Genomic DNA, 144,179 nt, shown 5'->3' with positions numbered 1-144,179 from the left:
AGGCCACCAGTTCATAACAGTACCACTGGCCAACAATGAGTTAACCGCATCTCAGAAGAAGGGAAGGAAAGTGCTGAGCCATTTTTTTTTTTCTGTAGTCTGTTGTGTTTTTTTTTTCTCTTCCCTCTTTACCTCTGGGTGGCTCAGGAGTTCGGCGCTGGTATGGATGTTCAGGGATTGGCTTCTCGTGTGGATCAACTTGCTGCTAGAGTACAGGGTATTTCTTATTATATCGTTCAGACTCCAGTTTTAGAGCCTAGAATTCCAACTCCTGATTTGCTTTTTGGGGATAGGTCCAAATTTCTGAGCTTTAAAAATAACTGTAAACTATTTTTTTGCTCTGAAACCCCGTTCCTCTGGTGATCCCATCCAGCAGGTTAAAATTATTATATCTCTGCTGCGTGGTGACCCCCAGGATTGGGCATTTGCCCTGGAACCTGGGACTCCGGCGTTGTTTAATGTAGACACCTTTTTTCAGGCACTTGGGTTATTGTATGACGAACCTAATTCAGTGGATCATGCTGAGAAGACCTTGTTGGCCCTGTCTCAGGGTCAAGAAGCGGCAGAATCATATTGCCAGAAGTTTAGAAAATGGTCTGTACTGACTAAATGGAATGAGGATGCCTTGGCGGCAATCTTCAGAAAGGGTCTTTCTGAATCTGTTAAAGATGTTATGGTGGGGTTCCCCACGCCTGCTGGTCTGAGTGATTCTATGTCTCTGGCCATTCAGATTGATCGGCGCTTGCGTGAGCGCAGAGTTGTGCACACTATGGCATTGTCTTCCGAGCGGAGTCCTGAGCCTATGCAGTGTGATAGGATTGTGTCTAGAGCTGATCGACAAGGATTCAGACGTCAGAATAGGTTGTGTTTTTACTGCGGCGATTCTGCTCATGTTATTTCTGATTGCCCTAAGTGAACCAAGAGAATCGCTAGTTCTGTTACCATCAGTACTGTACAACCTAAATTTCTGTTATCTGTGACCCTGATCTGCTCATTATCGTCATTTTTTGTCATGGCATTTGTGGATTCAGGCGCCGCTCTAAACTTAATGGACTTAGAATTTGCCAGACGTTGTGGTTTCCCCTTGCAGCCTTTGCAGAGTCCTATTCCTTTGAGGGGCATTGATGCTACACCGTTGGCTAAAAATAAACCTCAGTTTTGGACACAGCTGACCATGTGCATGGAGCCAGCCCATCAGGAAGATTGTCGTTTTCTGGTGTTGCATAATTTGCATGATGCTATTGTGCTGGGTTTCCCATGGTTACAGGTGCATAATCCGGTATTAGATTGGAAGTCTATGTCTGTGACTAGTTGGGGTTGTCAGGGGGTTCATGGTGACGTTCCTGAGATGTCAATTGTCTCCTCCCCCTCTTCTGAAATTCCTGAGTTTTTGTCAGATTTCCAGGGTGTATTCAATGAGCCCAAGTCCAGTTCCCTTCCACCGCATAGGGACTGTGATTGTGCTATTGACTTGATTCCAGGCTGTAAGTTCCCTAAGGGCCGACTTTTCAACCTGTCTGTGCCAGAACATACCGCCATGCGGAGCTATGTTAAGGAGTCCTTGGAGAAGGGGCATATTCGGCCATCTTCTTCACCATTGGGAGCAGGTTTTTTTTTTGTTGCCAAAAAAGATGGCTCCTTGAGACCCTGTATTGATTATCGCCTCTTGAATAAGATCACGGTCAAATTCCAATACCCTTTGCCTTTGCTTTCTGATCTGTTTGCTAGGATTAAGGGGGCTAGTTGGTTTACTAAGATTGACCATCGAGGGGCATATAATCTTGTTCGTATTAAGCGTTTAATACGCCCGAAGGCCATTTTGAATACCTTGTGATGCCATTTGGACTCTCTAATGCTCCATCTGTGTTTCAGTCCTTCATGCATGATATATTTCGGAATTATGTTGATAAATTCATGATTGTATATTTGGATGATATTTTGATTTTTTCAGATGATTAGGAGTCTCATGTGAAACAAGTCAGGATGGTATTTCAGATCCTTCGTGATAATGCCTTTTTTGTGAAGGGGTCTAAGTGCCTCTTTGGAGTACAGAAGATTTATTTTTTGGGTTTCATTTTTTCTCCCTCATCTATAGAAATGGATCCGGTTAAGGTTCAGGCCATTCATGATTGGATCCAGCCCACATCCGTGAAGAGCCTTCAGAAATTTCTGGGCTTTGCTAATTTTTATCGCTGTTTCATTGCCAACTTCTCCAGCGTGGTTAAACCCCTGACCGATTTGACGAAGAAAGGCGCTGATGTGACGAATTGGTCCTCTGCAGCTGTTTCTGCCTTTCAGGAGCTTAAACGCCGATTTACTTCTGCCCCTGTGTTGCGTCAGCCAGATGTTTCTCTTCCTTTTCAGGTTGAGGTTGACGCTTCTGAGATTGGGGCAGGGGCCGTTTTGTGTTATGACCCCAATGGCGAGGGTCTCAGAGGAACGTGGAAGTCTGCAGAATACAAAAATCCAGCTCATAGGGCAGTGGTAACTGGGTTGACCATATATCTACTCCTAACGCCAACACTAGAAGTAGCCGGGGATCATTCCTACGTTGATTCTAGATGACACGCGCCAGCCGGAGAATCTAGCTACCCCTAGTAGAGGAAAACAAAGACCTTTCTTGCCTCCAGAGAAGGGGACCCCAAAGCTGGATAGAAGCCCCCCACAAATAATGACGGTGAGGTAAGAGGAAATGACAAACACAGAAATGAACCAGGTTTAGCACAGAGAGGCCCGCTTACTGATAGCAGAATAAAGAAAGGTAACTTATATGGTCAACAAAAACCCTATCAAAATCCACACTGGAAATTCAAGAACCCCCGAACCGTCTAACGGTCCGGGGGGAGAACACCAGCCCCCTAGAGCTTCCAGCAAAGGTCAGGATATAGATTTGGAACAAGCTGGACAAAAATACAAAACCCAAACGAATAGCAAAAAGCAAAAGGCAGACTTAGCTGATATAACTGGAACCAGGATCAGTAGACAAGAGCACAGCAGACTAGCTCTGATAACTACGTTGCCAGGCATAGAACTGAAGGTCCAGGGAGCTTATATAGCAACACCCCTAACTAACGACCCAGGTGCGGATAAAAGGAATGACAGAAAAACCAGAGTCAAAAAACTAGTAACCACTAGAGGGAGCAAAAAGCAAATTCACAACAGTACCCCCCCCTTAGTGAGGGGTCACCGAACCCTCACCACGACCACCAGGGCGATCAGGATGAGCGGCATGAAAGGCACGAACTAAATCGGCCGCATGAACATCAGAGGCGACCACCCAGGAATTATCCTCCTGACCATAGCCCTTCCACTTGACCAGGTACTGAAGCCTCCGCCTGGAGAGGCGAGAATCCAAGATCTTCTCCACCACGTACTCCAACTCGCCCTCAACCAACACCGGAGCAGGAGGCTCAGCAGAAGGAACTACAGGCACAATGTACCGCCGCAACAAGGACCTATGAAATACATTGTGAATAGCAAACGACACAGGAAGATCCAGACGAAAAGATACAGGATTAAGGATTTCCAATATCTTGTAAGGCCCAATAAAACGAGGTTTAAATTTGGGAGAGGAGACCTTCATAGGAACAAAGCGGGAAGAAAGCCATACCAAATCCCCAACGCGTAGTCGGGGGCCCACACCGCGGCGGCGGTTGGCAAAGCGCTGAGCCTTCTCCTGTGACAACTTCAAGTTGTCCACCACATGATTCCAGATCTGCTGCAACCTATCCACCACAGAATCCACCCCAGGACAGTCAGAAGGCTCCACATGACCCGAAGAAAAGCGAGGATGGAAACCAGAGTTGCAGAAAAAAGGCGAAACCAAGGTGGCGGAACTAGCCCGATTATTAAGGGCAAACTCAGCCAACGGCAAGAATGTCACCCAATCGTCCTGATCAGCAGAGACAAAACACCTCAAATAAGCCTCCAAAGTCTGATTGGTTCGCTCCGTCTGTCCATTAGTCTGAGGATGGAAAGCAGACGAAAACGACAAATCAATGCCCATCCTACTACAAAAGGATCGCCAGAACCTGGAAACGAACTGGGATCCTCTGTCTGACACAATATTCTCAGGGATGCCGTGCAAACGAACCACGTTCTGGAAAAACACAGGAACCAGATCGGAAGAGGAAGGCAGCTTAGGCAAAGGAACCAAATGGACCATCTTGGAGAAGCGATCACATATCACCCAGATAACGGACATGCCCTGAGATAGCGGAAGATCAGAAATGAAATCCATGGAGATATGTGTCCAAGGTCTCTTCGGGACAGGCAAGGGCAAGAGCAAACCGCTGGCACGAGAACAGCAAGGCTTAGCTCGAGCACAAGTCCCACAGGACTGCACAAATGGCCGCACATCCCTTGACAAGGAAGGCCACCAAAAGGACCTGGCCACCAGATCTCTGGTGCCAAAAATTCCCGGGTGACCTGCCAACACCGAGGAATGAACCTCGGAAATGACTCTGCTGGTCCACTTATCCGGGACAAACAGTCTGTCAGGTGGACAAGACTCAGGCCTATCAGCCTGAAATCTCTGCAACACACGTCGCAGATCCGGAGAAATAGCTGACAAGATAACTCCATCTTTAAGAATACCAACAGGATCAGCGACTCCAGGAGCATCAGGCACAAAGCTCCTAGAAAGAGCATCGGCCTTCACATTCTTTGAACCTGGTAAATACGAGACAACAAAATCAAAGCGGGAGAAAAACAATGACCAGCGGGCCTGTCTCGGATTAACCCCTTCACCCCCAAGGGTGGTTTGCACGTTAATGACCGGGCCAATTTTTACAATTCTGACCACTGTCCCTTTATGAGGTTATAACTCTGGAACGCTTCAACGGATCTTGGCGATTCTGACATTGTTTTCTCGTGACATATTGTACTTCATGATAGTGGTAAAATTTCTTCGATATAACTTGCGTTTATTTGTGAAAAAAACGAATATTTGGCGAAAATTTTGAAAATTTCGCAATTTTCCAACTTTGAATTTTTATGCCCTTAAATCACAGACATATGTCACGCAAAATACTTAATAAGTAACATTTCCCACATGTCTACTTTACAACAGTACAATTTTGGAACCAAAATTTTTTTTTGTGACGGAGTTATAAGGGTTAAAAGTTGACCAGCAATTTCTCATTTTTACAACACCATTTTTTTTTAGGGACCACATCTCATTTGAAGTCATTTTGAGGGGTCTATATGATAGAAAATACCCAAGTGTGACACCATTCTAAAAACTGCACCCCTCAAGGTACTCAAAACCACTTTCAAGAAGTTTATTAACCCTTCAGGTGTTTCACAGGAATTTTTGGAATGTTTAAATAAAAATAAACATTTAACTTTTTTTCACACAAAATTTGTTTCAGCTCCAATTTGTTTTATTTTACCAAGGGTAACAGGAGAAAATAGACCCTAAAATTTGTTGTACAATTCATCCTGAGTACGCTGATACCCCATATGTGGGTGTAAACCATTGTTTGGGCGCAGGGCAGAGCTCGGAAGGAAAGGAGCGCCATTTGACTTTTCAATGCAAAATTGACTGGAATTGAGATGGGACGCCATGTTGCATTTGGAGAGCCCCTGATGTGCCTAAACATTGAAACCCCCCACAAGTGACACCATTTTGGAAAGTAGACCCCCTAAGGATCTTATCTAGATGTGTGGTGAGCACTTTGACCCAACAAGTGCTTCACAGAAGTTTATAATGCAGAGCCGTAAAAATAAAAAATCATATTTTTTCACAAAAATGATCTTTTCGCCCCCAATTTTTTATTTTCCCAAGGGTAAGAGAAGAAATTGGACCACAAAAATTGTTGTGCAATTTGTCCTGAGTACGCTGATACCCCATATGTGGGTGTAAACCATTGTTTGGGCGCAGGGCAGAGCTCGGAAGGGAAGGAGCGCCATTTGACTTTTCAATGCAAAATTGACTGGAATTGAGATGGGACGCCATGTTGCGTTTGGAGAGCCCCTGATGTGCCTAAACATTGAAACCCCCCACAAGTGACACCATTTTGGAAAGTAGACCCCTTAAGGAACTTATCTAGATGTGTGTTGAGCACTTTGACCCAACAAGTGCTTCACAGAAGTTTATAATGCAGAGCCGTAAAAATAAAAATCATATTTTTTCACAAAAATGATCTTTTCGCCCCCATTTTTTTATTTCCCCACGGGTAAGAGAAGAAATTAGACCACAAAAGTTGTTGTGCAATTTGTCCTGAGTACGACGATACCCCATATGTGGGGGTAAACCACTGTTTGGGCGCATAGCAGAGCTCGGAAGGGAAGGAGCGCTATTTTACTTTTCAATGCAAAATTGACTGGAATTAAGATGGGATGCCATGTTGCGTTTGGAGAGCCCCTGATGTACCTAAACATTAAAAAACCCCACAAGTGACACCATTTTGGAAAGTAGACCCCCTAAGGAACTTATCTAGATGTGTTTTGATAGCTTTGAACCCCCAAGTGTTTCACTAAAGTTTATAACGCAGAGCCATGAAAATAAAAATTATTTTTTTTTTTTCACAAAAATGATTTTTAGCCCCCAGTTTTGTATTTTCACAAGGGTATCAGGATAAATTGGACCCCAAACTTTGTTGTCCAATTTGTCCTGAGTACGCTGATACCCCATATGTGGGGGGGAACCACTGTTTGGGTGCATGACAGAGCTCGGAAGGGAAGGAGTGTCATTTGGAATGCAGACTAAAATGGATTGGTCTGCAGGCGTCACGTTGAATTTGCAGAGCCCCTGATGTACCCAAACAGTACAAACCCCCCACAAGTGACCCCATATTGGAAACTAGACCCCCCAAGGAACTTATCTAGATGTGTTGTGAGAACTTTGAACCCCCAAGTGTTTCACTACAGTTTATAACGCAGAGCCGTGAAAATAAAAATTCTTTTTTTTTTTTCACAAAAATGATTTTTTAGCCCCCAGTTTTGTATTTTCACAAGGGTATCAGGATAAATTGGACCCCAAAAGTTGTTGATCAATTTGTCCTGAGTACGCTGATACTCCATATGTGGGGGAGAACCACTGTTTGGGCGCATGACAGAGCTCGGAAGGGAAGGAGCGCCATTTGGAATGCAGACTTAAATGGATTGGTCTGCAGGCGTCACGTTGCATTTGCAGAGCCCCTGATGTACCCAAACAGTACAAACCCCCCACAAGTGACCCCATATCGGAAACTAGACCCCCCAAGGAACTTATCTAGATGTGTTGTGAGAACTTTGAACCTCCAAGTGTTTCACTACAGTTTATAACGAAGAGCCGTGAAAATAAAAATTCTTTTTTTTTTCACAAAAATGATTTTTTAGCCCCCAGTTTTGTATTTTCACAAGGGTATCAGGATAAATTGGGCTCCAAAAGTTGTTGTCCAATTTGTCCTGAGTACGTTGATACCCCATATGTGGGGGGGAACCACTGTTTGGGTGCATGACAGAGCTCGGAAGGGAAGGAGCGTCATTTGGAATGCAGACTTAAATGGATTGGTCTGCAGGCGTCACGTTGCATTTGCAGAGCCCCTGATGTACCCAAACAGTACAAACCCCCCCCAAGTGACCCCATATTGGAAACTAGACCCCCAAAGTAACTTATCTAGATGTGTTGTGAGAACTTTGAACCCCCAAGTGTTTCACTACAGTTTACAACGCAGAGCCGTGAAAATAAAAAATCTTTTTTTTCCCACAAAACTTATTTTTTGGCCCCCAGTTTTGTATTTTCCCAAGGGTAGCAGGAGAAATTGGACCCCAAAAGATGATGTCCAATTTGTCCTGAGTACGCTGATACCCAATATGTTGGGGTAAACCCCTGTTTGGGCACACGGGAGAGCTCTGAAGGGAAGGAGCACTGTTTTCCTTTTTCAACGCAGAATTGGCTGGAATTCAGATCGGATGCCATGTCCCGTTTGGAGAGCCCCTGATGTGCCTAAACAGTGGAAACCCCCCAATTATAACTGAAACCCTAATCCAAACACATCCCTAACCCTAATCCCAACGGTAACCCTAACCACTCCTCTAACCCAGACACACCCAACCCTATTCCCAACCGTAAATGTAATCCAAACCCTAACCCTATCTTTAGCCCCAACTCTAACTGTAGCTCCAACCCTAACCCTAGCCCTAACCCTAGCAATAACCCTAGTCCTATCACTAGCCCTAACACTAGCCCTAACCCTAGCCCTAACCCTAGCCCTAACCCTAGCCCTAACCCTATCCCCAACCCTAGCCCTAACCCTAGCCCTAACCCTATCCCCAACCCTAACCCTAGCCCTAACCCTAGCCCCAACCCTAGCCCTAACCCTAGTCCTAACCCTTGCCCTAACCCTAGCCCTAACTCTAGTCCTAACTCTAGCCCTAACCCTAGCCCCAACCCTAGCCCTAACCCTTGCCCTAACCCTAGTCCTAACTCTAGCCCTAACCCTAGCCCCAACCCTAGCCCTAACCCTAGCCCTAACCCTAACCCTAGCCCTAACCCTAGCCCTAACTCTAGTCCTAACTCTAGCCCTAACCCTAATGGGAAAATGGAAATAAATACATTTTTTAAATTTTTTTATTTTTCCCTAACTAAGCGGGTGATGAAGGGGGGTTTGATTTACTTTTATAGCGGGTTATTTAGCGGATTTTTATGATTGGCAGCCGTCACACACTGAAAGACGCTTTTCATTGCAAAAAATATTTTTTGCGTTACCACATTTTGAGAGCTGTAATTTTTCCATATTTGAGTCCACAGAGTCATGTGAGATCTTGTTTTTTGCGGGACGCGTTGACGTTTTTATTGGTAACATTTTCGGACACGTGACATTTTTTGATCGCTTTTTATTCCGATTTTTGTGAGGCAGAGTGATCAAAAACCAGCTATTCATGAATTTCTTTTGGGGGAGGCGTTTATACCGTTCCGTGTTTGGTAAAATTGATAAAGCAGTTTTATTCGTCGGGTCAGTACGATTACAGCGATATCTCATTTATATCATTTTTTTATGTTTTGGCGCTTTTATACGATAAAAACTATTTTATAGAAAAAATAATTATTTTGGTATCGCTTTATTCTCAGGACTATAACTTTTTTATTTTTTTGCTGATGATGCTATATGGCGGCTCGTTTTTTGCGGGACAAGATGACGTTTTCAGCGGTACCATGGTTATTTATATCCGTCTTTTTGATCGCGTGTTATTCCACTTTTTGTTCGGCGGTATGGTAATAAAGCGTTGTTTTTTGCCTCGTTTTTTTTTTTTTTTTCTTACGGTGTTTACTGAAGGGGTTAACTAGTGGGCCAGTTTTATAGGTCGGGTCGTTACGGACGCGGCGATACTAAATATGTGTACTTTTATTGTTTTTTTTATTTTATTTAGCTAAAGAAATGTATTTATGGGAATAATTTTTATTTTTTTTTCTTTATTTAGGATATTTTTTTTATTTTTTTTTTATACACATGTGGGGAATTTTTTTTTTTACTTTTTTACTTTGTCCCAGGGGGGGACATCACAGATCATTGATCTGGCAGTGTGCACAGCACTCTGCCAGATCGACGATCTGCTGTGCAGGGCTGCAGGCTTACCAAGCGTCTGCTCTGAGCAGACACTCGGTAAGCCACCTCCCTCCCTGCAGGACCCGGATGCCGCGGCCATCTTGGATCCGGGACCTGCGGCGAGGAGGGAGGTAGGAGACCCTCAGAGCAACGCGATCACATCGCGTTGCTCCGGGGGTCTCAGGGAAGCCCGCAGGGAGCCCCCTCCCTGCGCGATGCTTCCCTATACCGCCGGTACACCGCGATCATGTTTGATCGCGGTGTGCCGGGGGTTAATGTGCCGGGGGCGGTCCGTGACCGCTCCTGGCACATAGTGCCGGATGTCAGCTGCGATAGTCAGCTGACACCCGGCCGCGATCGGCCGCGCTCCCCCCGTGAGCGCGGCCGATCGGCTATGACGTACTATCCCGTCGAGGGTCAGATAGGCCCAGGTCACCTCGATGGGATAGTACGTCCAAGGTCACAGAGGGGTTAAGGCGTTTAGCAGACTCGAGATACATCAGATTTTTGTGATCAGTCAAGACCACCACACGATGCTTAGCACCCTCGAGCCAATGACGCCACTCCTCAAATGCCCATTTCATGGCCAACAACTCCCGATTGCCCACATCATAATTTCGCTCGGCAGGCGAAAACTTCCTAGAGAAAAAGGCACAAGGTTTCATAACAGAGCAACCAGGGCCTCTCTGCGACAAAACGGCCCCTGCCCCAATCTCCGAAGCATCCACCTCAACCTGAAAGGGAAGTGAGACGTCAGGCTGGCACAAAACAGGCGCCGAAGTAAACCGGCGTTTCAACTCCTGGAAAGCCTCCACAGCAGCAGGAGCCCAGTTAGCTACATCGGAGCCCTTCTTGGTCATATCCGTCAAAGGTTTCACAATGCTAGAAAAATTAGCGATAAAACGACGGTAGAAGTTAGCGAAGCCCAAGAACTTCTGAAGACTCTTAACAGACGTGGGCTAAGTCCAATCATGAATAGCTCGGACCTTGACTGGGTCCATCTCCACAGCAGAAGGGGAAAAAATGAACCCCAAAAAGGGAACCTTCTGTACACCAAAGAGACACTTTGAGCCCTTGACAAACAAAGAATTTTCACGCAAAATTTTAAAGACCAACCTGACCTGCTCCACATGCGAATCCCAATTATCAGAAAAAACCAAAATATCATCCAGATAAGCAATCAAAAATTTATCCAGATACTTCCGGAAAATGTCATGCATAAAGGACTGAAAAACTGAAGGCGCATTGGAGAGCCCAAAAGGCATCACCAAGTACTCAAAATGACCTTCGGGCGTATTGAATGCGGTTTTCCATTCATCACCTTGCTTAATGCGCACAAGGTTGTACGCACCACGAAGGTCTATCTTGGTGAACCACTTGGCACCCTTAATCCGGGCAAACAAGTCAGACAACAGCGGTAAAGGATACTGAAATTTGACAGTGATCTTATTTAAAAGCCGATAATCAATACAAGGTCTCAAAGATCCGTCCTTTTTTGCCACAAAAAAGAATCACGCACCAAGAGGGGAAGAAGACGGACGAATATGTCCTTTCTCCAGAGACTCCTTGATATATGAACGCATAGTGGTATGTTCAGGTACCGACAGATTAAACAGTCTTCCCTTAGGAAATTTACTGCCCGGGATCAAATCTATAGCACAGTCACAGTCCCTATGAGGAGGCAGTGCACTGGACTCAGACTCACTGAAGACATCCTGATAATCAGACAAATACTCCGGAACTTCCGAAGGCGTAGAAGAAGCAATAGACACAGGCAGGGAATCCCCATGAATACCACGACAGCCCCAACTTGAGACTGACATAGCCTTCCAGTCCAGGACTGGATTATGGGTCTGTAACCATGGCAGCCCTAAAACAACCAAATCATGCATTTTATGTAAAATCAGGAAACGTATCACCTCGCGGTGTTCAGGAGTCATGCACATGGTAACCTGTGTCCAATACTGCGGTTTATTTGCTGCCAATGGTGTAGCATCAATACCCCTAAGAGGAATAGGATTTTCTAATGGTTCAAGAGTAAAACCACAGCGCTTAGCAAATGAGAGATCCATGAGACTCAGGGCAGCACCTGAATCTACAAACGCCATGACAGGATAAGATGACAGTGAGCAAATCAACGTTACAGACAGAATAAATTTAGGTTGCAAATTACCAACGGTGACAGGACTAACAACCTTAGCTATACGTTTAGAGCATGCTGAGATAACATGTGTAGAATCACCACAGTAGTAGCACAAGCCATTCCGGCGTCTATGAATTTTCCGCTCATTTCTAGTCAGGATTCTATCACATTGCATTAAATCAGGTGTCTGTTCAGACAACACCATGAGGGAATTTGCGGTTTTTCTATCACATTGCATCACATCAGGTGTCTGTTCAGACAACACCATGAGGGAATTTGCGGTTTTGCGCTCCCGCAACCGCCGGTCAATTTGAATAGCCAGTGCCATAGTATCATTCAGACCTGTGGGAATGGGAAAACCCACCATAACATTCTTAATGGCTTCAGAAAGGCCATTTCTAAAATTAGCGGCCAGTGCACACTCGTTCCAATGTGTCAGCACGGACCATTTCCGAAATTTTTGGCAATACACTTCAGCCTCGTCCTGCCCCTGAGACATAGCCAGCAAGGCCTTTTCTGCCTGAATCTCAAGATTGGGTTCCTCATAAAGTAAACCGAGCGCCAGAAAAAACGCATCAAGATCAGCCAATGCCGGATCTCCTGGCGCCAGCGAAAAAGCCCAATCCTGAGGGTCGCCCCGTAAGAACGAAATAACGATTTTTACTTGCTGAGCAGAATCTCCAGATGAACAGGGTCTCAGGGACAAAAACAATTTACAATTATTCACGAAATTCCTAAACTTAAACCTGTCTCCGGAAAACAGTTCAGGAATCGGTATTTTAGGTTCAGACCTAGGATTTCTGATAACATAGTCTTGTATGCCCTGCACACGAGTAGCCAGCTGGTCCACACTTGTAATCAAGGTCTGGACATTCATGTCTGCAGCAAGCATAGCCACTCTGAGGTAAAGGGGAAGAAGAAGAAAAAAAAAAAAAAAACTCAGAATCTTCTTTCTTATAATCCCTCTTCTGCAATGCATTAAACATTTAATACTGGCCTGGCAAACTGTTATGACCCCAATGGCGAGGGTCTCAGAGGAACGTGGAAGTCTGCAGAATACAAAAATCCAGCTCATAGGGCAGTGGTAACTGGGTTGACCATATATCTACTCCTAACGCCAACACTAGAAGTAGCCGGGGATCATTCCTACGTTGATTCTAGATGACACGCGCCAGCCGGAGAATCTAGCTACCCCTAGTAGAGGAAAACAAAGACCTTTCTTGCCTCCAGAGAAGGGGACCCCAAAGCTGGATAGAAGCCCCCCACAAATAATGACGGTGAGGTAAGAGGAAATGACAAACACAGAAATGAACCAGGTTTAGCACAGAGAGGCCCGCTTACTGATAGCAGAATAAAGAAAGGTAACTTATATGGTCAACAAAAACCCTATCAAAATCCACACTGGAAATTCAAGAACCCCCGAACCGTCTAACGGTCCGGGGGGAGAACACCAGCCCCCTAGAGCTTCCAGCAAAGGTCAGGATATAGATTTGGAACAAGCTGGACAAAAATACAAAACCCAAACGAATAGCAAAAAGCAAAAGGCAGACTTAGCTGATATAACTGGAACCAGGATCAGTAGACAAGAGCACAGCAGACTAGCTCTGATAACTACGTTGCCAGGCATAGAACTGAAGGTCCAGGGAGCTTATATAGCAACACCCCTAACTAACGACCCAGGTGCAGATAAAAGGAATGACAGAAAAACCAGAGTTAAAAAACTAGTAACAACTAGAGGGAGCAAAAAGCAAATTCACAACAGTTTTGTCTCAGAGGAATTCTGATGGTTCCATGATGAAACCGTGTGCCTTCTTTTCTCGAAAGTTTTCGCCTGCGGAACGCAATTATGATGTCGGCAATCGTGAGTTGTTGGCTATGAAGTGGGCATTTGAGGAGTGGCGACATTGGCTTGAGGGGGCCAAGCACCGTATTGTGGTCTTGACCGATCATAAGAATCTGATTTATCTCGAGTCTGCCAAACGGCTGAATCCTAGACAGGCCCGATGGTCCCTGTTTTTCTCCCGTTTTGATTTTGTGGTCTCGTATCTTCCGGGTTCTAAGAATGTTAAGGCTGATGCCCTCTCTAGGAGCTTTTTGCCTGATTCTCCTGGGGTCCTTGAGCCGGTCGGTATTCTGAAGGAAGGGGTGATTCTTTCTGCCATCTCCCCTGATTTACGACGGGTTCTTCAGAAATTTCAGACTGATAAACCTGACCGCTGTCCAGTGGGGAAATTGTTTGTTCCTGACAGATGGACTAGTAAAGTGATTTCGGAGGTTCATTGTTCTGTGTTAGCCGGTCATCCTGGGATTTTTGGTACCAGAGATTTGGTTGGTATTTCCTTTTGGTGGCCTTCTTTTTCACGGGATGTGTGTTCTTTTGTGCAGTCCTGTGGGACTTGTGCGCGGGCCAAGCCTTGCTGTTCCCACGCCAGTGGGTTGCTTTTGCCTTTGCCGGTCCCTGAGAGGCCTTGGACGCATATTTCTATGGATTTTATTTAGGATCTTCCGGTTTCCCAGAGGATGTCAGTTATCTGGGTGGTTTGTGACCGGTTTTCTAAGATGGTTCATTTGCCTAAGTTGCCTTCCTCTTCTGATTTGGTTCCGTTGTTTTTTCAGCATGTGGTTCGTTTGCATGGCATTCCGGAGAACATTGTGTCCGATAGAGGTTCCCAGTTTGTTTCTAGGTTTTGGTGGGCCTTTTGTGCTAGGCTGGGCATTGATTTGTCTTTTTCTTCCACATTTCATCCTCAGACAAATGGCCAAACCGAGCGAACTAATCAGACTTTGGAAACTTATTTGAGATGCTTTGTGTCTGCTGATCAGGACGATTGGATGGCTTTCTTGCCATTGGCCGAGTTTGCCCTTAATAATCGGGCTAGTTCTGCTACCTTGGTTTCACCCTTCTTTTGTAACTCTGGTTTTCATCCTCGTTTTTCTTCAGGGCAGGTTGAGCCTTCTGATTGTCCTGGGGTGGACTCTGTGGTTTACAGGTTGCAGCAAATTTGGGCTCATGTTGGTGACAATTTGGTATTGTCTCAGCAGGGGGCTCAGCGTTTTGCTAACCGTCGTCGGTGTGTTGGTTCCCGGCTTCGGGTTGGGGATTTGGTCTGGTTGTCTTCCCGTCATGTCCCTATGAAGGTTTCTTCCCCTAAGTTTAAGCCTCGGTTTATTGGTCCTATAGGATTTCTGAGATTATCAATCCAGTGTCTTTTCGTTTGGCACTTCCAGCCTCTTTTTCCATCCATAATGTTTTTCATAGATCTTTGTTGCGGAAATATGTGGTGCCCGTTGTTCCCTCTGTTGATCCTCCTGCCCCGGTGTTGATTGATGGGGAGTTGGAGTATGTGGTTGAGAAGATTTTGGATTCTCGTTTTTCGAGGCGGAGGCTTCAGTATCTTGTCAAATGGAAGGGTTATGGCCAGGAGGATAATTCTTGGGTTGTTGCCTCTGATGTTCATGCTGATGATTTGGTTTGTGCCTTTCATTTGGCTCGTCCGGATCGGCCTGGGGGCTCTGGTGAGGGTTCGGTGACCCCTCCTCAAGGGGGGGTACTGTTGTGAATTCTGCTCTTGGGCTCCCTCCGGTGGTTGTAAGTGGTAGCGCTGCTGTCTCTGAATCGCAGCATTTATCAGGTGTGTTCACTTTGTGCAATTTTGACTGGGCTATTTAGTCTTGCTTCACCCTTTAGTCAGTGCCAGTTGTCCATTGTTCCTGGAGGATTCACATCTCTGCCTGGTCTCTCCTGCTTTGCAGTTCTTTTCAACAAAGATAAGTTCTGGCCTTGATTTTTTGCTGTCCACATGCTGTGGCCTTATTGTTCAGTTCTTTTCCATGTTTTTGTCTTGTCCAGCTTGGTCTGTATAAGGATTTGTTTAGCCAAGCTGGTATCTCTGGAGATGCAGATATACCCTCCATATCTTTAGTTAGCTGTGGAGTTTTTGTATTTTCTGTGGTGGATATTTTCTAGTGTTTTAATACTGACCGCATAGTACTCTGTTCTATCCTGTCTATTTAGCTAGAAGTGACCTCCTTTGTTAAATTCTGATTTCAGTCTGTGTATGTTTTTTCCCTCTCCTCTCACAGTCAATATTTGTGGGGGGCTGCCTATCCTTTGGGGATTTTCTCTGAGGCAAGATAGTTTTCCCTTTTCTATCTCTAGGGGTAATTAGTCCTCCGGCTGTGTCGAGATGTCTAGGGAGCGCTAGGTACATTCCACGGCTACTTCTAGTTGCGGTGTTAGATTCAGGGTCTGTGGTCAGTACAGGTACCACCTTCTCCAGAGTACGTCTCATGCTGCTCCTAGGCCACCAGTTCATAACAAAGGAGTAAATAAGACAAAGGGAAATACACCACCAGCAACGATACTCCAACTACTAGCTCACCACTCCAGACCGAGATAACAACGCACAAGACAGAAGCTATAATTGGCGACGCCCAATGTTCAGGAGAAATATTTAAAGGCAATGGGCATGGCCCAGCTTCCAATCCGAGCATCAGGTAAATTAACCCCGGACCAGCTAGATAAAATCTAGCCGACACCAATGAGCACATAGTGGTCAAAAGCGGAATTACCGCTGTCTGTCGATCGACCTGGTCTGAACAGCGTCCAACATGACAGTACCCCGCCTTCTACGAGGGACCCCAGGGCCCTCACGGCTTATAGGACCTGGCTTGTCCGGATGGCGATGGTGAAAAAACCTGACCAGCTGATCCACATGAATGTCCGAGGCTGGTACCCAGGACCTCTCCTCAGGCCCATAACCACGCCAGTGTACCAAGTACTGTAAAGTGCGGCACACTACATGAGAGTCAACCACCTTGGAGACTTCAAATTCCAAATTACCATCCACCAAGACTGGAGGTGGCATAGGCGCCGCGTCCACAGAACCCACCACCTTCTTTAAAAGAGACCTGTGGAACACGTTGTGTATCTTATACACCGTAGGAAGCTCCAATCGGTATGCTACTGGGTTAATGACGGCGGTGACCCTAAATGGACCAATAAACCATGGACCCAATTTAAGGGATGGTATTTTGAGTCTTATGTTTTTTGTGGATAACCACACCCAGTCATCCACACTCGGGTCCGGACCTGGCACACGCCTACTGTCAGCCACACGTTTGTACCTAGCACCCACACTCAACAGACGCTGTTTAACTCTCCTTCAAACTGATGACAATTGTGCTCCTAACTGGTCCTCCTCCGGAACGCCGGAAGAGCCCCTCTGACTTAAAGTACAAAATTGAGGATGTAGCCCGTAGACACAAAAAACGGAGACTCCCCAGACGACTCCTGGCGGTGATTATTGATGGCAAACTCAGCCAAAGGAAGAAAGGTAGACCACTCCTCCTGGTTATCAGAGACAAAGCAGCGTAAGTACTTTTCCAAAATTTGGTTCATACAGTCAGTCTGACCATTTGACTGAGGATGAAACGCCGAAGAATGAGACAACTTGATCCCCAGCCGTGAGCAAAATGTTTTCCAAAATTTTGCCACAAACTGAGTACCCCTATCAGACACAATGTCAGATGGAACCCCATGAAGTCTGATCACCTTCTGAACAAATACCTGAGCCAGAGTCTTAGCGTTAGGCAACGAAGGCAAAGACACAAATTGCGACATTTTTGAAAACCGATCAACAATCACCAAGATGACCGTGTTCCCAGCTGAGAAGGGCAAATCAGTGATGAAATCCATGGAGATTTCCGTCCATGGCTTACTAGGTACCTCAAGAGGAAGTAGTGTGCCACCAGGACGGGAGCGGGGCGTCTTAGCCCTAGCGCATGTGGTACAAGCTGACACGTATGAGACCATATCCTGTCGGATGTTGGGCCACCAAAACCGATGTGACACCAACTCCAAGGTACCTCTAACCCCTGGGTGGCCAGCCAGGACAGCATCATGATGCTCTGCCAAAACCTTTAAGCGGAGATGAAGCTGTACAAAAGATTTGTTGATGGGAAGCTCAGATGGTACCTCCTCCTGAGCCTCAGCAATCTCAGCCTCAACCTTGGTAGTGAGAGCCGAAACCACAACACCCTTTTGGAGGATGGGTACTGGATCCTCCCGAGGTTCTCCCCCCGGAAAACACCTGGACAGAGCATCCGCCTTAGTGTTTTTAGACCCCGGTCTGTAAGTGACAAGAAAATTGAACCGCGTGAAAAACAATGCCCAGCGAGCCTGCCCGGGGGACAGACGCTTGGCTGACTCCAAATACAGCAGATTCTTATGATCGGTAATAACAGTAACCTGATGTACCGACCCCTCCAAGAAGTGTCGCCATTCCTCAAAGGCCAACTTGATTGCCAACAACTCCCTGTTGCCGATATCGTAGTTACGTTCGGCGGACGACAGTTTCTTGGAGAAATAGGCACATGGACGCAAATCACTCAAAGATGAGCCTTGTGATAGTACCGCCCCCACACCAACCTCAGACGCATCGACTTCCACAACAAAAGGTTTTGATACGTCTGGCTGCACAAGAATGGGGGCTGAAACAAAACTGTTCTTAAGGAATTCAAATGCGCGCACAGCAGCCTCAGGCCAAACAGAGAAATTGGTACCCTTTTTAGTCATGTCAGTTAGCGGTTTAGCAATGATGGAAAAATCCTTGATAAATTTCCTATAGTAGTTAGAAAACCCAAGAAACCGCTGAAGTGCTTTCTGGTTATCAGGCCGTTCCCAATGCAGCACCGCTTGCACCTTAACGGCGTCCATTTTAAAACTAGAAGCAGACACAATATAACCCAAGAAAGGCAACTCTTGAACAGAAAATACACATTTCTCAAGTTTAGCATAGAGCTTATTCTCTCTGAGAAGCTGTAGCACCTGCCTGACATGATCTAAATGAGTATCACGGTCACAAGAATATATGAGAATGTCATCTAGGTACACGATAATGAATTTCCCCAAAACATGCGAAAACACATCATTAATGAAATGTTGGAACACTGCAGGTGCGTTTGTCAACCCAAATGGCATCACCAAATTTTCAAAATGACCCTCAGGGGTATTAAAAGCCGTCTTCCACTCATCACCTTGACGGACTCTTATGAGGTTGTACGCCCCCCTGAGGTCAAGCTTGGTAAACCACTTAGCAACTGCCACCTGGTTGAACAAATCTGGTATTAGTGGCATAGGGTATGGATCACGAACCGTAATCTGGTTCAATTCCCTGAAATCCAAACACGGGCGTAATCCGCCATCTTTCTTCTTCACGAAGAAGAACCCTGCTGCCACAAGCGAGGATGAAGGCCTGATGTGCCCTTTGCTCAAACTTTCAGCAATGTAATCCTTTAATGCTTGTCTCTCCGGACCGGAGATGTTAAACATTCTTGCTTTAGGCAATTTGGCCCCTGGTTTAAATCTGATAGTACAGTCATAGGGGTGATGTGGCGACAACTCTGAACAACAAAATCCAGAAGTGACTCCGGAACGCTTGAAGTCACAGTAGACACACATGTGGCCAGGTAATTTTCCTCGCAGAATTCGCTCCACTGAATTATGTCCTGAGTTTTCCAGTCAATTACCGGGTTGTGCATAGAGAACCATGGAAAACCCAAAACCACCTGAGCAGGAAGATTCCTGAGCACCTTACATGTAACCTGCTCGGAAAGTAGAACCCCAATGTGGAGTTTCACCTCAGCCACAAATTCAGTAATCCCCCCGTGAGAGAGGAGCAGCATTGATGGTGACCACGCGGATAGGATGAGGCAGTTTTTCAATCCTAAAACCTGCTGTGCGCGCAAACTCCTCATCAATGAGATTTGTGGCTGAACCACTATTCACAAACACAGTAATTGGCAGCTCACTGCCAGCGATTATAACCTTAGCAGGGAGCATGCATTGAGAAACCACCATGGAGGATATACATAAGCTCAGATTGGTCTCTTCCACACCCTCTGAGGTTAGAAGTTTTCCGCCGTTGCGTTTTTCTTAGACAGTAGAGGACAGATGTTAATAAAATGACCAGTCTTACCGCAGTAAAAACAGGCTCCCTGCTTCCTGAGCTCAGGGGCTCGACGCTTCACATGTGACACCCCTGCGATTTGCATAGGCTCCGTGTGCTCACCTGCAGCAACCACACGTGAATCTAAACCCTCTCCCATAGGCGGTGTCTCATGCTCCCCCTGACGCAAATGGCGATCAATGCGGACAACCAGACTCATAGCGGAATCTAGAGAAGTAGGAGTCTCGTACATCAGAAGGGCTTTTTTAACCCTTCCAAGAGAGGAAAAAAAACTCTCCACAGAGTCAAATGCAGCAGAATCAGATGGCAAAGAAAACACCCATGCTTGGGGATCCCCGCTTAACAATGACAACACCAGGCCCACACGCTGAGCCTCATTACCTGAGGAGATTGGGCGCATACGGAAATATAGTTTGCAAGCTTCACGAAAATAAACAAATTTACTGCGTTCCCCAGCAAATTTTTCAGGCAAAGGAAACTTAGGCTCAGCAACTCTACCTGTCGCTCCAGCTTGCACATTAGATACTGCTAGTCCCTGTTGCTGCACTGCCCCCCTCAACTCAGTGACCTGTAGGGACAACGCCTCCAACTGGCGGGTTATGGAAGTCATGGGATCCATGACAAAACAAAAAATAAGGAAACCCGGGCCCCTGCAATTTCCCTCAGACTAGGGAAATCCTGACTGACCCTCTACCTAGAGTTTACACTGATGGTGTGCATGTCTAGGCCTCGACCCTCGCCCTGTCTCCTGTTTCAATCCTAGTCTGAAACCACTGCCCACCACCCAGTGAAAAGATCATACACCAATACCCACAGTTAGAACAGACAAGGATAACGGAAAATATACACCACGCCGCAGTCACTCAGGAATACACTATAAATGCGCAGGGCAAAATAAATACAAATATAGGAAGGAGTAAATAAGACAAAGGGAAATACATCACCAGCAACGATACTCCAACTACTAGCTCACCACTCCAGACCGAGATAACAATGCACAAGACAGAAGCTATAATCGGCGACGCCCAATGTTCAGGAGAACTATTTAAAGGCAATGGGCATGGCCCAGCTTCCAATCCGAGCATCAGGTAAATTAACCCCGGACCAGCTAGATAAAATCTTGCCGACGCCAATGAGCACATAGTGGTCAAAAGCGGAATTACCGCTGTCTGTCGAACGACCCGGTGTGAACAGCATCCGACATGACACAACTATTCTGCTGTTGAGATATTTAGATGCCCCAAAGATATGTAATGGAACAAGACTCTTGATTAACAACTTGTTTACACATGTAATTGAAGCAACCATTTTGACAGGATGTGCCAAAGGAGAGGACATTTTCATTCCAAAAATTCCACTCATTCCATCTGATTTGCCTTTTGATTTTAAACGCGTTCATTTTCCAGTTCGACTGGCATTTGCAATGTTCAATAACAAGGCTCAGGGACAGTCCTTGAAAGTAGTAGGGATCGATTTGCAATCTCCATACTTTTCTAATGGTCAACTTTGCGTGGCCTGTTCAAGAGTTGGAACTGCCAAAAATCTGTTAATCTTTGCCCTGGAAGAAAAAAACAAAATATTGTTTATCAAAAGGCTGAGCATCTCGGCAAGATAAGTAGACATGCTGCAGTCTGGAAAGACGCACCGCATGTCCATCTCTGCAGGGATGCCATGGGCACTGATGCTCGCATAGTGGACATGGGATTTCTTGAAATCCCATCTACTATGCTGTAACATCTGGCCACTGTGGGTTGGAACCTGCGGATGTTCGCTGCATCCAATCCGCAGCATTTACTGACTGTGGGAACACACCCTCAGAAATCTGCATGAAATGCAATATCTGTTTATTTTTTAAAAGACTTTTTAAAAAAAATTGTGTGGGATTCAGCGTAAATTTCATAACCAGCAGAGGGAAAACGAATGGCTGAGGGCTGATCTTAATATTCTGGGAAGGGGACAATAGACATAAAGGTACGCAGGCTATTAATATCAGCTCACAGATGATTGCTTAGCCTTTACTGGCTAGTTTACAGGGGAACACCTGAAAAATATTGACATGGGGTACCCCTATAAAATCAAACCAGCAAAGGCTAGGCAGACAGGTGCAGGCAGATATTAATAGCCTGGGAAGGGGCCATGTATATTGGCACCTCTCCAGGCTAAAAACATCAGCTCACAGCTGCCCCAGAAATGGCGCATCTTATTCATCCTTTTTTATCATGGTTGCTATGGTGAAATAACGCCTCTAAGTCATTTTCCTATACGCATTTGTTTGCAGGGCAATTGTCCTGTTCTTATCCCCATTTGTCTTCCTTTTACAGCCCCCTTGCCCTTAGGGTACGTCACACAGTACCATTTACATCGCTACGACGGCACGATTCGTGACGTCGTAGCATCGTATGATTATCGCTCCAGCGTCGTAGACTGCGGTCACACGTTGCAATCACGGCACTGGAGCGATGCCGAAGTCCCCGGGTAACCAGGGTAAACATCGGGTTACTAAGCGCAGGGCCACGCTTGGTAACCCGATGTTTACCCTGGTTACCAGCGTAAACGTAAAAAAAAAAAAACAGTACATACTTACATTCCGGTGTCTGTCCCCCGGCGTTCTGCTTCTCTCCACTGTGTAAGAGCCATAGCCGGAAAGCACAGCGGTGACGTCACCGCGTCACCGCTGTGCTCGCTTTCCGGCTTGCCGGCGCTCACAGTGCAGAGAAGCTGAGACGCCGGAGGACAGACACCGGAATGTGAGTATGTACTGTTTGTTTTTTTTACGTTTACGCTGGTAACCACGGTAAACATCAGGTTACTAAGCGCGGCCCTGCGCTTAGTTACCCGATGTTTACCATGGTTACAAGCGAACACATCGCTGGATCGCTGTCACACACAACGATCCAGCGATGTCAGTGGGTGATCAAGCGACGAAAGAAAGTTCCATACGATCTGCTACGACGTACGATTCTCAGCAGGGTCCCTGATCGCTGCTGCGTGTCAGACACTGCGATATCGTATGGATATCGCTAGAACGTCACGAATCGTACCGTCGTAGCGATCAAAATGGCACTGTGTGACGGTACCCTTACTCCACCATTTTACAGCCATTTTACAGCACTGACATTCGGGTTCCCATTGACTTATATGGAGCGTGGTGTCCGGTATCAAGTTCGGATCAAGTTTGTGTCACAAACTGTACTTTTTAAAAAGTCCAGCGAACCTAAACATCCATGCACCGCTCATCACTACTTGTAGTAGAAAGCCTGCAGCATACAGTATTATACAAGCTATCATTGCAGACATATCATAATTAGTGTTGAGCATTCCGATACCGCAAGTATCGGGTATCGGCCGATATTTGCGGTATCGGAATTCCGATACCGAGTTCCGATATTTTTGTGATAACGGAAATCGGAATCGGAAGTTTCCAGTGTATGGTTCCCAGGGTCTGGAGGAGAGGAGACTCTCCTTCAGGCCCTGGGATCCATATTAATGTAAAAAATAAATAATAAAAATACAAAATATTGATATACTCACCCGTCCGGCAGCCCCTGGACCTTAGCGGTGTTAACCGGCAGCCTCTGTTCCTAAGAATGCAGTGTTTAGGACCTGCGATGACTTCGCGGCTTGTGATTGGTCGCGTGAGCGGTCATATGAGCGGTCACGCGACCAATCACAAGCCACGACATCATCGAAGGTCCTTCACTCGCTCATTCTTAGGAAGTATCGGAAGGTATCGCTCAACACTAATCATAATAATTTAATAAACAGGGGTGTCTATTGCCTTATACACTATGTAATTATCAAAAAGATTACGTCTTTGCAATGTAACATCAAATATGCCAATGAATGTAACCAGCAGGAGTGGCCATTAACGTAACATTGTAATAGCATTAAAATAATAGTCATGAGCTACTTATATTGACAGCAGGTGATTGCAATATATTTATAATATGAACATCGATATTACTACAATGCTCCTTAAATATACAATTCATTCAACCATTCTGATGGGAAGATGTTGTTATGATACATCTATGGAATTGGTTGAGAAGCTGTGAAAATATGATTTTATACCAGAATCTTCAACTTTGAAGGTGAGACAGTACCCAACTGAGTGCTTCTACACCTTCATTTTAACCAACACCTGCAACAATCAAAACTTCTGACATATCTCCATGATATGTCAAACATTTTATGAGCATGCAATAAGTCATTAACCCTTTCATGACCCAGCCTATTTTGACCTTAATGACCTGGCCATTTTTTGCAATTCTGACCAGTGTCCCTTTATGAGGTAATAACTCAGGAACGCTTCAACGGATCCTAGCGATTCTGAGACTGTTTTTTCGGGACATATTGTGCTTCATGATAGTGGTACACTTAGGTCGATAATTTTTGTGTTTATTTGTGAAAAAATGGAAATTTGGCTAAAATTTGGAAAATTTTGCAATTTTCAAAATTTGAATTTTTATTCTGTTAAACCAGAGAGCTATGTGACACAAAATAGTTAATAAATAACATAACCCACATGTCTACTTTACATCAGCACAATTTTGGAAACAAATTTTTTTTGCTAGGAAGTTATAGGGGTTAAAATTTGACCAGCGATTTCTTATTTTTACAACAAAATTTACAAAACCATTTTTTTAAGGGACCACCTCACATTTTAAGTCAGTTTGAGGGATCTATATGGCTTAAAATACCCAAAAGTGACATCATTCTAAGAACTGCATCCCTCAGGGTACTCAAAACCACATTCAAGAAGTTTATTAACCCTTCAGGTGTTTCACAGCAGCAGAAGCAACATGGAGGGAAAAAATGAGCATTTAACTTTTTAGTCACAAAACTGATCATTTAGCAACAATTTTTTTTATTTTCCCAAGGGTAAGTGGAGAAACTGGACCACAAAGATTATTGTGCAATTTGTCCTGAGTACACAGATACCCCATATGTGGTGGGAAACCACTGTTTGGGCGCACGACAGGGCTCAGAAGGGAAAGAGCGCCATTTGACTCTTTCAATGAAAAATTGGCTCCAATCTTTAGCGGACACCATGTCGCAAATTTAGATGTAATGACAATCTTACACAGACACAGAGGAGAGCTCTGAAGGAATTACAATCATTGGATTCAGTGGTTTTTAAACCAGCAGACAAGGGAGGGAATGTGGTTATCTGGCCAACCGACAAATACGAGAAGGAGGCATTTCGACAGTTGAGGAACAAAACCACTTACTGTGTGTTGCCCCACAGCCCTTTACAATCCTTCACTAATGAATTAGAGGTGATTCTATCCTATGCTGGGGAGTCAGGGATTATTCCAAAGAAGGTCCTTGATGGCCTGCTTCCAAAATTTCCAAAGATAGCCACCTTCTACTTACTGCCGAAGGTGCACAAAGACGCTGTTAATCCCCCTGGCAGACCGATTGTCTCTGGCATGGGAGGGTTGTGCGATAATGTGTGTAAATTTATTGACTACTATCTAAAACCACTCGTGGAAACGCTCCCCTCCTATGTCAGAGACACTACGGATGTTCTAACAAGGGTCGATGGCCTGTCCCTCGAGGCGGGTATGCTTCTGGTTACCATCGATATCGAATCATTATACACGTCAATTCGACACAGCGATGGGTTAAGGGCGGCACGCTTCTTTCTTGAGACAACCAACTGGGATGGACATTTTTCGGAATTTATTTTAGAATTATTGGAATTTATTTTGAAGCACAATTTTTTTGTATTTAAGGATAAATTTTTTTTACAGTTACAAGGTACTGCAATGGGCGCGGCGTGTGCCCCGTCTTATGCTAATCTATTTTTGGGGTACTGGGAAAGAACCATCTTCCAGGGCGACGGGGCACATGCCGCGGACCAGGTGGTGGGCTGGTTTCGTTACATCGATGATGTACTTATGATCTGGAACGGTGACGAGACCAGCCTGACCCAGTTCATGCAGTACCTTAATCAAAATTGTTTTAATTTGAAGTTTACCTATTGCTGGCACAAAACTCGGATTAATTTTTTGGATATCACTCTTTGTGTTGCCGCAGATGGCTCTATTGAGACGGACCTCTATCGCAAAGAGACGGCCGTCAATTCTTTACTTCATGCCTCTTCAGCACATAACTACTCAACTATTAAGGCCATCCCAGTTGGTCAGTTCTTGAGGAATAGGCGTGTCTGCTCCACCGAGGCCCGCTTTGAGGGACAGTCCGCGACTCTTTCGGACAGATTCAAGGCCAGGGGGTACAGTCGTCGGTGCATCAAGGCAGGTTATAGACGGGCGAAACAGACCCGGAGAGAGGATCTGTTGGTACCATCTAAAAAGACCAACAAAGCACGGGATCCTGAGATACGGTTTATTTCCACAGCAAATTGCCGGTGGGATCGGATCCGTGATATTTTGACCAAACATTGGTCGGTCTTAATGACGGATAATGTTCTGGCGAAACATTTGTCTCCAGCCCCATGTATGGTACAGCGCAGGGGAAGAAATCTTAAAGACAGTCTGGTGAAAAGCCATTATGTGGCAAAATGTGATACCTTCTTGGCGAAAATAAATCCCAGACTGGGTTGCTTCCCCTGCGGGTCATGTGTCGCGTGTCCTAATATCCTTAGATGTGGGACCTTTTTATCATCTGATGGGAGCAGGGAATATACAATTCGTGATTATATTTCATGCAATTCCACCCATGTGGTATATTACGCTACATGTCCCTGCTCCCTGATTTATATCGGTCTCACATCTAGGGAACTGAAGGTTAGGACGCGCGAGCATGTTCGTGACATTCTGGCTGCAAAAGAAACAAAGGATATATCAACTTTGAAAACCCTACCTAGGCATTTCCGCATGTACCACGGGTCTGATCCCACCGGTCTAAAAGTGAGGGGAATTGATAGGATTCATGGCGGCATCAGGGGTGGCAATCTGAAGCAACTGCTTGCACAATGTGAATGCAGGTGGATTGCCACCCTTGACACCATGTCCCCCAAGGGACTTAATGAACAATTGAGTTTTGTTCCATTTTTATGACACGCCTTTCCCACCTCTTATGTGCGATTGCTGTTCCACCACGACTTCGTCCTCATTGGTAATACTTTTGTGCTGTCCCAGCACTCAGTACAATTCTGACTATTGTTGTTTATCCTCTTTCCAGATGATTCCTTTCTGTGTTTTTAAGTTTTATTCTAATAAGTTTGTTCTCTTGTCTTTAGTTTTTATTAGTATGGGACGCTGCCGCAATGTGACCTGTTATGCGATCTCTCACCGGATTCGCCTGAGACCTTCTATGAATGAAACCGGATTTCAACTTTATTATTTTGTTATTTTTTTTTTTTTATTTTCATTTTATTTTATTTATTTTCTTTATTATTTGATGTGTTTATTTTTCTTCGTTATTATTATTATATTAGATATCGTTCTTGTATTATTTTTTTCGTATTATTCAATTACTCATATATATTTATATATTCATATATATATTCATTATTGATTATTTGTCTTATTATATCTTTATATTTTTTTCTATTATTATTCATGCATACTATTTATTAGTATTATATATTTACTATTTTTTTTTTTTTTTTAATTTTATTATTATTATTTTTATTTATTTTTTTATTTATTTTTTTTTTTTTTTTTTTTTTTTTATTCCTGCTGTGTTGCATTTATATGTATGTGTACACGTCTGTAATTACTTATGTATTCACATATGAATTTATGTTTAGTTTTTGTATATCACTTATCATGTTTTCTGATGGGCCCCTGTCATGGTGCACACTGTTATGTTTTCACCAAGTATGAGTTTCTATTTAGTATAGCAGGAGGGGTTGTATGATCTCCATTAATGACATTTTAATCGTGCTTATGCACGTTATATCTCACCATTATAATATAGCGATTCCCATGGTTATCCATGGGTGGGTTTTGGATTTATTTATGTAGGCAGTCACTTTGTTTACAGCACTTTAAGCACTTTTCTTGTGGTCCCCGATATGGTGATCTGGGGAGTTAAACTATGTAATTCACAGCAGACTTAGTAGTATTATTTACTTTGCGGTGATTCGTGCTTCTGATGGTCTCTGGTCAAAGACTTTCTTTTATTTACTCACATGTTACTTTGTAACATACTGGATATCATTTAGAAAATGGCGGCCGCCATGGACTTCGGTGGGAGGGTCTCAGGCTGTGCGCACACGTGCTCTAGAGTCTATGCACCTGACTTCCTGGGCGGTTATCATTAGATGCCGCACACACACCATGTGACGTCACTGAGCGGTTTTCCGCCCCCTGTGTGTGCGGCTCTGACGACCGCCGGGTATGATGGATCTGGACCTTGGACACATGTGCGCCGATGCGCTTGATGAGACTTCCTGTATGCGCCCTATTTTAACCGGTGAGAGAGTGAGCTAGCAACAAACCCCTTTTTGAGAAAGCGACCGCGAAACGTGCGTCAAGGGGGTGGTGTGTGGAGCGTGGTGAGACATCTCAGACCTAATGGGTAAGCTGCTTTATATGATATGAGGTGATGAGTCCTGTAGGCACTATGGCACTTTAGCTAGTGATATAACCTGCACTGTTGCAACTTTTTTTTTTTTTTTTTTTCATACTATGGCTCCCACAATAGCAGTCCTTGTGATATGATGTGATAGGTGTTGTCATCCACTCCGCCACTATTATAGTGTTTCCTCCTCCACTAATCCTGTTATTTATATGTATTGTATTTATATTTGATTACTCAGTTTGAATTATATATTTTGATAATATAAATAAAATTATACAATTTTTAAATAAAATGCGTATTGGGACTTGTATACTCCGTTCTGTTGTTTTGTATTTATTGGGGAGTTTCCTAGACTGTCCTATTGTTTCGGACAGAAATATTGGGAGAGATATAACAATCCTTGTCTCTCGGCCACGCATATGTATTAATTTTTGTGAGTTTTGTATTGAGACCATGTCGCATTTGGAGAGCCCCTGTGTACCTAAAGATTGGAGTTCCCCCACAAGTGACCCCATTTTGGAAACTAGGAGCTTATCTAGATGCATAGTGAGCACCTTGAACCCGCAGGTGCTACACAAATTGATCCGTAAAAATGAAAAAGTACTTTTTTTCACAAAAAATTTCTTTTAGCTTAAATTTTTTCATTTTAACCTGGGCAACAGGATAAAATGGATAGTAAATTGTGTTGGGCAATTTCTCCTGAGTACACTGATACCTCACATGTGGGGGTAAACCACTGTTTGTGCAGACGGCAAAGCTCGGAAGGGAAGGAGCACCTTTTGACTTTTGAATAAAAAATTAGCTCCAATCGTTAGCGGACACCATGTCGCGTTTGGAGAGCCCCTGTTTGCCTACACATTCGAGCTCCCCAACAAGTCACCCCATTTTGCAAACTGTACCCACAAAGGAACTTATCTAGATGCATAGTGAGCACTTTGAACCCCCAGGTGCTTCACAAATTGATCCGTACAAATGAAAAAGTTATTTTTTTCACAAAAAAATTCTTTTAGCCTCAATTTGTTCATTTCCACTTGGGTAACAGGATAAAATGGATCCTAAAATTTATTGGGCAATTTCTTCAGAGTACACTGATACCTCATATGTGGGGGTAAACCACTGTTTGGGCACACGGCAGGGCTCGGAAGGGAAGGAGTACCATTTGACTTTTTGAATGAAAAATTTGCTCCAATCGTTAGTGGACACCATGTCGTGTTTGCAGAGGCCCTGATGTGTCTAAAAAGTAGAAACCCCCCACAATTAACCCCATCTTGGAAACTAGACCCACCAAGGAACTTATCTAGATGTGTGGCGAGCACTTTAAACCCCTAGGTGCTTCACAGAAGTTTATAACGCAGAGCCGTGAAAATAAAAAATCATTATTCTCTCCTCAGAAATTATTATTTAGCAAGTAATTTTTTATTTTCACAAAGGTAACAGGAAAAATTGGACCTCAAAAGTTGTTGTACAGTTTGTCCTGAGTACGCTGATACCCCATATGTGGGGGTAAACCACTGTTTGGGCACACGCTGGTGTTCGGAAGGGAAGTAGTGACGTTTTGAAATGCAGACTTCGATGGAATGCTCTGCGGGCATCACGTTGCGTTTGCAGAGCCCCTGATGTGCCTAAACAGCAGAAACTCCCCACAAGTGACCCCATTTTGGAAACTAGAACCCCAAGGGAACTTATCTAGATGTGTGGTGAGCACTTTGAACCCCCAAATGCTTCACAGAAGTTTATAACGCAAAGCCATGAAAATAATAAATGTGTTTTCTTTCCTCAAAAATATTTTTTTAGCCCAGAATTTTTTAATTTTTCCAAGGGTAACAGGAGAAATTTGACCCTAACAGTTGTTGTCCAGTTTCTTCTGAGTACGCTGATACCCAATATGTGGGGGTAAACCACTGATTGGGCACACGTCGGGGCTCGGAAGGGAAGTAGTGACATTTTGGAATGCAGACTTTGATAGAATGGTCTGCGAGCATCATGTTATGTTTGCAGAGTCCCTGTTGTGCCTAAACAGTAGAAACCCCCACCACGTGACCCCATTTTGGAAACTAAACCCCCAAGGAACTTATCTAGATGTGTAGTGAGCACTCTTTACCCCCAAGTGCTTCACAGAAGTTTATAACGCAGACCCGTGAAAGTAAAAAATCTTTTTATTTTCCTCAAAATTGATTTTTTTAGTCTGCAATTTTTTACTTTCACAAGGGTAACAGGAGAAATTAGACACCCAAAGTTGTTCTGCAATTTTTCCATAGTACGGTTATGCCCCATATGTTTGGGTAAACCACTGTTTGGGCACACGGAAGGGAGGGAGCACCATTTGACTTTTTGAACGCAAGATTGGCTGGAATCAATGGTGGCGCCATGTCACGTTTGGGACCCCCTGATGTACCTAAACAGTGGATACCCCTCAATTCTATCTCCAACAATAACCCCAAGACACCCATAAACCTAATCACAACCCTAAGCATAACCCTAACCACAACCCTAACTCCAACACACCCCTAACCCTAATCCCAACCCTAACCCTAACCTTAACTCTAATTCCAACCCTAACCCTAAGGCTATGTGCCCACGTTGCAGATTTCTGTGCGGTGTTTTTGCACCATTTTTGAAAAATTCACAGGTAAAATACACTGCATTTTACCTGCGGATTTCCTGCGGTTTTACACTTGCAGATTCCTATTGAGGAGCAGGTGTAAAATGCTGCGGAATATGCAAAATAATTGACATTCTGTGGAAAATACAACTCAGCGTTTCCACGCGGTATTTTCCGCACGATGGGCACAGTGGATTTGGTTTTCCATAGGTTTACGTGGTACTGTACAAGGCATGGAAAACTGCTGCGAATCTGCAGTGGCCAATCCACTGCGGATCCGCAGCCAAATCCGCACCATGTGCACATACCCTAATTCCAACCCTTACCCTAATTCTAATCATAATTCTAACCCTAACCCTAATTGCAACCCTAACGCTAGTTCTAACCCAAAACCATAGTTCTAACCCTAACCCTAGTTCTAACCCTAACCCTAGCCCTAACCCTAACCCTAACCCTAGCCCTATCCCTAGTGGAAAAATAAAAATAAATATATTTTCTTTATTTTATTATTTTTCCTATCTGTGGGGGTGATAAAGGGGGGGGTATTTACTATTTTTTTATTTTAATCTCTGTGATCGGTTGTATCACAGTGATCAAAATGTACCTTGGGAATGAATGAATCTGCCGGCCGGCGCATGCACCCGCCATTTTGGAAGATAGCGGCGCCCATCGCTAATGACCGCCGGCACCGGGAGGGACGCCAGGACTCGGGAGGCACAGAGGGGTTGAGATCGGACAGTGGGGGATGGACGACAGGACGGGGGGACAGATCGCCGCTGTCAGTCGGTGGAGGGGGTGGATCAGGGTCTCCAGCCGTGGCCGATGATATTGCAGCATCGGCCATGGCTGGATTGTAATATTTCACCAAGTTTGACTGGTTAAATATTACAAATTGCTCTGATTGGCTGTTTCACTTTCAACAGCCAATCAGAGCGATTGTTGCCACGTGGGGAAAAGCCACCCCCCTGGGCTGAAGTATTATTCCCCCTGTCCCTGCAGGTCAGGTGAAAATACAGTTAACCCTTTCACCAGACCTGCAGGGACGTGATCATTCTATGACACAGCATATGCGTCACAGGTTGGATTGGCACCGACTTTCATGACGCATGTCACAGGTCGGGAAGGGGTTAATATTTTCGTTATCTGTATTGGCAAACTGCATATTTTTCTTACAGTACAGAAGTCTGAAACAACTTTTCAAAGCTCAAAATAATTTTCTATATAGAGGTTAAAGAGCATCACCAGTGACCTTTACAGGACACACATTATAAACAGTAGACAAAATAAGTACAATACATTTAGTAAGTCAAAGAGAAGTACTGTATGTAGACTGTCATATAGATGGAGCAGTACAATACATATAGTAGAGGCAGGACAAAGCAAAGTACATGAAACACAGGCAAAAAGCTGATCCGTAAATGCAGTGCAGATAAGGAGTTGGACAGTGCACATACTGAAAAACATGTTGATCAATACAGTGCATGAAGCACAGGAGATTTACGGTAAATGTAGTGTAGATAAACAGCAAGACAGTGCATGTGGGGCAGGCATACACAGTAGTTCTGCATATGTAAACAGATAAAAAAAATCCCAATACATATATTGTAGAGATGGACAAATAAATTCAAGAAGAATTTAACTCTACTCAAATTTTCCAAAAGGTTCCAAAATGCCGATATTTTTGTAATTCGCTTCTGGCAACCATTTTTCTGGACTGATAAAGTGTTAGGGCTGGCGGAACGCACCAAATAATATTAAAGAGGATATAAGGTGCGTTCGCAGCCCGGGGTCCACCATGCAGAGATGACACCTGCTGCTTAGTAATGATGGACAGCATATGGCGGTATAACATAAACACACGCGGGTTAACTTCACCCGGTATGTAGGAGGCAAACCTTGTTGCATCACAGGGCAGCAATACTACAGAATGAACACTAATGTTTTGGTCACAGGACCCTGCCCCAAGGACATGGGGATAGTGTCCATCTAGATCCACTAGCGTTCGGCGCGGCAACTGCGGTACCCAGGGGTGGATTAAGGGTAGCCAGGGCCCCAGGCTATTCAGACGCTGTGGGCCCCCCGGTCATGTGACGGGGTCATGTGATGGGGTCAAGTGACGGGGTCATGTGACAAAGATTTTGTAAGCCGCCACCATAACACAGTAGACACTTTTGACCGGGCCCTACTCTACTGTAACCTATTAAATATTTGTTAATATATGCAATACAATTTAGGTATATTTTGATTTATTTTTCAATTTTTAAAATGACCAATAATATCACATACAAGAAACAAATACCACCGCACCATGACCAGACCACATATTACAACCACAGTGATCGAATAATATCACATACAAGGAACAAATACCGCTACACCATGTCAAGACCACATATTACCACCACATGGTGACCAAATAGCACATACAAGGGACAAATACCGCAACACCATTTCCAGACCACATGTTACCACCACATGGTGACTGAATACTACAATACTGATCAGTGATAAAAAAAAAAAAAAACACAATACTATCACCATAAGTGCCAGTATTCACAGGAGATCTGTACTTAGTATGCAGTGTCTGTGTAGAGGTAATACAGTGATCACCAGTGACATTATACGCAGGACCTCTGTATATAGTATACAGTGTATAGTGTCAGTGTGTAACACTGACTCACCAGTGACATCTCTAGGTGAAGTCCTTCATCTTTCACCCAGCACAGACCGCCATCATTTCTTCCAGCCAGGGCTCGTTTCTGCAGGAAATAACAGTTATCTAGAGCTCCGCTTGCAGAACACATTACTTAATTTTTCCCAACTTCTACATTACACCACATGAAGAAAAAAAGGCGACATAGTGTCACTCCGCACAGTAACAGGACCGCCCCCCCATTTAAAACAATATACTGAAAAAATAAAATAAATACATCACTGCAGTAATAATATCCCTTAATTAGCCACTATGGTAATAATATTCCCCATCCTGCCCCGTGTATCTCATTCCTGGCTCCAGCCATATGTTCTCGCATACTGCCCTCATGAGTATCCATTCTACCCCATATGATCTCCCCATCCTGCCCCATCTGTCTCCATCGTATCCATCCTGCCCCATGATCCTATCCTGCCCCATGTCTTTCAATCTGCCTCGTGTCTCCAATCATGCCCCATATCTACATTCTGCCCATGCCTCCAGTCCTGCCCCCAGTGTGTCCAGCATATTGCCCCCAGTGTGTCCAGCAATCTGCCCCAGTGTGTCCAGCATTCTGCCCCAGTGTCTCCAATATTGCCCCCAATCTGTCCAGCAATATGCCCCAGTGTGTCCAGCATTCTGCCCCAGTGTGTCCAGCATTCTGCCCCAGTCTGTCCAGCATATTGCCCCCAGTGTGTCCAGCAATCTGCCCCAGTGTGTCCAGCATATTGTCCCCAGTGTGTCCAGCATATTGCACCCAGTGTGTCCAGCATATTGCCCCCAGTGTGTCCAGCATTCTGCTCCAGTGCCTCCAGCATATTGCCCCCAGTGTGTCCAGCATTCTGCCCCAGTCTGTCCAGCATATTGCCCCCAGTGTGTCCAGCATATTGACCCCAGTGTGTCCAGCATATTGCCCCCAGTGTGTCCAGCAATCTTCCCCAGTGTTTCCAGCAATCTTCCCCAGTGTGTCCAGCAATCTGCCCCAGTGTGTCCAGCATTCTGCCCCAGTGTCTCCATCATATTGCCCCCAGTGTGTCCAGCATATTGCCCCCAGTATGTCCAGCAATCTGCCCCAGTGTGTCCAGCAATCTGCCCCAGTGTGTCCAGCATTCTGCCCCAGTGTCTCCAATATTGCCCCCAGTCTGTCCAGCAATCTGCCCCAGTGTCTCCTCTCCAGCATTGCCCCCAGTGTGTCCAGCAATCTGGCCATTCGCAAAGAAAAAAAAAAGAGTTCTCCTCACCTGACCTGTGCGCTCCAGCGGCGAGCTCCCTCCAGCAGCTCGCACTTGCCGGCGACTGACAATGACGTCAGACGCCGGCGACTTGTGTGCTGCGCCTGTGGCTGACTTCAGCTGCCAGCCTCCAATTGGCTGGCGGCTGTTATTAACTATTGACGTGCGGGCGTGCACCACATGTCAATAGGTGAAACTGCCGCAGCGCCAGTAGGGGCCCGGTGAGCAGATGAGACGGGGCCCGATGCGGGTCCCCTCTCTGCCCACCGGGCTCATATGCCAGTCAGGGCAGTAATGCCCTGACTGGTGGCGGGCAATCTGAGCGGTAGCCGAGGGCCCCCCCACACCGCTGGGCCCTGGGCTACCGCCCAGATTGACCCTATTATAATCTGCCCCTGGCGGTACCAGAGAAAAACTAACTATGGGCATACAGCACCGCTCTGGCAGACGCCACTAACCACCCAAAGCTTGGGCCAGGAATGCACACTATTTGTGCATGGCACTGCTCTAATGGATGCTGCTGTAGATGCAGTACTGTCATGCTTTGTGCTGGATGGCACAATCAGGCGCTAGTTAGCTCCAGACACCCACACTCCATCAACAACGCTAGGGTAGGGGATCAATTAGGAGATTTCATCAGATTGTATACACACATCCATAATTTTGGATTTATACCAGCACATGGCCGAGCGGCTATGCAAACCTTTTATAGCTGTGTCCTTCCGGGACCTTCCCCGTGGTCCTAATCAGGACTGCTTCAGGACCTGTATTAAGAGACTCGGCACTCAACTTAAGTGATCAGATAATTTAATGTTGTCCACACTAGCAGTAAGTAAAACATTTCGGTCTTACATCAGACCTTCATCAATTACAGGACAAAGTAAGGTTATTAGACCAGGTGGACCAATAATCTTGGTTGGAGATCACTAGATCATTAAACATTCCGTGACATGAAAAGTGGGGCAAGGGTTGTCAGACCTGTGCACATATATGGTTAAGTGCCTCAGTGGCATGTGTCCACTGCTGGTCCACTGTGTCCGCACATGCCACTGAGGCACGTCACACTTAACCCTATATGATAACCAGACGCTCAGCATCAGCTTCGAGATTCCCTCTGTGCAGTGGTGGGAACTCAACACCTAACATAAAGGCCATCAAAATATATGTTTTTTTAATTCTTGTGCTCATCTCTCCAGGTTCTCAGCCACACTTTTGTGGCTGCCTCTCATGCTGAAATCCCCAAGCCTCTCACACTGGATCATTATTTCCGGATTTGAGAAGGACCCAAAAAGTAACAGCATCATGAAGTCACAGTCTGCATCATGAGATTGCACGCACATGTACAGAACCCTCACCGACTTCAAAGCTGGAAGTTATAGCCCAGAAGGAGAGGCCAGGGGATTTCAGCATGAGAGGTGGCAATCTCTAGACATGGCAAAGACTGAACGGGTGATGTGAAGGAGCCTGAGAAGTCAGTATAAGGATTTTCATTTATTAAAGGACCAATCCCCAAGTGCCTTCAGATTTTTAACCCCTTTCTGACATTTGTCGTAATAATACGTTCCTGTGCCCTGGGCCTATCTGACCAGGGATGGTCATTTCGATCGCCCGGGTGTTAGCTGATTCTGATAGCTGACACCCGGCACTAAGTGCCAGGAGCAGTCATGCACCGCTCCTGGCACTTTAGCACCCTCAATTCTGTGATCGAAGGCTATTGCAGCATTCTGGGTGTGGGCAGAGGGCTGACAGCCCCTCTTCCTTTGGATCAGAGTGTGAAGATTGAGCTTTAAAAGGTACATTAAATTCACAGAGAAATATTTCTCCACAAATTTACTTTCCTGGGAAAACCCACACAGGTGAATTTGAATTTTGCTCAGTTCTTTCATCCTTAATAATGTGTAGTGTAATATAGTGTATTTTTGGAATAGTACAACATGGTGCAGGTAGAGAGCATGTACTGTACTGTGCATGTATCCCTGCATTGATGATACAGCCTTTGTCTTCTGGCTGGCCATGACTGTCCTTTATTGCACAGCACTGTCCTCAGTCGGTTGCATATGCAGACTTGCCAACTTTTTAAAGGACCAATCTCCAAGTGCCTTCCAATTTTTAACCCCTTTCTGATATTTGTCATATTAATACATCCCTCTGCCCTGGGCCTATCTGACCAGGGCCAGTCATTTCAATCGCCCGGATGTTAGCTGATTCTGATAGCTGACACCTGGCACTAAGTGCCAGGAGCAGTCATGCACCGATCCAGCACTTTAACACCCTAAATGCTGTGATCGAAGGCTATTGCAGTATTCCGGGCTTGTGCAGAGGGTTGACAGCCCCTCTTCCTTTGGATCGGAGACCCTGCAGCATGAAGACGGATATAAATAAACATGCTACTGCTGAAAACGTCATCTTGTCCCACAAAAAACAGGCTGCCATACAGCTCCATCAGCGGAAAAATAAAACATTTATAGCTCTCAGAATAAAAGGGATGCAAAAATAATTATTTTTTCTATAAAATAGCTGTTATTGTGCAAAAGTGCCAAAACATAAAAAAATTATATAGATGAGGTATCGGTGTATTCGCACTGACCAGAAGAATAAAACTGTCTTATCAATTTTACCAGACCCAGAACAGCATAACACCCCCAAAAAAACAATTCCTGAATTGTTGGTGTTTGTTCATTCTGCCTGCCAAAAATCAGAATAGAAAGCGATCAAAAAAATCATATGCTGAAAATGGTACCAATAAAAACATCAATTTGTCCAGCAAAAAACAAGCCCTCACATAACTCTGTGTCTGCCAAAACATGGAAAAAATTATCGCTCTCAAAATATGGAGATGCAAAAATTATTTTTTGCAATAAAAAGCGTCTTTTAGTGTGTGACAGCAGCCAAATATAAAACCCCGATATATAAATCTGGTATCACTGTAATCGCACCGACCCACAGAATAAAGTTGCCTAACCACTTATACTGCATGATGAACGGCGGAAAAAATAAATAAAATCAATTCTTCACCTGTTATTGATTTTTTTCATTCTGCCTCCCAAAGATCGCAGTAAGGCTAAACTCACATTTATCCTGTGCTCTGCTCTGAGGGCTTGCATCGGGGCTTCCATGTAAATCACTGAAATAGGTGATTCAGATGGAACCTCTGGCCGAAGATTTCCTATAATGAGGCAGATAAAGGCACTGTGGACACTTTCTGGCCTGTGATCCAGCGGTGTCTGTCTTTTTAGGATTACATAAAAGTGCCGTTGGCCACAGTTTTGTGCACTTCTGAAAAGGACACCGCTGAACAGAGGCCACACAGAGTCCAGAGTAACTTTGCTGCCTCACTATAGTGAATGGATCCATCGAGGGTTTCATCTGAATCACGTCACTCAGAGATTTAGATGGAAACCCCAATTTAAGTACTCAGCATAGAGCATCAGATAAATGTGATCCCAAACGTTATGTAAAATATTCCCAATAAAAGCTTCAACTCACTCCATAGAAAAAGCAAGTCTTCACTCAGATCCATTATCTGTTAATGGAAATATAGGGGGCTTCTACGTTGCTGATATTACAAAGGCTCCTCACTCGCCAAAAGAAATTCAGCAAATTCTGTGCTCCCAAATCCAAATGCCCCCCTCTCTTCTGAGCCCCACAGTGTACCTAAACCACATATAGTGTCCACGTTTGGTATTTCTGAAGTGATGAGATCCCACGTAACTTACGAGTGCATGCCTCCAGAAGCACGGGCTTACTGGTGACTGCAATGTACTGGTCACTACAATGCACTGGTCACTACGGCAGCAGTTTGCAATTTTAACTTGGCAACATTCATTGCTGCTCGTTTCTGGAAAATAACCATGGAGTCAAAAGCATCGCTACATCTGTTGATAAATTCCTAAAGGGGTATGCTTTCCAAAATGGGGTCACTTGAGGGGGGATTCTGCTCTTCTAGCAATTAGGGGCTCTGTATATGGAGTCCTCAAACTCTTCTAGAAAAATCTGCGCTTCAGGAGGCAAATAGAGCTCCATTCCTCCCAAGTCTCTCCGCATAGCTAAGTAGTACTGTACAGCCACATATGGGGTTTTGCCATGTTGAGAAGACATTTTGGGCAAATTTTAGTGTTATTTTTAACCAATTCTTGAGTAAAAATGTTAAATCTGAGGTTAACACTAAATTTTGATGGTAAAAATTTAGTTGTTTTTTTCCCTACTCAGTGGTATAATATTCTGTGACACACCCATTGTGTCAATATGATCGCTACACCCCTAGGTGAATTCATTGAGAAGTGTAGTTTGTAAATTGAGGTCACTTTTGGAGGTTCTGCTATTATGGTACCACATGGGCTCTCCCAGTGGGTCATGGTACCTGCAAAACAAAACAGAAAAATCAGGAGTCCCTTGCCCTCTGAGCTTTGCACTGTGCCTGAAAAATATTTCCCAACTACCTGTAGGGCATTGGCGCGCTCAGGAATTAATGGACCTCAGTTTTCTGAAAAAAAAATATCTCTTATTAGCCTGTAGAAAAATGTAAAACTTGGGTCTAAAACAAATGTGATTTTATTATTCTCACGGCTCAACGTTTATAAACTTCTGTGAAGCACGTAGGGGTTCAAGGTTCTAACTGTGCATCTACATACACTCATTTAGAGGTCTATTTTCCAAAATTGGGTCACTTGTGGGGGGTTTCCACTGTCTAGGCACATCAGGTGCTCTCCAAATGGGACATTATGTGGGCTGATGATTCCAGGAAATTTTACATTCAAAAATGTCAAATGACACTCCTTCCCTTCCGAGACCTGCCATACACTTAAACAGTGTTTTTTTTTTCCTCATATGGGGTTTCGGCGTACTCAGAAGAAATTGAACAACAAATTTTGGGGTAAATTTTTTCCTTTTACCCTTGTCTAGATAAAAAAAAAACTGGATCTGAAGTAAATTTTTGGGGAACAAAGGTAAATGTTCATTTTTTTCCACATTCCAAAAATTCCTGTGAAGCACCTGAAGGGTTAATAAACTTCTTGAATGTGGTTTTGAGCACCTTAATGGGTGCAGTTATTAGAATGATGTCACTTTTGGGTACCTTCTATCATACAGTATAAACCGCTCAGAGTGACATCAAATGTCATGTGGTCCCTAAAAAAAAGTGGTCTTGTAAAAATGAAATATCGCTGTTCAAATTTTAACCCATATAAACTCCTAATAAAATTAATTTTGGCTCCAAATTTGCGCTGATGTAAAGTAGACATGTGGGAAATGTTAATTATTGAGTATTTCGCGTGACATATCTCTGTGATTTAAGGGCATGAATTTTCAAAGTTGGAAAATTGCAAATTTTCAAAATTTTTGCCAAATTTCCATTTTTTTTTTTACAAATAAATGCAATTCACATCAATTTTTTTTTACCACTATCATGAAGTACAATATGTATCGAAAAAACATTCTCAGAATTACCAGGATCCATTGAAACATTCCAGAGTTATTACTTCATAAAAAGACAGTGGTCAGAATTGTAAAAATTGGCCTTGTCATTAACGTGCAAACCACCCTCAGGGGTAAAGGGGTTAAACTAGGATCTAGGAGGAGGGAGGTTAGTTGTGTTAATAAGAGGGTAAAAAGAGTAGACAGATAGAGGGAGACAGTAGGGATTAATAAGGATTTTGTGTGGCTGGGATATGCAAGGAAGCAGGAGTAACAAATGTGCTAATAGTATTAAATGTATGCTGGCAAATGCAAGAAGTCTTGCAAACAAAATTTGGTGGGCATCATGAAAACCTAACTGGATGAAAGCCATGACTAGCTAACAAACAAAGAGGGTTACATTACATTTTGAAAGGACAGGAAATACAAACAAGGCAGGGGGGGGGGTGTATTTTCATAAAATCCAACTTAAACCTGTGCTCAATGATAACATGGGGGGAGTGACCACAATGTAGAGTCAGTGTGGGTAAATATACACTCTGTACAGAATTATTAGGCAAGTTATATTTTAGAGGATTAGTTTTATTATTGATCAACAACTGTGTTCTCAATCAACCCAAAAGACTCATAAATATCAAAGCTTAATAATTTTGGAAGTTGGAGTGTTTTTTTTAGATTTGGCTATCTTAGGAGGATATCGGTTTGGGCAGGTAACTATTACTGTGCAGAATTATTAGGCAACTTAATAAAAATCAAATATATTCCCATCTCACTTGTTTATTTTCACCATGTAAACCAATATAACTGCACAAAATTTAGAAATAAACATTTCTGACATGCAAAAACAAAACCCCAAAAAATTAGTTACCAATATAGCCACCTTTCTTTATGATGACACTCAACAGCCTTCCATCCATAGATTCTGTCAGTTTCTTGATCTGTTTACGATCAACATTGCGTGCAGCAGCCACCACAGCCTCACAGACACTGTTCCGAGAGGTGTACTGTTTTCCCTCCCTGTAGATCTCACATTTTATGAGGGACCACAGGTTCTCTATGGCATTCAGATCAGGTGAACAAGGGGGGCATGTCATTATTTTTTCTTCTTTAAGACCTTTACTGGCCAGCCACGCTGTGGAGTAGTTGGAGGCATGTGATGGAGCATTGTCCTGCATGAAAATCATGTTTTTCTTGAACGATACCAACTTCTTCCTCTACCACTGCTTGTAAAAGTTGTCTTCCAGAAACTGGCAGTAGTTCTGGGAGTTGAGCTTCACTCCATTCTCAACCCGAAAAGGTCCCACAAGTTCATATTTGATGATACCAGCCCATACCAGTACCCCACCTCCACCTTGCTGGCATCTGAGCCGGAGTGGAGCTCTCTGCCCTTTACTGATCCAGCCCCTGGCCCATCAAGAGTCACTCTCATTTCATTAGTCCATAAAACCTTTGAAAAGTCAGTCTTAAGATATTTCTTGGCCCAGTCTTGATGTTTTATCTTATGTTTCTTTTTCAAAGGGGGGACGTTTTTCAGCCTTCCTTACCTTGGCCATGTCTCTGAGTATTGCACACCTTGCGCTTTTTGTTACTCCAGTAACGTTGCAACTCTGAACTATGGCAAAACTGGTGGCAAATGGCATCTTGGCAGCTTCACGGTTGATTTTCCTCAATTCATGGGCAGTTATTTTGTGCTTTTTTGCCCAACTCGTTTCTTGGGACCCTGTTGGCTATTTGCCATGAAATGCTTGATTGTTTGGTGATCATGCTTCAAAAGTTTGGCAATTTCAAGACTGCTGCATCCCTCTGCAAGACATCTCACAATTTTGGACTTTTCAGAGCCCATCAAATCTCTCTTCTGACCCATTTTGCCAAACAAAAGGAAGTTGCCCAATATATAAGCACACCTTATATAGGGTTTTGATGCCATTAGACAACACCCCTCCTCATTACAGAGATGCACATCACCTGATTTACTTAAGTGGTAGTTGGCTCTCAAGCCTGAACAGCTTGGAGTAGGATAACGTATAAAAAGTATCATGTGATCAAAATACAACCTGCCTAATAATTCTGCACACAGTGTACATGGGATGGCAATAATGGAAAGCTGCTAATTGCAGTTTGCTACAATCCTCCCAATATAGCTGAACAGGTAGTAGATAAAATCCTGCAACAAATTAAAAAGGCAGCATATAATAATAGGTTCCTTATTATGGGGGATTTTTTAACTATCCAGACATTCAAAGGGACATATAATCTTCTGGTTGTGCTAATAGCTGCAAGTTCTTATCTACAGTTCAGGACAAATACCTCTCTCAGCTGGTAGATGAATCAACCAGGGGAGGTAATCTGCTGGACCTGGTTTTGGCAAATAGACCAGATGCAATTTCAGATCCACAGGTCAGGAAGCATATGGGATGCAGTGACCATAAGGCCGGCGTCACACTCAGCGTAGGGAAATACGGTCCATATTTTACATGCATAATACGCAGAAATGTTCCCAAAATAGTGATCCGTATGTCATCCGTAGGCAGGGTGTGGCAGCGTGTTTTGCGCATGTAAACCTCCGTATGTAATCCGTATGGCATCCGTACAGCGAGATTTTCTCGCCAGCATGCAAAACGGACATACAATGGATCCATGGGCTCAAATTGTCGTGAAAACATATATGCAGTCTATATATATATATATATATATATATATATATATATATATATATATATATATATATATATATATATATATATATATATATATATATTTATACAGTTATAAGAAAAAGTTTGGGCACCCCTATTAATCTTAAGCTTAATGTTTTATAAAAAAAAATTTTTTTTTGCAACAGCTATTTCAGTTTTATATATCTAATAACTGTTGGACACAGTAATGTTTCTGCCTTGAAATGAGGTTTATTGTACTAACAGAAAATGTGCAATCTGCATTCAAACAAAATTTGACAGGTACATAAGTATGGGCACCCTTATAATTTTCTTGTTTTAAATACTCCTACCTACTTTTTACTGACTTACTAAAGCACTTTTTTTGGTTTTGTAACCTCATTAAGCTTTGAACTTCATAGCCAGGTGTATGCATTCATGAGAAAAGCTACTTAAAGTGGCCACTTGCAAGTTGTTCTCCTGTTTGAATCTCCTCTGAAGAGTGGCAACATGGGCTCCTCAAAACAACTGTCAAATGATCTGAAAACAAAGATTATTCAACACTAGATGGTGGCCCGGGTAACGCATCGGGTATTCTAGAATGTGTATGTAGTTTATTTATGAAGTTTTCAGAATAATGCAATTTATACACAGGATTCGGCCGCAACCAATTAGCGAAGCTTGGTTCAAATTCCTTGCCAATTCGCAGGCGGACTGGGCCTGTCACTGATTGGTCACGCCCACTGAACAATCAGTGAAGCCAGGGCCGGCTCCAGGTGTTTGAGGGCCCCGGGCGAAAGTCTCAGTGGGCCCCCCTCTTTAACACATACCACGATTCATGATGCACAGATACAGCAGAGAAATATAGCACAGCCAAGTAGCGTACAGCCAACGTAGTATATAACACAGCCCACGTAGTATATAGCACAGCCCACGTAGTATATAGCACAGCCCACGAATATAGCACAGCCCACATAGTATATAGCACAGCCCACGTAGTATATAGCATAGCCCACGTAGTAAATAGCACAGACACGTAGTATAATGCAGTATATAACACAGGTCACGTAGTATAGAGCACAGCGATGTAGTATATTGCCCAGCCACATAATATATACCACAGCCACGTAGTGTATATAGCACAGCCCACGTAGTATATAACACAGCCCACGTAGTATATAGCAATGTGGGCACCAAATCCCTGTTAAAAAAAGAATTAAAATAAAAAATAGTTATATACTCACCTTCCGTCGGCCCCCCGGATCCAGCCCAGGCATTTACCGATGCTCCTCGCGACTCTCCGGTCCCAAGAGTGCAGACTGCGAGACCGCTACGACATCATCTCACGAGACCGCAATGCATGGACCGGTCACAGGAGCATCGCGAGGAGCGGGAAAGGCGACGGAAGGTGAGAATATAATGATTTTTTATTTTTTTAATTTTAACATTAGATCTTTTTACTATTGATGCTGCATAGGCAGCATCAATAGTCAAAAGTTGGTCACACAGGGTTAATAGCAGCGTTAACGGAGTGCGTTACACCGCTGCATAACGCGGTCCTTTAATGCTGCCATTAACCCTGTGTGAGCGCTGACTGGAGGGGAGTATGGAGCGGGCACTGACTGCAGGGGAGTAGGGAGCGGCCATTTTGCCGCCAGACTGTGCCCGTCGCTGACTGGGCGAGGCCTTTTTGCCGCGACCATTCAGCGACTTGGGATTTCCAAGACAGACAGAAAGACAGAAGTGACCCTTAGACAATTATATAGTAGATAGTTGTTCAGGGGAAGGATACAAAAAGCTGTCTAAGAGATTTAACCTGTCAATTTCCACTGTGAGGAACATAGTAAGGAAATGGAAGAACACAGGTACAGTTCTTGTTAAGGCCAGAAGTGGTAGGCCAAGAAAAACATCAGAAAGGCAGAGCAGAAGAATGGTGAGATCAGTCAAGGACAATCCTCAGACCACCTCCAGAGAGCTGCAGCATCAACTTGCTGCGGATGGTGTCACTGTGCATCGGTCAACTATACAACACACTTTGCACAAGGAGAAGCTGTATGGGAGAGTGATGCGAAAGAAGCCGTTTCTGCAAGCACACCACAAACAGAGTCAGCTGAGGTATGCAAAAGCACATTTGGAGAAGCCAATTTCTTTTTGGAAGAAGGTCCTGTGGACTGATGAAACCAAGATTGAGTTGTTTGGTCATACAAAAAGGCGTTATGCATGGCGGTAAAAAACACAGCATTCTGAGAAAAACACTTGCTACCCACAGTAAAATTTGGTGGAGGTTCCATCATGCTTTGGGGCTGTGTGGCCAATACCGGCACCGGGAATCTTGTTAAAGTTGAGGGACGCATGGATTCCTCTCAGTATCAGCAGATTCTTGACAATAATGTTCATGAATCAGTGACAAAATTGAAGTTACACAGGGGATGGATCTTTCAGCACGACAATGATCCAAAACACCGCTCCAAATCTACTTAGGCATTCATGCAGAGGAACAATTACACTGTTCTGGAATGGCCATCCCAGTCCCCAGACCTGAATATCATTGAACATCTGTGGGATCATTTGAAGAGGGCTGTCCATGCTCGGCGACCATCAAACTTAACTGAACTGGAATTGTTTTGTAAAGAGGAAAGGTCAAAAATACCTTCATCCAGGATCCAAGAACTCATTAAAAGCTACAGGAAGTGACTAGAGGCTGTTATTTTTGCAAAAGGAGGATCAAATAAATATTAATGTCACTTTTCTGGTGAGGTGCCCATACTTATGCACCTGTCAAATTTTGTTTGAATGCAGATTGCACATTTTCTGTTAGTACAATAAACCTCATTTCAAGGCAGAAACATTACTGTGTCCAACAGTTATTAGATATATGAAACTAAAATAGCTGTTGCAAAAAAAACAATTTTTATAAAACATTAAGCTTAAGATTAATAGGGGTGCCCAAACTTTTTCAGATAACTGTATGTCAGTGAGACACACACATATATACAGTATATACATATATATATTTATATTTAATACAGCGCTACATAGCTTAAAAGCTGGTAATTCAATTGCCGGCTTTTGCTATCTCCTTCCAAAACCCGACAGGATATGAGACATGGTTTACATACAGTAAACCATTTCAGATCCCTTATTTTTTTACATATTCCTCATTAGTAATGTTCCAAGTGTCTGTGTGCAAAATTTTGGGGCTCTAGCTGTTAAAATAAAGGGTTAAATCATGGGAAATATTGGCGAAATTTTCTCCGCCAGAGTGGGAAAGCCAGTGACTGAGAGCAGATATTAATAGCCTAGGGAGGTACCATGGTTAGATGACCTCGAGCGTGGGAATTTTTCTGATTATTTTCTCACGCTCAAGTTCATCTGAGGTTATACCAGCAGGGGGAGCAGCACCGCAAGTCTAGGTAGCTATGTTCCCCTGCTTTCCATTCATTCCCCAGTTTTTACAGGCAGGGGCGGCTGCATTATCAGAGCTCCTGCTTGTAAAATTATTTAACCCCTTCAGATGGATTTACAGCATAGGACAAGACTGAAGGACGGAAGGTATGGGATATTGTTGATTTTTTATTTTAACTTTGTTTCAGGTAACCAGGGTCTTCAGGTGGATTAAGAGTATAATAAACTATTACAACACCCTGTGTCTTTATTTCATTAAAATACTTTTTTCCTAATGTGTGTGTGTTTTATTTACCATTTACTACTATTGGATTAATAATGGATAGGTGTCTTTTTGACACCTCTCCATTATTAACCTGGCTTAATGTCACCTTACAATAGCAAGGTGACATTAACCCTTTATTACCCCATATCCCACTGCTACAGTGGAGTGGGAAGAGAGAGGCTAAGTGCCAGAATAGGCTCATATTCCAGATGTGCCTTTTCTGGGGTGGCTGGGGGCAGATGTTTTTAGCCAGGGGGGGTCCTATAACCATGGTACTTCCCTAGGCTATTAATATCTGCCCTCAGTCACTGGCTTTCCCACTCTGGTGGAGAAAATTACACGGGAGCTCACGACAATTTTTCCCGTGATTTAACCCTTTATTTTAACAGCTAGAGCCCCAAAATTTTTGCACACAGACACTTGGAACATTACTTATGAGTAGTGTTGAGCGATACCGTCCGATACTTGAAAGTATCGGTATCGGAAAGTATCGGCCGATACCGGCAAAGTATCGGATCCAATCCGATACCGATACCCGATACCAATACAAGTCAATGGGACTCAAGTATCGGACGGTATTCCTAATGGTTCCCAGGGTCTGAAGGAGAGGAAACTCTCCTTCAGGCCCTGGGAACCATATTAATGTGTAAAAGAAAGAATTAAAATAAAAAATATTGCTATACTCACCTCTCCGAGGGAACCGGCAGCGTTGTTTGCTTAAAATTCGCGCTTTTCTTTCCTTACGTGAAGTCCCGGCTTTGTGATTGGTTGCGTCGCAGTCACATGGGCGACGCAACCAATCACAGCAAGCCGTGACGTAATTTCAGGTCCTTAAGGATTTTAAAATTACGTCCCGGCTTTGTGATTGGTTGCGTCGCAGTCACATGGGCGATGCAACCAATCACAGCAAGCCGTGACGTAATTTCAGGCCCTTAAGGATTTTAAAATTACGTCCCGGCTTTGTGATTGGTTGCGTCGCAGTCACATGGGCGACGCAACCAATCACAAGCCGTGACGTCACGGGAGGCTGGACACGCGCGCATTTTAAAATGCGCGCTTGTCCAGCCTCCCATGACGTCCCGGCTTGTGATTGGTTGCGTCGCGGTCAACCAATCACAAACCGGGAGGCTGGACACACGCGCATTTTAAAATGCGCGCTTGTCCAGCCTCCCGGCTTGTGATTGGTTGCGTCGCGGTCAACCAATCACAAGCCGGGACATCACGGGAGGCTGGACAAGCGCGCATTTTAAAATGCGCGCGTGTCCAGCCTCCCGTGACGTCACGGCTTGTGATTGGTTGCGTCGCCCATGTGACTGCGACGCAACCAATCACAAAGCCGGGACGTAATTTTAAAATCCTTAAGGACCTGAAATTGCGTCACGGCTTGCTGTGATTGGTTGCGTCGCCCATGTGACTGCGACGCAACCAATCACAAGCCGGGACTTCACGTAAAGGAAAGAAAAGCGCGAATTTTAAACAAAGAACGCTGCCGCTTCCCTCGGTAAGGTGCAGGCTGCGTCGGAGAGGTGAGTATAGCAATATTTTTTATTTTAATTCTCTCTTTTACACATTTTTACATTAATGTTGTTTCGATACCGATACCCGATACCACAAAAGTATCGGATCTCGGTATCGGAATTCCGATACCCGCAAGTATCGGCCGATACCCGATACTTGCGGTATCGGAATGCTCAACACTACTTATGAGGAATATGTGAAAAAATAAGGGATATGAATTGGTTTATTGTATGTAAACCATGTCTCATATCCTGTCAGGTTTTGGAAGGAGATAGCAAAAGCCGGCAATTGAATTACCGGCTTTTCTGCTATCTAGCACTGTATGAAATATAAATACATATATGTGTCTCACTGATATATATATATATATACCCCTATACTATGTGTAGACATTTATTTTAGCTATTCTATTCTAACCTGTCAGTGTGATTTTACTGTACACCGCGCTGAATTGCCGGCTTTTCTATAGAACACTGCTGCATATTTCTCGCAAGTAACACTGTTGGTTAGTGTGTAATCCATATTTTCTCACCCCCATTGACTTTCATTGGCAGATTTTTTGCGCAATACGCTGACAAACACAGCATGCTGCGATTTTCTATGGCCGTACAAGACCATAAAATACGGATGCGTTAAATAAACCAGATAGGAGCTGGGCCATAGAGAATCATTGTACCGTGTGCAATGCGTATTTTCTGCGCCTCTCATACGTCCGTAAAATACGCTAGTGTGATGCCGACCTTATATAGTAAGTTTCAACCAATTAAGTGAAGAGCTTAATCGTGCAGACTTGTACCATGTCATAGTAACTGCGGATACTAAACATACATGGGGCATGTTTAAGGAAGTATTACTAAAATCATGTAGAAACTTATACCCTCTGGTAATAAAATGTTCAGGAATAAAAATAAAACAATATGGATAAAGAAGACAGTACCAAGTTTAATAAGACAAAAACAAAGAGCATTCAAAACCTAGAGGCACAGAATGTACAAATACCATTTCAAGAGTATAAAGATCTAAACAAAAAATGAAAAAGAGAAATCAAGCTAGCAAAGTTATCTGCAGAGACACAAATCACCAGTGACACTAAAATAAATCCTCCTAAAATTTATAATTACATCTACGCCAAAAAGAAAAAAACAGATGATATCAGCCCCTTAAAAGACAATAGTAACAAGATGATTATAGAGTACAAAGAAAAGACTGAGATGTTAAACAGGCACTTTTCATCCATGTTGACCAATGATCTGTCTGTTCCAGGGATTTGTCAACAATTCAAAATTAAAAGTTCACCACCTGATATAACTAGTTTAACACAAAAAGAAATATGCTTGCATCTGAGCAAATTAAGCATTGAAAAATCCCCCAGCCCAGATGGCATTCATCCACAGATACTGAGGGAATTGAGATCAGTATTTGACACACCACTGTATCTCATTTCCTTAGACTCTCTTGTAACAGGGTTGGTGCCACAGGATTGGAGGATTGCTGATGTGATACCAATATTTAGAAAGATTAGATCATGGATCCAGGCAACTACCATCCTGTAAGTGTAGTGCCCCCACTGCCGCAGGGCCGAGGGGTACCCGGTACCGGGCCTCTGAGTCTCTGCTCTGGGGTTGTCACGGTGGCTAGACCTGGTCCGTGACCCTGCTGAGGGGCGTACAATGAAGGTGGAGGGAATAGTGATGATGTTGTGGTGGTGCGGTGCAGGTCGCAGTAAATAACGAGGACACCAGGTTGCAGTCTCTTTACCTTTTTACTGAAGGTTTGGAGGTACCCAATCCAGAGCACTGTTAACAGGGCTGGCTGAGACCGGCCGGTCCGACGGCACATCCAGAGTTCCCTATGCAGGTGGGAATCAGTGTCTACCTGCTAGCGCCTGTGTGTTGTAGTCCTTCCTTGCTGAGCTCCCCAGGATAGTCCTCACAACTGGTTCTGTCTGTCTCTGATGTTCGTTCTCTCTCCGTCCCCCAGATGATATGGTTAGGACGCACCCGTATGACGGGGTAGGCCTGGAGTTCTTCCGGGACTCTAGAGTCGCCCCTCTCCCACAGCTGCCTCCGTTGTCTGCTTAGGTGTTTTAGTGAGACATCCAACCTATAATTGACTGTCCTGCCGTGGTTTGAAGTAATGCTTAAAGTCTCTTACTTTCTCGGCGTTCCGGCCACCGACTGTTTGCGCCTCAGAAGGATGTTGCCTCGATCTTACAGCACGACTCATTCTGGTCCTATCGCCTCTTTGCTGTATTCCCGTTTTTCTCTCTCTTTTGTCCTTTCTTAGGAATCTGTCAGGATCCCATCCCTGACAGGTCCTCTCTCTAGCTCTTCCTAGTTACTTCTCCCTGTCTTCCTGTCCAACCCCCAGTTTTACCAGAGTGTGAGGAGTGGCCTACTAGATAGAACCACCCCCCCTGGTGGCCGGAGTGTGAAGTGTAGTGTAAGTGTTACCTGGTCAGGTGAACTCCTTTAGTGCAGTCAGACGTAACATCACTCCCCTTAGTGGCAGAGCGACATTACTGCAACGACCAGGACTCTGGGGCGCTGCACTCCCCCCCGGTTAAATCCAGTACTCCCGGACTGGGAAAACAAGAACAACAATACATGTTAACAGAAAACACACAAAATTTTGAAATACCATAAACAATTAAACATAACAGTGCTTCCCTTTATGGGAGGTGAGGACTCTTGAACGTTGCGAAAGTTAGGTCATGCACAGTTTATGACTCTCAGTTCAGTGGTTGAAACAGCGGGGACCCCGGGTAAACAAAGGGGTCCCCTTTTAGAAGTTTTTGGAGTAATTCACTGTCCATTTTAAAACCTGTAACAAAAGATATGCACACAAACAATTGTTGACTAAATAGCAGCCCTCACTAATACCTCCAAGTTTTGTAGCGGAGGGGAGTTTGATTCTGAGTGCTGCGCGTAGACCTTCGCAGTGCAGGGGTTGCTACTGGCCTAACAGGGCCAACTATGCTTGCTACTGCTGGTGTAGTGCACTGCCTTCTAGCTACACTTCTAGTGAGTCTGGGTAGCACTGGCAGGCTGGGGCTCTCAGGGCTGCTGCTAGCAACAGTGGGTACGGCAGGCTCGCCGATAGCAGAGGGAGGATTTGCCAGTTCAACGGTCGGCACGGCATCTTCAGGTAGGGCTTGTTGAGGTTGCGGGGCCGGATGATCTGGTACCACCATTGGTTCTGGTGGGTTCGGCTGTTGGAACGTTAGAACAGGTACCACGATGGCCTGATTTATCTGAGTCCAGGACTGGGGAAAGTCACCAAGGACAGTGTGGATCATCTTCTCCTTTTCTACAGGTGGGGAGGTTCCTGGATCCATTTCCCTCGCTCTCAGTTTCTCAGGGCAGGCTTTAAGGTGGTCCCTGGATATCACCGTCGAGGTCTCCCCTCCATCCTTGCTGATGAGGCAAACCTTCCTGTTGTCGAAATCGGATGGCAGGACAGTATACGGTTCCGCTTCCCATTGGTCGTCGAGTTTGTGTAGCCTCCTCTTTCGTTTGAGTACGCTCTCACCAGGTGGCAAGGGAATTGCAGGGGCATGCTGATTGTAGTCCCTTTCCTGTTTTTGCCTGGTCTGAGCAAGGCTTCTTTCCACGCACTCCTGTACCTTGCGGTACCTTTGCCGCCTCTCAGTATCCCAATTGGCATCTGGCGAGGTATCTTCGGGGGTTAGGACCCCCATATCCAGATCAACAGGTAACTTGCTAGACCTTCCTCGCATCAGGTACGCTGGAGTGCAGTTGGTGGATTTTACTGGGATGTGATTATATATGTCCACCAAGTCAGGCAACTTCGTTGGCCACAGGCTCCGTTCCTCTACGGGCAAGGTCTTTAGTAAGTCGATCACCACCTGGTTCATCTTTTCGCACATCCCATTGGTTTGGGGATGGTACGGTGTGGTTCTGATCTTCTTACACCCGTACAATTGGCAGAACTCTTGGAACACTTCCGCTTCGAATGCTGGTCCCTGATCGGTCAGTATCTTCTCCGGGTAGCCATGGGGCCTACAAAAGTACTGCTGGAAAGCCTTGGCGGCCGTCCTGGCCGTTAGGTCCTTGACAGGCACAACCACCAAAAATCTGGAGTAGTGATCCACGATGGTAAGAGCGTAGACATAGCCTGACCGGCTAGGTGTCAGCTTCACATGATCCAGCGCGACCAGTTCGAGCGGCCGCTTGGTGATGATAGGCTGCAAGGGAGCCCGTTGGCTGCCACGGTCCCTCCTGCGTAGGCTACATGGACCACACTCCCGACATCACTTCTCAATGGCTCTCTTCATGCCAACCCAATAGAACCTCCCTCGGAGTAGCCTCTCCAGCTTCTTCCATCCGAAGTGTCCGGATCCATCGTGGTAGGCTCCCAGAACCATGGGCGCATCTCGCCTTGGCACTACTATCTGCCATACCAATTCATGAGTACGTGGGTCGATGCTTCTCCGGCACAGCTTGTCATCATGGATAAATAGTTTGCTTCTCCCCTTCCACAGCTGCTGGGTCTCCTGTGGATCATCTGGGCCGGGATGCAACCCTGCCTGCATCAAGAGCTCTATCACCCGACGGACCGCGGGGTCACCATCCTGGGTCTCCGCCCATCCGTGGTGGGGCAGGGGATTTGGCATGGCATCCGGTTGTTTCTTGTGCCTGTTCTTCACATGATGGGAGTTCTGAGTGGCTTTGGGGCGATGGAATGCAGGCAGCTCCACCTCTTCAAGTGCCTCCGGGTCTTCTCCCATTTCTGGCAAATTGGGCATTCGGGACAGGGCATCGGCATTTGCATTCTTGCGTCCTGCCCGGTACTTGATGGTGAAGTCGTAGTTGGACAGCCGGGCCATCCACCTCTATTCCAAGGCCCCGAGTTTGGCGGTATCCAGATGCGTTAGCGGATTGTTATCCATGAAGACGGTGAATTTTGCTGAGGCCAGGTAGTGTTTGAACCTCTCTGTCACTGCCCAGACGATGGCAAGGAATTCCAGCTTAAAGGAACTGTAGTTGTCAGGGTTCCTTTCCGTGGGACGAAGCTTCCTGCTGGCGTAAGCGATTACCCTCTCCTGGCCTTTCTGTACCTGGGACAGCACGGCCCCCAATCCTACATTGCTGGCATCCGTATACAGCACAAACGGTTGGTCGTACTCAGGGTAGGCCAATACCTCTTCTCCCGTCAGTGCCGACTTCAAGCAAGTGAAGGATCCTTCCAGCCCCTCGTTCCAATCAAATGGGGTGTTTTTCCCCTTGGTCTTCTTTGATTGGCCCACCAACAGGTCTTGCAAGGGCGCGGCCTTCTTGGTGAAGTCCTTAATGAACCTCCGGTAATAGCCTACCAGCCCGAGGAACTGCTGGACTTCGTGGAGGTTGCTGGGCTTCGGCCAGTCCTGGATCACCGTGACCTTGTCGGGGTCTGGGGCCACTCCTTCAGTGCTCACCACATGGCCCAGGTACTGCACCTTGGGTTTCAGCAGATGACATTTCACCTTTAAGCCAAAGTTGGACAGGGCTTCAAACACCTCAGCCAGGTGTTTCAGATAGTCTTCGTAGGTCTTAGAGAAGACAATGACATCATCCAAATACAGCAGTACGGTTTCAAAGTTCTTGTTCCCCAGGCAGCACTCCATCATCCTCTGGAACATCCCCGGGGCATTGCACAATCCGAAGGGCATGTAGTTGAATTTGCAGAGACCCATCGGTGTCGTGAAGGCCGTCTTCTCTTTGTCCGCCTCCACCACGGGAACCTGCCAGTACCCACTGGTGAGATCTAAGGTAGAGAAGTAGTTAGCAGATTTTAAGGCAGCCAGAGACTCCTCTATCCTGTGCAGTGGGTATGCGTCCTTATGTGTAATGCGATTCAACTGCCTGTAATCAACACACATCCTCATTGTACCATCCTTCTTTTTAACAAGGACTAATGGAGCTGCCCAGGGGCTACAACTGTCTCTCACCACCCCAGCCTCCTTCATTTCTCGCAACATGTCCTTGGCACACTGGTAATGAGCTGGGGGTACAGGGCGATATCTCTCTTTTATGGGTCGGTGATCTCCCGTGGGGATGTGATGTTGGATCCCTTTCACCTGTCCAAAATCTAAGGGGTGTTTGCTGAATACCTGCTCGTACTCGTGAACCACCCTGTAGGCCCCCTGTTTCTGATGGGTTGGGGTAGAGTCAGTGCCCACATGCAATTCCTGACACCAATCTTTCGAGTGCCCTGCAGAACTGTTGTCCTCCGCCACGTTTGACGGGACCAAGGGTTCAGGTGTCTGTATCACACTATTATTGACAATGATCAGTTTGGCGAGTGTGGCATACTTGGTGAGGTGAACCTCTTCCTCCCCACAATTGAGGACACGTACGGGCACCCTCCCTTGGCAGATGTCGACCACCCCCCGGGCTGTCAGGATAGTAGGCCTATTGTCTGAGTATACGGGTTCTACCAAGGCCTGGTAGACCTTACCCCTGAGGCCTATGGCTGCCTGACACCATATTAACATCTCACTCCTGGGGGGTATCGCGATGGGGTTTGAATCACTCACAGTGACACGACCAATCTCACCACCAGTCAGCTCTACCTGCTGTCTCTGCATCAGAGCTCTGATTTCTTTTTGCAGGGTGCGTTGTTCACTATGGCCAGCGGTTTCTGCTACCTGTTGCAACAAAACAATAACTTCTGCAAGACAATTTTCTATAACATTAGTACCGATGGTCATCATGGGATTACATTCACGGCGGTCAATATCAACAATTACAATCCCTTGGGCCTTCAGTTCCACCCGCCCCACCTTGATGGTGACCTCTTTATATCCCACTTGTGGCAACGGCTGACCATTACTGGCTATGATGGTGAAATCGTCATCGGGGCCACGAGTGATATCGGTGTCCTCCCAATACCATTTATAAAGCACGTAAGGCATAGTCGTCACCTGAGAACCGGTGTCCAGCAGAGCGTTCATGGGGATACCGTCGACCACAACAGGAAGAACTGGTCGCCCTCCAACGTATTTGGCTCTCCAATGCTGCGGGCCTGATCGTCCTACTCCTGGGGGTTGGCCCTTTGCCCCAGGGGTTGCTCATTTAAAGGACAGTACCTTGCAAGGTGGCCCACCTGGTGACAGCGGCAGCAGATGGGTCGTCCGTCCGGATGGAAGCGATTGCTGTCCCTGCCTCTGGTCGGCGGAGTCCTCCTCTGTCGCATCCAGGGGACATCTTCTGGTCTGGAGGCCAGCTGGATCTTCTCCTTGGGGGCCTCCTGTGGGGACTGCACCGTCCGGGCCAGGGCAGCAACGCTCTTGGTCAGCTCCTGCATCTGGAGGCGGAGTCCTGCAGGGGAGTCATCCTCTAGGCTCTGGGCGTCGGCCTCGGCGGCAACTGGGGCATCCGACGCCACCTCCTGGTGGTATGTGAGAGCGGGACGCCTGGGTGGTATTGTGCGGCTGGGTTGTCGCTCCTGCAGTGCCTGGATAGCTTTATCCTTGAATTGCGCAAAAGTCAAGTCTGGATTCTGCATGGCCAGGAAGTGTAATTGGCCCCTTTGGTGACTGCACAGGAGCCCCTCAATGAACCGCTCTTTCAGGAGTTTATCCTCATCTTGCATGCTGCCAGGGTCACTCTGCTTAATAGCCCGCAGCGCCTCCTGGAGATTAAGGGCATAGTCACGTAAGCTATCCTGCGGTCTCTGTTTGCATCCATAGAAAGTCAGTTTAATTTCTGTAGCAGTGCGGGTATCGAAGATGGCTTTAAGCTTTGCAAAAACCTGCTGTGCAGTTCCTTTATCCGCAGCGGGCCAGGACTTCACTTCTCTCAGAGCAGCCCTGAAGAGTTGGCCGATTATCATATGAACCTTCTGAGGCTCCGTCAGGGGATAGAACTCGAGCAGGCTGCAGATTCCCTCTTTAAAATCATTTAATGTGTGCGACTCCCCGGAGTATCGCGGGAGCCAGGCTGCTCCGGGCAGGTACGGCATAGAGAAGGGCATTATGGCCTTTGTGGTAGAGGCAGTGTCCAACTGGCTGATGGGGGCAACGGGCTCCGTGGCCACCAGTGGTGGTATTAGGGCCGCGGCTACGTCCGCTACGGGGACCGGAGTTGCCTCTGCGTTCACGGCTGCGACCGCCGCCTCCGCTTCCCCTGACTCAGACATGGCTGTCCCTTCCTCCCACTAACCTGCTGGAGGTCGGAGTTCCTCTTCCGGGGTGAGCACCTTACCGCGCTTTCTTGTTCCGCGCTTCTTTTTAACCGGTTCCGCCCACGAAGCCAAGGCTCCTCCCTCCGTGCGCAGCGATGGCGAATTGTGGCGGGAACTCTTGGCGGCAATAACAATGCACAGTCTTTGCAATAAGTCACAGTCCAAGCACAATAAATCACAGTTCCAAGGCACACATGACCTGATTCTTCAGGCTTAAGTAGATCCTGTTCGTGACGCCAGGTTGTAGCGCCCCCACTGCCGCAGGGCCGAGGGGTACCTGGTACCGGGCCTCTGAGTCTCTGCTCTGGGGTTGTCACGGTGGCTAGACCCGGTCCGTAACCCTGCTGAGGGGCGTACAATGAAGGTGGAGGGAATGGTGATGATGTTGTGGTGGTGCGGTGCAGGTCGCAGTAAATAACGAGGACACCAGGTTGCAGTCTCTTTACCTTTTTACTGAAGGTTTGGAGGTACCCAATCCAGAGCACTGTTAACAGGGCTGGCTGAGACCGGCCGGTCCGACGGCACATCCAGAGTTCCCTTTGCAGGTGGGAATCAGTGTCTACCTGCTAGCGCCTGTGTGTTGTAGTCCTTCCTTGCTGAGCTCCCCAGGATAGTCCTCACAACTGGTTCTGTCTGTCTCTGATGTTCGTTCTCTCTCCGTCCCCCAGATGATATGGTTAGGACGCACCCGTATGACGGGGTAGGCCTGGAGTTCTTCCGGGACTCTAGAGTCGCCCCTCTCCCACAGCTGCCTCCGTTGTCTGCTTAGGTGTTTTAATGAGACAGCCAACCTATAATTGACTGTCCTGCCGTGGTTTGAAGTAATGCTTAAAGTCTCTTACTTTCTCGTCGTTCCGGCCACCGACTGTTTGCGCCTCAGAAGGATGTTGCCTCGATCTTACAGCACGACTCCTTCTGGTCCTATCGCCTCTTTGCTGTATTCCTGTTTTTCTCTCTCTTTTGTCCTTTCTTAGGAATCTGTCAGGATCCCATCCCTGACAGGTCCTCTCTCTAGCTCTTCCTAGTTACTTCTCCCTGTCTTCCTGTCCAACCCCCAGTTTTACCAGAGTGTGAGGAGTGGCCTACTAGATAGAACCACTCCCCCTGGTGGCCGGAGTGTGAAGTGTAGTGTAAGTGTTACCTGGTCAGGTGAACTCCTTTAGTGCAGTCAGACGTAACATCACTCCCCTTAGTGGCAGAGCGACATTACTGCAATGACCAGGACTCTGGGGCGCTGCACAAGTCTAACATCAGTAGTGTTCAAAGCTTTTGAGGGTATTATAAGAGATGACCTGCAGATATATATTGCAGAGAATAATGTAATAACTCACAACCAGCATGAATTCATGAAAGATAAGTCGTGTCTAACTAACATGTTGGTGCAAATCTGGATGTTGGTAATGCGGCTGAGGTGATTTATCTGAACTTTGCAAAGGCATTTAATATTGTACCACATAGTAGCCTTATACTGGAGCTACAGAAGCAAGGACTGGGAGAAGCTATATGCAGATGGCTAAATGACAGGAAACAAAGAGTCGTTAGAAATGATAAAGGGATAAAGTCAGAAGTGGGGAATCGCAGGGATCACTGCTAGAACCGATTCTTTTTAACTTCTTTAATAATGACCTTGCGGATGGGATTGAGACGACACCAAACTATGTAGGATATTAAAATCTGACCTTGACATTACAATATTGCAAAACGATCTGTATAAGATGACTGAATGGGCAAACACTTGGCAATTGAGATTTAAAGTAGATAACTGTAGAATTACGCACCTAGGACAGAGTAATCCAATTGCTGCATATAAATTAAATGGGGGTACACTCGGGACTGAAGAATAGGATAAGGATTTGGGTATTCTCATTACAAGTAAGCTGAGCAGCAGTACTCAATTTCAAGTAGCAGCTGCAAAAGCAAACGTGATTTTAGGATGTAGAAAAAAATTGATAAAATCCCACGATCCCGACCTATTATTAATAGTGATGAGCGAATATACTCATTACTCGAGATTTCCCGAGCACGCTCGGGTGTCCTCCGAGTATTTTTTAGTGCTTGGAGATTTTTTTTTTTTTGCCGCAGCTGGATGATTTACAGCTACTAGCCAGCTTGATTACACGTGGGGATTCCCTAGCAACCAGGCAACCCCCACATGTACTTATGCTGGCTAAAAGCTGTAAATCATTCAGCTGAGGCGATGAAAACTAAATCTCCGAACACTAAAAAATACTCGGAGGACACCTGAGCGTGCTCTGGAAATCTTGAGTAACGAGTATATTCTCTCATCACTAGTTATTACCCCTTTATAAATCACTGGTGAGGCCACATCTAGAAAACGGGATCCAGTTTTGGGCTCCACATTTTAAAAAGGATATTCAGAAATTAAAGTCAGTTCAAAAGTGGGCAACTAGATTACTACAAGGGATGGAAGGCCTCTCATATGATGAGAGGTTGGAAATGTTGAGCGTGTCTGGCTTAGAAACAAGATGCCTCAGAGGAGATCTCATTTACATGTACAAATATGTGTGTGGTCAGTATAAAGGACAGGAACAAGACTTATTCTTTCCAAAGACCATACGTAGGACCAGGGAGCACTCATTACAGGATGAAGAAAGGCGATTCTGGCAGCTAAATAGGAAAGGGTTCTTTACTGTTAAAGCAGTCAAACTGTGGAATGCCCTACCACAAGAGGTAGTAATTAATGGCAGATGCTATAACTGCCTTTAAAAAGAGGCTGGATGATTTTCTCAGTACACATAATATTGTGGGTTATAGTTAAATTAGTAACAAAATGTACAATTGGTGAAGGAAGGTTGAACTTAATGGACCTAGGTCTTCTTTCAACCTATCTAGCTATGTAACCATTGTCAGCTGTACACACTATTTTTTAAATCATATAAAACTGCAAATTTAATTTTTTTTCTATAAGTTTCTCAACCTTGGAAAGATGTCTGTTCATTATTGAATTGCTGTACTTAGAATATTGAAATATTTTTCTGATCCATTCCATTTCTCATTCAAAATACTTTCTACTTTAATTACATATTGCTTTTAATCAATTCTATACATATATTTTACAGCCTGTTAAATACATAGTTCTGCACTGATCAATGAAACTGTAATATTAATTTAAATTTTCAGAGTGTGATTTTTAATACCAATATTTTGCCTTTGTCCTTCTTGGATTGAGAAATGATGACCCTCAGGAGCTTGGACTTGTTAACTTTATCATCTATGTTCAATTTAAATATATTGGATATTCTAAAAAAAAACATAACTTGAATTTTGAGAAGAAAATGGAAGCTGCAAAAGATATCAGTCAAACCTTCCAATGTGTTAATAGAATTCAGTTGATGCATGACTTTCTTTGTCTTATCTGAAAGATGACTTGTAAGCCTTGTCTGATGAAGTGCCAGCTTGGAGAGAAAAGAACAAATATACAGCTCTTTATTGGTTTCCAATGAGTCTGAACACTTGCACAAATTACTGTATGAGCTGAAAAATATACAGAAATGATTTAAGTGTTCCTAACTCATTTCGTGCTGGGCAAGGTGTCAATGTAATAAAAGCAATAAGTAAAAGGTAGACATGTGCCGTTTTTCTGGTAGCAGCTATACTCGACATAATATATCTTAATACACACAGAATATCAGGAACACTGTGCCCTTTTACTCTGGAGGATTTGAAATTAATACACAATAAACATACTAATGTTACTTGCAGACTCTTGATCTTTGCATCAGTCATGCTATAATATCTGCATTGTGCCTGAGGAATGGAAAGGACTGTCTTTTTCTGAGGAAACCTAAACTTACAATTGTTTGATTTATTATATTCTGTTTACTTATGAATCTACAGTATAAGCAAACAGCATATTCTACCTTGAAAGTTAAAATCTACAAATCTCAGGCTTGATTATGAGCCCTTCACTGGCTTATCATATCACAGACATAAAAATAATTTATATTTGCCTGATTAACTATATAACTGCATTTTTACTTTATTTCATCTGGCCACTTACAACTAATGAGAACCATAGCTTGCATTTCACAAATTTTGGAACCTCTATGGGTATATCATTATAGGGTTTGTCTTTACATGATGACATCCCTTTCTGTAGTGACAACCAATACTGGCTCCTGGAAATCAAGCATAGTGATAACTAGGGTTGAGCGACTTTCATTTTTTTAAGATCGAGTAGGGTTTTGGGAAACCCGATTTTGTCCAGAGTCGAGTCGAGTGCAGTCGGCCGATTATCGCTAAAAGTCGGGGATCGACCGAAACACGAAACCCAATGCAAGTCAATGGGGAAGCATAGTCGGCAGTGAGTGGAGGCCAGGAAAACACCTACAGTGCCCATTTTAATGCCAAAAACATCCATTCTTGTTTCTGAAGCTTGTCAATCTTAATTAACTTTATAATAATAGTTGGGCATAGGGAATTGGGGGTCATTTGGCAAAAGTTGTGGGGGGAGTAGGGCCGGCTCAAGTTTTTCGTGGGCCCAGGAAATGCGGACTACGTCACGGCGGTGTTGCAGGGAAAGGTAATTATTTAAAAGTTGCAAGTGCTGTGATCCTGAGCAAGCAGGGGGGGGGCCCACTCGTTCGCATTGCCACTGGCACAGGGCCCCTCAAAGTACGGCGGTGTGTTTGCATGGCGGGGGCGCCTCCCACCAGCAGCGACACTTTTGCGTACTCTGAGGGGCCCTGTGCCAGTGACGTCGCCAACGAGTATGCCCCCCCACCTGATGAAGGAACCTGCACTTTCATCTGCACCTTCCTCTTTGTCCCTGTGTAAGGTGGTATAACATGCGGGAAGGGGAACCTTACTTTCAGCAGGGACAGATTCTGGCTGTGTAGAGTACAAGGGGAATGTAGTGGTCTCGGTCAATGTACCAGCAGACTCATTTAGCAGTGGCTGGGCAATGGGCAGGATGAGGAGGAAACAGATATAGGGCCAAAGAATAAAGTAGGCTACATGCAGTTCAAAATTGGTAACAGGACTAAACAGGCGGCATTGCTTTGTTCAGTGGAGTAGCAAACCCAAGAGCAGCAGACACTGTTTCAAGGGCCTAACCACACTAGTAGGCCAAATGCAGTTTAATATCTGATAGTATAGGGCGAAATCCAGAATGTGGAAGCTCAGCTTTGTTCAGTTGAGGACAACACCAGGGAGGGGCAGACACCTTTAGTAGGCCGGAAAAGCCTATTGCATTTTTTAAAATGGTAATTTGGAGCAGAAGGTTGAAGCTCAGCTTTATTTAGTTGAGGGCAACACCAGGGAGGGGCAGAAGCCGTTAGTAGGCCCTAACCACCATTTTTTTTTTTTAAAACCACATAATGAGAGCCGGAAGGTTGAAGCTCAGCTTTATTTAGTTGAGGACAACACCAGGGAGGGGCAGAAGCCGTTAGTAGGCCCTAACCACCTTTTTTTTTTTAAAACCACATAATGAGAGCCGGAAGGTTGAAGCTCAGCTTTATTTAGTTGAGGACAACACCAGGGAGGGGCAGAAGCCGTTAGTAGGCCCTAACCACCTTTTTTTTTTTTAAAACCACATAATGAGAGCCGGAAGGTTGAAGCTCAGCTTTATTTAGTTGAGGACAACACCAGGGAGGGGCAGAAGCCGTTAGTAGGCCCTAACCACCATTTTTTTTTTTAAAACCACATAATGAGAGCCGGAAGGTTGAAGCTCAGCTTTATTTAGTTGAGGACAACACCAGGGAGGGGCAGAAGCCGTTAGTAGGCCCTAACCACCTTTTTTTTTTTTAAAACCACATAATGAGAGCCGGAAGGTTGAAGCTCAGCTTTATTTAGTTGAGGACAACACCAGGGAGGGGCAGAAGCCGTTAGTAGGCCCTAACCACCTTTTTTTTTTTTAAAACCACATAATGAGAGCCGGAAGGTTGAAGCTCAGCTTTATTTAGTTGAGGACAACACCAGGGAGGGGCAGAAGCCGTTAGTAGGCCCTAACCACCTTTTTTTTTTTTAAAACCACATAATGAGAGCCGGAAGGTTGAAGCTCAGCTTTATTTAGTTGAGGACAACACCAGGGAGGGGCAGAAGCCGTTAGTAGGCCCTAACCACCTTTTTTTTTTTTAAAACCACATAATGAGAGCCGGAAGGTTGAAGCTCAGCTTTATTTAGTTGAGGACAACACCAGGGAGGGGCAGAAGCCGTTAGTAGGCCCTAACCACCTTTTTTTTTTTAAAACCACATAATGAGAGCCGGAAGGTTGAAGCTCAGCTTTATTTAGTTGAGGACAACACCAGGGAGGGGCAGAAGCCGTTAGTAGGCCCTAACCACCTTTTTTTTTTTTAAAACCACATAATGAGAGCCGGAAGGTTGAAGCTCAGCTTTATTTAGTTGAGGACAACACCAGGGAGGGGCAGAAGCCGTTAGTAGGCCCTAACCACCATTTTTTTTTTTAAAACCACATAATGAGAGCCGGAAGGTTGAAGCTCAGCTTTATTTAGTTGAGGACAACACCAGGGAGGGGCAGAAGCCGTTAGTAGGCCCTAACCACCTTTTTTTTTTTTAAAACCACATAATGAGAGCCGGAAGGTTGAAGCTCAGCTTTATTTAGTTGAGGACAACACCAGGGAGGGGCACACAGACAGACTCCTTTAGTAGGCCTGAAAAGCCTATTGCATTTTTCAAAATGGTAATTTGGAGCAGAAGGTTGAAGCTCAGCTTTATTTAGTTGAGGGCAACACCAGGGAGGGGCAGAAGCCGTTAGTAGGCCCTAACCAAAGTTGAAGGCCAAATGCAGTTTAATTTCTGATACTATAGGCCGAAAGCCAGAAGGTGGAAGTTCCGATTTAGACAGTGGAGCACAATTTGAATTAGGGACTGCAGACAGACTTAGTAGGCTGTCCCCTGTGGACCATGCATCCACCACATTAACCCATTGCGCCGTAATGGACACGTAATCTTCCGTGGCCATGCCTACAGGTCCATGCGTCTGTTGTCAGGTGCACCTTTGTACTCACAGATTGCCAGAGTGCATGGACAATGCGGTCTTCTACATGCTGGTGGAGGGTTGGGATGGCTTTTCTCGCAAAAGAAGTGTCGACTGGTTAGCTTGTAGCGTGGTACAGCGTAGTCCATCATGGCCTTATTAATAGTAAATAAAATATATAACTAGGCTCTATGAACTTTTAAATAGGTTCCAGGGGTACACGGGCAGCATTGGTGTGGTCAGTGGAGGAGTATTGCAAGTAGGGGCTGCAGACAGGCTATCAAAGGCCTAAAATAACAAACAGTAGGCAGTCATGGCAGTTTTACATCGGTTACATGGATACACAGGCAGGCACTCCAGGCAGCATTGTGGTCAGTGGAGGAGTATTGCAAGTAGGGGCCGCAGACAGGCTATCAAAGGCCTAAAATAACAAACAATAGGCTCATTGCAGTTTTACAGCGGTTACATGGATAGACGGGCAGGCAGCTTGGTGGTGGTGAGTGGAGGAGTATTTAAAGTAGGGACCGCAGACAGGCTTCAAAGGCCTAACATAAGAAAATGGGCTGGCTGTAGGCACTTTATAATTGGTTCCAGGGGTACACGGGCAGCAGTGGTCTGGTCAGTGGAGGAGTATTTAAAGTAGGGACCGCAGACAGGCTTCAAAGGCCTAACATAAGAAAATGGGCTGGCTGTAGGCACTTTATAATTGGTTCCAGGGGTACACGGGCAGCAGTGGTCTGGTCAGTGGAGGAGTATTTAAAGTAGGGACCGCAGACAGGCTATCAAAGGCCTAACATAACAAACAATAGGCTCATGATGGCAGTTTCACAGCGGTTACATGGATACACGGGCAGGCAGCTTGGTGGTGAGTGGAGGAGTATTTAAAGTAGGGACCGCAGACAGGCTATCAAAGGCCTAAAATAACAAACAATAGGCTCATGGCAGTTTCACAGCGGTTACATGGATACACGGGCAGGCAGCTTGGTGGTGGTGAGTGGAGGAGTATTTAAAGTAGGGACCGCAGACAGGCTTCAAAGGCCTAACATAAGAAAATGGGCTGGCTGTAGGCACTTTATAATTGGTTCCAGGGGTACACGGGCAGCAGTGGTCTGGTCAGTGGAGGAGTATTTAAAGTAGGGACCGCAGACAGGCTTCAAAGGCCTAACATAAGAAAATGGGCTGGCTGTAGGCACTTTATAATTGGTTCCAGGGGTACACGGGCAGCAGTGGTCTGGTCAGTGGAGGAGTATTTAAAGTAGGGACCGCAGACAGGCTATCAAAGGCCTAACATAACAAACAATAGGCTCATGGCAGTTTCACAGCGGTTACATGGATACACGGGCAGGCAGCTTGGTGGTGAGTGGAGGAGTATTTAAAGTAGGGACCGCACACAGGCTATCAAAGGCCTAAAATAACAAACAATAGGCTCATGGCAGTTTCACAGCGGTTACATGGATACACGGGCAGGCAGCTTGGTGGTGAGTGGAGGAGTATTTAAAGTAGGGACCGCACACAGGCTATCAAAGGCCTAAAATAACAAACAATAGGCTCATGGCAGTTTCACAGCGGTTACATGGATACACGGGCAGGCAGCTTGGTGGTGGTGAGTGGAGGAGTATTTAAAGTAGGGACCGCAGACAGGCTTCAAAGGCCTAACATAAGAAAATGGGCTGGCTGTAGGCACTTTATAATTGGTTCCAGGGGTACACGGGCAGCAGTGGTCTGGTCAGTGGAGGAGTATTTAAAGTAGGGACCGCAGACAGGCTATCAAAGGCCTAAAATAACAAACAATAGGCTCATGGCAGTTTTACAGCGGTTACATGGATACACAGGCAGCTTGGTGGTGAGTGGAGGAGTATTTAAAGTAGGGACCGCAGACAGGCTTCAAAGGCCTAACATAAGAAAATGGGCTGGCTGTAGGCACTTTATAATTGGTTCCAGGGGTACACGGGCAGCAGTGGTCTGGTCAGTGGAGGAGTATTTAAAGTAGGGACCGCAGACAGGCTTCAAAGGCCTAACATAAGAAAATGGGCTGGCTGTAGGCACTTTATAATTGGTTCCAGGGGTACACGGGCAGCAGTGGTCTGGTCAGTGGAGGAGTATTTAAAGTAGGGACCGCAGACAGGCTTCAAAGGCCTAACATAAGAAAATGGGCTGGCTGTAGGCACTTTATAATTGGTTCCAGGGGTACACGGGCAGCAGTGGTCTGGTCAGTGGAGGAGTATTTAAAGTAGGGACCGCAGACAGGCTATCAAAGGCCTAACATAACAAACAATAGGCTCATGGCAGTTTCACAGCGGTTACATGGATACACGGGCAGGCAGCTTGGTGGTCAGTGGAGGAGTATTTAAAGTAGGGACCGCAGACAGGCTATCAAAGGCCTAAAATAACAAACAATAGGCTCATGGCAGTTTTACAGCGGTTACATGGATACACAGGCAGCTTGGTGGTGAGTGGAGGAGTAGTGCAAGGAGTGTCTGTCCCAGTACTCCCAAAATATAAATAGATGTTAATGTCTCGCAAAACAACCAAAACAAAAAAAAAAGGTGGCATACTTAGGTACAGGGGTGGGCTCATCTACTGAGTTTCTGACATTGTAATTTGGCAGTAACTATTTAATGGTGCCAATATAGGACACAGACACAGACTACTTTAAGTTGCATCATAGATGTCTACAAATTTGTATTGTCAGTGCCAGACATTGAATGATGTCAGCGAATAGACTAAAGATTGGTGGAGCTGTGCGACATAATTTTGCACGTGGTAGAGCACATTTTGAGCTGGGGTAGGGGGGAACTCTCTTGAGGCCGGCGGGACCGCCCCAGGGCCCCTCATGTTACAACGGTGTGTCTGACGTTGGGTGCGCACCACCACCGCCAGAGACACTACATTGTACTATGAGGGACCCAGTAGCAATGCCGTCAACCAAAAGCGAGCACACCCACCTCTTCAGACAAACAGCAGTCTCACGGGTGCTTGCGCCAAGTCGCGATACCACGGCCCCGTGTGGGGAGTTTTGCCATTTAGGGAGGTGTAAACATGTCGTATGCTGTACAATCAGCTGCAGCAAATTAGACATTAGAAAAGTAATTCACAGGCAAGAGCTTTTCATAGGAAAGCTAGGTGTCGGCCGGGCAAGGTGGGGCAAAAGATTTCGAAATCCAGTTGTGGTTCATTTTAATGAATGTTAGATCGTCAACATTTTGGGTAGCCAGACGAGTCCTTTTTTCGGTTAATATTGAACCTGCAGCACTGAATACTCTTTCTGATAGGACACTTGCTGCCGGGCAAGCAAGCTCCTGCAATGCATATTCTGCCAATTCTGGCCAGGTGTCTAATTTGGAGGCCCAGTAATCAAATGGGAATGACGGTTGAGGGAGAACATCGATAAGGGATGAAAAATAGTTAGTAACCATACTGGACAAATGTTGTCTCCTGTCACTTTCAATTGATGCAGCAGTACCTGTCCTGTCTGCGGTCATAGCAAAATCACTCCACAACCTGGTCAGAAAACCCCTCTGTCCAACGCCACTTCTGATGTGTGCACCCCTAACACTCCTAGTCTGCTGCCCCCTGGAGCTTGTGTGAGAACGATCACGTGCGCTGTGTGCTGGGAATGCCTGAAGCAAACGGTCAACAAGAGTTGATTGTTTGGTTGCTAATATTAGTTCCAAGTTCTCATGTGGCATAATATTTTGCAATTTGCCTTTATAGCGTGGATCAAGGAGGCAGGCCAACCAGTAATCGTCATCGTTCATCATTTTCGTAATGCGTGTGTCCCTTTTTAGGATACGTAAGGCATAATCCGCCATGTGGGCCAAAGTTCCAGTTGTCAAATCTCCGGTTGTGATTGGTTGAGGGGCAGTTGCAGGCAAATCTACGTCACTTGTGTCCCTCAAAAAACCAGAACCCGGCCGTGACACGCAACCAATTTCCTGTGCCCCCGGGAAAGGTTCGGCATTAAAAATATACTCATCCCCATCATCCTCCTCGTCCTCCACCTCCTCTTCGCCCGCTACCTCGTCCTGTACACTGCCCTGACCAGACAATGGCTGACTGTCATCAAGGCTTCCCTCTTCCTCTGGTGCAGACGCCTGCTCCTTTATGTGCGTCAAACTTTGCATCAGCAGACGCATTAGGGGGATGCTCATGCTTATTACGGCGTTGTCTGCACTAACCAGCCGTGTGCATTCCTCAAAACACTGAAGGACTTGACACATGTCTTGTATCTTCGACCACTGCACACCTGACAACTCCATGTCTGCCATCCTACTGCCTGCCCGTGTATCCTCCCACAAATAAATAACAGCACGCCTCTGTTCGCACAGTCTCTGAAGCATGTGCAGTGTTGAGTTCCACCTTGTTGCAACGTCTATGATTAGGCGATGCTGGGGAAGGTTCAAAGACCGCTGATAGGTCTGCATACGGCTGGCGTGTACAGGCGAACGTCGGATATGTGAGCAAAGTGCACGCACTTTGAGGAGCAGGTCGGAGAACCCAGGATAAGTTTTCAATAAGCACTGCACCACCAGGTTTAAGGTGTGAGCCAGGCAAGGAATGTGTTTCAGTTGGGAAAGGGAGATGGCAGCCATGAAATTCCTTCCGTTATCACTCACTACCTTGCCTGCCTCAAGATCTACTGTGCCCAGCCACGACTGCGTTTCTTGTTGCAAGAACTCGGACAGAACTTCCGCGGTGTGTCTGTTGTCGCCCAAACACTTCATAGCCAATACAGCCTGCTGACGCTTGGCAGTAGCTGGCCCATAATGGGACAACTGGTGTGCAACAGTGTCATCTGCCGATGGAGTGGTTGGCCGACTGCGTTCTGTGGAAGAGCTGTAGCTTCTGCAGGAGGACGAGGAGGAGGAGGAGGGGGTGCGAACGCCTACAGCCAACTGTTTCCTAGACCGTGGGCTAGGCACAACTGTCCCTAAATTGATGTCGCCTGTGGACCCTGCATCCACCACATTCACCCAGTGTGCCGTGATGGACACATAACGTCCCTGGCCATGCCTACTGGTCCATGCATCTGTAGTCAGGTGCACCTTTGTACTCACAGATTGCCTAAGTGCATGGACGATGCGCTGTTTAACATGCTGGTGCAGGGCTGGGATGGCTTTTCTGGAAAAAAAGTGTCGACTAGGTAGCTCGTATCGTGGTTCAGCGTACTCCATCAGGGCTTTAAAAGCTTCGCTTTCAACTAAACGGTAGGGCATCATCTCTAACGAGATTAGTCTAGCTATGTGGGCGTTAAAACCCTGTGTACGCGGATGCGAGGATAAGTACTTCCTTTTTCTAACCAGAGTCTCATGTAGGGTGAGCTGGACTGGAGAGCAGGAGATCGTGGAACTTTCGGGTGTGCCGGTGTACATGGCAGACTGAGAGACGGTTGGAGACGGTATTGTTTCCGCCGGTGCCCTAGATGCAATATTTCCTCCTACTAAACTGGTGATTCCCTGACCCTGACTGCTTTTGGCTGGCAAAGAAACCTGCACAGATACTGCCGGTGGTGCGGAAAATGGTGGCCTTACAGTGACGGAAGGGATGTTGCGTTGCTGACTAGCTTCATTGGCCGAGGGTGCTACAACCTTAAGGGACGTTTGGTAGTTAGTCCAGGCTTGAAAATGCATGGTGGTTAAGTGTCTATGCATGCAACTAGTATTTAGACTTTTCAGATTCTGACCTCTGCTTAAGCTAGTTGAACATTTTTGACAGATGACTTTGCGCTGATCAGTTGGATGTTGTTTAAAAAAATGCCAGACTGCACTCTTCCTAGACTCGGATCCCTTTTCAGGGATTGCAGACTGAGCTTTAACCGGATGGCCACGCTGTCCTCCAACAGGTTTTGGCTTTGACACGCGTTTTGGGCCAGATACGGGCCCGGCAGATGGAACCTGTTGCGATGTTGATGCCTGCTGCGGCCCCTCCTCCACCTCCGCTTCTGAACTACTGCCGCCTGCACCCTGTTCCCCCAATGGCTGCCAATCGGGGTCAATAACTGGGTCATCTATTACCTCCTCTTCGAGCTCGTGTGCAACTTCGTCTGTGTCACTGTGTCGGTCGGTGGTATAGCGTTCGTGGCGGGGCAACATAGTCTCATCAGGGTCTGATTGTGGATCTGTACCCTGAGAGGGCAATGTGGTGGTCTGAGTCAAAGGAGCAGCATAGTACTCTGGCTGTGGCTGTGCATCAGTGCACTCCATGTCAGAATATACTTGTAATGGGCATGGCCTGTTAAATGTTTCACTTTCTAAGCCAGGGACGGTATGTGTAAAGAGCTCCATGGAGTGACCCGTTGTGTCGCCTGCTGCATCCTTCTCTCTTGTTGTAGTTTTTGCTGAGGAGGACAAGGAAGCGACTTGTCCCTGACCGTGAACATCCACAAGCGACGCGCTGCTTTTACATTTACCAGTTTCGGAAGAGGAGGCAAAAGAGCTAGAGGCTGAGTCTGCAATGTAAGCCAAAACTTGCTGTTGCTGCTCAGCCTTTAAAAGCGGTTTTCCTACTCCCAGAAAAGAGAGCGTTCGAGGCCTTGTGTAGCCTGACGACGAAACTGGCTCCACAGCTCCAGACTTAGGTGGAATATTTTTATCCCCACGACCACCTGATGCTCCACTACCACTACCATCATTACCAGCTGACAATGAACGCCCACGACGACCTCTTGCACCAGACTTCCTCATTGTTTAAAAATCGTAACCAAACTAACTTTATTTGTTGCTGTCAAACAACTTACACGGTGAGCTATAACTTCAGTATGATTTCAATATCCCTTAACAGGTTGGTGAGACCACAAGGAAAATCAGGCACAATGTTACACACTCTGTTTTCTGTGACACCAAATCACAGAGATGACACACACGCAGGACTGTCACTCAAGCACTAATGTCAATATTAATCTCCCACCTAATTTATTTTTTTTTTTTTCTCTGTGAGACTTTAGAAACCAAATAATATTTAAAAAAAAAACAAAAAAACAAGGCTTTCTATGGCCCACTGAATGAGAGATGGCACGCACAGGAGTGGCACACAAGCCCTGACTGAGGCCAATATTTTTCTCCCACTGATTGATGTAGTGTTTTTGTGTTGAGGTTGATTTTAAAACACAAATGAAGGAAAAAAATAAAAAGGCTTTCTATGGCCCACAATTAGAGAGAGAGGTGGCACACCCAGGAGTCAAGACTGGCACACAAGCTGAAATGGCAATATTACTCTCCCACTGTTTTTTTATGTATTTTTTTTTTATTTTCAGGGAGACTTTAGAAACCAAATAATATTTAAAAAAAAAAAAAAAACCAAGGCTTTCTATGGCCCACTGAATGAGAGGGACAGAGGTGGCACACCCAGGAGTCAAGACTGGCACACAAGCTGAAATGGCAATATTACTCTCCCACTGTTTTTTTATGTATTTTTTTTTTTTATTTTCAGGGAGACTTTAGAAACCAAATAATATTAAAAAAACCAAAAAATAAATAGGCTTTCTATGGCCCACTGAATGAAAGGGAGAGAGGTGGCACACCCAGGAGTCAAGACTGGCACACAAGCTGAAAGGGCAATATTACTCTCCCACTGTTTTTTTATGTATTTTTTTTTTTTATTTTCAGGGAGACTTTAGAAACCAAATAATATTAAAAAAACCAAAAAATAAATAGGCTTTCTATGGCCCACTGAATGAAAGGGAGAGAGGTGGCACACCCAGGAGTCAAGACTGGCACACAAGCTGAAAGGGCAATATTACTCTCCCACTGTTTTTTTATGTATTTTTTTTTTTTATTTTCAGGGAGACTTTAGAAACCAAATAATATTAAAAAAACCAAAAAATAAATAGGCTTTCTATGGCCCACAATTAGAGAGAGAGGTGGCACACCCAGGAGTCAAGACTGGCACACAAGCTGAAATGGCAATATTACTCTCCCACTGTTTTTTTATGTTTTTTTTTTTTATTTTCAGGGAGACTTTAGAAACCAAATAATATTAAAAAAAAAACAAAAAAACAAGGCTTTCTATGGCCCACTGAATGAGAGGGAGAGAGGTGGCACACCCAGGAGTCAAGACTGGCACACAAGCTGAAATGGCAATATTACTCTCCCACTGTTTTTTTATGTATTTTTTTTTTTTATTTTCAGGGAGACTTTAGAAACCAAATAATATTAAAAAAACCAAAAAATAAATAGGCTTTCTATGGCCCACTGAATGAAAGGGAGAGAGGTGGCACACCCAGGAGTCAAGACTGGCACACAAGCTGAAATGGCAATATTACTCTCCCACTGTTTTTTTATGTTTTTTTTTTTTTATTTTCAGGGAGACTTTAGAAACCAAATAATATTAAAAAAACCAAAAAATAAATAGGCTTTCTATGGCCCACTGAATGAAAGGGAGAGAGGTGGCACACCCAGGAGTCAAGACTGGCACACAAGCTGAAAGGGCAATATTACTCTCCCACTGTTTTTTTATGTATTTTTTTTTTTTATTTTCAGGGAGACTTTAGAAACCAAATAATATTAAAAAAACCAAAAAATAAATAGGCTTTCTATGGCCCACAATTAGAGAGAGAGGTGGCACACCCAGGAGTCAAGACTGGCACACAAGCTGAAATGGCAATATTACTCTCCCACTGTTTTTTTATGTTTTTTTTTTTTATTTTCAGGGAGACTTTAGAAACCAAATAATATTAAAAAAAAAACAAAAAAACAAGGCTTTCTATGGCCCACTGAATGAGAGGGAGAGAGGTGGCACACCCAGGAGTCAAGACTGGCACACAAGCTGAAATGGCAATATTACTCTCCCACTGTTTTTTTATGTATTTTTTTTTTTTATTTTCAGGGAGACTTTAGAAACCAAATAATATTAAAAAAACCAAAAAATAAATAGGCTTTCTATGGCCCACTGAATGAAAGGGAGAGAGGTGGCACACCCAGGAGTCAAGACTGGCACACAAGCTGAAAGGGCAATATTACTCTCCCACTGTTTTTTTATGTATTTTTTGTTTTTTCAGGGAGACTTTAGAAACCCAATAATATTTAAAAAAAAAAATAAATAGGCTTTCTATGGCCCACTGAATGAGAGGGAGAGAGGTGGCACACCCAGGAGTCAAGACTGGCACACAAGCTGAAAGGGCAATATTATTCTCCCACTGTTTTTTTAGGTTTTTTTTTTTTTTTTCAGGGAGAATTAGAAACCAAATAATATTAAAAAAAAAAAAAAAAAATAGGCTTGCTATAGCCCACTGAATGAGAGATAGCACACACAGCAGTGGCACACAAGCCCTGACTGAGGCCAATATTTTTCTCCCACTGATTGATGTACTGTTTTTGTGTTGAGGTAGATTTTAGAACACAAATCACGGAAAAAATAAATAGGCTTTCTATGGCCCACTCAGTGAGAGATGGCACACACAGGGATGGCACTGTAGCAGAAATGCCAATCTTAATCTCCCACAAAAAAAAAAAACAAAAAAAAAAAAAAAACTGTCCTACAATTACTATCTCCCTGCAGTAATGTAAGCCAGGTATGGCAGGCAGCAATAGGAGTGGACTGATGCACAAATTAAATAAAAAGTGTGGAAAAACAGAAAAGATAGCTGTGCAGAAAGGAAGGAACAAGAGGATATGTGCTTTGAAAAAAGCAGTTGGTTTCCACAGTGGCGTACACACAGCAATACAGCTATCACGGAGCCTTCTAGGGCAGCCCAATGAGCTACAGCGCTGAGGGGAAAAAAAAAAAAAAATAGCTTCCACAGTCCCTGCACACCGAAGGTGGTGTTGGACAGTGGAAATCGCTGCAGCACAAGCGGTTTGGTGGTTAGTGGACCCTGCCTAACGCTCTCCCTGCTTCTGATGAAGCGGCAGCAACCTGTCCCTAAGCTCAGATCAGCAGCAGTAAGATGGCGGTCGGCGGGAACGCCCCTTTATAGCCCCTGTGACGCCGCAGACAGCAAGCCAATCACTGCAATGCCCTTCTCTAAGATGGTGGGGACCAGGATCTATGTCATCACGCTGCCCACACTCTGCGTTCACCTTCATTGGCTGAGAAATGGCGCTTTTCGCGTCATTGAAATGCGACTTTGGCGCGAAAGTCGCGTACCGCATGGCCGACAAGCACAGGGGTCGGATCGGGTTTCATGAGACGCCGACTTAGCCAAAAGTCGGCGACTTTTGAAAATGATCGACCCGTTTCGCTCAACCCTAGTGATAACTGCTTCATTCAGGCATATTTGATGGTTTTGATTTGATTATAGTGTAATATATTGATGGCCCTGAGCTGACATAAGAAAGGTCACCAGAGTTCATAGCTGATAAACCCTGGTCTCCTCACTTTCGGGACCGTGGGCTGAGTAAGAACTTTCTCATGGCAACTCAGTGCTACACACTGCAGGACCACGATTATGCTTTTGCCTTAGTGTGAGCTGGCTGGAGGGGAGAGTAGTCACAGATGTGACTGCTCTTCAAATCATCTGGAACTTTGTGGCACAGATGGATTATCTTCTCATCTGACAGGTGAGGAATGTGGTTGTTTATTATTTTTTATCTTTTACAGGCGACATGGGCTTCAGTGGATTAGGGTTAAAGGTGAGTAAAACTTTGTTTTTATATTTTTATTTAAAATAAAGTTGTCAGTGTCTTAATTTCAAACAAAGGACTTTATTCTGGCTGTGTTTTTTTTACAATCTATCTATGGGTTTAGTAATAGACGCCTCTCCATTACTAACCCCTGGACTTAATATCAGTGGCCATAAAACAGCTGACATCCACATATTACCCCACTTGCCACCGCACCAGGGCAAGTAGGAAGAGACAGGCCAAGCACCTTATAGATGTGCCTTTTCTGGAGTGGCTGTGGGATGCTATTTTTAGGCTGGGGCAATATTTATGGCCCCTTACCAGTCTGAAAATACCATCTCCCAGCAGTCTGCTTTAGATTGGCTGGTTGCCAAAAATGGGGGGACCCCATGCAATTTTTTTAAATTATTTACTTAAATTATTAAAAAAAAACAGTGTGTGACCATTTCATTCTTGATAACCAGCCATGATACAGCTGACAGCTGAGGGTTGCAGCTTACAGGTGTCGGTTTTGCCTGGTTATCAAAAATACAGGAGACGACACATATTTTTTTAATTAATTTATTTATAGCTCAGTTACCAGCTGATGAATAATCTGTTATCAGTGAGATCAGGCGTTCATTGATGGGAGTAGTAGTCCCTCATCATCTGAAGCCTGTGACCTCCGGTAACCTTTTTACTGCCGGTCACAACTGCTGGCTTACAAGCTGTCATTTCTCTGACAGCATGGGAACCGCTGCTCTTTGACCGGTGGTGACAATCTTACCGCCGATCAGAGCCTGTGTTTGCCACGCTGTCATCCAGATGACAGCATGGAAACCAAAGGATGTTCGGGCCCCCCATCTGAATGGGGTCTAGGTTCAGGTTCGAGTTCGGGTACTGTTCTGGTACCCGAACCAAGCTTTGTTTTTTAAATGTTCATCTGAACCCACCGGACCCGAACATCCACGGGTTCACTCATTACTATTTGTTTCTTTTACACTGCACAAATACTTGCGTTTTAGTGTTGGGATATCACAAAAAAAACACAACAAAATACATTTAAGTTTGTGGGTCTAACGTGAAAATATGTAAAAAAAAAGTTCATGGGGTATGAATACCTTTTCAAGGCACTGTATATATTATAGCATAATGCCACAATTCTGCATTATAAGGATACTTTTTTATGTAACATGTACAGTATCTACAGTATCATATGAAGATAAACTGCATCTCTCAGTTGCATCGCCAATTAACTACACTGATACAAAGATGCCTCACACTGACTATAGATAAGTTATAGCAATGCAGTCCATTACAGGCATACTGTGGGCAAATGGAAATCCCTGAAGAATGGTGTTCATATCCTCTAACCTCAACTCTGCTTCACCTGTAAGCAGCAAATATTTTTTTCCTGTAATGACATAAGCCTAAAAATAATTTCATAAACCAGACCAAATCTTGTCATAGCTATCCTTCACCTTGGGCAAATATTGTATTTAAATTGCTGTATTGACTTTTTGGGGACCCTCCAGCTTGGCACTTGGCACTCAATGCACATGCGCTAACAAACCACCCCAGCTATATTTCTTCATCAAATACAATCTATCTAGAAAATATGAAAGCATGAGTATAATTATCTTTTTGATATTTATATACTGACTGTAACAATGGGCAAGCACTGTAGTAGTAAAGTTGAAGTTTGGGGAAACTTTATAATTCTATATTTGTATGACATAGTATTCATTCACTATTATGAAAAAAAACACAAAAACATATTTACTTATCAAGAGACTCTTCTACTTGCAAGAAATTCAAGCCATATGTGAAACAAATCAAGAACAGACAGGCTTTGCAAAAGACAATAATTTCAAACACACAAACAACTTTATATCTGATAGAACGTTATTAGTTTTGTAAAGGCCTAGCTTGCCTGCAACCCTTCTTGCAGCTTTTAACTCTGATAAGACTTAAAGCTGTACCTATTGCTCTGGTAGAAAACAAATATAAAATAATAAAAATCAATATTGTTTTGCAAATTGGTATTTTCTACATAGTAACAAGATATATTGAAAGTCAATCAATTATTATTAAATATTTTTCCCCACTAAATACATGGTCAAATGCATATTAAATGAGTTCTCTGCTGCTGGGACAACATGGATCCTAAATATGGGTCCCTGCAAAACTCCTGTGTGAGCACTAGTGTGCATATATGGCCACTTCTCTATTTATTTCTCTGGGATTGACTGATCTACTGTCTATTCCCTTTGAAGTGAATGGAGCAGTGCATGCACTCTACAGGTTAGTCAATATTTTTGGACACATATTTTTAGGATCATGTGACTGCCTGGGGAAAGGCAACTGGGAATTATGAGGATTGACAATGAAAGTACTCATTTTGAATACTTCTTTTTTTTATTTAAGGCTTTAAAGAAACCTTTATATATGCAGTACAGCCAATCTCCTGGTTACAATCTAGATAGGTTTGGTAATTTTGTTCATAATCATTGAATCATGTTCAAATCATAACTTGTATGTAAGTGTCAACATCAACATTGCAACTTTATGATGTAGTGAGCTCTAGCAAGGATACGGCCTGAAGTCCTCTCCTATAATGAAGAGGCTCAAGATGCGTCATGTGATGGCACAAAGAAGATGACCAGGTGGCAAGCTGCGAGGCTTCCAGAGAGGTATTTTTTTTTATCAATGCTCACTTTTCCAGCCTTTCCACTACTTGTTATTCTAATCAAAGAACTTGGCACTCAGCTTTTGAAGATGTGAAGCAAATTTAATGTAGTCAGATATGTAGTACAAAGTCCATACATTTTGGTCAAATAGGGATCTTCATCAGTGTACTATAATATAAGTTTAAATAAAGAATGCGAATTAAATCAATAATAAAGTAAGACTTCCGGAAAACACCGGATAGTTTAACCCTTTAACAGAACATTTTACTTTTTTCACAAAAAAATGTACTTTAGACCCAAACTTTTTATTTTTGCAAGGGTAACAGGAGAAAATGGACCACAAAATGAGTTGTGCAATTTCTCCTGAGTACAACGATACCCTGTATGTGGGAGAAAGCCACTGTTTGGGCGCATGACAGGGCTCAGAAGGGAGGGAGCACATTTTGAATGCAAAATTGGCTGGAATCAATGGCGGGTGCCATGTCACGTATGTAGACCCCCTGATGTACCTAAACAGTGGAACTCCCCCAGTTCTAACTCCAACCTTAACAAAGCCATAACCCCCACCCTAACCCCAATACACCCCTAACCCTAATCCCAACTCTAACCATAATCCCAACCATAACCACAACCCTAACCCTAACACAACCCTAACCCCAACACCACAACTCTAACCCCAACCCTAGCCCAACCCTAACCCTAGCTCTAACCCAAGCACGCTCGGGTGTCCTCCGAGTATTTATAAGTACTCAGAGTTTTAGTTTTCAGTGCCACAGCTGAATGATTTCTATCTGTTAGCCAAGATAAGTACATGTGGGGATTCCCTAGCAACCAGGCAACCCCCACATGTACTTATGCGGGCTATCACATGTAAATCATTCAGCTGCGGCGCTGAAAACTAATTCTCCGAGTGCTTACAAATACTTGGAGGACACCCGAGCGTGCTCAGGAAATCTCGAGTACCAAGTATATTTGCTCATCATTATTCACTACCCTTGTTCACAAATGTACCTATATCTCTATATAATAATAAACTGGGCAGTTTGGTTAATGAATGATGAGATGCTGCTTTCTTCTGTACAGAGTCAATCAAGTGAATTATGCAAAGTACTGCCCGTATAGTGGGATTGGGGGCCCAGATCCACACAGGCGCCCACCGAAGGATTCACCTGTTACCCTGTGGGCCAGTCCGAGACTGCATCCATGCCAGAAACACATCTACAGACAATCCACTGTGTTTTATAGAATTATAGTGCAATTCTGTGCTATTGCTACCAGTTTCAAATTGCTATCTCTACACTTGCAGACATTTCTTTACCATACCTGGTACTAATATTTTTATATCATATGGCTTCTGATGGTGCAGATGTTACTCACACACATCTACTGCGCTTGTCCAGTTTCTTGTACAGCTATACTGTACTGCTGCTAAGAAGTGTACTATCTTGAGGGTGCATAAACATGAAACAGCTCCCAAAATAGGGCTAATGTTTTGTGCAGCTTGCTGACATGTTATGACTTTTTCACAATATACTTGCTTCTGCTCCTTAAAAATTAATCATTTTTGAATGACATCATAAAAATGTTGTAATTAGTAATGAGTAGTGATGGGTGAGCACTAGTGATGAGCGAATATACTCATTACTCGAGATTTCTCGAGCATGCTTGGGGGTCCTCCGAGTATTTTTCAGTGCTCGGTGATTTAGTTTTTCTTGCCACAGCTGAATGATTTACATCTGTTAGCCAGCATAAGTACATGTGAGGATACCCTAGCAACCAGGCAACCCCCACATGTACTTATGCTGGCTAACAGATGTAAATCATTCAGCTGCGGCAAGAAAAACTAAATCTCTGAGCACTAAAAAATACTCGGAGGACCTCCGAGCATGCTCGAGAAATCTCGAGTAACGAGTATATTCACTCATCACTAGTGAGCACTAAAATGCTTGGGTGCTCATTGCTCAGGCCGAGCAAATTGGAATAATCGGGTACTCGACCCGAGCAACAAGCCCAATGTAAGTCTATTGGAAACCAGAGTATTTTTACAGTGATCCCGGGGGTCCTTTTAAGGTCTAAAAACTTCTGAAAATGATGGAAACATTGCTCACATGACACAGCAACATAACTGGGATCGCACCTGGAAGCCTTTCTGACTCTTAGGTCACAGCTGTAAACAACGTTGTCAGAGTTTCATGCCATTTTTACAGGTGCACCAAAAAACATACAAAAGCTAAACCAAAATGGATTTTGCTGGGAAGTATATTAAGGTACATCCTTTCCAGGCTAGTGACTTGTATATAAGGCAAAGTAATTAACCCCAGACCAAAATATTCCTCCACCACTTGGGCTGTGTTCACATGCAGCGTTTTTGACGTGTTTTTCAAATTTAACGTTGCTTTCAATCAAATGAAATGTCATTGTAACATTTAACAACCCTAGCTGGCCATGTGGTGTGTGACACATAAGAAGAAACATCTTGTTTCATTTATGAAGGATGGACTCTTAAAGTCTTAAAGTCACAAAGCCTATTTTAGAGGGGCATCAGGCAGCATTAATATTCTTAAAGGGACATTATTAAAAAGTGGGTCTCCTATGCTGTTTTTGCCTCTGCAGTGAGTGGATGGGCTGCCAAGAATTATGATGCACCCCAATACCCCTTTCACAAAAGTTACAGGAGGGCTTCCTTAAATAAAGGTGCATTGAATGCAAGGCCTGCCCTGCTATCAAGTCATATGCATCCCAAGAATCCTTTGAACCCAGGTACTGGATGGCCACAGGAAAATACACTTCACATTAGTAATTTTGTAATCCCATACTGTATTCTTATGTATTGACTGCAAAGCATGGTGTGCTACCAAGTCATATGCACCCAAATATGCCTTTGAACCCAAGTACTGGATGGCCACAGGAAAACCACTTCACATTCTTCAGTTCGCCCTGCCATACTGTTTGGTTATGTATTAACAGCAAGGCCTGCCCTGATACCAAGTCATATGCAACCCAATAAGCCTTTAAACCCAGGTACTGGATGGCCACAGGAAAACCACTTCACATTCTTCAGTTCGCCCTGCCATACTGTTTGGTTATGTATTAACAGCAAGGCCTGCCCTGATACCAAGTCATATGCAACCCAATAAGCCTTTAAACCCAGGTACTGGATGGCCACAGGAAAACCACTTCACATTCTTCAGTTCGCCCTGCCATACTGTTTGGTTATGTATTAACAGCAAGGCCTGCCCTGATACCAAGTCATATGCAACCCAATAAGCCTTTAAACCCAGGTACTGGATGGCCACAGGAAAACCACTTCACATTCTTCAGTTCGCCCTGCCATACTGTTTGGTTATGTATTAACAGCAAGGCCTGCCCTGATACCAAGTCATATGCAACCCAATAAGCCTTTAAACCCAGGTACTGGATGGCCACAGGAAAACCCACTTCACATTCTTCAGTTAGTCTACTCATACTGTTTCCTTATGCATTGAATGCAAGGGCCGCCTTGACCCAAATTTGCATGCAACACAGTCCCCTCTTGAAAGAAACATGGAGGAGGGCCTCATAAAAAAACTGTCCCATTACAAAGGAATGGTTCTTTAAACTTGTAATGCCCATACACTATGTGCATGGGCTGAAAAAACATTTCCCCATGAGGGTACATTTTTTAAAAAATTTTTTTGGGGATCATAGACACCCTTCCCAAAAATTGAACTGGCTGTAGCAGCATGGAACACGTTAACCCTGGTGATCTAGTGGTGCTGGATGATGAGACATTGGGGAAGGCCTCATTAAAAATTAGGCCCAATTTAAAGGAGCAGGTCTACAACACTTGTAATGCCCATACAATAAGTGCATGGGCTGACAAACATTTCCCTCTGGGGGAGTAAAAAATTTTTTGGTTTAAAATTATTAACGGGCATCATAAAAACACCCTTGCACAAAAAATGAGTGACTTTTGCATCACAGAAAATGTTTACCCTGGTATTCGTATGGTTGTGGATGATGAGGATGAGGATAAGGCCGGGGACACACTTAACGTATAAAAAAACGGTCCGTTTTTCACGGCCGAGAATCGCACAAATGTTTCAAAAACAGTGATCCGTGTGCAGTGCGAGGATGCGATTTCCTCGCATCAAATGATCCGTGTGACATCCGTGTGACATCCGTATGGCATCCGTATGCCGAGATTTTCTCGCAGGCTTGCAAAACCGACATCTAATGGATTTATGTGCTCAAATGTTCGTTAAAAAATATATACAGTATATATATATATATATATATATATATAGATATGTCATTGAGACACATATATATATATATATATTCTGTATTTATATTTCATTCAGCGCGATATCTGTGAAAAGCCGGTAATTCAATTGCCGGCTTCTCATTTCTCCTTCACAAACCCGACATGATATGAGACAAGGTTTACATACAGTAAACCATCTCATATCCCCTTTTTTTTTCATATTCCACACTACTAATGTTAGTAGTGTGTATGTGCAAAATTTCAGTGCTGTAGCTGCTAAAATAAAGGGTTAAATGGCGGAAAAAATTGGCGTGGGCTCCCGCACAATTTTCTCCGCCAGAATGGTAAAGCCAGTGACTGAGGGCAGATATTAATAGCCAGGAGAGGGTCCATGGTTATTGGCCCCCCTGTGGCTAAAAACATCTGCCCCCAGCCACCCCAGAAAAGGCACATCTGGAAGATGCGCCTATTCTGGCACTTGGCCACTCTCTTCCCACTCCCTGTAGCAGTGGGATATGGGGTAATAAAGGGTTAATGCCACCTTGCTATTGTAAGGTGACATTAAGCCAGATTAATAATGGAGAGGCATCAATGATGACACCTATCCATTATTAATCCAATTGTCTGAAAGGGTTAAAAAACACACACACACACATTATTAAAAATTATTTTAATGAAATAAACACACAGGTTGTTTTAGTATTTTATTGTTCTCTCAATCCAGCTGCAGACCCTCGCTTGGCAAAATAATAAACGCACAAGATACATACCTTCTGCTGACCCGTCACGTCCCATGAGGTAATCCATCTGAAGGGGTTAAAATTATTTACAAGCAGGAGCCCTGCAAAAGCAGCTGTGCTCGTGCTTGTAATTCCCCGGCGAATGAAGGAAATGTAGGTCATTGACCTACATTTCCTTCAGTCGCGGTGATGCGCCCCCTGGTGGATGTCCTCATATGACCTGGAGCGTGGGAAAAAGTTCCCAGGCTGCAGTTCATGAGAACATCCAGCAGGGGCGCATCACCGCGACTGAAGGAAATGTAGGTCAATGACCTACATTTCCTTCATTCGCCGGGGAATTACAAGCACGAGCACAGCTGCTTTTGCAGGGCTCCTGCTTGTAAATAATTTTAACCCCTTCAGATGGATTACCTCGTGGGACGTGACGGGTCAGCAGAAGGTATGTATCTTGTGCGTTTATTATTTTGCCAAGCGAGGGTCTGCAGCTGGATTGAGAGAACAATAAAATACTAAAACAACCTGTGTGTTTATTTCATTAAAATAATTTTTAATAATGTGTGTGTGTGTTTTTTAACCCTTTCAGACAATTGGATTAATAATGGATAGGTGTCATCATTGACGCCTCTCCATTATTAATCTGGCTTAATGTCACCTTACAATAGCAAGGTGGCATTAACCCTTCATTACCCCATATCCCACCGCTACAGGGAGTGGGAAGAGAGTGGCCAAGTGCCAGAATAGGCGCATCTTCCAGATGTGCCTTTTCTGGGGTGGCTGGGGGCAGATGTTTGTAGCCAGGGGGGGCCAATAACCATGGACCCTCTCATGGCTATTAATATCTGCCCTCAGTCACTGGCTTTACCATTCTGGCGGAGAAAATTGAGCGGGAGCCCACGTCAATTTTTACCGCCATTTAACCCTTTATTTTAGCAGCTACAGCGCTGAAATTTTGCACATACACACTACTAACATTAGCAGTGTGGAATATGCAAAAAAAAAGGGGGATATGAGATGGTTTACTGTATGTAAACCATGTCTCATATCCTGTCGGGTTTGTGAAGGAGAAATGCAAAGCCGGCAATTGAATTACCGGCTTTTCTATAGAACACCGCTGCGTATTTCTCGCAATGCACACGCATGGTCCGTGTGTAATCCGATTTTTTCTCGCACCCATAGACTTGCATTGGCGAGTCTCGGCCAAGATACGCTGACAATCGCAGCCTGCTGCAAGTTCCCTCGGATCCGAAATACGGTGGAGAAAATATCGGATGATGGGAGCTGGACCATAGATTAACATTGGGCCGAGTGCTATGCGATTTTTTATCGCATAGCACTCGTCCGTATTACGGTCTAGTGTGACCCCGGCCTAAGGAGGAGGATAACACCAAGCAGACCAAATCAGGAAGCATATACCCATGAGTGGTTGTGAAGATGTGCATGAGAATATACTTCCACAAAAAAGACAATGTCATTGAGGTTATGTTTAGCTGTTTTCAGTCGGTGGCATACAGAAGTCATGCCCAATCCAGCCCTTGTTCATTTTTATAAGAGTCAGTCTGTCAGCATTTTCAGTTGACAGGCAGATGCGCTTATCTGTTATAATTCCACCAGCGGCACTAAACAGAACTGACAGAACGCTAGCAGCAGGGCTGGCCAGGACCTCCAAGGCATAGAGAGCCAGAACATGCCACGTGTCCAGCTTGGATACCCAATTAAAAAGCACAGAGGAATCACAGAGGACGTTTGTACGATCTGCAAGGTACTCCCTCAGCATCTTCCCAAACATTTTACTTCTTGTGACAGCAGCCCTTGCCTCTGATGCAGCACGATGGGAGGGTCTGAGAAAACTGTCCCAGAATTTTGCCATTGTTACCCTGCCTGTGCTGGATTGTACTTCTATCTCTCTCACTTGGACTCCTTAATTGTATAACAAACTCTGACGTCTGCTGCCAGCGTTCTCAGATGGGAATTTTTTTTAGCAATTCTACTAAAAGGGCTCTCTGGTACTACAACATTTTAGTACCCCTGACTGCCTCTCGAAGAAGAGATTGAAAATTCTCCTTGTAGCACAGGTCTAGAAGTGTCACCAACCAGTTGTGGGTGTCACCAAAAATTTTTAGAATGCAAGGGTCACGGGAATCACAGAGCAGCATAATGTCAGCCATGTGTGCCACAGCACTAACAGGCAAGACTTCCGTGTCCTCACCGACAGGACAACTAACCATGCCATCCACGCTGAACAGACGGTATGACAGCTGTGCTTGTAGTACCGTCTATAGCACATGAAAGTAGCTCCTGTTGTTCTTCCTCCTCCTCTTTCTCATTGTCTACCAATTGACATTGGGATGACATGAGGCTGGGCTGAGTGTAATCACTCTGTATGGTTCCTTATGCTCTGCCAGAAATGTATCCTCTTTAATTGTGAGCAGAGAGGTTTTCAGAATGCAGAGAAGTGGAATGTTGATGCTAATTATGATGTCATCACCGCTCACCACCTTGGTGCACTCCTTAAAGTATTTGAGGATGGTCCATATGTCTGACATCCATGTCCACTCCTGGAGGCCTTATGTGTGGAGTCTGAACTGAATAACGATGGGCTTATTAATGCTGGTAGTCAACAACTGCCGTCTTCTGCTCACAAATCCTTTCCAACATATGCAGTGTAAGTGTAGAGTTCCAACACGTGGGGACATCTCACACACCAGTCAGTGAGCTAGAAGGTGCAAACGCTGCTGAAACACAGCAAGGGCGGCTAAAGCTGTAGCTGATTTTCTAAAATGGGCAGACAGGCAGTGTACTTTCATTAGCAGATCCAGCAGCTTAGGGTAGCTTTTCAGAAAACATTGAACCACGAGGCTAAGCACTTGGGCCAAGCAAGGTATGTGTGTGAGCTCACCTTGCCTCAGAGCCGCCACCAGGTTACGGCCATTGTCACACATGACCATGCCTGGCTGTAGGTTCAATGGTGTCATCAAAACATCTGACTGCTCTTTCAGCACTGTCCACAACTCTTCTGCATTGTGCGGTTTGTCACCTATGCAGATTAGCTTCAGCACAGCCTGTTGCCACTTCACTCATGCAGTGCTGCAGTGCGTCCAGCTTCTGACTAATGTGTTGATTTCAGAGATTCAGGATGAAGAAGAGGAGGATGTGGTGAAGGATATGTAGACTGTGGGGGCAACCCTGATTGACGTAGGGTCAGCAATCCTCGGCGTGGAGAGGATGTGTTCCATCCCAAGGTCCGCCTGGGTCCCGGCTTCCACTATGTTAACTCAGTGTGCCCTCATTGAGATGTACCGTCCCTCCCCACAAGCACTTGTCCACGTGTCTGTGGTTAGGTGGACTTTCCCTGTAACAGCATTGTTGAGGGCACAGGTAATGTTGTGGGACACATGCTGGTGTAATTCCGGTACGGCACACCGGGAGAAATAATGGCAACTGGGGACCAAGTACCTTGGGATGGCCGCCACCATCAGGTTGCGGAAAGCTTCTGTATCAATGAGCCTAAAAGGCAACATTTTGAGTGTAAGCAGACAAGAAATGTTAGAATTTAGTACTGTGGCCTGTGAGACGTTGGCTGGGTGTTTCCGCTTGCATTCCAATGACTGGAGTATAGTCAACTGAAGGCTGTGCTGTGTCAGGACTCTGAACATTTTTTACCTTTTGTGCATTACTGCCCTTTTCCAAGATGGCGTCTTTGGTCTCATGTGCACTGTGTCTTCCTGCTATAAAACTCCACCCCAGCCTTCAGTCTGTGCTAGATTGTTCTACCTTGCATCCAGCTCCTGACCTCTGATTACTCCGTGGCTATATACCTGCTCATGTGAACCTGTGTGGTGATCCTGCTACTCTGCTCTGAGTTCCTGCTGCATACACCAGTTCCAGTAATCCTCCTTCATCTGCTGCTCGTGTTTACTTCCATCTGCATTTGCTGGACATGTAAGCTGTTTCTGCTCTGCAAAAACCTGAGACTATTAACCAGGCCTCCCTGGTTGAGCTAAGATATGATTTGAACTGCCTTATAAGCTTATCTATCTGTGTTTGGACTAAGACAAGGATTTATTCGTGTCAAGTATCCTCAAGAATAACTGTGCTTCATAGACTTTTCGCTTGATTGTATTTTCCTCTGAAGTTTCCTATAGACTGCTAAGCTGCGTTTAATATTTACACCAAGTGTTGTGGACTTAAGTTTCTCTCTGCACCTGTTTGAATCACCGTGTGATAATATAGACTTTACCACTTATAAAACTGTGTCCTGTAGTTGTCTTGTTCCACGCAAAGAGTCTCCTGAGTTATCCCCTATAATTATTACAGGATACTCTAGCCTAAAAAAAAAAGGAGACTGCTGGAACAATGATTGCAGAAAGCAGATTAGAGCAGGTGTTTTCCATAATTAGATCACTGCAGAAAGATGTGGAAGGTCTGCAAAATAAGTTTGGAAGCTTTGATCACAATCAACAAGTGTTTGGACAAACTTTGCAGGACTTATGCAACCACATGGCAGCCCAGGAAAACAAACTTGCTGGCATAGAGTCCCAGTATGGATGGGCTTTTCAGGACATAAGCACACAAATAGCTACACAAGTGACTTTACCCTCTGGGCAACCGCCACCAGGTAGCCCACCTAAGTTGCCCCCATTCAGACTTAATGGTGATTGCGACAAATTTCGTAGCTTTGTGAATCAATGTATGCTATATTTGATGTGCATGCTGACTGTTTTCCTAATGATAGATCCAAAGTATTGTGTGTAATAATGCTACTGACCTCACGAGCGCTTGCCTGGGCGAATCCGATGATTGAGTCTCGTGACCCACGGTTAAATAACTTGGATGATTTCTTGGCCGCTATGGCATTAATGTTTGATGACCGTAATCACCGTGCAACCGCTGAATCTGCTTTGTTGTCTTTACGCCAGGCTAAACGTTCTGTTATTGAGTATGCCATTGAATTCAGGAGATTAGCAGTAGATACCAATTGGGACAGTTATGCACAATTGCCTATTTTTAAAAGGGGTCTGTCTAGTATTATAAAAGATGAACTAGCTTGCTCTGAGTCACCACAAGAGCTAGAGACATTTATGCAGCATTGTGTGTGCATAGACATTCGCCTTACTGAGAGTAGGCAGGAGAAATTTGCTGCATATAACCGTATTTCTAACTTTTCCCTTCCTTCCAAAGAGCCTGCAGGTAAAACCTCTCAGGAGGTGGAGGAGGTGCCCATACAAATTGATTCCGTTCAGAGGCGCGAGTTCAATGAGCGCCGGGAGCATCGCCTTCGTGAAAGTCTATGTTTCTACTGCAGCCAGTCTGACCACTTCTTGATCAATTGTCCTAAATGTCCTAGACGGCCTAACAAGGTGCTAGCAGCAATAGGGGAGTATGACAACTGTGATGATGAATCTGACATCTCTGAATGTAGCCTGCCTTTAAACGCTGTATTCCATTCACTTTCTATGGCGTCACCCCTGCAAGGAGCTGAAGGAGAAGAACTCTCACTGTTCTCTCCCTATTAAGATCCTGTGTTTAGGACAGTGGATTTCCAGTGCAGCTATGATTGACTCAGGTGCAGGTGGCAATTTCATGGATATCGCATTTGCCAAGGAACATGGTATTGAAATTCAGCAAAGAGCCTCTCCAATTACCATGGAAACAGTGGATGGGTCACCTTTAACCTCTGGGCCTGTGGATCAGGAGACTGTACCCCTTGAAATTTTATTGGAGCCTAATCATCAGGAGGAACTTTCTTTCTTGCTAATTTCTTCTCCTCATTTTCCTGAGATTTTAGGCATTCCTTGGTTGCGTTCTCAGAAACCAATTATCAACTGGGAGACTAAGGAGATTATCTTTCCAACAAGAAGCAACTCAGCGTTAACAGAAGCTGTTCCTGAGTCCAAGGCTACGGAACCACATGTACAGGTATTTTCTTTACCTCCAGCATATAAAGAGTTCTCTGACATCTGTGACAAGAAGAATGCAGATCAGCTTCCTCCACACAGGCATTATGACTGTCCCATTGAGCTGCTTCCTGGGGCAGCTATTCCTTTTGGTAACGTATACCCTTTGGCCGCACCTGAGCTTCAAGCCTTAAAGGAGTATATTGATGAAAATCTGGCAAAAGGCTTCATACGTCCTTCTTCCTCACCAGCAGGGGCACCTATATTTTTTGTAAAAATGAAGGATGGGACCCTGAGACCCTGTGTTGACTATCGGGAACTCAATAAGGTAACCGAATGAACCGTTACCCTTTGCCTCTGATTCCCGAATTACCGGAAAGAGTCCGGCCATGCTGAGGTGTTCTCTAAACTGGATCTTCGTGGGGCTTATAATTTGGTGCATATTCGTCCAGGGGATGAGTGGAAGACAGCATTCCGATGCCGGTATGGACACGTTGAATATCTCGTGATGCCCTTCGGGCTTTGTAATGCCCCTGCAACATTTCAACACCTTGCTAATGACATTTTCAGAGATTTGTTGGACCAGTTTGTGGTGATCTATTTGGACGATATTCTAATCTTTTCTGACTCTCTACAGGAACATGAAGAACATGTAAAAGCTGTTTTAAGACGTCTGAAAGAGAACCATCTGTATATCAAGCTGGAGAAATGCGAGTTCCATCGTTCTGAGATACAGTTCTTGGGTTATATCATCTCTCCCCAGGGGCTGAACATGGAATCTGGTAAGATTCAGGCTATCCTTGACTGGCCGGTACCCAGGAACGTTAAGGAGGTCCAACGTTTTATTGGTTTTGCAAATTTCTACAGACGCTTCATTCGAAATTTTTCTGATATTGTCCGTCCCATTATTTCCTTGACAAAGAAGGAAAAGCCCTTTAAGTGGTCATCACCGGCTCAAGAAGCTTTTGATCGGCTTAAGATCTGTTTCACATCAGCACCGCAGTTGATACACCCAGATCCAACACTTTCTTTCATTGTGGAGGTGGACGCTTCTGATAATGCTTTGGGGGCTATTATCTCATAAAGAACTGGAGAGAAGGGTCTGCTACATCCTTGTGCTTTCTTTTCCCATAGACTAACCTCAGCAGAGAAGAATTACGACGTGGGAGACAAGGAATTGCTGGCTATTATTGTGGCTTTCAAAGAATGGAGGCATCATCTGCAAGGAGCTGCACAACAGATCATAGTGCTAACTGACCATTGCAATTTAGAGTTCCTTAGATCCGCTAGGTGTCTTTCTCCTCGTCAGGCTCGCTGGAACTTATTTTTAAATCAATTTAACTTTGTTATCTCGTACCGTCCAGGTTCTCGTAATGGGAAGGCTGATGCTTTATCCCGAATCCATGCTGCAGATTCCGTACCTGGAGCCCCGTCCAAGACCATTCTATCTGATGCCAATTTCATCGGAGTTATCCACGATCAGGACTTGTGGAAGGAGTGCAGGGAGGCCTATGACGGTGATGTATTTCTGGCCAACCCACCTGTGGATATTAATCTTGTCTTTAAGGGTGGCATGTGGTTCAGAGATCGGCGTATCTACGTCCCTGAGGTCGTCTGTCTGCAGATCCTCAAGTTGGTACATGACTCCAAGTTGGCTGGTCACAAGGGGGTACAGAAGACACAAGAGTTACTGAGCTGGTTCTTCTGGTGGCCAACTTTCCTGAAGGATACCAAGAACTATGTTCTCTCTTGTGAGGTATGTGCCCATTACAAGACTCCTCATTTGGCACCTACGGGTCTTTAACAATCATTACCTGTTCCGTCCCGCCCTTGGGGGTCTATATCAATGGACTTTATTGTGGAGCTGCCTACATCGGGGGGCATGAATACAATCATGGTGGTAGTTGATCGCCTGACTAAAGCTGCTCATTTTGTTCCATGCACCAGCCTCCCCTCAGTTAAAGATACACCACAGCTTGTGGTGATTGATGGGCAAGAACAATTTGTGGTGGAGGAAATTATTGATTCCAGGATTCACAGGAATCGGCTCCAATATCTGATAAGATGGCAGGGATATCTGTTGTGAATTTGGATTCTGGGCTCCCCCGGTGGCTACTGGTGGAATTGAACTGGTGTTTTCATCTTCTCTGTTCACCTGTTCCCATCAAGATGTGGGAGTCGCTATATAACCTTGCTGCTCTGTTAGTTGCTTGCCGGTCAACAATGTTATCAGAAGCCTCTCTGTGCTTGTTCCTGCTCCTAGACAACTACTAGATAAGTTGGACTCTTGTCCATGTTTGTTTTTGCATTTTTGTTCCAGTTCACAGCTGTAGTTTCGTTACTGTGTCTGGAAAGCTCTTGTGAACAGGAATTGCCACTCTGGTGTTATGAGTTAATGCCAGAGTTTTAAAGTAATTTCTGGATGGTGTTTTGATAGGGTTTTCAGCTGACCATGAAAGTGCCCTTTCTGTCTTCTGCTATGTAGTAAGTGGACCTCAAATTTGCTAAACCTATTTTCATACTACGTTTGTTACTTCATCTTGATTCACCGCCAATACATGTGGGGGGCCTCTGTCTCCTTTCGGGGTATTTCTCTAGAGGTGAGCTAGGACTAATATTTCCCTCTGCTAGCATTATTTAGTCCTCCGGCTGGTGCTGGGCATCTAGAATCAACGTAGGCATGCTACCCGGCCACTGCTAGTTGTGTGTTAGGTTTAGTTCATGGTCAGCTCAGTTCCCATCTTCCAAGAGCTAGTTCCTATATATGCTGATGCTATGTTCTCTTGCCATTGAGAACATGACAGATATCCCTCTGAGGAAGACTCTTGGGAACCTGTGGAAAACATCAATGCCCAACAGATTTCTCGTTTTTATCAGAGATTCCCTGAGAAACCAGGTCCAGGATCGTCCTGAGGCCGCTTCTAAGCAGGGAGTAATGTCAGGACTCTGAACATTTTTTACCTTTTGTGCATTACTGCCCTTTTCCAAGATGGTGTCTTTGGTCTCATGTGCACTGTGTCTTCCTGCTATAAAACTCCACCCCAGCCTTCAGTCTGTGCTAGGGTATTCTGCCTTGCATCCAGCTCCTGACCTCTGAATATTCCCTGGCTATATACCTGTGAACCTGTGTGGTGATCCTGCTTCTCTGCTCTGAGTTCCTGCTGCATATACCAGTTCCAGTAATCTTCCTTCATCTGCTGCTCGTGTTTACTTCCATCTGCATTTGCTGGACATGTAAGCTGTTTCTGCTCTGCAAAAACCTGAGACTATTAACCAGGCCTCCCTGGTTGAGGCAAGATATGATTTGAACTACCTTATAAGCTTATATATCTGTGTTTGGACTAAGACAAGGATTTATTTGTGTCAAGTATCCTCAAGAATTACTGTGCTTCATAGATTTTCTGCTTGATTGCATTTTCCTCTGAAGTTTCCTATAGACTGCTAAGCTGCATTTAATATTTACTCCAAGTGTTGTGGACTTGAGTTTCTCTCTGCACCTGTTTGAATCACCGTGTGATAATATAGACTTTATCACTTATAAAACTGTGTCCTGTAGTTGTCTTGTTCCACGCAAAGAGTCTCCTGAGTTATCCCCTATAATTATTACATGCTGGGACAAGGACGTGGACGGGCTTGATGATGGTGCTGGTTGACTGTGGGCAGCAACAGTCGCAGGGCACGAGGCATCTTCACATTCACTGTGGCTGGGGATTGGCTTCTACACAAAACAGTGAAAGAAGCAGTGGTGTCACCTGCAGACAGTGTTCCTGGAGAAAATTACTATGTCATCCACCACCTCGTCTTCCACATCCGCACCCTGCTCCTCTTCCTGACTTTCTGGCAATTGTGCCTCATCATCGTCCACTTCTTGTAACACTTTCCCACCATCACCTTCATGTGACCGTGGCTGCTCAAATTTTTGGGCATCGCTACATGCAATCTCATCTTGCCCCACTTCAAGTTGACTGGCCCAGAGTCTGGAGTCTTTAAGGGGAAAGCTGAACAGCTATTCATAGTGTCCAAGTGTGGGATCAGTTGTCTCAGGGTACTCAGCATGGAGGAAGGAAGGAGAATCAGGGTAAATAATATGAGGTCCACACTCATGGTTACTCAGACCTGACCATGTGAAAGACGTGGTTGTGGCTAAGTGACTTGAAGCATTACCACTATCCAACCAACAACCGTTTCACACTGCTCTGGCTACAATAGTGGTGTGCTGCGGTCCCCTAGAAACTGGGACAGTAAGGTCGAGCGAGAAGACATGGGTCTTTGTTGTGTCCCAGTTTTAGCTTGGCCACAGCCTCATCCTCTGCATGCACCATCAGCATCACGTCCACTTCCCCATCCCTTGCCTTGCCCATTTTAAATGGACTACTGAAATATATTAAAAGTTCAATGCAAATGTATTAATTTTGAGAAAACTTATATGTGATCAGTATGCCTGAAAAACAAGTATTTGGAAACCACAGATAGACCGGGCATCTGAGTGAGAAAAATACTGTTTCAATATGTTGCCTGGATTTTGCGAAACATTTTTTTAACACAAAATACTATATAGACCAAGGCTAGCAGATAAAAAAATGCAATGTATGCCTACAAAGCGATCATTTTGACACCACAGATACACCAGGCATTTGACTGAGATAACAGACTGTTTCAATATGTGGCCTGTTTTTTTGTTTTAAAAAACTTTTTACTGCAAAATACTGTATAGACCAAAGCTAGCAGACAAAAAAGGCAATGAATGCCTGCAAAGCGAGGATTTTGACACCACAGATACACCGACCCCCTGACAGAGATAAAAGATTGTTTCAATATGTGTGGCCTTTTTTTGTTTTAAAATTTTTTTAACCACAAAATACTGTCTAGACCAAGGGTAGCAGACAAAGAAAGGCAATGTATGCCTGTTAAGCAAGAATTTTGACACCCAGTTACACCAGGCATCTGATGGAGATAACAGACAGGCCACATATGGAAACAGTTGCCTTGATTTTTTTTGGCCCACCTAAAGTGTCAATAAGTAGGTTATGACACTAAAAAAAAAATTGAATTCTAAAATTGTAAAATATTTAGTGCAATGATATGCGATGCGTGTGGCATACAAATCACAATGATAAATATAAGAACTGTAGCTAACTATTTTTGGGCCAGCTGCAGATTTTTGGGGCAGCAAAACTGTGTCCAAAAATGTTGTAAGACGCTCCAAAAAATTATACAGTTCCAAAAGTCTGCAGTGTGACCAAGCAAATAAATGTAGAAAAAAGGGGGCTATGGATTGCTATCTAATAAAATTAGCAGGTATAAGGTGAAAAAAAAATTGCCACTGATGCCATTGCCTGCAGCTACGTATATATAAAATATGCAGCACCAGACAGGAATGAAGCTTTTGGAGGTATGCAGTGAGATCTATATACTCACATACAGTGCCTGCATGCCTTGCACTAATTTGGATATGTGCACATGGACTCCTCTGTCTACCTAGCACTGCAATCTATGTACCCCCGAATTAGCCCTAAAAAGGACTTTTGGTTTATCAGGATTTGTGGATTGAACACTAGTAGACCCACACTAACTAATAAATTTAAGAATCTGACCTTATCTCAGCAGCAGCTCTCCCTACAATAGCTGAGTCCGGAGCAGAATGTGCCAAGTAGGGCAGCGCCAGGTTGCTTATAGACCTGATGAAGCTGTGCAGCCAGCCAATCTCTGTAATACAACAAAGATGGTTGCAGTATTACAGTGCATGGCAGACAATCCCTGCATGCTGCTTGGTGCTCTAAAAAGCACCAAAATTAAAAGGAGGAGACCCAAGCTCCCGTCGAATAATCCCAGAAATACTCGGTGCTCGCCGAGTACACCGAGCATAGTGATAGTCGGGCGAGTACCGAGTAGTGGCCAGCACGTTCTCTCATCACTAGTAATGAGCGAACCTGTGAATGAACATACAGTAAAAAGTTTGGTTCGGGTCCGAATTTGACCTCAAACATAACCCGGGAACCAAACTCAATAGCATTCAATGGGGACTTGAACTTCAGTGCTTTAAAATCGCTGTTAAATGGTCATAGTCAGAGCTAGGGGATTGCAAAAGGAAGACATGGGGGTGTGAATATACAGCATTGTATCTTAATTAACTAGACGACTATTTTTAGCAAACCAGGAAGAAGACTGTTATCTATATGTTGAATTTTGAATTTAAGTGTTGATTTCTGGTTGGTCAAGAAAACACTTTTGCTTGTGTAATCCTGTAATATAGACATGTAAGCTTATATTTGATATAAAATATTGTGTTCTTATCCTTGATGACTAGTGATGTTTACTGATATGCTATTTATGCATTGTGTAGGCTCAATATTTTGTTGCCTTTGAAAACAGAGGAAGAAAAACTATCCAAATAGATGAAATAATCATGTAATGCTACTTGATCAAATCTCCATTCTTACCCTTTATGTAAATACTAAATGAAGGACACTTACTAAGTATAAAACCAGGTTACATGCCTCAGTATAGAGAGACAGGGAGACAGAGAGTGAGACAGAGATTCAGCCAAGGCATCAAAACATCCAAAGGACCAGAGACAGGACAGCAGCCAATACATCTTGGCTCCATCACCAGGGACATGGATCTATAACTCTACAGGAAACAACCTGGGGGACCTCGGTGTCAGTTGGAAGAATGCAGATATGCTCTATTGACCATCACTGATCACCATGGATACGTTTGGAGAAAGCCAGGATTGGGACCCGCTGGTCACCTTGCTTTTTGGAGATGTTTGGAGAAGCCAGGTTGTGACCCCTGGGTCAACTGGCCATATACCTCAATGGACTGTCATCTTCCTAAGCTTGTCATTACCTCCTCGCTGTTTGCGTACCACAGGTGGGGTAATCGACCCTGAAAGATAAAGCCATGTTGTGACCCTACGGTCAAGTAGCCTTGTGTCTGAATGGACTGCCATCTTCCTCCTACGCTTGATGTTACTTCCTCTCAGAGTGCGTGCCACAAGTGGGGCAGTCGACCCTGGAAGCTCAGAAGTAATAGTTACAATTATCCCAACAAGTCAGTGGAAGGGTGAGACTCTGTAATGTGCACCATCTGGTAGTATTTTATTGGGACTGTTCTACATGTTATCTGCCTGTTTTGTGGCTCAATAAATTATTGACACATTGTTTAACCCTCACCTTGTGTTGTCTGAGTAGCATTTTGCCCATATTGAAGGGAGAACAGGCACTTGGTGGGACAATCCCTGGTCCATGTGTTTTCGGCTAGCAGATCGGGGCACTCGACAACCCCCCATGTCTCCACAGGAGGTAAGAGCAGGAAAAGTACTCTGCAAACATGTGGATAGGAAAATGACTTAAAGGGGTTCCTTACCATAACAATCATGGTAAAATAGGAAGTAAATAAATAACATCAAAATTTTAACAGTGTCATAAGCATCTTTAGAAACTGCTAACATGCCTCTGCCTTGTTATTCCACTGAGCCCCGGCTGTCAGGTGGAAGATAAATTAGTAGTTTTTCTACCAACATGTGCTTGTATTCACACATTTTGCGATCCCCCTCCAGTGATGGAAGTATTGATGGTATGGTATTCATCAGGGTGGCCCCCCAGTATTCTGAACTGATAACAATGCAGGCTACTTGGTTGTCATTCCGCAAGCACTGCAGCATGTATTGGCTCATGTGTGCCAGGCTGTCCAGAGACAATGATAAACTGTCCTCCATGGGAGGTATATCGTCAGGTTACTCTGTATCGCCTAGCCATGCTCCAGTGATGCTTGTGAGCTGATCTGAGTGCCACCTTGCTGTGAACAAAAATGTTCCTCTCCCTGCTTCCTGAACCTCCTTATCACCATCATCCTCCCAAACTGTCCCCTGGCTGTACAGTTGCGCACCTGGCTGACATTGGGAAAGTAAGCCATCCTCTGAGACATGTGGGGATAACAGGCCTGATAATGATGGAAATTGACTTGCTTCCTCTTCCTCCTGATCCACCACCTCATCCGTCATGACCTGAATTATTTTTACAAGTAGGTATATAAGTGGTATAGTAAGGCTGCTGATGGCATCATCAGCGCTGGCCATATTTGTGGAAAAGTCAAAGCAGCACAACACAGCACACTTGTCCCGCATGGAGGCCCTGTCATTGAAGGAGAAGTGGTATTGGTCTGCAGAATGACTCAGTTGTGCATGCTGCAGCTGAAACTCTCCAGCTTAAGCAAGGCAGACTTCCTCCTTGTTGGTACATTGCATATCAGCCGGTGACTGGGATGACAAACGTGACACTGCAGCGCAGACAGCAGGGTGAGAACGACCAAAGTGTGCACACACTACCTGCACTTTCAGCAGCAACTCTAACATGTGTGGGTAGTTTTTCAGGATGCTCTGCACCACCAAGTTTAGCACATGCACCAAGAAAGGGATGTGCATCAATCAGGCTAGGTCCAGAGCTGCTGTGAGATTTTGCCCATTATCGCACACTACAAGGCCATGCTTCAGGCTCACTGGCACCAACCACTCATATGTCTGCTGTTTGATCCCAGTCCACAGCTCCTGCCCTATGTGGGATTTGTCCCATAAAACGAGGAGTTTAAGAACAGCCTGCTGTTGTTTCCCCTTGGCTGTGCTCAAGTTGGTTGTACAGATCTTCCTGTGACCGAATGAGGAGGTGGTGGATGAAGAAGTGGAGGAGGAAGCAACCTGGACAGAGAAACATCCAGCAATACTAGATGGTGGTAGGACATGAGCTAGAATGCCTTCCACCTTTGTCCCAGCCACCACTATATTTACCCAGTGGACCTTTAGGGAGATGTGACATCCCTGACCATGCTTACTGGTCCCCATAGCAGTGGTTATGTGGACGTTGCCACTAATTGCATTGCACAGTGCACAATTATTATTTGATCCGCAACATGTTTGTGCAGGGCAGGGATGGCCCACCTGCAAAAGTAGTGGCAGCTGGAAATAGCGTACTGCTGGACAGTCACCATTATCAGTTCTTTTTGGCAAGCCAGTGTTCTTTCAGAACGTGTCTTTAGCGCTGCTGGGGTTGTACTGAAGGATAAGAGCATCCGGCGGTCCTCTGAAAGTGTAGACACATAGCTTTCATCAAGATGAACAAGTCCTGGGTCTCTAATGACTTTTGCACCCGTCGCATTCATGGCAGACTACATGATGGTGTAATTTTTAGAGTCATGCATAGATCTCACGTTATTGCAGTCTGTGACACTTTTTTCGTGGCTTCTATGCCTGCTGCTCCAAGTTGGGTCTCCATCTGGATGGCTGCCTGTAGTGGAAGTGGTGTCAGAACCCATTTTACTATTTCTATTCTGGGTAAAATGTTAATGTCTGTAAAGTGCAATATAAGTAAGAAAATAAATAAAATAAATAGATGCCATTTTAGTGGTCACTACGCCTAATTTTTGGAAATGTTTGAACTCAAAGTTGTGCCTCCTTCATGTGTGTTGCATAAATTTGCCAGGGTTCTCAGACCAATAGGCCTACACTTGTTACTCATCCACCTGCTATAGATCAGTGTTTAAGCCCTGTCCCATGCTAAAATGTTGCTTGTAAGCTAGTCCACACAATTAGCCCCAAAGGATTTATATACTTAAATGTGGACTCCTTACTGGAGCCAAACTAGTAGCACTAAATATCTATAAACTGACATATGGCCTTGTTTCATAACCAAGCAATTAGCACAAAGAATATATATTTTCAAATGTGGACTACTGCATGGACAAAAATATTACCAGCACAAAATGTTTTCATGCAAAAATGTGGCCTTCTTTCCGAACCACACTATTAGCACAAATAATTTTTATATTCAAATAGGAACTAGTGCCTGGTAGTGTTGAGCGATACCGTCCGATACTTGAAAGTATCGGTATCGGATAGTATCGGCCGATACCCGAAAAGTATCGGATATCGCCGATACCGATACCCGATACCAATACAAGTCAATGGGACACCAAGTATCGGAAGGTATCCTGATGGTTCCCAGGGTCTGAAGGAGAGGAAACTCTCCTTCAGGCCCTGGGATCCATATTAATGTGTAAAATAAAGAATTAAAATAAAAAATATTGATATACTCACCTCTCCGGAGGCCCCTGCACCCTACCACTGTTAACCGGCAGCCTTCTTTGCTTAAAATGAGCGCGTTTAGGGCCTTCCATGACGTCACGGCTTCTGATTGGTCGCGTGCTGCTCATGTGACCGCCAGGCGACCAATCACAAGCCGTGACGTCATTCTCAGGTCCTAAATTCCTAGGAGTCCCAGGCACCGGTCACCTCACTATGGGTAAGAAATTTTGCATCTGAGATATATCATATGGCTCCTTTACTTATTTTCACATGGTGGACACTTGTCCATATGGGAACCAGTACTATTTGATACTATCATGTGCTAACATGGATGCTTATCCTTACATGTTCATACCATGGCGATATACATAATTGTGTGCCTGTGACGAGGATGTTCTTGTACTAGGGTCTCCTTTTCTATTTATATGTACTTTTTTGTATATTATTGGTTTTTATATTTTTCTATAATAAAATATTGATTTTATGACAAAAATTCGTATAGAACTCCCTTTTTCTTCCTAATCAATGAACAGAGAACTAGTCTGAACTGGTGAATAACCAAAAACAACTTACATAGCAAATAGATAAACATCAAGGTAATCTCATCGGATGGGTCACACATTCCCTTGCTTTAGTACAATTGATTGCAGCCATTTATCTATTTCCTATGTAAGTTGTTTTTGGTTATGCACCAGTTCAGACTAGTTCTCTGTTCAGTCAGTTTACCATTACTTGCTATGTACTATTTTTTTTTCTGACTTGAATGCCCCACCCTTCACCAAGGTGTGATTTTAATTACATCCAAACACATTTGGTTCCGACCTTCCTATAAATGCAGGCTTTACCATAATATTAGCCAGAGGTAAGTGTTCACACTAGGCAGTCAGGTCAGAGACCCATCCGATCCATGAGATTACCTTGACGTTGGTGGATGGGCTCACATTTGTTGGCCAAATTTTGTGCTAAGCATCTCATGTGATTTTCATAGATTTCACAAGCCATTATGCTATTCACATTTCATGTATCACACATTCCCATGATTTTGTACAATTGAGTGCAGCCATTTATCTGTTGGCCAAAAATATTACCAGCACAATATATTTTTATGCAAAAATGTGGTCTTGTTTCAGGACCACTAAATTAGCATAAAGGCTTTACATTTTCAAATGTGGACTGCTGCCTGGCCCAAAATGTTACCAGCACCACATATTTTTATTCTGAAATGTGACCTTGTTTTGGGACCAAGCTATTAGCACAATTAATTTTTATTTTCAAATGTGGACTCCTGCCTAGTCCATTATATTACCAGTAAAAATATTTTATCAGAAATGTGGCATGCTTTCTGGAGCACGATATTAGAACAAGCAATTTAGATTCTCAAATGTTGGCTCCTGGCTCAAGCACAATATTAGCATCACAAAAGAGTTATATGCTAAAATGTGCCCTGTTGTCTCTGGACCACACAATGAGCAAAACCAATTGATCTATTGGAAGGTCGATTTAACAGCCACACAGGATCCTATGTATCTGAATGAGCTGACTGACTTTCAATCGCCTAGATAACGATCCAACTGCAGCAAGAGCTGTCTCTCTGCGCTATTATACTGACAAGATGGTGCCAAAACAACATCTTGGCTCTTTATATGGAGAGGGACATGTGACTTCAGCAGCCAATGACACATTTCCTTGTGTCTGGACATTGTAAATTGCTTCTGTGCCCTGATTGGCTGCTGGAATCTCCACACATTAAATTAAGGAAAAAAATAAAAAGTTAAGATTAACAGTCCACTGCTCCTCTAACCTCTCCCCATCCACTCTCCTTATCAATCATGCCCCCCAGCTCATCATACAACATCCCTATCCTAACCAAAATCGAAAAAAGTGTTAGTGGAAAAGTGATCATGTAATAAATTTTGGCTGAATTTTGCTGATTTTTTAGTGAAATGCTCGTGGGTCTGAACAAAAACCCGGATGTACAATGTTCGTGCCGATTTGAGATTGGTGAATGTTTTCCAAACAAATTTGCTCAACTCTATACACAATGTCCTAACAGCACCGAACTGAATTACTGCAGATGTAACATTTCCTTTCAACTCAGGATTTGCCTCCTGGGGACTAAAGAGATTTCTCCACTTCTTCATCTATGCGTACATATCACTGGTTTACCGCGGCAAAGAGGAGCCAGAAGACTTCACCATCATATCAACTGTGCAAGTTTATGTTTGCAGTGAAGGGGTTAATCTGCTCAGTTGTGAGCTCCTGTAAGCTTTCGGCTATGTGCACACGTAGGGCGGGTCCTCTGCGGGTTCTTCCGCAGCGGATTTGATAAATCTGCAGGGCAAAACTGCTGCGGTTATCCCTGCAGATTTATCGCGGTTTGTCTTGCGGTTTCCGCTGCAGGTTTACTCCTACTATTGATGCTGCATATGCAGCAATATGCAGCATCAATAGTAATGTTAAAAATAATAAAAAAATGGTTATTTATTCACCCTCTGATGTCCCGATCTCTTCGGCGCTGCACGTGGCGGTCCGGTTCCAAAGATGCTGTGTGAGAAGGACCTTTGTGACGTCATGGTCATGTGATCGCGACGTCATCGCAGGTCCTGCTCGCACAGCAACCCAGACCGGACGGCCGCGTGCAGCGCTGAGAGGTGAGTAGATCATTATTTTTTATTTTAATTCTTTTTTTTTAACACAAATATGGTTTCCAAATATGGTTCTCTTCCCCTCCACCCCGGGTACCATCTGCACATGATCTGCTTACTTCCCGCATCATGGGCACAGCCCCATGCGGGAAGTAAGCGGATCAATGCTTTCCTATGTGTGCAAAATCTGCCCAAAAGAAGTGACATGCTGCAGAATGTAAACCGCTGCATTTCTGCGCGTTTTTTCCTGCAGCATGTGCACAGTGGATTGCGGTTTCCATAGGTTCACATGTAACTGTAAACGCAATGGAAACTGCTGCGGACCCGCAGCATCAAAATTGCTGCGGTTCCGCGGTAAAAACCGCAATGTGTGCACATAGCCTTCCTACTTAAGGCTCAGCTGTGCACTGTTAGCCGCTCCTATTTCCTATATAATTGGGGTCCTGGCTAGCACTCATTGTCAGATAAGCTTAAAGGGAAGGTGCCACAATTTTGTTTTTGTATTAAAAATGATTGTTTATATAAACAATTATTTTTAATACAAAATTATTTTTTTTTAACTTTAATATCTTTTTTATTATTAATTATTTTTGCAGTCACTGCGTGCCGCCATTTTGCCTTGCAGGAGTGTAAGAGTCCCAGCACGACACTTACACTCTGCAAATATGGCAGCCCTGGGCATAGGATTCAGCAGTCGGCGTCCGACCCCATACCTATCATTGTGCTGCTCCCTGCTCTGATGTGGCCACGCCCCCTGGGCTGTCTCCACATCACAGCAGAGGCAGGAGGTCGGCGCCATCTTTCTTCAGCCCACAGTGTGTGAGTTCCACTCACTGTGACTTGGGAGCTGCACTGTTATAGGAGGGGCAGCTCCAGCTGCCTCCCCTTTCACACTGTCAGCAGTCGGACGTTCCCTGTCCCCTGCTGCATGGTGTGTGGCTCTAATCTCTAGAATCGCTAGAGAGGGTGAAGTGCTGCAGTCTGATGTCCTCTATCAGGAGCTGCAGAGAGGTAACAGAGGGGGGATGGGGGGGCTCTGTGCTGCTCCGACCCTGCCTCTCACTGCAGCTCCTCACAGGACATCAGACCGTGTATCTATCACTATACTGTGCTGAGCCATGTATCTAATCCTCTCCTGTGTGATACTGTCTGCTCTGCTGAGCAGTGTATCTAATCCTATCCTGTATGATACTGTCTGCTGTGCCGTGTACCTAATCCTCTCCTGTGTGAAACTATGCTGAGCCATGCATCTAATCCTATACTGTGTGATACTGTGCTGAGCCATGTATCTAATCCTCTCCTGTGTGATATTGTCTGCTGAGCAGTGTATCTAATCCTATCCTGTATGATACTGTCTGCTGAGCCGTGTATCTAATCCTATCCTGGGTGATACTGTCTGCTGAGCCGTGTATCTCATCCTATCCTGTGTGATACTGTCTGCTGAGCCATGCATCTATTCCTATACTGTGTGATACTATGCTGAGCCATGTATCTAATCCTATACTGTGTGATACTGTCTGCTGAGCTGTGTATCTAATCCTATCCTGTGTGATACTATGCTGAGCCGTGTATCTAATCCTATCCTGTGTGATACTGTCTGCTGAGCCGTGTATCTAATCCTATACTGTGTGATACTGTCTGCTGAGCTGTGTATCTAATCCTATCCTGTGTGATACTGTCTGCTGAGCCGTGTATCTAATCCTATACTGTGTGATACAATGCTGAGCCGTGTATCTAATCCTATCCTGTGTGATACTGTCTGCTGAGCCGTGTATCTAATCCTACCCTGTGTGATACTGTCTGCTGAGCTGTGTATCTAATCCTATCCTGTGTGATACTGTCTGCTGAGCCGTGTATCTCATCCTATCCTGTGTGATACTGTCTGCTGAGCCGTGTATCTAATCCTATACTGTGTGATACTATGCTGAGCCGTGTATCTAATCCTATACTGTGTGATACTGTCTGCTGAGCTGTGTATCTAATCCTATCCTGTGTGATACTGTCTGCTGAGCCGTGTATCTAATCCTATCCTGTGTGCTACTGTCTGGTGAACCATGTATCTAATCCTCTCCTATGCACTCCTCTCCCCCTGCATATCTTTCCCCATTGCACACACAACTCAATGCGTGCGATAACAGGAGCTGCAGAGGTCATGCTGTATTATGGCATTATGTGAGATCTATATGACGGTATTATGTGATCTGTATGTTGGTATTATGCTTGATCAGTATTGTGAGAATTATATGGTGGTATTGTGTGTGATCTATATGGTGGTATTATGTGAGCACACTGGCAGCATTATGTGTGATCTATATGGCGGTATTATGTGAGAACACTATGGCAGTATTATGTGTGATCTATATGGCGGTATTATGTGAGAACACTGGCGGTATTATGTGTGATCTATATGGTGGTATTATGTGAGAACTGTATGACAGTATTGTGTGATCTATTTGATAGTATTGTGTGTGATCTGTATGGCGGTATTATGTGAGAACACTATGGCAGTATTATCTTCAGAAAGCGGACCCATTCTATGGTGGTTCTCGCTGAGCACCTGCTCGCGGGTCTGTGGTAATAGAGGGGGCAGCATGGCCTCCAGTTAGGTGCAGTCACGGGAAGGGCTGGTGAGGCAGCTGAAGAGAGGGGTCTCATTTTTATCGTTACTATATGGCTACATTTCCTTCCCAGCGTCACCCTGCGACAGGACTGCGCCTGTCGCCTCGCTTTCACACATCGCCAGGACAGGATGGGGAAGACAGGATCTGAGGAGGGGAATGGGGTCTGCATGCAAAGTCTGGATCAGAACAGGCCATCAATCTGCAGAAATGTTTCCTGGATTTCTGTGGAGCAGACAAGCAGACTGTCCATCCATGTGTATAAAAGACAGCGCCCTATGTAAATCCCTGGCTGCTCCGCACACCAAACAGGGTTCCCCCATAGACCAGCACATTGCTCTCCTGAAATACCCTGTGCTGCTGTCACCCTGCTCCCTCCACCATATATCTCCCAGAATCCTTGCTGCCTGCCATCCTCGGTGACTGTCTACTTGTCAGTATAAGGCTGCTTTCACACTAGCTTCGGTACCGGCCCGTCGCAGTGCGTCGGGCTGACTTACCGATGCATACTGTGAAAGAAATGCCCGATGTGGGCAGTGGAAGCAGTCTTATGACGCTTCCGCTGCCCCATTGCAAGGTCCGGGGAGGAGGGTGCGGAGTTTCGGCCACGCATGCGCGGTCAAAAATGGCGGACTCGACGCACAAAAAAAGTTACATGTAACTTTTTTTGTGGCGGCGGTCCACCAAAACACGACGCAACCATCACACGACGGTTGCGACGTGTGGCAATACGTCGCAATGCGTTGGCAATGTTAGTCTATGGGGAAAAAACGCATCCTGCAGACAACTTTGCAGGATGCGTTTTTTTTCCTGAACGACGCATTGCAACGTATTGCAAACAACGCTAGTGTGAAAGTAGCCTAAGGCTGCCGTCACACTATCAGTATTTGGTCAGTATTTTACCTCAGTATCTGTAAGCCAAAACCAGGAGTGGGTGATAAATGCAGAAGTGGTGCATATGTTTCTATAATACTTTTCCTCTAATTGTTCCTCTCCAGGTTTTGGCTTACAAATACTGAGGTAAAATACTGACCAAATACTGCTAGTGTGACGGCAGCCTTACTCTGCAGTCACCAACAAAATGGCTGCTCACTGGGTTCCTGAATATCATCCTCTTATCCCTTAGCAAACACCCAGAAGGGGAGGAGAGGAGACAACACACACGTCAGCAGACTCCGCTCATATTACTGCAGTGCTGTAATGTGACCTATTTGTACACTAGGTTTTTCTGAAATTTCAGCAGCTGCTCCCCCTAGTTTTTAAAAGTGGAAATTCCAAAACTTTTCAAATTGTTTTTTCATATTTTACTAAATTATAAACAAATGATAATATTTTTTAAGAAAATGTAAACATTAATTCTTTACATTTTTACAATTGCTGTAAAAATATGTTTTTTGATGGCACCTTCCCATTAAGCTGCATGGCTAGAGATTGTTGGTGGTTGCTATTTGAAAAAGGGTTTGGTGCATTTATCTGTGGCTCCTCCACTGCCGGGTTGCGTGACGCTGGCTCTGTGTGCTTCTGGGTTCCTCCTGACAGCGCGTGCGCCACAATAGTCAGCGTCCACTCCTATCGACGGTTTTGGTAAGTATATATACTGCTCTGGTTCTGCTTGTACATCACCCCCTGATGAAGGAATCTCCAAAACGCGCGTCGGGGTGCTCTGTACTTGGGTACGCAGGACTGACAGGTATATATATTATCTATCCCTGAATCCCTCTTTAACATTGGTGTGCATATGCAATTTTGAGTTATACGTGAGGACACGTCTATGTATGGCGTGTTTCTTCTTTGTTCATATATTTTGGCACATTTTTTGGCATTACTTTGAGTATTTTATATTTACAGCACAGGCACTTTAAGTTTATTTCTTGGATTTGATTTTTGCACCTTTCATACCCACCCTTACCTCACTATTTATCTCATTACACATATATAAATTTCCATGAAATGCACACCACTATGAGTTTTTTATGGGATTGTCTATTGTATTTTTATTATATTGTATTTTATCCTGTCTATTCCTCATGCCTTTTAATTTATAAATTCCCAAGTACGTGCACTGTTCTGCCGTTATTGCCATATAAATACAATAAAGGACGATTTTTTTATCATTCCTAAATCTTGGCTATTGTGGCTTCTTATATATTTGCTAACCTTGAGTGTCCAGGTGACGGCTTTTTGGCTAGTATACATTGCACAGATGGCACTGTGCAATGCATTTTCGGTGTTCCGAACTGCAGGCAATATGGGGACCTTTCTTTCAGTTTTCAGAAGGTAGTCATCAAGGCCCTAATGTTTGGCACTCAGGAAGGTGAGGGTCCCAGTACTTCTGAAACTGATAGTGACCATATTGTCCCAGGCAGAGGCGTAGCTAGGGTTTTGGTTCATGGGGGGCGAAACTTCTGAGTGGGCCTCTAACCAGGTAACCTTGATTACAACTCGGTGACACACCCTGATAGTGGAGGAGAACCTCAGCAGATGACCGTGCTGTTACTGAAGATAATCTCTATATAAAGATAAACAAACATGGATATTACCGCCATATGGTCAGTGGTAGATAACAGTCCTACAGAACATATAAAAGATCACAGCGCAGTTAGGGTATGTGCACACGTCAGGATTTCTTGCAGAAATTTCCTGAAGAAAACCGGAAATTTTCTGCAAGAAATCCGCATTTTTTTTTTTACAGTTTTTTTCGCGGTTTTTTTAGCATTTCGCAAGCGAAATTAGCTTGCAGAATGCTAAAGTTTTCCAAGCGATCTGTAGCATCGCTTGGAAAACTGACTGACAGGTTGGTCACACTTGTCAAACATAGTGTTTGACAAGTGTGACCAACTTTTTACTATAGATGCTGCCTATGCAGCATCAATAGTAAAAGATAGAATGTTTAAAAATAATTAAAAAAAATGGTTATACTCACCTGCAGACAGCCAATCTCCTCAGCGGCGTCCGTTCCTATAGATGGTGTGTGTGTGCAAGACCTTCGATGACGTCGCGGTCACGTGAGCGGTCACATGAGCGGTCACGCGACCAATCACAAGACCATGACGTCATCGCAGGTCCTTCACACACACCATCTATAGGAACGGAAGCGGCAGCGTGCACCAGAGAGGCGGGAAGACTCCGGGGGCCATCAGAGGGTGAGTATAGAACTATTTTTTATTTTAATTCTTTTTTTTTTACCAATTATATGGTGCCCAGTCCGTGGAGGAGAGTCTCCTCTCCTCCACCCTGGGTACCAACAGCACATGATCTGCTTACTTCCCGCATGGTGGGCACAGCCACATGCGGAGAGTAAGCAAATCAATGCATTCCTAGTTGTGCTGAATCCCTGCAATTCCGCAAATTTAATGAACATGTTACTTTTTTTTCCGCAATGCGATTTTTTCGCAGAAAAAAATGCAACATTTGCACAAGAAATGCGGAATATACTGTAAATAATAGGAGGTATATGTAAGCGTTTTTTTCGTGTTTTTTTCGCGTTTTTATCACGTTTTTATAGCGAAAAAACGTGAAACCAACGCGAAAAATACTGATTGTGTGCACATGGCCTTACAGATAGTGACTTACCGCTGGTGTTCTTTTTAATAGAATCATTCACTTTTCCCATCTTTTCCATCTGGACCAGACCGACATGACAACTTCTTCCAGCCACGACTCGTGTGCAGAGAATACAACAAAGAAACATTTCACTTCTCATATTCCAGCCCCATCACTGTCTATCCCCAACCTGCACAAACTCCTCATCCTGCTGATATCCCAAATACTGAGCTGCTGCTGCCCTATGTGACCCTATTACTGCACTTTCTGTGTGGTTCTCTGTGCCTTCTAAATTCTAAAGCAACCTTCTATAACATAGCAATGCCGGGTGCAAGTGCCCTAGAAAACAGTGCCCATATTTTGCCCCCTAGAAAGTAATAATGCCCTCTGTGTGCCCATTTGACAGTCACAGTAACCTGAGTTCCCCTATAACAATAAATGCCCACTTTATATTTAATAATGTCCCGAGTCTCCCCCTGTACAGCTCCCCTATATACAGTATGATGCTCTCTTATACAGAGTATAATGCTCCCGGTCATGCTCACGCCCTGACTGGTGGGTGTGAGATCGGGGGGTTTGTGGCCCCACTGTGCCACAAACCAGACTACCCTGGAAGGGGTGTGACTATGACAGCTGCCTGGGTTTTCGCTAGAGCCTCGGATGGTGAGGTCAGGCTTGTGCAGCAAGCAGCTGCCAGGTGCTACTCCAGGGTGGAGTCTGGCTGTGGCTGCTGATCCCACTTGGGAGACAGGAACACCAGGATTGGTGTGGGCATCAGGCAGGAATAGCAGATGAGCATGGATGAAACTCAGACGAGTAAGCTGGCACGGCTGAGACACAGAGCTGGCAGAGACACCGGACTGGCAGGAACGGCAGAGACACAGGGCTGGCAGGCATGACAGAGGCACAGGGCTGGCAGGCACGGAAGAGACACAGGGCTGGCAGGCACAGCAGAGACACAGGGCTGGCAGGCACGGCAGAGACAAAAGGCTGGCAGGTACGGCAGAGACACAGGGCTGGCAGGTACGGCAGAGACACAGGACAGGTTGGTGTGGTGTATGAAGGAACAGGTAGGGACCTGTCCACACAGGAGGTGCAGGTACAGATATGATGTATGAAGGAACAGGTTGGGACCTGTTCACACAGGAGGTGAAGGTAAGGAAACAAGCAGGGAGGAATGAAGTATGAAGGAACAGGATGGGACCTGTTCACACAGGAAGAGAAGTGCGAGGCTGCTGATAGGAGCAGAAGAGCAGCAAGAGATTACTGCAGCAGTAGAAGCTAATTAGAGCGGAACCACAAGGAATGCGGAGAGGAGCTGCAGCAAGAGATTACTGTAGCAGCAGAAGCTAAGCAGAATGAAACCACAAGGAATGCGGAGAGGAGCTGCAGCAAGAGATTCCTGCAGCAACAGGAGCAGAGCAGAGTAGAAAAGAGCAGAGACGCAGGAGTGCAGGGAGAGGTAAAGATGCAAGGGAGCAGAGCCCAGGCAAAGTCACAAGGGTTCAGAGCAGGCAGAGCTGCAAGAGTGCGGAGCATAAGCAGACTGAGAACACAAGGAAAGACACAGCAGGGAAGGAAGCCACAGACAAGGAGACCGAGATAGGACTAAGTTCAGACAAGGTAATGGAACAAGACAAGGAACAAGAACAAAGACACAGGGACCAGGATATTCAGCCACCTGGAGGGCAGACAAACAAGATCAAGGTAAGGCAAGGAAAAAAGCCTCTAGATAGGGAGAAACACAGAGCAATGCCTGGCAAACTCATCAGCTAAATACAAACTGAGCTAACACATTGCACAGGCCCAGTCCACTGGGTGGAGCTGCACTAAATACTGGAGGCCTCTTGGTCATTGGTCAGGAACAGATTAGACAGGTGCACCTGATTCCTGTAAGAACCAGAGAGTTCAGGAGCCACCCCCCTATGCACACAGCTAGGAAGCATGCAGAGAGCAGAGGCACAGAATATGGAGCTGGCAAGAAACAGAAACCACATCATGACCTGGAGCAGTGGGTAAGATAGTGTGAGAAATGAGAGGCCATGCTGTGATGCCAGCAGAGTTGTTTCAGTACCCCCCCTTTTACGGCCCCTCTTCTTCAAGCCCACCAGAATGACTTGTAGAAGAAGGATAGGAGCACACATAGTCAGAACCATCACAACATTCCTCTGGCAGAATGAGGTAGATGAGACATTAGAGATCTCAGGTTGCCCAGTCTCTTTGAGTCCAGCAAGATCAGCTTCCCACACTGAAGATACAAGGACCAGGACTTCTTTCACCTGGTTGTCTGAAAGCAGGGACTTGGAAGCTTCTGATTTGACCTCATCATAATCTGATTCTTTGGAAACTGAAGACACCTTCACTGGATCCAACTTAAGCCCATCATCACAAGAAAATTGAACCTCCTCCTTTAGACTGGTGGAAAGCAGAGATGAGAACACTTCTGTCTTGGGATCTTCAACCAATAGCCAGATGGAAGCTGGAGGCATACATACAGGAAGCATCTTCAGCCTGGAACTCTGAAAAAAACTGGACCTCCTCTTCCAGATTAGAGGAAGAGTAAGTCTCTGTCTTAGTATTATCAGCAAGTAGCCACTTGGAAGCAGAAGGCATACATTCAGGAAGCCCCATCAGCCTGTTACTCTGACAAAACTGGACCATCTCTTCCTCCGGATTGGTGAAGGACGAAGATACGAGAGCTTCTGTTTCAACTTCTTTATCCACCTGCCACATGGAGTCTGAAGGCATCTCTACAGGAAGCATCTTCTGCCCATAGTTCAGAGAAAAATTTTTAAGCAACAGGGATGTTCCTGGGAACTGGTCACTGGTATTGTCACTAGAGATGTGCGGAGAGGGTGCCACTGTTTCCTTTACTTCCATAAGGTCAGCAAACTGTGACTCAATAGCCAGCTGATTAGGTGGAGTGAATGTCAACACTGTAGATTGACCCTGCAGTTCAGGAACAAGAAAACTCTGGAGACTTGACAGTTCCAAACGCAGAACCACACTGGGTCTTCGGACCGGAAAGGGCAGCAGAGTATCTAGCTCAGAACGACCGACGGGCGGACTGGTCAACAAGTGGAAAAGAAATTTCTTCAAATATAATGCTCCAATTTGGAGATTTAATTGTCCCTTCGACACTAGACTGTTCATAAGTAGGGCTCGGCAATCACCAAACACCTTCACATGATTCTGGAGCAGTGGAACAGGAACCACACTTAGACTCCGTCTGTTTAGCAGCTTGAATTCATCTGCAGGGCTGAAGCTCCCACAAGGCACCGGAACAGACACAGACTTTAACGGAAGGGAGTTATTCTCACCGAGGGCAGTCTCTCCTACTGGCCCTAGGTTCTGGAGCATTAGATCCTCTGGACAGAGGCAGTCCAGGTGTTCCTCATGACTGCAGCGACACCATATGCCCTTCTCACAGTTGATTTCAGGCTGCTGCTTTGCCAGCCCACTCTCATCAACCTTCTTAGGCTTTACCCGGGTAGCTGTTTAATGAGTAGAGGAACTAGAGGGTCACAGACGGTCAAGGTTTGGCATAGAGGTTTCTTCACGGGTTTCACCCGTCTGGTACTTCTCTCAGATCTAGGTGGGGAAGACTTTATAGGAGCAGCAGGACGAGATAAGTCAAAGACTCTACAGAAGGCCACCAGGAAGGCCCCTAGGTTCAAGACGATAGGATCCCCTGCTTCCCAGAGGGGAGTGATCCATATTAGAGCGTCTTCGGCCAGGTAGGACATGATGTAACCCACCTTGACCCGGTCAGAGGGGAAAAAAACTGCATTCTACAGGATGTAGTGCAAGCACTATTTCAGGAACCCTTGGCATTCTTCAGGATTCCCATATAACATAGGTCGGCCAGCTGGGTCGTGCTCCTCCTCATAGGCCTGAAGTTGCTTGAAAAGAGCATTAGAGACTATAATTGGGTCAAAAGTCTCCTCAATCTTAACCACCCTTGGTGGAACAAATATTCCAGGTTGCTCATACGAGCAAGAAAAAAGTTCATGATGCTCTGCAAGCGGAAGGACATGGGACTCAGCGGGGACCATGGCCTGTGCAAACTCTCACGCTCACGCCCTGACTGGTGGGCGTGAGCTCGGTTGGTTTGTGGCCCCACTGTGCCACAAACCAGACTACCCTGGAAGGGGTGTGACTATGACAGCTGCCAGGGTTTTCGCTGGAGCCTCTGATGGTGAGGTCAGGCTTGTGCAGCAGGCAGCTGCCAGGTGCTACTCCAGGGTGGTGTCTGGCTGTGGCTGCTGATCCCACTTGGGAGACAGGAACACCAGGATTTGTGCATGCATCAGGCAGGGCTAGCAGATGAGCACGGATAAAACTCAGATGAGTAGGCTGGCACGGCTGAGACACAGGACTGGCAGGTACGGCAGAGACACAGGACAGGTTGGTGTGGTGCATGAAGGAACAGGTAGGGACCTGTTCACACAGGAGGTGCAGGTACGGATATGATGTATGAAGGAACAGGTTGAGACCTCTTCACACAGGAGGTGAAGATAAGGAAACAAGCAGGAAGGAATGAAGTATGAAGGAACAGGATGGGACCTGTTCACACAGGAAGAGAAGTGCAAGGCTGCAGATAGGAGCAGAAGAGCAGCAAGAGATTACTGCAGCAGCAGAAGCTAAGCAGAGCGGAATCGCAAGGAATGTGGAGAGGAGCTGCAGCAAGAGATCTTCAGCAGCAGAAGCTAAGCAGAACAGAACCACAAGGAATGCGGAGTGGAGCTGCAGCAATAGATTCCTGCAGCAACAAGAGCAGAGCAGAGTAGAACAGAGCAGAAATGCAGGAGTGCGGGGAGAGGTAAAGCTGCAAGAGAGCAGACTCCAGGCAAAGTCACAAGGGTTCAGAGTAGGCAGAGCCACAAGAGTGCGTAGCATAAGCAGACTGAGAACACAAGGAAAGACACAGCAGGGAAAGAAGCCACAGACAAGGAGACAGAGATAGGACTAAGTTCAGACAAGGTAATGGAACAAGACAAGGAACAAGAACAAAGACACAGGGACCAGGATATTCAGCCACCTGGAGGGCAGACAAACAAGATCAAGGCAAGGAAAGGAGAAAAGCCTCTAGAGAGGGAGAAACACAGAGCAAGGCCTGGCAAACTCAGAAGCTAAGCACAAACTGAGCTAACACATTGCACAGGCCCAGTCCACTGGGTGGAGCTGCACTAAATACTGGAGGTCTCTTGGTAATTGGTCAGGAACAGATTAGACAGGTGCACCTGATTCCTATAAGAACCAGAGAGTTCAGGCGCCGCCCCCTATGCACACAGCCAGGAGGCATGCAGAGAGCAGAGGCACAGAATATGGAGCTGGCAAGAAACAGAAACCACATCATGACCTGGAGCAGTGGGTAAGATAGTGTGAGAGATTAGAGGCAATGCCGTGATGTCAGAAGAGTTGTTACAACTCCTCACTGTATAATACCACCCACACAGTATACTGACCCCTTAGTAGCCCCCAAACTGGTTGATAGCTCCAACACTGTATGATAGCCCCTTCACTGTAATCCCCACACGGTGCGATGGTCCCACACTGTAATCTCCACATTGTATTATGGCCCCTAGATAGCCTCCATATAGTATAATGCACAAGATTGTCCTAAATATGGTATAATGCACTCCCCGTAGGTAGACTCTATATTGTGTAATGCACCCCTATAGGCAGACTATATAGCACAAGGTAGTAACCATAGGCAGACTGTAGCACAAGGCAGCCCCCATAGGTAGACTCTATAGCACAAGGCAGCACCCATAGGCAGAATCTATTGCACAAGGCAGCATCCCTTAGGCATACCTGGTAGTAAAAGGCAGCACCCCATAGGCAGACCTTGTAGTATAAGGCAGCATCCCCATAGGCAGATCCTGTAGTATAAGCCAGCACCCCATAGGCAGACCCTGTAGTATAAGCCAGCACCTTCATAGGCAAATCCTATAGCATAAGCCAGCACCCTCAAAGGCAGACACTGTAGTATAAGCCAGCACCCCCATAGGCAGGCTCTGTAGTTTATGACAGCACCCTCTTAGGTAGACCCTGTAGTATAAGGCAGAACCCCATAAGCAAACTTTGTAGTATAATGCACCCCCTTAGGCAGACCATGTAATATAAGATAGCACCCCATAGGTAGACCCTGTAGTATAAACCAGCACCCCATAGGCAGACCCTGTAGTATAAGGCAGCACCCCCATAGGCAGACTCTCCAGTATAAGGCAGCACCCCCATAGGGAGACCCTGTAGTATAAGGCAGAACCCCCTTAGGCAGACCGTGTAGTATAAGGCAGCACCCCCATAGGCAAACTCTGTAGTATAAGGCAGCACCCACTTAGGCAGACCCTGTAGTATAAGGCAGCACCCAAAAGCAAACCCTGTAGTATACTGCACCCCTATAGGCAGACCATGTAGTATAAGATAGCACCCCATAGGTAGACCCTGTAGTATAAGGCAGTACCCCCATAGGCAGACTCTGTTGTATAAGGCAGCACCCCCATAGGCAGACCCTGTAGTATAAGGCAGCATCCCCATAGGCAGACCCTGTAGTATAAGGCAGCACCCCCATAGGCAGACCCTGTAGTATAAGTATAAACAATCTCTTTGCAATAGAGAACATATTATTCCTCACAAACCGTTAAACCCAATACCAAGTGCTTAGGGGACCATGATAGCCAGGGATACCCCCATAATACAAGACAAAACCAAGAGGAAGAAAGGAGCACAAAAACATTGCATAATAAAAAAAAAAAAAAAAAAGTATCAATTTTATTCCAAAGAACATGTAAAACACGACAAAATTATATTAGTAAACAAGTCAAAGACAAAGTAGGATAAATGACATTTCAGGTGTAAAACACAGTGTCCACCTACATTAGGTGGTGGGAAGAAGCAGAAGATAGCAGCAAGAAAAAGTGTAAGTGCTTATAGTCAGTGTTTGTTCACCCAAATGTTTATGAGTGTTCAATATGACCCAAAAATCTAAATATATAAAAAAAACACCTCAGGCTACCCACCAAATAATCATATTATTAAATCAAATTAAAGGTACTAGATCATTTAGGGTGCTGCCAAAAGAAGGGGGAAGGATGGTGAAAAAAGAATAAAAGAATCACCTAAATATAGCATTGAATTCAAGTGAAACACGTGTGTACCGCTTTAAGGGAACCAATGTATGCTGGTGAGTGCTAACAGCTGCTCTTACCCATGATCTCCACTTGAGGACACCGTGTATGCAGACCCTGCAGTATAAGGCAGCACCTCCATAGGCAAACCTTGTGGTATAAGGCAGTACCCCCATAGGCAGAGTCTGTTGTATAAAGCAGCACCCCCATAGGCAGACCTTGTAGTATAAGGCAGCAGCACACCCATAGGCAGACCCTGTAGAATAAGGCAGCACCCCCATAGGGAGACCCTGTAGTATCAGGTAGCCCCCATAAAAAAAACACAATAAATAAATACTCATGTCTCTTCCTCCTTGTCCCCATGGTGCACCGAGCTCCCGCTCATCTCCTGACAGCGGGTGCCGGGTATTGACGTCATCGTGCCAGATGTCAGTGTCGGCGTTGGTGACATCAGACGCTGACAACAAGGGGATGATGAGAGGGGGGTGCTGATGCAAAGTAGACATGTGGTTAATGTTATTTTTTAACTATTTTGTGTGACATAACTGACTGATTTAAGGGCATTTATTATTATTATTATTATTATTATTATTATTATTTATTTATTTATATAGCACCATTTATTCCATGGTGCTGTACATGTGAAAAAGGGTTACAAACAGGGTTATAGATATCGTTAACAGTAAACAAATTTACAGTGACATATTGGTGCAGATGGGAGAGGACCCTGTCCTTGTGGACTTACATTCTTCAGGATAATGGGGAAGAGACAGGAGGTTGGTGTGCTGCAGCACTGGTGGTGGTGAGGCGGCTGCTCGGGTGGTCGTGGTGGCTGCTCGGGTGGTCGGTGCCGTGGCGGCAGCTCGGGTGGTTGGTGACATGGCGGCAGCTCGGGTGGTAGGTGACGTGGTGGCAGCTCGGGTCGTCGGTGATGTGGTGGCGGCAGCTCAGGTGGTCGGTGACATGGTGGCAGCTCGGGTGGTCAGTGATGTGGTGGCGGCAGCTCAGGTGGTCGGTGACATGGTGGCAGCTCGGGTGGTCGGTGACATGGCGGCTGCTCAGGTGGTCAGTGACGTGGTGGCAGCTCGGGTGGTTGGTGACGTGCCGGCAGCTCGGGTGGTTGGTGACGAGGCGGCAGCTTGGGCGGTTGGTGAGGCAGCAGAATGGTTATTGCAGGCTGTAGGCTTTCCTGAAGAGATGGGTTTTCAGGTTCCGTCTGAAGGATCCAAGGGTGGTGGATAATCGGACGTGTTGAGGCGTGGAATTCCAGAGGATGGGGGATATTCGGGAGAAATTTTGGAGGCGGAGGAATGAATAAGTGTGGAGGAGAGTAGGAGGCCTTGGAAGGATCGAAGAACGTGAGGGAAGATAGTGGGAGATTAGTTCAGAGATATAGGGCAGGGACAGGTTGCGGGTGGCTTTGTAGATCGGTGTTAGTAGTTTGAACTGGATTCGTTGGAGAATTGGGAGCCAGTGGAGGGATTTGCAGAGGGGTCAAGCAGGGGAGTAGCGAGGAGAGAGGTGGATTAGCCGAGAAGCAGAGTTGAGGACAGAATGGAGTGGTTCAAGGGAGATAGAGGGGAGGCCACAGAGGAGGGTGTTGCAGTAATCGAGGCGGGAGCTGATGAGGGCATGCACAAGAGTTTTATTAGATTGTGGGCTGAGGAAGGGACAGATTCTGGCACTATTTTTGAGTTGGAGGCCACAGGAGGTGGCAGGAGTTTGGACGTCAACTAAAGCGAACTGCCTAACATACGATCACAAAGTGATCCCTTCCATATATATATATATATATATATGAACCCAATAGAGAACAAAGAAGGTGCACATATGTAAAAAGGTATAAATTTATTAAACCAACATATATCACAATTCACAACATATACATAACAAATGTAGAATAGATCAATAAATACATATATAATTACATGTCAATACCCTAAAAAATAGGGGAGGAACAAGGTAAGCTGTATATAAGCAAAAAACCGATAGGGTTCACCACTCAGATAGGATAAATATCCCAAAGACTGCCTGAGAAGTAAAAGGCTGTCAGATTATAGTATATCACAGATTTATTCTAATCATAGTGGGTCAAATACCACTAGATGTAAAAAGTGACCCATATAATAATACAGATGGTGACAAGATCCCATAAGGACATCAAACCTGAGTATCAGCCAGGTTAATATTGTATATCAGAGCTGCGTGGTGTCTAAAGTATATATAGTTACTGTGCACCAAGTACAATATACCACAGTAAGCTCACATATTACCTGCAGTCATTATATATCCCTGAGTGGTGGTCCCGTAGCGCACCTCGACGTGCGTTTCACTGCCCCCGCAGTTTCGTCAGGAGGTAATAGGTAACATGATTGTCCGGCTTTATATACTACTCCCATGTAAGTGAATCCTAGTAGCAGCTGTGAGCGGCACGCCACCCCCATGTTGCGTCGCGGGGAGACGAGCGGCGCTCAAGGATCGCGTCACAGTGTCACCTGATCCGGTCATGTGACCGGGTCCGTAACCATGCCGACGCCAACCATGCAGAGCAGCCGCACATCTACCCGAGAGGCAGCGCATGCACGGTGCGCGCTCCAGCCAGTGGCAATGGATAGAATACATGGATGTATGTAAGTTACAAAATGAACTAACCAACTAAATAACTAAAACTAAGTTGCATAACTAAAAATTGCAACATATCCCATAGGACACTAGCTAAAACAGGAGGTGTTGAACATAATCCCCCAGCTGAGCCTATAGAGAGGCCACATAACATAAATGGAGATGTAGACCATACATAAATTAGTGAATACGGCAACATTTATAAAAACAGAGCATTACATGTACATCTTCCTATAGAAAAATATATATATAGCGCAAGATATATTACGCAGCATTATAATCACAGATATGACGGTATAATACATAATCTTCGTCCACTTAGTGTGGATTTTCCAATTCTCAAAGAAGATGTTATGGGGGATCACCTTCCAAATAATATGCTCCTTCTCAAAGTTGTTACCCAGAGGACACCGAATTATCTAATTTGTATAGTCCATATCCCAGATGTTCCTTCTGTTTTAGCCTGGCTGAAGCAAATATAGATATTAACCACATGATATGCTATTTATACACACATCCCTATCCAATGGTATAGGGAGATAACATACAGTCAAAATAGCCGCAAAAAAGACAAAACAACTAACAATTAAAATCACACATAATCTCATAATTAAAATTCGCGCTAACCTACAAAAAGGACTTGAAGCTCAATGATTCATTAAGGCCCTTTGGGGTGGTGGTATTAAGGGAGACTATCCATCTAGCCTCTCTTTTCAAAAGTTATTTTTTGTAGTTCCCACCACGTATGCCAAGCTGCACCCTATCTATCCCCCTGACTCTAAGCCATTTGGGATTGCTCCCGTGGTGGCTTCGAAAGTGTTTTGGGATTGTTTTGAGTATTGTGGTATCATGGACTGTAGCTGCATTTTTGATGTCCCGCATATGTTCCTGGATCCTGACCTTCAATTGGCGTGTTGTCATACCTATGTAAATAAGTTTACAAGGACAATACGCATAGTAAATAACCATGTCTGTTGAGCATGAGATGTGATGCGTAATCGTATATGTACGAGTCGCATCACTATTCTCAAAGGTAAAAGCCCTCTCCATGCACTGACATGCTGTGCAGTCACCACATTGAAAGCTGCCCCATCTGGGGCCCGCTCTATCAGAAAAAAACTATCTCTGAGGTGCCACATAGTGGCTACGTGTCAGCAAGTCCTTAAGATTTTTCGAACGCCTCCATGTGACAGAAGGGTTAGTTGGCAAAAATTTACATAGGTCCTCATCAGCATGTAGAATAGGCCAATATTTCTTCAAAATGTCCATAATTTCTGTCCATCTAGAATTAAAGGTTGTAATCAGTCTAACTGGTTGTTCATATTTTTGAGCCTCCTTATTCTTCTGACACAGTAGCTGATTTCTGGGTGTGGCTAATGCCCTTCTATACCCCTTCCTGATGGACTTATGGTTATAGCCTCTCTGCTGCAAGTTGTTAGTCAGGATCCTGGCCTGATTTTTAAATTTGGTGTTGTCCGAACAGATGCGTTTCATCCGCAGGAACTGACCCACCGGAATCGCCCCAATTGTCTGTGGATGGTGCGCCGACGTAGCATGTAATAATTAATTGTTGCTGTACTTTTCCGAAATACATCGGTCGTGATAAATTGACCTCCATCTACCCCGATCAGCACGTCAAGGAACTCAACTTTCTCTTTGCTGTATTTATATGTCAGCCTAATATTCTGTTGGTTGTTATTTAATTGGCTGATAAACGAGTTCAGTGATGTTTCCTCACCCTGCCAAATAAATAATATATCATCGATATATCTGGACCATGAGATCACGGCAGAGAAGTCCTCCAAATTATATACGACATCTCTTTCCCACAGCCCCAGGAACAAATTTGCGTATGAGGGCGCACAAGTCGCCCCCATCGCAGTTCCCTGGAGCTGTAGGAAAAATCTGTCTTTAAAAGTAAAAAAATTATGAGTTAACGTAAATTGTAGGAGGTCGATGATGAACTGTATTAGCTCATCATCCATACCTGTCATCTGTAGAAAAAATCTAGCCACCGTGATCCCATGGTCGTGACAGATCGATGTATATAGTGACTCGACGTCACATGTCACCAGGAACATATCTTGTTCCAACTGGATGCTATTGAGTCGAGTCAAAATGTCAGTTGTGTCTTTAATAAAAGATGGCAGGGTTTCTACACATCGTTGTAGATAGAAGTCAATGAATCTGCATATTTGTTCATTCAATCCACCAATCCCTGACACAATGGGGCGACCCGGTGGGTTGTTCATATCTTTATGGATTTTAGGTGTCAAATAGAATGTTGGGACTACTGGAAATTGGTTGGTGAGGCCTTCCAACATTCTATTTGTTATTAGTCCCTGGTCACGAGCTCCCTGTAACATGGAGTCCAGTTCCGACTTAAACCTTACAAGTTGATTTCCATCCAATTTTTTGTAACAGTGTTTAACACCAAGTTGCCGCAGGGCCTCTTTTTCATACATTTCACATGGCCATATCACAACATTTCCCCCCTTGTCAGCTGGTTTGATTACCACCTGTCTCATATTTCTGAGTTCTTGAATAGCTCAATTCTCGGCATAAGTTAGGTTAAACGAGGCCTGGTCCTCAGACAGTTTGGACAAGTCTCGCTTAATTAATTTAGTGAAGATTTCAACATTATTACAAATACCTGAAGGGGGGAAATGTTGCGACCTGGCATGTAGATATGTGGGAAAACGTTCATCTTCTGTAGCCGTCTGTTCTGCCAGAAGTGCCTCCAGATCTGCCAAGGCTTGTTGCTCTATATTGGTAGGAAATTCATTTTTAGATTGATTAGTAAAAAAATTTTGGAAAGTCAACTTTCTGGCAAACAATTCAACATCCTTCACCACAGTAAAATAATCAAATTTGGCTGAAGGTGAGAAAGTTAGACCCTTTTCCAGCACCTTAATCTGTGATGTCGTTAAAGAAATATTTGAAAGGTTAATTACCTTAAGATTTAGCGTATCCGTTTGTTCACTTTTTTGTAATAGTTGCGTGTATGTGCTGGAGGGAGCGGGGTCACGGATCTGTGGGGTAGTTGATCTCCGCTGCCTCCCTCTCCTAACCTACTCCGTTTTTCTAAAAAAGGCTCTCCACATGATTCTTCAGACAGTGAAGATGCAACGGATGAAGAGTGTGATATTATTTTGGGATGCGGTTTCTTATACTGCCACCTATAGATTTTATTGGATGAGTAATCTTGTAGGTCACGTTGAAATTTGCGGACATTAGTTGCCTGTATTTCTTTTTCCCACTTGACCAGATCTATGTCCAGTTCGTTATCAAACGCGGCACACTCCTCTATTGATAATGCAGCCTGGATTTTATTTTTAACAGTATCAATATCTCCTTCAATACTATCCAACGCTTTAAGATCAGCACCAATAAGCAATTCAAGCAAGGTACGGGAACACTTAGTTAGAGTCTCTTCCCATTTACTTGAAAAGACAGGATCAATTGTTCCCAATGTGGGATAGATTTGAATCCTCAACCCTCTAGGTATGATATCTTTTTGAAGATAGTTCTCAAGGGATACTTTGTTCCACCACACTTTGGTGCGTTTCTTAATTAGGTCTTTAATATTAAGCTTCAAGTCCTTTACATCGCGGTTTTCCGCTTCAACAGCCACCTTATTACCAAACAGAGACCCTAGTTGGGGAATCCAATTCTTATCTCGTTTCCTAAAATCCATGTAGTCATTCTTTTGGGCATCTGCAACACAGATAATTAGCATACAACTAAAGCAAACTGCCTAACATACGATCACAAAGTGATCCCTTCCATTTATATATATATGAACCCAATAGAGAACAAAGAAGGTGCACATATGTAAAAAGGTATAAATTTATTAAACCAACATATATCACAACATATACATAACAAATGTAGAATAGATCAATAAATACATATATAATTACATGTCAATACCCTAAAAAATAGGGGAGGAACAAGGTAAGCTGTATATAAGCAAAAAACCGATAGGGTTCACCACTCAGATAGGATAAATATCCCAAAGACTGCCTGAGAAGTAAAAGGCTGTCAGATTATAGTATATCACAGATTTATTCTAATCATAGTGGGTCAAATACCACTAGATGTAAAAAGTGACCCATATAATAATACAGATGGTGACAAGATCCCATAAGGACATCAAACCTGAGTATCAGCCAGGTTAATATTGTATATCAGAGCTGCGTGGTGTCTAAAGTATATATAGTTACTGTGCACCAAGTACAATATACCACAGTAAGCTCACATATTACCTGCAGTCATTGTATATCCCTGAGTGGTAGTCCCGTAGCGCACCTCGACGCGCGTTTCACTGCCCCCGCAGTTTCGTCAGGAGGTAATAGGTAACATGATTGTCCGGCTTTATATACTACCCCCATGTAAGTGAATCCTAGTAGCAGCTGTGAGTGGCGCACCACCGCCATGTTGCGTCGCGGGGAGACGAGCGGCGCTCAAGGATCGCGTCACAGTGTCACCTGATCCGGTCATGTGACCGGGTCCGTAACCATGCCGACGCCAACCATGCAGAGCAGTCGCACATCTACCCGAGAGGCAGCGCATGCGCGCTCCAGCCAGTGGCAATGGATAGTGCGGTTTGAAGGCCAGGGCAGAATCGAGAGTTACCCCGAGGCAGCAGATTTCAGGTGCGGGAGAGAGCGTTATGCCATTTACTATAATAGATAGATCAGGTAGGGGGGATACACGAGATGGGGGAAAGATGATGGGTTCGGTTTTGTCTACATTGAGTTTTAGGAAGCGAGAGTTGAAGAAGGGGGATATGTCTGACAGACACTCCAGGATTCTGTCAACGTAGAATACACGGCACTCTGAAGATGGTGGATGGTGGTGCTCAAGTAGGGTCTCCAACCCGTAACAACAAATATAAGAAATAAACTTGGCAATTTTTTGAAGAAGGGTAAAGTTATTTATTTCACATCCTGACAAACAGATTACTTGCTGAACGTTTTCGGTCCAACATGGACCTTCCTCAGAGCAAAATAGTTTATCTTGGATGTATATAGTAAGCCAATTTGCCCTTCAAATAGCGTATGCGGTTGTTGATAAATTGCTGTAGCGCAATAAGATGGCTGTATACTGCGATAATGATTTTAGCCGCTACTGGATGCGGTCTGGATGTACTGTGCACAGTATAGTTGCGGCGCTGCTGGCGTCCTATGTCGCTCTGGGGAGCACGCTGTGTGTGCAAGATACACTGTGCACGTTACTGTGGCGGCGTTGTGACATCCTGTGTCGCAGGGAGTGCATCCAGTAGCGCCTAAAATCATTATCACAGTATACAGCCATCTTATTGCACTACAGCAATTTATCAACAACCACATACGCTATTTGAAGGGCAAATTGGCTTACTATATACATCCAAGATAAACTATTTTACTCTGAAGAAGGTCCATGTTGGACTGAAAACGTTCAGCAAGTAATCTGTTTGTCAGGATGTGAAATAAATAACTTTACCCTTCTTCAAAAAATTGAGTGCCAAGTTTATTTCTTATACTCCGGGATTCTGGACAGAAGAGAGGCGACATCTGAGCCAGAGAGGTAGATCTGAGTGTTGTCCGCATATAGGTGGTACTGGAAGCCTTGGGACTTTATGAGTTGTCCTAGCCAAGGGTATAGATGGAAAAAAGTAGAGACCCTAGGACAGAGCCTTGAGGGACTCCAACACAGAGGGGGTGGGGTGAGAAGGTAGTGTGGGAGTGGGAAATGCTAAATGTGCATTCGGAAAGGTATGAGGCAATCCAGGACAGAGCAAGGCCTTTGATGCCAAGGGATGAAAGAATCTGTAGCAGTAGGAGGTGGTCGACTATGTCGAAAGCGGAGGACAGGTCAAGAATGAGGAGAATAGAGAACTGTCTGTTAGCTTTGGCTGTGAGTAAATCATTAGTAATTTTGGTCAGAGCAGTTTCGGTGGAGTGGTGGGACAGAAGCCAGATTGGAGGTTGTCAAGGAGAGAGTTAGATGAGAGGTGGGAGGAAAGTTGACCATGGACATGCTGCTCAAGGAGTTTGGAAGCAAACGGGAGCAAAAATATGGGGCGATAGCTGGGCATAGCAGTTGGGTCAAGGTTAGCTTTTTTGAGGATGGGTGTGATGGTGGCATGTTTGAAGGCAGAGGGGGAAAGTACCAGAAGATAGCGATAGGTTGAAGAGATGGGTTAGGGCTGGAATGAGTGTGTTAGTGAGGTTGGGGAGCAGATGGGAAGAGATGGGTCAAGTGCACAGGAGGTGAGGTGTGATTTGGAAAGGAGGCGAGTAAGTTCTCCTTCAGTGATGTTGGAGAGGGAAGTTACTGGGGAAGGGCAGAGGTCTGGTATATGGAGTGGTTGGGGTGGTGGAACAGTAAAGGTTTGCCTTGTTTGGTCGATCTTGTTTTTGAAGTAGGTGGCAAAGTCCTCAGAAGATTAGGGGAGTTGGAGGTGGCAGTGGTGGGCGGAGGATAGAGGTAAATGTGCTAAACAGTTGTTTTGGGTTGTAGGATAGTGAAGATATAATGTTAGTGAAATAGGTCTGTTTAGCAGAAGTGAGGGCTAGTTTGAAGGCAAGTCTAGCTTGTTTGAAAGCGGTGAAGTTGTCTGGCAGGCATGTTATTTTCCAACGCCGCTCAGCGACCCTGGATGTTTCTCAGAGTTTTTTGGTGAGGTTGTTATGCCAGGGTTGTCTATTGATTTGTCACACTTTGCCATGCATGAGAGGGGCGACTGAGTCTATGGCTGATGTGAGGATGGAGATATAGAAAGTGGTGGCGCTATCCGTGCCGTGGAGTGAAGATATGGATGACAGGGGTAGAAGAGGGTCTGGGAGTCTGAATGTCTAGGTGTGCAAGGTTTCTGCGAGGATGTGGTACTGGCTGGATGTGGGGGGCTGGTGAGAAGGGGAAGGGAGAGGTTGTGAGATTAGAAAAGGAACAGAGGCGGGTAAAGATGAGGTCTAGCGTATGTCCGTCTGTGTGGGTGGCTGTGGAGGACCACTGAGTAAGTCCAAAGGATGAGGTAAGGGCCAGGAGCTTGGAGACTGCTGGTTGGCGGGTGTCATTGGGGATATTAAAGTCACCCATTATGATGGTGGGGATGTCAGCAGAGAGACAGTGAAGAAGCCAGGTGGAAAATTGGTCAATGAAGGCAGTGGCTGAGCCCGGTGGTCGGTATATGACAGCCATTTGGAGATTAGAGGGAGAGTAGATACGGACAGAGTGTTCCTCAAAAGAAGGGAGGTTAAGGGAGGGTGGGGGTTGAATAGGGTTAAAGTAGCAGTTTTTAGAGAAAAGGAAACCCACTCCCCCACCATGTCTGTTGCCAGAGCGAGGAGTGTGGGTAAAGTGGAGGCCACCATAACTCAGTGCAGCAGGGGAGGCAGTCTCAGGGGGTGTCAGCCAGATCTCAGTGAGGGCCAGGAAGGAAGGGTTGCAGGAATTAAAGAGATCATGGATCACGTGGAGCTTGTTGCAGACAGAGCGGGCATTCCAAAGTGCCCCAGAGAGAGAAAGCAGGGGGGTGGGGGTCAGTGGCACAGGTTTTAAGTGTGAGGAATTGCGATAGTTTCTCGTAGTGTGAGAAGGATAGGGGTGAGGATTAGTGGAGTGAAAATAGTGAGGGCAAATGTGAGCATGGTTAAATAGCAGGGGAAAAAAGGAGAAGCAAGTAAAATTAGAATAAAGTGATTAGTCTTACCGTCTGGCTGATTCCTGGACTATGTCTGGCATATTTCTGACGATACACTTAAAGATGTCACTTGAAATGTTGTCACAGCTGACTAAAGTCAAATCTCACCGACACCATTCAACTTATACCATTCAAGTGTCCAAGAAATGAAGCCAGGTGAAAGAGGGAGGGGGGGGGAGGAGGAAGACGGTGCAAGACAGTCCACAGCAGGGGACAATTTGCAGATTGCAGTTAAATGAACATTTGACTGACATCAAAGCTGAACATCAAAGCTGAAGAAAGATAGGATAAGATAGGAGGATAGTGTTAGGTGTGAAAAGCATTAATATATCAATCAGCATGCAGTAAATTAGAAGTATGATTCATTGAATTAAAGTCAGGGAAAAAGTAGCAGCGGACTAGGTAGAATAGGGGGAGAGAGGTGCATGGATTCAGGGGTGCAGTGGGTATTCCAGGTTAGGAGACCGTTCAAATGTACCAGGTAGAACAGAGGGGGAGAGGTGCATGGATTCAGGGGTGCAGTGGGTATTCCAGGTTAGCAGACAGTTCAAAAGTACCAGGTAGAATAGGGGGGAGAGGTGCATGGATTCAGGGGTGCAGTGGATATTCCAGGTTAGCAGACAGTTCAAACGTACCTGTGAATGGAAGCAGATGAGTCAGGGCATGACAGCGTGAAGGAGAATATGCCATGGGTTATCTTTGTGGCATATTTCGGACGATACACTTAAAGATGTCACTTGAAATGAGGTCACATCTGACTAAAGTCAAATCTGACCGACACCATTCAACTTATACCATTCAAGGCATACAAATTACCACTATCATAAAGTACAATATGTTTCAAGAAACCATTCTCAGAATCAGTGAAATCCATTGAAGCATTCCAGAGTTATTATCTCATAAAGGGACAGTGGTCAGCATTGGAAAAAATGCCCTGGTCAGGGAGGTGAAAAGAGGATTCGGGATGAAGGGGTTAAGGTCGATTTCCTAATCATGATTTAAATATGTAGCAATCTTAAATTACAGTTTAAGATGAAAAAATATATTTATTTAGAAATTATCTGAAATTAAATGATTCTTCTTATCCGAATTGGCTTAATCATTATCAAGTACATAAATTACATCTAATTTCTCTGCTCCAAATGTATTATTTTCAAAATAAATCTAATGTTCCTTTCCTGTATCATCTTACAAGATGTTTTTTTCCAAATTTCATTAAAATCCAAATGGTGTTGTTTTACAATTTGAAGAAAAGGTAAGATAAAGTACAAAGTGTTTTTTATTCCTTTATTAAATGCTTGGGGTTGATGCATTGATCTAAATAGCTTTTATCCCAATAAACCTTGTATAGCTAATTGTTCAAGATATAATTGTTATAATTGTTCCTCTATTATCATGCTACATTAGCCTAACATAGTTGCACAACAATGTGTAGGCCTTATATTCATTCATATTATAACTGATCTCATTAGACTTAATTTTCCTACCACATGACCACACAATGGAATCGCTTACTTTCATCAGTTATTTCACACATATAATCTTGTCTGTGAAGGGAAATTTCAGTACTAAGAAGAACTGCTTGAATTAAAGAGGTAAAACAATGGAATGCAGTCCACAATATTTCCTAATAAAATTTGCTTTTAATAGTGAAATATTCTTTATCTATTCTGACTTCTTCAAAATATAATAGTCATCCTAATAAATTGCTTTACACTTATATGATTTAAAATTTGTGATAAGTTAATTAGGAATCAGTCCATGACTAGAAAACATTGATACAATTGTTTCCCTTTAGAGGGTTCCAATCTGATGCTCCCTAATGCACTTACCACATTGCTGCTTATTTCTGTGCTAATGATTGTTGATCCTGAACATCAACCTTCTTATGTAATTGTCATGCTCATATCTGCTCTAAACATTGGATTCAAAGACCCTCAAATGCCTGGTAACTCTCCAAGGAAAATGTCATATTTGGAAAGGACATGCTTTATTTCTATTAAGACTATTGTTTTCAGATAAAAACGCTGTCATTTCCTAATACATAACAGGCAGAAATAATACAACTCTTTCAGCTATAATTGGCCAATTATAGTACATATAGAATCAGTCATTTAACAAATACAATCCCACACAACTTTTTTAGACTTGTCTGTGAATTGTCGTGAGTGATTTTTCAATCCATGTAACAGAACTTTTAATGACTGTACCTCAGACAATGGTTTGATAGTTACATAGTTAATACAGATTTAAAAAAAAACTAATGGGCATTAACGTTGATAAGTGAGTGGATTAACATGTACAAAATACAACTTCAGCCTAGAAGTGCATGTGATGATTTCATAAATTTTTTTTTATACAATTTTATTTTAATGATTTTAGCAGAAATTGACGTCATTCCCATCTATTATTTTGTTCTAGTTGAAAGCATAAACATTTTTAAGAAACCCCAAATTGTATTTTCAAATATCAAGACATATATGTTCAGAAAGAGGAAAAGGTATAATGCTAGAGAAAAGTCTCTTATTAATGATCATAAGGTTGATGATCCAGTAAGAGCAGATACTTTGGGTCTTGAAGTATATAAATGCTTCAAATACATGTTAAAAGAGTCAGTTAGGTATCTTTCAGAGCTGCACTCATCTGGGGAGGAACAAAACTCAAGGGAAAAAAACATAGCTTCAAATGTGAAGAAGACAAGCAACTTGAAAAGTCTTGAAGGAACCTTGAGAGTTATGAGAACCGTACAACAAAAGTGATGCATATGAGGAAACTTTCATTGTTTGGAGTAGAGAGCAGAGCAAAGCTACACTAACAGAGTGTAGCACTTGAAAATCTGGAAAGTTGTCCAATTAAATCAAGTATTTAAAGCAAAAATGATTGAATTTATCTTGCACCAAAAATTGATTCTTTCATTGCATCTGGGATATTAACCATTTATTTTTATTTCGTTCCTCACTTAGCCTCAGTAGCAATGTAGTGAACATTATCACAGAGAACTTTAGGTACTAGAAATTGCACATAACTTGAATGTTACAAGGCTCAGGTAGAGGGAAAACGGATCTGGCATTGTAGAGCTCAGATTCACTTTGCTTCTGACAGTGTTAACATCATTGCTCAATCACTGCAGTGACCCATGGTGATAATGCATCGAAGCATCATAAATTGTCAGTGATGTCACCGAAGCTTCCTTGAAGGTCCAGTAAATAAATTGCATAGAGAACAGAAATCAGAGAGAAGATGCGCTCATTGGGTAAGTTAGTTACAGTAGAAATAACAAAATTGTAAAATCAAATGCTCTGCTTTAATGCTTGCACTGCAATGGGCAGAACTCCAAGGAGAACATGAAACTGCATAGAACTACTGCCAATGTCCTTTTCGAGTGTAGTAACTCCAAGTCTTCATTTAGGAGGAGAGATAATGCAATATCGCACAGCTGTAATTACACCCTTATCTGGTTCTTGGACAACAGTGTGCATTCCCCATTCAGTCACAATTACTGCAGGATGAGATAGAAGGAAAACTTTATTTGACCAAGTCTCAAAGTACAATGCATATCAGGGCTGTCAGCCCTACTTATCAAGTAATAGAGAAAAGTGTGAAGTGAACAAGAGGACATTGGTTTAAAGGGACTCTTTCAGTATGATTAACTCTTTGACTATAAGATATTGATATGGGAACTGAGGTCATAAGAATCTGAATAAAGTGATACCTTGATAATTACAATCACGTCTTAGGCTAAGTTCACACGTTGCAGAATTGCCGCGGAAATTTCCGCGGCAATTCTGCGCCTCCTGCCGCATATACCCGCAGAAGACTAGCATTTTGCAAGCATAATTAGCTTGCAGAATGCTAGAGTTTTCCAAGCAATCTGTAGCATCGCTGGGAAAACTGACTGACAGGTTGGTCACACTTGTCAAACATAGTGTTTGACAAGTGTGACCAACTTTTTACTATAGATGCAGCCTATGCAGCATCTATAGTAAAAGATCGAATGTTTAAAAATAATAAAAAAAATAAAAAACATGGTTATACTCACCTGCAGACCTCAGCGGCGTCCGTTCCTATAGCTGGAGTGCAGTGAAGGGCCTGCGATGACGTCACTGTCTTGTGATTGGTCGCGTGAGTCACATGAGCGGTCACGTGACCAATCATAAGACAGTGACGTCATCACAGGTCCTGAACCACATCATCTATAGGAACGGAAGAGAGATCATGCACCGGAGAGGCGGGAACACTTCGGGGGCCATCAGAGGGTGAGTATAGGACTATTTTTTATTTTAATTCTTTATTTTTTTACCAATTATATGGTGCCCAGTCCGTGGAGGAGAGTCTCCTCTCCTCCACCCTTGGTACCAACCGCACATAATCTGCTTACTTCAAGCATGGTGTGCACAGCCCCGTGCGGGAAGTAAGCAGATCAATGCACTTCTATGGGTGCAGAATCGCCGCGATTCCGCAATTTTAATGAACATGCTGCATTTTTTTCTGGAATGCGATTCCACTCAGGAAAAAAATGCAGCATGTGCACAAAAAATGCGGAATGCATTCTATTACATAGGATGCTTAATGTAAGCGTTTTTTTCGCGGTTTTATAGCGTTTTTATAGCGAAAAACCGCGAAAAAAACGCAAAAAATATGCTACGTGTGCACACAGCCTAATTCCAGAAAAATCCACATTTTTATTAAAAGTAAATGAGCTGTTCAGAACTATGAACAGGACCCTATTTTTATGAGAATAAGGCCGGAGACACACTGGTGCGAGATACGGCCGAGTCTCGCTGGTTAAAAGCAAGCTGTGGCACCTGCACTCCGGAGCGGAGCGTGCAGCTGCATAGCAATACATGGAGCCGCACGCTCCGCTCCGGAGTGCCGGTGCCACAGCTTGCTTTTAACCAGCGAGACTCGGCCGTATCTCGCACCAGTGTGTCTCCGGCCTAAGTTTCATTTTCTTGCTTTAAATGAAATGAGACGCTGTAAGTGTAATATGTAATGACTGACCTCTGCTCTCCTGATCTCACTGCAGAGCTGTGTGTAATTATAACTGCCACATCTGCAGGTTCCTATCAGCTTCAGCTTCCATCTTACAAGCAGCCATTGTTGCAATTGTGTTAATACAACAGAGCTGTGAAAGCTGCAGCAAATGTGTATGTAAGGAGAAGAAATTAAATTCTTCTGCACTGTGCTAGTTAAATGTCTCACACTGGTAACCTCCCTCTTTATTTAAAACAATCTGCGGAGACAGATTCCCATAGAGATCAAGAAACACATTTTGTTAAGTGTGACAGCATGTAGTTCTATGCAGTTGTCATGCTCAGGTCAGGAGAGCAGATGGCCAGACCAAAGATCTAATAGCGATCCTCGGGCTGGCCATCTAGTCTCCTAACCTGAGTGTAAGGGCTCATTTCCACTTGCAAGAGAAAAAACAGTCCGTAATCTGGACCGAAAAAACAGATGTAGAGTATGCGATTGTCATGCGAGTGTTATGCGAGTGCAATGCGATTTTTAATCGCACCATCCATTTTACATCCGTATGCAATCCGTTTTTTTTCTCTGCAACCATTTTTATACAGTCATTTACAGGACCATTTACAGTGTTCTATGCCACAGAATGGTAATGTATCCTTAAAAAACGGACGGAATGTCCGTATTCCATGCGTTTTTTTTCTCGCACCCATTGACTTGCATTGGCGAGTCTCGTCCGAGACTCGCAGCAAATCGCAGCATGCTGCGATTTTTTTCTCAGTCCGATTTCGGCTGAGAAAAAAATCGCAAATGAAAAGACACCTATTATGTCTTTTTTATGTATTAACTAGGGTTGAGCAAAATGGATCGGTCATTTTCATAAGTCGCCGACTTTTGGCAAAGTCGGGTTTCATGAAACCCGACCCGTTCCCTGTGTGGGGTCGGCCATGCGGTACGCGACTTTCACGCCAAAGTCGCGTTTCAATGACGCTAAAAGCGCCATTTCTCAGCCAATGAAGGTGGACGCAGAGTGTGGGCAGCGTGATGACATAGATCTCAGTCCCCACCATCTTAGAGAAGGGCATTGCAGTGATTGGCTTGCTTTCTGCGGCATCACAGGGGCTATAAAGGGGCGTTCCCGCCGACCGCCATCTTACTGCTGCTGATCTGAGCGTAGGGAGAGGTTGCTGCCGCTTCGTCAGAAGCAGGGATAGTGTTAGGCAGGGTACATTCACCCCCAAACCGCTTGTGCTGTAGCGATTTCCACTGTCCAAAACCACCTTTTGTTTACAGGGACAGTGGAAGCTACATTTTTTTTCCTCAGCACTGTAGCTCATTGGGCTGCCCTAGAAGGCTCCCTGATAGCTGCGTTGCTGTGTGTGTATGCCGCTGTGCAAACCAACTGCTTTTTTCAAAGCACAAATCCGGTTGTTCCTTCCTTTCTGCACAGCTATCTTGTTTGTTTGTCCACACTTTTGTGTGCAGCAGTCCTTTTTATAGCTGCCTGCCATACTTTTCTGAGATTACTGCAGGGAGATAAAGATTGGCAAGTCTGCCTATGTGCCAGTGCTGTCTGTGGCATCTGTCTCTCATTGTGTGCCACAGAAAACCTAGTGTGTAATACTGGGCCATTTTTTTTTTTTTAAATTCTCCCTGAAAAAAAAAAAATAAATAGTGTGAGATAAAGATTGGCAAATCTGCCTCTGAGCCAGTGCTGTGTGTAGCATCTGTCTCTCATTGTGTGCCACAGAAAACCTAGTGTGTAATACTGGGCCTTTTTTTTTTTTTTTTTTTTTTAATTCTCCCTGAAAAAAAAAATAGTGGGAGATAAAGATTGGCAAGTCTGCCTCTGTGCCAGTGCTGTGTGTGGCATCTGTCTCTCATTGTGTGCCACAGAAAACCTAGTGTGTAATACTGGACCTTTTTTTTTTTTTTTTTAATTCTCCCAGAAAAAAAAAAATAGTGGGAGATAAAGATTGGCAAGTCTGCCTCTGTGCCAGTGCTGTGTGTGGCATCTGTCTCTCATTGTGTGCCACAGAAAACCTAGTGTGTAATACTGGGCCATTTTTTTTTTAATTCTCCCTGAAAAAAAATAAATAAATAGTGGGAGATAAAGATTGGCAAGTCTGCCTCTGTGCCAGTGCTGTGTGTGGCATCTGTCTTTCATTGTGTGCCACAGAAAACCTAGTGTGTAATACTGGGCCATTTTATTTTTTTTTTTTAATTCTCCCTGAAAAAAAATAAATAGTGGGAGATAAAGATTGGCAAGTCTGCCTCTGTGCCAGTGCTGTGTGTGGCATCTGTCTCTCATTGTGTGCCACAGAAAACCTAGTGTGTAATACTGGGCCATTTTTTTTAAATTCTCCCTGAAAAAAATAAAATAAATAGTGGGAGATAAAGATTGGCAAGTCTGCCTCTGTGCCAGTGCTCTGTGTGTGGCATCTGTCTCTCATTGTGTGCCACAGAAAACCTAGTGTGTAATACTGGGCCATTTTTTTTTAAATTCTCCCTGAAAAAAAATAAATAAATAGTGGGAGATAAAGATTGGCAAGTCTGCCTCTGTGCCAGTGCTGTGTGTGGCATCTGTCTTTCATTGTGTGCCACAAAAAAACCTAGTGTGTAATACTGGGCCATTTTTTTTTTAATTCTCCCTGAAAAAAAATAAATAAATAGTGGGAGATAAAGATTGGCAAGTCTGCCTCTGTGCCAGTGCTGTGTGTGGCATCTGTCTCTCATTGTGTGCCACAGAAAACCTAGTGTGTAATACTGGGCCATTTTTTTTTTTTTTAATTCTCCCTGAAAAAAAAAAAATAGTGGGAGATTAAGATTGGCATTTCTGCTTGAGTGCCGGTCCTGTGTGTGCCATCTGTCTCAAATTATTGGGGCACAGAAAACCTAGTGTGTCATACTGTTAATTTTTTTTTTTTTTTTTTTAATTCTCCCTGAAAAAAAAAAAAATAGTGGGAGATTAAGATTGCCATTTCTGCTTGAGTGCCGGTCCTGTGTGTGCCATCTGTCTCAAATTATTGGGGCACAGAAAGCCTAGTGTGTCATACTGTTAATTTTTTTGTTTTTTTTTAAATTTTCCCTGAAAACAAAAAATAGTGGGAGATTAAGATTGGCATTTCTGCTTGAGTGCCGGTCCTGTGTGTGCCATCTGTCTCAAATTATTGGGGCACAGAAAACCTAGTGTGTAACATTGGGCCTGATTTTCCTTTCAGTGTCAGCCACCTATAAAGGTATATATAAATCCTACAGAAGTTTGAGTTCACCTTATAAGTTGTTTTACAGTAACAAATACCGTTACTTTGGTTACGTTTTGCAAACAATGAGGAAGTCTGGTGGAAGAGGTCATGGCCGTGGGCGGTCATTGTCAGCTGGTAATGATGAAAGTGGTGGTGGAGCATCAGGTGGTCGTGGTAAAAGCAGTACAGCACCTAAGTCTCGAGTTGTTGAGCCAGGTTCGTCGTCTGGCTACACAAGGCCTCGAACGCTCCCTTTTCTGGGAGTAGGAAAACCGCTTTTAAAGCCGGAGCAGCAAGAACAAGTTTTGGCTTTCCTTGCTGACTCAGCCTCTAGCTCTTTTGCCTCCTCTTCTGAAAGTGCTAAATGTAAGAGCAGCGCATCGTTAGTGGATGTTCACGGTCAGGGACAAGTCGCTTCCTTGTCTTCTTCACCCAGAACAAGAGAGAAGGATGCGTCAGGAGACACAACGGGTTACTCCATGGAGCTCTTTACACATACCGTTCCTGGGTTAGACAGTGAAACAGTTAACAGGCCATGCCCATTAGAAGTTGAATCGGACATGGAGTGCACTGATGCACAGCCACAGCCAGATTACTATGCTGTTCCTTTGACTCAGACCAGAACATTGCCCTCGCAGTGTACTGAGCCAGAATCAAACCCAGCTGAGACTATGGTGCCCCGTCACGAACGCTATACCACCGGCTTACACGGTGACACAGACGAAGTTGCACACGAGATAGAAGAGGAGGTCATAGATGACCCAGTTGTTGACCCCGATTGGCAGCCATTGGGGGAACAGGGTGCAGGCGGCAGTAGTTCTGAAGTGGAGGAGGAGCAGGAGGAGCCACAGCAGGCATCAACATCACAACAGGTTCCATCTGCCGGGCCCGTATCTGGCCAAAAACGCGTGGCAAAACCAAAACCAGTTGGAGGACAGCGTGGCCATCCGGTTACAGAAGCTCAGTCTGCAATGCCTGAAAAGGTATCCGATAGTAGAAAGAGTGCAGTCTGGCATTTTTTTAAACAACATCCAAATGATCAGCGCAAAGTCATGTGTCAAAAATGTTCAACTACCTTAAGCAGAGGTCAGAATCTTAAAAGTCTAAATACAAGTAGCATGCATAGACATTTAACCACCATGCATTTCCAAGCCTGGACTAACTACCAAACGTGCCTAAAGGTTGCAGCACCCTCGGCCAATGAAGCTAGTCAGCAACGCTACATCCCTTCCCTCACTGTAAGCCCACCATTTCCCGCACCACCTGCAGTATCTGTGCAGCTTTTGTCTCCAGGTCAAAGCAGTCAGGGAATCACCAAGTTCGTAGTAGGAAACACTGCATGTAGGGCACCGGCAAGAATACCATCTCCAACCCTCTCTCAGTCTGCCATGTCCACCGGCACCACCGCTAGTTCCACGATCCCCAGCTCTCCAGTCCAGCTCACCCTACATGAGACTCTTGTTAGGAAAAGGAAGTACTCATCCTCGCATCCGCGTACACAGGGTTTGAACGCCCACATTGCTAGACTAATCTCATTAGAGATGATGCCCTACCGGTCAGTTGAAAGCGAAGCTTTCAAATCGCTGATGGACTACGCTGTACCACGCTACGAGCTACCCAGTCGACACTTCTTTTCTAGAAAAGCCATCCCAGCCCTCCAACAGCATGTTAAAGACCGCATCGTCCATGCACTCAGGCAGTCTGTGACTACAAAGGTGCACCTGACAACAGATGCATGGACCAGTAGGCATGGCCAGGGACGTTACGTGTCCATCACGGCACACTGGGTGAATGTGGTGGATGCAGGGTCCACAGGGGACAGCAATATTGGGACAGTTCTGCCTAGCCCACGGTCAAGGAAACAGTTGGCTGTAGGCGTTCGCCCCCTCCTCCTCTTCCTCATCCTCCTGCAGAAGCGAGAGCTCGTCCACAGACCGCAGTCGCACATCCACTCCATCCGCAGCTGCCACTGTTGCACACCAGGTGTGCCATTATGGGACAGCTAGTGGCAAGCGTCAGCAGGCTGTATTGGCAATGAAGTGTTTGGGCGACAACAGACACACCGCAGAAGTTCTGTCCGAGTTCTTGCAGAAAGAAACTCAGTCATGGCTGGGCACTGTACATCTTGAGGCAGGCAAGGTAGTGAGTGATAACGGAAGGAATTTCATGGCTGCCATAGCCCTTTCCAAACTGAAACACATTCCTTGCCTGGCTCACACCTTAAACCTGGTGGTGCAGTGCTTCCTGAAAAGTTATGCGGGGTTACCCGACCTGCTCCTCAAAGTGCGCAGACTTTGCTCGCATATCCGCCATTCGCCCGTACACTCCAGCCGTATGCAGAACTATCAGCGGTCTTTGAACCTTCCCCAGCATCGCCTAATCATCGACGTTGCAACAAGGTGGAACTCCACACTGCACATGCTTCAGAGACTGTGCGAACAGAGGCGTGCTGTTATGTATTTGTGGGAGGATACACGGGCAGGCAGTTGGATGGCAGACATGGAGTTGTCAGGTGTGCAGTGGTCGAAGCTACAAGACCTGTGTCAAGTCCTTCAGTGTTTTGAGGAATGCACATGGCTGGTTAGTGCAGACAACGCCATAATAAGCAAGAGCATCCCCCTAATGCGTCTGCTGATGCAAAGTTTGACGCACATAAAGGAGCAGGCGTCTGCAGCCGAGGAAGAGGAAAGCCTTGATGACAGTCAGCCATTGTCTGGTCAGGGCCGTGTAGAGGACGCGGTAGCGGGCGAAGAGGAGGAGGAGGATGAGGAGGATGATGGGGATGAGTACTTTTTTAATGAGGAAGCTTCTCCTGGGCCAACAGAAATTAGTGGCGTTGCAAGGCCGGGTTCTGTTTTTTTAAGGGAGACAAGTGACATAGATTTGCCTGTATAGAAAAGTAGGAGACAAAAAAAGCGCAAATAGGGTCTTATCCTCAGGATTGCTTCTAATCAATTATGAGATAACTGCTCACCTGGTGGTACACAGTAAAGACGTGTAGTTTGTCAGCTGCTGCAGATCCACAGGTCGGCGCTGCGACCTCTTAGAGACGTTATAATAGATGAATGTGGATAAAATCCGCGCTGCTTAATGCCCAAGCAACAACTGGAAGGGAATCATTGAGGAACATTCACCAGTTTAAGTCATACAAGCTCACACACACAATTTAGGTTTTATACTAACCCCCTCAAACCAGCACAACCGCAGATTTGACAACTGGAACTTTGGCCCACATGGCGGATTATGCCTTACGTATCCTCAAAAGGGACCCACGCATTATTAAAATGATGACCGATGACGATTACTGGTTGGCCTGCATCCTTGACCCTCGCTATAAAGGCAAATTGCAAAATATTATGCCACATGAGAACCTCGAACAAATATTAGCAACCAAACAAGCAACTCTTGTAGACCGTTTGATTCAGGCATTCCCAGCACACAGCGCCAGTGATGGTTCTCACACGAGCTGCAGGGGGCTACAGGGCAGAGGTGTTAGAGGTGCACAAATCAGAAGTGGCGTTGGACAGAGGGGTTTTCTGACCAGGTTGTGGAGTGATTTCGCAATGACCGCAGACAGGACAGGTACTGCAGCATCTATTCAAAGTAACAGGAGACAACATTTGTCCAGTATGGTTATTAACTATTTTTCATCCCTTATCGATGTTCTCCCTCAACCGTCATTCCCATTTGATTACTGGGCATCCAAATTAGACACCTGGCCTGAATTGGCAGAATATGCATTGCAGGAGCTTGCTTGCCCAGCAGCTAGTGTGCTATCAGAAAGAGTATTCAGTGCTGCTGGTTCAATATTAACCGAAAAAAAGACTCGTCTGGCTACCCAAAATGTGGATGATCTAACCTTCATTAAAATGAACCACTCCTGGATTTCAAATTATTTTGCCCCACCTTTCCCGGCTGACACCTAGCTTTCCTATAAAAAGGTCTTGCTTGTGGACTGGTCTTACTGAGTGTTCCAATCTCTTAATTTGCAGCAGCTCTTTGTCCAGCATACGACATGTTTACACCTCCCTCAATGGGAAAACTCCCCCCATGGGGCCGTGGTCTCGCCACTTGGCGCAAGCACCCGTTAGAGTGCCGTTTGTCTGAAGAGGTGAGTGTGCCCGCTTTTGGTCGACGGCACTGCCACTGGGTCCCTCATAGTACAATAAAGTGTCTCTGGCGGTGGTGGCGCGCACCCAACGTCAGACACATCGTTGTAACATGAGGGGCCCTGGGATGGTACCGCCGGCCACAAGAGAGTTCACCCCCCCAGCTCAAACTGTGCTCTACCACATGCAAAATTATCTCTCACAGCTCCACCAATGTTTAGTCTATGCGCTGACATCATTCAATGCCTGGCACTGACAATACCAATTTGTTGACATCTATGATGCTAGTTAAAATAGTCTGGGTCAGTGTCCTATATTGACACCAGTAAATACTTAGTGCCAAATTACTATGTCTGAAACTCAGCAGAGGAGCCCACCCCTGTACCTAAGTATGCCACACTTTTGTTTTTTTGTTTTGTTGTTTTGCGAGACATTAACATCTATTTATTTTTTGGGAGTACTAACTGTGTCAGACACTCCTTGCAAGCGTCCTCCGCTGACCACACCAATGCTGCCTGTGTACCCATGTAACCTATTTTAAAGTGCATATAGCCTATTTTTATTTATTTTAGGCCCAGTAAGCCTGTCTGCGGTCCCTCCTCGCAATCGTCCTCCGCTGACCACACCAATGCTGCCTGTGTACCCATGTAACCTATTTTAAAGTGCATATAGCCTATTTTTATTTATTTTAGGCCCAGTAAGCCTGTCTGCGGTCCCTCCTTGCAATCGTCCTCCGCTGACCACACCAATGCTGCCTGTGTACCCATGTAACCTATTTAAAACTGCATAGAGCCTATTTTTATTTATTTTAGGCCCAGTAAGCCTGTCTGCGGTCCCTCCTCGCAATCGTCCTCCGCTGACCACACCAATGCTGCCTGTGTACCCATGTAACCTATTTTAAAGTGCATATAGCCTATTTTTATTTATTTTAGGCCCAGTAAGCCTGTCTGCGGTCCCTCCTCGCAATCTTCCTCCGCTGACCACACCAATGCTGCCTGTGTACCCATGTAACCTATTTAAAACTGCATAGAGCCTATTTTTATTTATTTTAGGCCCAGTAAGCCTGTCTGCGGTCCCTCCTCGCAATCGTCCTCCGCTGACCACACCAATGCTGCCTGTGTACCCATGTAACCTATTTTAAAGTGCATATAGCCTATTTTTATTTATTTTAGGCCCAGTAAGCCTGTCTGCGGTCCCTCCTCGCAATCTTCCTCCGCTGACCACACCAATGCTGCCTGTGTACCCATGTAACCTATTTTAAAGTGCATATAGCCTATTTTTATTTATTTTAGGCCCAGTAAGCCTGTCTGCGGTCCCTCCTCGCAATCGTCCTCCGCTGACCACACCAATGCTGCCTGTGTACCCATGTAACCTATTTTAAAGTGCATATAGCCTATTTTTATTTATTTTAGGCCCAGTAAGCCAGTCTGCGGTCCCTCCTCGCAATCGTCCTCCGCTGACCACATCAATGCTGCCTGTGTACCCATGTAACCTATTTTAAAGTGCATATAGCCTATTTTTATTTATTTTAGGCTCAGTAAGCCTGTCTGCGGTCCCTCCTTGCAATCATCCTCCGCTGACCACACCAATGCTGCCCGTATACCCCTGGAACCTATTTAAAAGTTCATAGAGCCTATTTATATATTTTATTTAATATTAATAAAGCCATGATGGACTACGCTGTACCACGCTACAAGCTAACCAGTCGACACTTCTTTTGCGAGAAAAGCCATCCCAACCCTCCACCAGCATGTAAAAGACCGCATTGTCCATGCACTCTGGCAGTCTGTGAGTACAAAGGTGCACCTGACAACAGACGCATGGACCTGTAGGCATGGCCATGGAAGGTTACGTGTCCATTACGGCGCAATGGGTTAATGTGGTGGATGCATGGTCCACAGGGGACAGCCTACTAAGTCTGTCTGCAGTCCCTAATTAAAATTGTCCTCAATTCAGGTTTTCGGGCTTTTTTAAAAAATAGGAAACTGCATTTGGGCTACTAGTTTGGTTAGGGCCTACTAGTGATGTCTGCTGCTCCTGGGTGTTCTCCTCCTCCTGGCTGTTCTCCTCCTCCTTGCTGTTCTCCTCCATATTTCCTTGTCTAAGCTTCAACCTTCAGGCTCTCATTAAGTATTTTTAAATGTAACACTACAGTTGCCATACTACTTGGGTTGGGGCCTAGTAACGGTGGTGTTCTCTTCCTCCTTGGTGTTCTCCTCCAAGTTTCCTTGTCTGAGCTTCAACCTTCAGGCTCTCATTAAGTATTTTTAAATGTAACACTACAGTTGCCATACTACTTGGGTTGGGGCCTAGTAACGGTGTTCTCCTCCTCCTGGGTGTTCTCCTCCTCCTTGGTGTTCTCCTCCAGGTTTCCTTGTCTGAGCTTCAACCTTCAGGCTCTCATTAAGTATTTTTAAATGTAACACTACAGTTGCCATACTACTTGGGTTGGGGCCTAGTAACGGTGTTCTCCTCCTCCTTGGTGTTCTCCTCCAGGTTTCCTTGTCTGAGCTTCAACCTTCAGGCTCTCATTAAGTATTTTTAAATGTAACACTACAGTTGCAATACTACTTGGGGTGGGGCCTAGTAACGGTGTTCTCCTCCTCCTTGGTGTTCTCCTCCTCCTTGGTGTTCTCCTCCTCCTTGGTGTTCTCCTCCAGGTTTCCTTGTCTGAGCTTCAACCTTCAGGCTCTCATTAAGTATTTTTAAATGTAACACTACAGTTGCCATAATACTTGGGTTGGGGCCTAGTAACGGTGTTCTCCTCCTCCTTGGTGTTCTCCTCTAGGTTTCCTTGTCTGAGCTTCAACCTTCAGGCTCTCATTAAGTATTTTTAAATGTAACACTACAGTTGCCATACTACTTGGGTTGGGGCCTAGTAACGGTGTTCTCCTCCTCCTTGGTGTTCTCCTCCTCCTTGGTGTTCTCCTCCAGGTTTCCTTGTCTGAGCTTCAACCTTCAGGCTCTCATTAAGTATTTTTAAATGTAACACTACAGTTGCCATACTACTTGGGTTGGGGCCTAGTAACGGTGTTCGCCTCCTCCTTGGTGTTCTCCTCCAGGTTTCCTTGTCTGAGCTTCAACCTTCAGGCTCTCATTAAGTATTTTTAAATGTAACACTACAGTTTCCATACTACTTGGGTTGGGGCCTAGTAACGGTGTTCTCCTCCTCCTTGGTGTTCTCCTCCAGGTTTCCTTGTCTGAGCTTCAACCTTCAGGCTCTCATTAAGTATTTTTAAATGTAACACTACAGTTGCCATACTACTTGGGTTGGGGCTTAGTAACGGTGTTCTCCTCCTCCTTGGTGTTCTCCTCCTCCTTGGTGTTCTCCTCCAGGTTTCCTTGTCTGAGCTTCAACCTTCAGGCTCTCATTAAGTAAGTATTTTTAAATGTAACACTACAGTTGCCATACTACTTGGGTTGGGGCCTAGTAACCGTGTTCTCCTCCTCCTTGGTGTTCTCCTCCAGGTTTCCTTGTCTGAGCTTCAACCTTCAGGCTCTCATTAAGTATTTTTAAATGTAACACTACAGTTGCCATACTACTTGGGTTGGGGCCTAGTAACGGTGTTCTCCTCCTCCTTGGTGTTCTCCTCCAGGTTTCCTTGTCTGAGCTTCAACTTTCAGGCTCTCATTAAGTATTTTTAAATGTAACACTACAGTTGCCATACTACTTGGGTTGGGACCTAGTAACAGTGTTCTCCTCCTCCTTGGTGTTCTCCTCCAGGTTTCCTTGTCTGAGCTTCAACCTTCAGGCTCTCATTAAGTATTTTTAAATGTAACACTACAGTTGCCATACTACTTGGGTTGGGGCCTAGTAACGGTGTTCTCCTCCTCCTTGGTGTTCTCCTCCTCCTTGGTGTTCTCCTCCAGGTTTCCTTGTCTGAGCTTCAACCTTCTGGCTCTCATTAAGTATTTGTTGGTAAAAATTGGTCGTTGGGGCCTACTAACGGTGTGTGCCGCTCCCTGGTGTTGTCCTCCACTGTATAAATCTGAGCTTCAACCTTCAGGCTCTCATTAAGTAGTTGTTTTTAAAAATTGGTGGTTGGGGCCCTACTAACGGTGTCTGCCGCTCCCTGGTGTTGTCCTCCACTGTATAAAGCTGAGCTTCAACCTTTTGGCTTTCGGCCTATAGTAGCAGATATTAAACTGCATTTGGCCTTCAACTTTAGTTGGGCCCTACTAACGGTGTCTGCCGCTCCCAGGTGTTGTCCTCCACTGTATAAAGCTGAGCTTCAACCTTTTGGCTTTCGGCCTATAGTAGCAGATATTAAACTGTATTTAGCCTTCAACTTTGGTTGGGCCCTACTAACGGTGTGTGCCGCTCCCTGGTGTTGTCCTCCACTGTATAAAGCTGAGCTTCAACCTTCTGGCTCTCATTAAGTATTTGTTGGTAAAAATTGGTGGTTGGGGCCTTCTAACGGTGTGTGCCGCTCCCTGGTGTTGTCCTCCACTGTATAAATCTGAGCTTCAACCTTCAGGCTCTCATTAAGTAGTTGTTTTTAAAAATTGGTGGTTGGTGCCTACTAACGGTGTGTGCCGCTCCATGGTGTTGTCCTCCACTGTATAAAACTGAGCTTCAATCTTAAAGCTCTCGATAAGTAGTTGTTTTTAAAATGTGTGGTTGGGCCCTTAAAACGGTGTCTGACACTACTGGGTTTTCTCCTGTTTTGTTGTCCCGACCTTCAATGTTCAGGCTTTCGGCTTACATTTAAAATAATTAAACTGCAGTTGGCCTACTAATTTGGTTGGGCCTAGTAACGGTGTGTGCCGCACCTTGGTGTTGTCCTGTGTTATTTTCCTGACCTCTAATCTTTTGTAGGCTTTCGGCCTACATTTGTAATATTACACTGCATAGGGCCTACTAGTGTGGTTCGGCCCTACTAATGGTGTCTGTCTGCCGCTCCTGGGTTTTCTACTCCACTGAACTAAGCAATGCCACCTGGTTAGTCCTGTTACCAATTTTGACCTGCATTTTACCCACTTTATTATTTGGGCCTATATCAGTGTTTCTGCTTCATCCTGCCCATTGCCCAGCCGGTGCTAGATGAGTCTTGTGGTACTTTGACCCAGACCACTACATTCCCCTTGCACGCTACACAGCCACAATCTGACCCTGCTGAAAGTCAGGTTCCCCTTCCCGCATACTATACCTCCTTACACAGGGACAAAGAGGAAGGTGCAGATGAAAGTGCAGGTTTCTTCAACAGGTAGGGGGGCATACTTGTTGGCGATGTCACAGGCACAGGGCCCCTCAGAGTACGCAAAAGTGTCGCTGCCGGTGGGAGGCGCCCCCGCCGTGCAAACACACCACCGTACTTTGAGGGGCCCTGTGCCAGTGCCAATGCGAACGAGTGTGCCTCCCTGCTTGCTCAGGATCACAGCACTTGTAAAGTTGAAATACTTACCTCTCACTGCTCCACCGGCGTGACGTAGTCCACGTTTCCTGGGCCCACTAAAACCCTGATCCAGCCCTACCCCCCACAACTTTTGCCAAATGACCCCCAATTTCCAATGCCCAACTATTATTATAAAGTTAATTAAGATTGACAAGCTTCAGAAACAAGAATGGATGTTTTTCGCATTAAAATGGGCACTGTAGGTGTTTTCCTGGCCTCCACTCACTGCCGACTATGCTTCCCCATTGACTTGCATTGGGTTTCATGTTTCGGTCGATCCCCGACTTTTCGCGATAATCGGCCGACTTCACTCGACTCGACTTTGGACAAAGTCGGGTTTCGCAAAACCCGACTCGATCTTAAAAAAATGAAAGTCGCACAACCCTAGTATTAACATATGCTTGACCTACCGACACTTGACTAAAAATTTTCCTGGACAGCAAACACAACGCGACAACGCACAGAAATAAAAGTTACACATCCTGAAAGAGCTGCAAAGCTGTATTTCAGGATACTGTTAGTATGGTACACAAAAATTACCTGACAGATTCCCTTTAACAAAGGTAAGCTATTGCTATCAGTCATCATTAGACTACGGACCATACAGGAACTACAGTACTGGTGAGAATTAGTCAGAATCACAAAGGTGCCAGGGGTGATGAAAGTATCCTGTGTAGAGATATGCGAGCTAGTTCAGAAAACATTCGCCAATCTCAAATTCGGCACGAATGTAGCACGTTCGGATTAGTTTTCGCTTTCACAAGCATTTTTAATTCAATATCAGCAAAATTCAGTCACAGTTCAGTAAATCATCTCATTTCCACTAATGCTTTTGTTATTACTTTGTCTAGGATAGTGGTGCTGTATGATGAGCAGTGGGGATGGGGTGTCGTGTTTGATTTTGATGAGGGGAGGGGGTGTGGAGATATTAGAAAAGCGGCACTTTTTTATGTGTGTTGATTCCGGCCAAATCGCAGAAACCATCCACAAAGTCATGACACAAGGTCTTCTGTGATTGGCTGCCGAAGTCACATGTCCCTGTCCATACAAAAAATGGACAACTTGTTATGCTAGCACCATTTTCTTAGAGTCACAGTGTTGATAGTGCTGATAGTGTTGCAAGTGAACTTATCAGTTAGGATAGGTTCACATTAGTGTTTTTGTGCGCAGCGTATCATCTGCATGCGCAAAAGCATGCAAAAGCATGCTTATACCTGTGCATCATCTTGCACATGACACAAGCAAAAACCCTGCTTGTAAATGCGTTTAAATGCGTTTTGGCATGCGTTTGTGTTTAGTGGAGGCGGTGACATAATTTTCTGGACATGCGCAGTCTAAAGAATGCATGCGTATGCATGTCATTGCGCACCAATGCGTTCCCATAGACAGTAATGTGTTTTTTTGACACACTCATCCGCAATCGTCCGCATGCACATGATTGCGCAATATTTGACGCCTCAAAAATTACAACATGTTGCATTCGCCAGAAACCAACGCACACCGCAAAATGATGCATACATACACATCTGCATGCGAACGCATGCAAACGCATGTCCCTGCATATACCATGCTACAGATATGTACGCATGATGCATGTGGATGTATGCGGATCATACGCTGCACACAAACGCTAATGTGAACCTGTCCTTAGCTAGATAGGTTCCTTCAGATTTAAAAACACAAATACTAAGGCGCCACCTATGTTTGAATCAAGTCATATCGATATGGGAGAGAAGGGGAGGGATAATCTAACAGCCCCTGAATTGCAAGCCCTCCTAGTCTGGATAAAGATCAAACAATTATAGTGAAGCCTTTGGACAAAGGAGGGAGCGTTGTAAATATGGACAGGTCACAATATAGAGAAATGTGTTTGAATCTGTTGTGAAGTCGTGAGTGCCATGACATTTTGGAGGGTCTCCCCACAAAAAAAAAAAAATTCTACAGCAACTTGAGGGGATACTATGTAAGCATTTGAAGGAAAGTTGATAAGTTGTTTTTATTAAACCAAAGTGTCCACTGGTTGCAACTTTTTATAGTCTCCCTAAGCTGCACAAAGGATGTAGCCCTCTAAAGGGACATTCTATTGTGTCAGGCATAGGAAACATCATACAGGGCATTAGCACGCATATCAAAGCGATATTAGGATTGTTCATGTTGGCGCTTTCTTCTCATGTCCGAGACATGATGGACATCCTAAGGAAATTGGAGGGCATCTGCAGCGCCCCAGAGTTCTGGTCATTGCAGTACTGATGCTCCGCCGCTAAGGGGGGTATTGGTACGTCTGATGGCACTGAAGGAGTTCACCTGACCAGGTATCACAGACACCAGTACACTTCACAGTCTGGCCTCCAGGGGGAGCTAAGGGTGCTATGTATTAGGCCACTCCTCACAATCTGGTAAAACTGGGGGTTAGATAGGAAGTTAGAGAGAAAGCTGACTGGGTTGGAACCAGGCAACATCCTGTGGCAGAGGGTGTTGCAGGGGAAGATTCAGGGGGGTCCCTGTCAGGGGTGGGATCCTGACAGAGGCCTAGCGAACAGAAAGAACGTTACGGGACCACGCCTGCACTTCATTGCGGCAGTACCCCAAGAAAGGACAAGAAGCGAGGTTTATTGTGAAGAGTGAGAAACGAGATCAACGCAACAAGGAGATAACACCAGTAGGAGTCGTGCTGTTAGACCGAGGCAACATCCTACTGAGGCGCATAGCCGGTGGCCGGAAACGCCGAGGAAGTATTGAGCTCCAGGCCTTACTTCAAACCTACGGCAGGACAGTCAGTTATAGGCGGGCTGTGTCACCCAAATCACCTAAGCAGACATAGGGGGCAACAGTTGGAGAGGGGCGACTCTAGGGTCCCGGAAGAACTCCAGGCCTACCCGTCATACGGTTGCGTCCTAGCCATATCATCTGGGGGATGGAGAAGAACATCAGAATCAGTTGTGAGGGAACTTCAGAAACAG

Source organism: Ranitomeya variabilis, chromosome 3, assembly GCF_051348905.1.
Source record: "Ranitomeya variabilis isolate aRanVar5 chromosome 3, aRanVar5.hap1, whole genome shotgun sequence".
Classification (NCBI taxonomy): domain Eukaryota; kingdom Metazoa; phylum Chordata; class Amphibia; order Anura; family Dendrobatidae; genus Ranitomeya; species Ranitomeya variabilis.
This window is presented reverse-complemented; position numbering follows the sequence as displayed.